A 144,179-nucleotide genomic window follows, 5' to 3' on the forward strand; every position below is an offset into this window, starting at 1 on the left:
ATGCAGCCAACCAGTGCCCATCAATGCAGCCGACCAGCGCTCATCAATGCAACCTACCAGTGCCCATCAATGCAGCCGACCAGTGCAGGCAAATTCACCGTGATTCTGCCCGCAATCCCAAATCGTTGCAAAACGCAGGACGTGCTTGCGATACTAGTTACTTTCAATGGCACCCAAATCGTGGCACGATTTTGCCACGATTGTTGCCCGACGAAGCGCAGTAAAATCACGGAGACAGAATCGCCGGATGTCCGTCGCCCAAAAATCAATTCAGGATCACAGGCAGAATTGCGGCGATTTCGCCCACAATCCGGAACGCCATGGTGTGAATGGAACCTAAATGTATTCCCTAATAACATACCTCCCAACTTTCTAGGGATAGGAACGAGGGACACCTATTGGCAAAAGTATGCAGGCATAGGACACACCCCCTGCCACGCCCCCTTAAAAGGAGAATTGTACAAAAAATGTTTGGTTACACCCACAAGCGTTTTTTTTACCACTACTATTCCTTTATATTGCCCTTTGTAATTTACAAATGCAGCAATTTAGAAATCAGATGAAAGGTTTAGCACTGGGAAATATTTATTGACAGATAAAAAGTGCATTTTATATACATCTGTAAAGATCAGACCAAAATGAGCAGGAAGGAGGGACAGAGGGACTTTGTTCCAAATTTAGGGACATTCCCTCGAAGTCAGGGACAGTTGGGAGCTATGCCTAATACCCACAAAGGATATAAATCCTCTTTGTGTGCACAAAAACCTCTTTGCAAACCCAGATATTACCTTGTAAAAGTAGCAGCAATCTCACAACTGCACTGTACATTCCCGGTGCAGAGAGCAGAGCTGTGGGAGGGGCCCAGCAGGCTCCACCCACTACAGGCTGCCTGCAAGAAAACAACAGGAGGGGGGCGGAGACAAGACCAGTCACCTTGCAGAAGGACAGAGAGCAGCAGTGAGTGGTCTTTATTATAGGAAGTCAAGTTACTGCACAGATGTGGAAGAAATACACAAAGCTCACCAAGATCCAGGGAACAATAGGGCCGGTTCACACCACAAAAACGCACTCCAGATCCGCTCCGGATGCGTTTCTGCATGCGCGTTTTTAATGCATTTTTATGTGTTTCCGGATACATTCCAGACGCAATTTTTTTTTCAGGAACTGGGAAGCCCTTGAACTGACCGCACTGGTGTGTGAACTATGCCATTGGAAACCATATAACCTACTTTCCATGCGTTTTTTGATGCAGAAATACTGGACTGCATGTGGTGTGAACTGGCCCTTAGACAATATTGACAAAGGGTCTGTTCACACCATAAAAACGCAGTCCGGACGCATTCCAGATGCTTTTTCGCATGTGCGTTTTTGGTGCATTTTAGATGCAGTCCAGTGCATCCCCCCTTCTTTTAAATAAGGACCAGTTCACACCACATGCAGCCCAGTGCGTTTTTGTTCTGCATCAAAAACGCATGGGAAGTATCTTATATGGTTTCCAATGGCATAGTTCACAGCAGTGCAGTCAGTTCCAGAAAAAAAGTAGAACATATGGAGCATATTTCCTGCACTGGAGTGTACTGGAACTCTGTAAAACGCATCAAAAACGCACTCGAACGCACCAAAAACATATTAGAACACACATTTCCCTATTTAAGGTTAAGAAAAAAGAGGAGTGAGCACTGGACTGCATCAAAAATGCACCAAATGCACATCAAAAACGCACTGAAACGCATCAAAAACGCGTCACCAAATCACATGCAGAAAGCATCTGGAATGCATCCGCACTGCGTTTCTATGTTGTGAACTGGCCCTAAAACGCATCAAAAACACGTCACCAAATCACATGCAGAAAGCATCTGGAATGCATCCGCACTGCATTTCTATGTTGTGAACTGGCCCTAAAACGCATCAAAAACACACTGAAACGCCTAAGGGCCAGTTCACACCACATGCAGTCCAGTGCGGGGTTTTTTTTCTGCATCAAAAATGCATGGAAAGTAGGTTATGTGGTTTTGAATGGCATAGTTCACACACCAGCGTTTGCAGTTCCAGAAAAAAGAAAGTAGAACATGTTGCATATTTCCTGCACTGGACTGTACTGGAACGTTGTAAAACGCATCAAAAATGCACCTAAATGCACCAGAAAATGTGCTGGAACACACATGTCCTTATTAAAGGTTAAGAAAAAATAGGGGGGGGGGGTGCACTGGACTGTATCAAAAATGCACTGGAACGCATCAAAACTGCACATGCAGAAAAGCATCTGGGACGCATCCGGACTGTTTCTATGGTCGTAAACTGGCCCTAAAAAATGCATCAAAAATGCACTGGAACGCATCAAAACTGCACATGCAGAAAAGCATTTGGAACGCATCCGGACTGTTTCTATGGTGTAAACTGGACATAAAAAAATGCATCAAAAACGCACTGGAACCTAGTATAGTAAAAAAAAAAAAAATAGGAAAAAGAGAACAAAAAACACCCGGAATGTATCAAAAACGCTTTAAAAACGTGCATGCAGAAACGCATCCGGAACGGATCTGAAGTGTGTTATTGTGGTGTGAACTGGCCCTAAGGACATGTGTGTTCCTGTGCGTTTTTTTTTTTTTTTTTTTGGTGTGTTTAGGTGCGTTCTATGGTGTAAACTGGCCCTAAAAAATGCATCAAAAATGCACTGGAACGCATTAAAACTGCACATGCAGAAAAGCATTTGGAACACATCCGGACTGCATTTATATGGTGTAAACTGTGCCTAAAAAATGCATCAAAAAAGCACTGGACCCTAGTATAGTAAAAAAAACAAGGAAAAAGATAACAAAAAGCACCCGGAATGCATCAAAAACGCTTTAAAAACGTGCATGCAGAAACGCATCCGGAACGGATCTGAAGTGTGTTTTTGTGGTGTGAACTGGCCCTAAGGACATGTTTGTTCCTGTGTGTTTTTTTTCAGTTTTTTTGATGTGTCTATGTGCGTTTTTGATGCGTTTTACAGTGTTGCAGTACAGTCCAGTGCAGGAAAAATGCAGCATGTTCTACTTTTTTTTCTCTGGAGCTGGAACGCCCCGGATCTGACCGCACTGGTGTGAACAATGCCATTAAAAACCATATAACCCACTTTCCATGCGTTTTAGATGCAGATAAAACAACGCACTGGACCGCATGTGGTGTGAAGTGGCCCTCGGATAATATTGACTTATCCTGAAGCTCAGTGAAGGGATCAGTGAGTGCCGGAGCCGCTGATCAAACAACAACAACAAGGCGATTTCTACATCGTCTCACTGAGTCCAACAACACTTGACAAAGGCGACATCGATGCGTTTTCTTTCCATGTGACCTATTTGTCACACACAACAAAGGCAGAAGGAGACGCGGCCGCCGCTTGTCTCTCCATCGCAGGAAGAACTTTCCTGGAGTTCTTTTCCCTCTTCTTCCTGGCATAGAAATAGGAGAGGTTGGGAAGTGTGGAGAGGAGTCCGCCTGCTCGCTCTCTTCTCTTTTTTCCTCTTGGCTGGCTTGGATGTGGAGGTGTAGCCCTGAGCTTTATTACTCAGAGTCTTCAGATTACTGGAGTCACTGGGAGGGAGGGAAGGAGGCGCACACAACACACACTACCTGGAGCAGCGGGATTGCGATTCATTCATGCCTTGGCACCGGGGATAAGCATTGGGGCCCCTCTACATAGGACCCCGGGGCACAGACTCCTGAGTACGGGCAAGGAGCCCACACAACGCACTTCATTCCTCTAGAGGTAAGGCTGGACTGTCACCTCCAATGGCAGCATTTATTTCTGTCTTATAGACGATCAAATGAGAAGATGGATCGAAACGCAAAAATAAAAATGTCATATAATGGACGGGTTTCATAGATTGCTGCTTGCCAGTCCTTAGATGTGGTGGCTGCATTCATTTTCTTTTTTTCCCTTTAATTTCTCCTGGTGATCCTGCCAGTAACACACTTCCTGTCCTCGGGTGACAACGCTCACTCCCTGTACTGTATCTATAGAGAAGTGTGGTCACCTTCTTCTGATCTCCTGATTTGGACTATAAATATCCTAGAAGATTTTTTTTGTTCATGTATCGGAGCTTACAGGCTTTAGATGTGGTGGCTGCATTCCTTTTCTTTTTTTCTCTTTATTTTCACCTGGTGATCCTGCCAGTAACACACATCCTGTCCTCGGGTGACAACACTCACTCACCCTTCTGTATATAGAGAAGTGTGGTCACCCTCTTCTGCTCTCCTGATTTGGACTATAAATATCCTAGAACATTTTTGTTTTTATGTATCGGAGCTTAGCAGGCTTTAGATGTGGTGGCTGCATTCTTTTTCTTTTTTTTCCCTTTATTTACACCTGGTGATCCTGTCAGTAGCACACCTCCTGTCCTCGGGTGACAACGCTCACTCACTGTATGGTATCTATGGAGAAGTGTTGTCACCCTCTTCTGCTGATTTTATGTATCGGCGCTACCAGGCTTTAGATGTGGTGGCTGCATTCATTTTTTGTTTTTTCTCCTGGTGATCCTGTCACTAACACACTTCCTGTCCTCGGGTGACAACACTCACTCACCCTTCTGTATCTATGGAGAAATGTTGTCACCCTCTTTTACTCTCTTGATTTGGACCAGAAATACTCTAGATATTAGTTATTACTAATTTAGATATTACAAATCTTTTAGCTGTGGTGGTTGCTTTATTTTTCAGTTTTCATCTTTTACTTTCACCTGTGATCCTGCCAGTAACACACTTCCTGTCCTCGGGTGACAACACTCACTCACTGTACTGTATCTATAGAGAAGTGTTGTCACCTTCTTCTGATCTCCTGATTTGGACTATAAATATCCTAGAACTTTTTTTTTTTTTTTCTTATGTATCAGAGCTTACCAGGCTTTACATGTGGTGGCTGCATTCATTTTTTTCCTCTTTATTTTCACCTGGTGATCCTGTCACTAACACACTTCCTGTCCTCGGGTGACAACACTCACTCACCCTTCTGTATCTATGGAGAAACGTTGTCACCCTCTTTTACTCTGTTGATTTGGACCATAAATACTCTATAGCAGGGATATGCAATTAGCGGACCTCCAGCTGTTGCAAAACTCCCATCATGCCTCTGGGTGTCATGCTTGTGGCTGTCAGAGTCTTGCTGTGCCTCATGGGACTTGTAGTTCTGCAACAGCTTTAGGTCTGCTAATTGCATATCCCTGAGATTCTAGAACAATTTTATTTTATGTATTAGAGATTAACAATCTTTAGATGTGGTGGTTGCTTTATTTATTGTTCAGTTTTTATCTTTTACTTTCATCTGTTAATTTCTATTGGTGATCCTGCCAGTAACACACTTCCTGTCCTCAGGTGACAACGCTCACTCACTGTACTGTATCTATAGAGAAGTGTTGTCACCCACTTCTGATCTCCTGATTTGGACTATAAATATCCTAGAACTTTTTTTTTTTATGTATCAGAGTTTACCAGGCTTTAGATGTGGTGGCTGCATTCATTTTTTTTTTCCCTTTAATTTCTCCTGGTGATCCTGTCACTAACACACTTCCTGTCCTCGGGTGACAACACTCGCTCACCCTTCTGTATCTATGGAGAAATGTTGTCATCCTCTTTTACTCTCTTGATTTGGACCAGAAATACCCTAGAACAGTTTTTTTAAGTATTGGAGATTACCAATCTTTAGACGTTGCTTTATTTATTTTTCACTTTTTATCTTTTATTTTCACCTGTCATCCTTATAATTACACCTGGTGATCCTGCCAGTAACAACTTTCCTTCCTCGGGTGACAACGCTCACCCAATGTACTGTATCTATGGAGCAGTGTTGTCACCCTCGACTCCTGATTTGGACTAAAAAATTAGGCTGCTTTATTTTTTTATTTTTTCAGTAACGCACTTCCTGTCCTCGGGTGACAACGCACACTCACCCTTCTGTATATAGAGAAGTGTTGTCACCCTCTTCTGATCTCCTGATTTGGACTATAAATATCCCAGAACAATTTTTTTTTAATGTATCGGGGCTACCAGGCTTTAGATGTGGTGGCTGCATTCCTTTTATTTTTTTCCCTTTAATTTCACCTGATGATCCTGTCAGTAGCTTCCTGTCCGCGGGTGACAACGATCACTCACTGTACTGTATCTATAGAGAAGTGTTGTCACCTTCTTCTGATCTCCTGCTTTTATGTATCGGAGCTACCAGGCTTTAGATGTGGCTGCATTCATTTTTTATTTTAATTTTTTTTCTCTTTATTTTCACCTGGTGATCCTGCCAGTAACACACATCCTGTCCTCGGGTGACAACACTCACTCACCCTTCTGTATATAGAGAAGTGTTGTCACCCTCTTCTAATCTCCTGATTTGGACTATAAATATCCTAGAACTTTTTTTTTTTTATGTATCGGAGCTTAACAGGCTTTAGATGTGGTGCCTGCATTTATTTTCTTTTTCTTTTTAGGTGAACGTCCCATTTAGTGCTTTATTAATTTGTAGCCAGCTCGTCACACAGAGGTCACAGTACTCCCTCTGTCAATGCTTTCACCTGCTTTTCTCCCCAGAAGGACGGCTCCGTCTTTGTTTCCGGCGTCATTTAGGCTCAGCAGCTCCTTCCTAGACTGAGATGACAGCACAGAGATGTCACAATCCTGGTGTCTGTGTAGTTCATGATTGTGTATACAAATGTCTGACGCAGATCAGCCCCCTTACTGCAGCCTTCTACTTAGCGACAGAGTTACAATGCTGCAGTCTGATCTCTGGGGGGGGGGGGGGGAATTAAGGAAATGCTCCCTCCTGCCTGCAGCAGACTGGTGACATCATCTCAGTCTAGACAAAGTCACCGGAGTGGAGCTTAAAGCCTGATTTTTAATGGTAATGAAGGCGGTGTTCTGAAAACTGACACTGCTGATATATATTGTGACATGTCGGGAATTTCTGCCCGCAGATTTGTAGAGTTACTGAAAGTTTATTTTTATATAATTTATTATATTGCAGCTTACCAATTCTTAGATGTGGTGGCTGCATTCGTTTTTTTTTTTTAGGCTTTCTTTCTTCTATTTTCAGCTGGTGATCCAGCCAGCAAGTCTGTTGTTTTTCAGAAGCACAAGCTCTCCAGCAGTATTTATCGGGTTGCATGGATGAAACAAACCACTTACCACTGGCAGGGGTGCTTACAACGATCAGTTTTTATTTATTCATGCAAAATCTTTACCCCCAAAAGGGAAAAAAACAAAGAGTTTGCTGTAACTGATTATAAAGTGTGAGCTGGAGTTTGGCTTCAATTTGTTAGTGTATTTAAATCTGCTACTCCATCTAACACTCCCCTCCATCCAGGCTGCTGCCCAAAGGTGAGGGTGCTCCATTGTCCAGAGAGGAGACACTATAATACATGGGGTGTGTTACTGGTCTGATCACCAGGTGAAAACAGAGGGAGATAAAGCCTAAAAAAATAAAACGAATGCAGCCGCTACCTCTAATGATTGGTAAGCTGCAATATATTACATTTTTGGTTTTTGGTTTAATATCGCTTTAACAATATTTATTAGTGAATGTTCAGTGATCTCGCACCCTTGATATTTGGACCCACCTTGCAGAGTCATATATTGTATGGTACCTGGGTTGTCAGACAGGCAATAAATGGGAATGTGGAATGGGTGGGAATGTCACCTGTTTCTAAATAATTTAAATAATGGGACACTGCAACAAGAACAGTCCAAGAACAGAAACATGCTAATATGTGAGTTTTTAATGTTTCTGCCCACTGACACATGGGTTCCAAAACCACGGACGATCCATTGACACAAGAAAAGTGCTTAATTAGGAGCCCAGAATAGTGGTCCACTGACACCAAAAGAGCAGAATAGTGGCCCAGTTACACAAGGAGCCCAGAATAGTGGTCCCCGGACACAAGAAGAACAGAATAGTGGTTCTTTGACACAAGGAGATCAGAATAGTGGTCCTCGGACACAAGAAGAACAGAATAGTGGCCCAGTAACACAAGGAGAGCAGAATAGTGACCCACTGACACTAGGAGCCCAGAATCGTGGTCCTCTGACACAAGGAGCCCAGAATAGTGATCAACTGACACAAGCAGCTCAGAATAGTGGTCCATTGACACAAGGGGTCCAGAATAGTGGTCCACTGACTCAAGGAGCCCAGAATAGTGGTCTACTGATTCAAGGAGCCCAGAATAGTGCAACACTGACACAATGGGTCTAGAACAGTGGGCCGCTGGCACCAGGAATGCAGAATAGTGGTCCACTGACACCAAGAGCCCAGGATAGGGGTCCTCTGACACAAGGAGCTCAGAATAGTGGTCCATTGACACAAGGGGTCCAGAATAGTGGCTCACTGACACAAGGAGCCTAGAATAGTTCAACACTGACACAATGGGTCCAGAACAGTGGGCCGCTGACACCAGGAATCCAGAATAGTGGTCACTTACACCAAGAACCATTAGCCCAGATTAGTGGTCCTCTGACACAAGGAGAGAAGAATAGTGGGCCTCTGACAAAAGGAGCCACTAGAATAGTGGTCAACTGACACAAAGAGAGCAGAAAAAAGGTCCACTGACACAAGGAGCCCAAAATAGTAGTCCACATCAGTGGAACAAGGGGTTCAGAATAGTTGCCCACTGGCACAAGGGGTTCAGAATAGTGGTCCACTGGTACAAGGGGTTCAGAATAGTGGTCCACTGGTACAAGGGGTTCAGAATAGTTGTCCACTGACACAAGGGGTCCAGAATAGTAGTCCACTGACACAAGGGGTCCAGAATAGTAGTCCACTGACACAAGGAGCCCAGAATAATGGTCTACTGACACAAGGAGCCCAGAATAGTGGACTACTGACTCAAGGGGTCCAGAATAGTGGTACACAGACATAAGGAGCCCAGAACAGTGCACCACTGACACAGTGGGTCCACAATAGTGGTCCACTGACACAAGGGATCCAGGATAGTGGTCAACTGACAAAACTAGCCCAGAAAAGTAGTCCACTGACACAAGGAGCCCAGAACAGTGCAACACTGACACAATGGGTCCAGATTAGTGGTCCGCTAAAACCAGGAACCTAGAATAGTGGTCCTTTGACACAAGGAGTCCAGAAAAGTGGGCCATTGACACCAGGAATCCAGAATAGTGGGCCTCTGATAAAAGGAGTCCAGAATAGTGGTCAACTGACACAAGGAGAGCAGAATAGAGGTCCTCTGACATAAGAACCACAAAATAGTGGTCCTCTAACACATGGCGCCCGGAATAGTGGTCCAGGACACAAGGCATCCCAGAACAGTGCAACACTGACCCACGAGGTCCATAATAGTTATCCACTGACGCAAGATGGTCCCAGAACAATGGTCCAATGCCATAGGGGGTCTAGAACAGTGGTAACCTGATAAGGAGGGTTATTGTTAGACTTGGTGGGAGAGTTAGTGCTGGGTTTAGTGTTAGGTTAGGGGAAGGTAAGAGGTTACAGGGAAGGTTATTGTTGGAGATTCGGGGAGGGTTATTGTTGGGGTTCCTGGGATGTTGGAAACGTTAGGGTAGGGAGTGGGGGTCAGTTAGTGTCGGAGGGGGGGTTCAGGTTCATCATTTGAGAAAAAGTGCTAAATATGACCAACCCTGAGCCCCATCTGCTGAAACTTGATGTATCAACCTGAACTAGCGCAGATTGCAGTCCCAGAATAACAGAACTCCGACCTGGGAACCCCAGAACGACGAGACGCTGATAACGAAGATTCCGAAACAACACCCCAATACCTGGGATTGCAGAACAATCTTACACCCTCGTGTCTCCAAAGAACGATCGGGAATACAAAACAACAACATCGGTCATAAAACTGTGACAAATGTTACCCCAAAATAACTGCCAGATTGCAGTAGATTCACCCAACGTTCACCACACACACGTTACAATTTGATTGCACAATCTCCTTTATAGCCTCCAATAAGTAGGTAGCACAAGGGTTTGCCAGATTGGATGAAAAGTGATTGGATGGATGAGGTTTTGGTGAATCTAAAAAGGACTGTACAGAAATTGTACGGCCAGATTGCAATGTGTATGGGGAGTCTAAGAATAGACTTTATGTTCTTTTGATCTTTTATTTGCTCTCAAGTGACCTGTGACGTGTTCTGTGTGACACGTCGCTGTGTCTCCTAACCTGCCGATCAGGAATGTTGAGTACACCACATGTTATTGTTGATGTTGCAGACAGTATAGGTTACAGTGTATACACTGCAGCTCTGTCCAGGTGACACCGTATCCCTCCGATCTTTCGGGAAGATTGCTCGGTATCCTGCTTATCTGAAGGCTGCTCTGAAACGATCGTGGCTGCCCGTGTTTTCTGTTGCCAAGGCATTAAGAGCGCGATAAGATCATGTTACCGGATGTGAACAGAGCGCGGCCGTCTCCGCCGATGACTCTATACTCTTCCCTGGTCACCTTCCAGCAAACTATAATGTCATTAAACCCGTCCACCTTACTATTTCATGGCCGGGAGCTTCCAAGGGAACCTCTCACCACCGGGCCCATTCAAGTATCTGAGCATTAAGTCTTAAAGGGGGAGTCCGTGCACAAAAAGATAATTTAAATATGTTCCTTAATAGTCAGAAGGGATCTAAATCCACTTTGTGTGCACCAAACGTCTTTACCAAATCCAGATTTTACTATGTAAACGTAGCCGTGACATCATCACTGCGCTGTACATAGCCTGAGCAGAGCTGTGGGAGGGGCCCAGCAGGTTCCACCCACTGCTGAAAACGACAGGAGGGGGGCGGAGAAAAGACCAGTCGCTCTGCACATGGAGAGAGAGCAGCAGTGAGCGGTCTTTATTACAGGAAGTCTCACACTGGATTACTGCACAAATCTGGAAGAAATACACATGACTCTTAGATTTAGACAATATTCGCTTATGTCACGAGTTTTGTTTTAAATTATTATAAATTCTACAGACCTACCAAGGGTAGATTTATATTTTCACTTTTATTTAGGTTTTTGTCTAACTCCACTTAACCCGCATCCCACCACCTCCTGAATGCTCTTTAATCCTTTCACTGCCAGAGTCATTATTGCTTCTTTTTTTTTTTTCTCCGCACACATGTTTAAAGTGGCAGTGAACTCTGTTATACGAGTCTATAATAAGCCTTACCTATAGGGACTGCGAATATCTCCTCCCTTGTAGCTTTGCATTTCCTCATGCCGCCCCCCCCAGTAATCAGATTGCAACATTGTAGCTTTGCCTAGGCTCAGATGATGTCATCAGTCTGCTGCAGCCAGGAGGAAGCATTTCTTCAGGCTCCACCCCCCCCCCCCTTAATCTAGTAATCAGACTCTAAAATTGTAACTTTGCCTAGGTTCAGATGATGTCATCAGTCTGCTGCAGCCAGGAGGAAGCATTTCCTCATTCCCCCCCCCCCCCCCCCAGTAATCAGATTGCAACATTGTAGCTTTGCCTAGGCTCAGACGATGTCATCAGTCTACTGCAGCTAGGAGGAAGCATTTCCTCTTGCTCCCCCCCCCCCCTCACCCCAGTGATCAGACTGCAACATTGTAGCTTCACCTAGGCTCAGATGATTTTATCAGTCTGCTGCAGCCAGAAGGAAGCATCCCCCCCCCCCCATCCCAGTAATCAGACTGCAACATTGTAGCTTAGCCTAGGCTCAGATGATGTCATCAGTCAGCTGCAGCCAGGAAGAAGCATTTCCTCATCCCCCCCCATCCCAGTAATCAGACTGCAACATTGTAGCTTAGCCTAGGCTCAGATGATGTCATCAGTCTGCTGCAGTCAGGAGGAAGCCTTTCCTCAGTCACAAAGTGAAAGGCTACAGCAGGGGGCTGAGCTGTACAAATGTGCTCTGGCTAGACTATAGCTTATCAACCAATTTGATTCCAGCCTGTCCCATCAATAAAGGTGATTGGGATGGTTTGCCCTTTTCATAGCCGGTGTTCTCCCCGAGGATTGTGGGAGATGCACCTGAACACCTGGAAATCCTGCCGCTGTGTATTTCTGACATGTTTATATACATTGGAGGCATGGCGTGTGAACAAGAACCCCCGCATGTGGGTTTAAACAACCCATGCAGTGTTCTGCTCCACATTCCATCAGCCGATGTGCCCGGGCCGGTCTGAACTTGATCTGACGGAAGGGCTGAAGTGGGGCCCACATGAAAGGCTTCACATGGAGAACATCAGAGGTGGCCGGTGGAGAAGAGCCGGGGGGCAGCCATGTGCCAGATCTGGTCATTGTGAGCGGAGGAGGGGATTGCCAAATGACCGTCATGGTCCTTTGTCATATAGGAAGCAAGCTCCCAGTGTTGTAGAATAGACTAGAGAGAGGGATTGTGCTGATTACATCCATACAGCTAATGCTGAGCAATCAGAAGGGAAAAATAAAACGTTTTTAGCAATTTTTGGTTTAAATCTACCACCCTGAAAACTAGGAGCTCTGGATACTGCTCCAGGGTACACCCTACTGATCACTACTCATGCTGATCACTACTCATACTGATCAATACTCATACTGATCACTACTCATGCTGATCACTACTCATGCTGATCACTACTCATGCTGATCACTACTCATGCTGATCACTACTCATACTGATCAATACTCATACTGATCAATACTCATACTGATCAATACTCATGCTGATCACTACTCATGCTGATCACTACTCATGCTGATCACTACTCATGCTGATCACTACTCATGCTGATCACTACTCATACTGATCAATACTCATGCTGATCACTACTCATGCTGATCACTACTCATGCTGATCAATACTCATGCTGATCACTACTCATGCTGATCACTACTCATGCTGATCACTACTCATGCTGATCAATACTCATAATACATTGTTACATTGTATCAGTAATCTGATGGATAACATATTCAGTGGCAATACAGTACTAGAAAGCAGCCCATAGATTATGCAATTTTCTTTCCTTCCACCACGGGTGCCGATTGCCCGATTCCCCCATCAACAATGACTGATTGACATTGAATCCCTCCTGCAGCTGCTCCCCACCGGCAGAACACAATGGTCACTGCTGGCAGCTATAGCTGCCGACAGTGGTTGCCTGCAAAAAATCAGATAGGCTGGTTGTACTGAAGTCGATCGATGGATCAGCTTCAGTACAACCAGCCTGCCCATAGATGGATCAAATCCCTGCTGAAGAGGCCGAGATTTGATCCATCTACAGCTGGCTTTAGGGTATATTTAGGGCCAGTCGACACCCGAGTGCAGTGCGGGAAACTTTTGTTCCGTACGCTTTTCCTGCACCACGTTCAAAATGCACTGCAGTTGCATTCTACAGAGGGTGTCAATGTTAACTTAAAGAGGAGGTAACCCTGATGGGTTTCTCCTGCAAAGTAAAAGTATAATGGGCTAGTATTCATTGCATACTAGCCCATTATGTTGCACTTACCTGCAAAGGAAGCCCCCAATGTCTCCGCTGGTGGCCGCGTCCATCTTCATGCACGCAGGAGACGCTGGTCATGGCACGAGTCCCTTAGAAACGGCGTGATCGTGCCCTTTCTTCAGTGCGCATGTGCCGGTGACATCAGAGCAAGCGTATATTGTAAATATCTCCTAAATCATGCAGGTTTAGGAGATATTTCCAGTACCCACAGGTAAGTCTTATTAAAAGCTTACCTGTAAGTAAAAGTGGTGTAGCTAGGTTTACAACCACTTTAATGATGCCTCAAATGCAGTGCGTTTGCCTGCACTGGATCGCATTGTACAGTAGTACCATGTAATCCGGTTTCTGTGTGTTTTATAACATAGCACATGCACTACTTTTGGTGCAATCCAATGCAATTTCAGCCCTTTGAAATGAATGGGCTGAAATCACAGTGCATGCAGATCACTTGTGAATTGCACAGGAAACGCACAACGTGTTCCTGTGCAATTCATGGTGTGAACCGGTGTCTTGTCTAATAACGTCCTCCATTGGATAGTGTCCGCTGCGTACTGCGCATGCGCCCTTTGATACTCACAACCCTATGTCCGCTTGGATGGTGGGGCTACCACCTCCACTCACGGCGCAGGCGCCGTTCAGCTTCGGAAATTTTCCGAAGCTTCGTCTGCTCCGTACTGCGCATGCGCAGTACGGGGCGGACACTATATGATGGCCGGACACTATACGGCAGAACACCGGCCCTTTGATATGCGTCTAATCTCCCTTTCCTTCAGACTCATCTGATCACAGATCGGAGTAAAGGACCAATCACAGCTGATTACAGATCGGGGTAAAGGGCCAATCCCAGCTGATCACAGATCAGGGTAAAGGGCCAATCACAGCTGATCAGATTGGTGTAAAGGACCAATCACAGCTGATCCCAGATTGGTGTAAAGAGCCAATCACAGCTGATCTCAGATTGGTGTAAAGAGCCAATCACAGCTGATCTTAGATTGGTGTAAAGGGCCAATCACAGCTGATCACAGATCGGGGTAAAGGTGAGAAGAAGAAAGCTGATAACCAGCTTGTGTTAAAGGGGTTGTAAATCCTCAAGGTTTTTCACCTTAATGTATTCTATTGACTCACACTGCTGTCAATCAAATCCAGGGACACCGGGGGCGGGGTCTGTGTCAATGGACGCAGCAGCAGGAGAAATCGGGAGCACCCCCGTACGAGTGCCCCCAGGGAATGCGGCTCACCATTGGGGTCACTCAAGAAGAGGAGGAGCCAGGAGCGCCACTGGGGGACCCCAGTAGAGGAGGATCGGGGCTACTCTGTGCAAAACCCTTGCACAGAGGAGGTAAGTATGACATGTTTGTTATTTTTTTTAAAAAACAATCCTTTACAATCACTTTAACCACTTACCGACCAGCGCACGACGATGTACGTCCTATTTTTGAAGAGGGATATCTTGGTAACGGGAGCAGCTGCTGCCACAACCGAGATATCCATCTCTTCAGGCGCTGGTCGTCTGTACCGGTAACGGTGGTCTCCGCGGCGGATTCACCACGAGATCACCGCTATCAGCGGCGGGAGAGGTGCCACCCCCCCTCCCGCCGCCCTCCCGCACCTTCTGCCGCTTACCGGAGCCGTCGGTAGCGGCGGAGGCGATCGGGTCCTTTCGCTAGCTGGGTATGGAGACAAGTGAGGCTAAGATGGCCCCCACTCGTCTCTATACCATAGGAGGGCGGAAGCGACGTCAAAACGTCACTTCCGCCCATACCTCTTAAAGGTATATTTTTTTTAAATGTCATTTTTTCTTTTTTTTTGCATTTTAGTCCAAATATGAGATCTGAGGACTTTTTGAGCCCCCCAGATCTCATATTTAAGAGGACCTGTCATGCTTTTTTCTATTACAAGGGATGTTTACATTCCTTGTAATAGGAATAAAAGTGATCCATTTAAAAAAAAAAAAAAACATTGTAAAAATAAATAAAATCAATTAAAATAAATAATAAAAAAAAAAGTTTTTTAAAAACACCCCGTCACGACGAGCTTGCGCACACAGAAGCGAGCGCATACGTGAGTAGCGCCCGCATATGAAAACGGTGGTCGAACCACACATGTGAGGTATTGCTGCGATCGGTAGAGCGAGAGCAATAATTCCAGCCCTAGATCTCCTCTGTAACGCAAAAAAATGCAACCTGTAGAATTTTTTAAATGTCGCTTATGGAGATTTTTGAGGCTAAAAGTTTGACGCCATTCCACGAGCGGGCGCAATTTTGAAGCGTGACATGTTGGGTATCAATTTACTCGGCGTACCATTATCTTTCACAATATAAAAAAAAATTGGGCTAATTTTACTGTTGTCTTATTTTTTGATTCAAAAAAGTGAATTTTTTCCAAAAAAAGTGCGCTTGTAAGACCGCTGCGCAAATACGGTGTGAAAAAAAGTATTTCAATGACCGCCATTTTATTCTCTAGGGTGTTAGAAAAAAAAAACAATATAAAATGTTTGGGGGTTCTAAGTAATTTTCTAGCAAAAAAAAAAACAGTTTTAAACATGTAAACACCAAATCTGAAAAAGAGGCCTGGTCCTTAAGTGGTTAAAGGGACATCAGCACTGATAATCAGTGTTCTAATTATCAGTACAGTCAGAATCAGTGCCCTCTAGTGCTGCCAATCAGTGCCCTCTAGTGCTGCCAATCAGTGCCCTCTAGTGCTGCCAATCAATGAATATCAGTGCCTCATCATCAGTGTCACCTATCAGTGCTGCCTATCAGTGCCCATCAATGCCACCTACCAGTGCCTATCAATGCCCTTCAGTGCCGCTTATCAGTGCTGCCTATCATCTATCAGTGCTGAAGTGCACATCAGTGAAGTAGAAAAAAATTACCTGTTTGCAAAAAAATATTTTTTAATTTTTGGTATTTTTTGGTTTGTTTAGCAAAAAATAAAAAAACCCAGTGGGATTAAATACCACCAAAAGAAACTTCTATTTGTGTGAAAATAAATATCTAGATGTCATTTGGGTACAGCGTTGTATGACCGCACAATTGTCATTCAAAATGTGACAGCACTGAAAGCTGAAAATTGTCCTGGGCAGGAGGGGGGTAAAAGTGCCCAGTAGGCAAGTGGTTAAGCTGGTGACCTGACTGCAGCTCCAGATTTCCTGTTTCAGGATGTCTCCTTTCTCTTGAAGTTTCCTATGCAGCCACCATTGCATGCATGGACTAGAGTTGTGTCTGCTTACTCTGTGTTCATCAATAGAGACACACAGCCCTGTAGCAGGCAAGGCATTCCCCTGCTTCTCCCCCCTCCCTTGTCTAAACCAACAAACTGCACAGAGACTGAACTGTCCACTGTTAACTCTTTCCTTGTGAAGACTGGAAGCTCAGGGAAGCAGCACTGAGAAAGCAGGAGCCAGCAGCATTGAAGGTTGTAAACGGCAAGCAATTAAGCAATAGTTTCCCTGGCCCCTCAGCGATTCCACTTGCGATGGTAAATTTTGCATGAAGATAATTATTACCGGTCTTACAATGGATATCTTCATTGTTATCTATCCACCGAGAGACAAAGGAGCAATTAAAAGTGTGACTTGGCCACCGCAAACAACGCTCAGTGTCAGTGACTAACTACGTGGGACAGGGTGGTGGCCGTTTACACTCCCCATCCTCCAATGGAACACGGCCCTTCACACCCAAATAATACTTAATTGAAGGTATGCAGATTTCTTGCATCATTACATGTAATTGTTTTGTTCTAAGATGAGGACACTCCGCCATCTCCTTGTCTTCATAGGAGGCCGGCTCCTCCTGAAGAACACACAAGGGAAATCATTTCAAGGAGGCAAAGCATTTTCTATTTTCTTTATGATGTGCACATTGACATTGACAAAATATGTCTTCATTTATTTGCAACATAAAAATAAAATATTAATATTTACTATTCCCAGCCGGCATTTAGAGCTTAATGCCCCATGCACACGGTCAGACATTCCGACTACAAAAACGGTTTGAAAAAAAAAGTGTCAGAAAAACCGATCGTTCAGAATGCGGTGACGTAGAACACGTACGACGGGACTATAAAGAGGGCAGTAGCCAATAGCTTTCGTCTCATAATTTATTCTGAGCATGCGTGGCACTTTGTCCTTCGGAATTATCTACATACAATCAGAATTTAAACAATCGGATTTTGTTGTCAGAAAATTTTAGATCCTGCTCTCAAACTATGTGTGTTGAAAATTCCGTCGGAAAAAGTCCGACACGGTCGAATTTTCCAACAACAAGATTCGATCGCACATTTTCCATCGGAAAGTCTAACGGTGTGTACAGGGCATTAGTGTTCTAGTCATATGGTTCTTCAGATCATCGAACAAACCAAAGGCCAACACCTGCCTATAGGGTAATGGGGGTCTAGTGTAACCCGGGCCCGTTTCAGCTAGCCTCACATTACCATGAGGAAGGAGGAACCTTGCAACCCCCAAAACGCGTTGGCTTTTTCTTGTTTTACAAAATAAAACTGGATATCTACCAGTGGAGAGACACTTCTACTTTCCATAGAGTAGGAACAAGCATTGTGTTGCGCTGTTGAAAATCCTATTAAAAATGATATACACCGGGCATGTGCGGCCTGCATGCGGCCAGGCATGTCTGGAGGGACGCCATGCAAGCATAGAAGCCACGACAACCTCGTCACAGGCACGTATGGAGGGACGCGGGGAATGCCGTGCCAGCATAGTAGCCGAGGCAGGCGGCACTGAGTATCCAGGCAAGGCAGAGGGGATGCCGGGGCTGCTATTTTTGTATTAGCACTGACAGCAGTGAATACAGGGATTCCCAATAGCACCAACCAAGGAAATGCCACATCGCTGTATCTAGGGGGGTGCTGGGGTGGGCTGCATCCCCCCCCCACAGATTTCAGTTGTGCCCCCCAGCCCACAATCTCCCCACACAGCACCATGTAGAGGCAGTGGTAAAGCTAGACAGTCTTTCATCTGGGGGCAAAGACTCAGTTGGGAACCCCCCCCCCCCAGGGTCTAGGGGTGTTCTACATACAGAGTGCAGTGTTTAGAGGTGCCTATGTACAGAGTGCAGGGTTTAGAAGTGCCTATGTACAGAGTGCAGGGTTTAGGGGTGCGCTACATACAGAGTGCAGTGTTTAGGGGTGTGCTGTGTAAAGAGTGCAGGGTGTTGGGGTGCACTGTGTACAGAGTGCAGGGTTTTCAGGGGGGCTACATACAATGTGTGGGTTGTAGGGGTGTGCTACATACAGATTGCAGAGTTCAGGAGGTGTGCTAAGTACAGAGTGCAGGGTTCAGGAGTTTGCTGTGCACAGAGTGCAGGGTTTAGGGGTATGCTGTGTACTGAGTGCAGAGTTTCTGGGTGCACTACATACAGAGTACAGGGTTTAGGGGTGTGCTACATACAGAGTGCAGAGTTTCGGGGTGCGCTGTGTACAGAGTGCAGGTTTAAGGAGCGCACAACATACAGAGTGCAGAGTTTAGGGGTGCGCTACATACAGAGTGCAGGATTCAGGGGTGTGCTGTGTACAGAATGCAGAGTTTAGGGGTGCACTACATACAAAGTGCAGGGTTAAGGGGTGTGCTACGTACAGAATGCAGGGCTCAGGCAGTGCTGGGACAAGGCCATTTAGAGCCCAGGGCGAGCATGTCAAACTGCACAACCCCAACCGTCCAAGATGTATGAGCATTATGTATTAGCAAAAATTTCCCTCCCCCCCCAAAAAAAAAATGAACACTAATCTGCATGCTTACCCCTTAAGCATAAGATCCCTCTCTTCCCAGTTCCCCCCATCTCCCTTCCCAGCTCAAATCCTCTCTCTTCCTAAATCCCTCCAGCACCCCCCTCCCCCAAAAAAATCCCTCTTAGCACAAATCCTCTATTCCTCAAATTCACCCCCTGAGTACACTCCCCCCCCCCCATCCAAATCCCCCTTCCGGCAAAAATATTCCCTTCTAGCACAAATCCCCCCCAAATTCCCCTCCGAGCACAAATACCCCCCCCCCAATCATCCCTACTGGCACAAACTCGCCCCCCAAAAAAATACAATTCCCCTCCTAGAATAAATATCCTCCCTACATATCACCTCTTCTAGCTCAAAGCACAAACACCCCAAATTCCTCTGAGTAGCACAAATCCTTCATTCCCCCCTCCAAACACAAATCCTCCACCAAATCACCTTTCCTAGCACCCCCGGTCATACCTCTTAAGCCGCAAAGGCAGTCAGACAAGGCTGTACACATTATGTGGCTGCATCAAAAAATGTTCGCTGGGCAGTACCACCACAGAATGCAACCCATTCCAGTGAATGGAGCCTTGCCACAACCAACCTGCAACTACATGCACTAATATGGGCTTTTGAGGATTAAAAGAGGTGGCGAGGAGACATGTTGCCTCCTGCCACCCGTCAATCAACCTCTGAAAGACGATCTAATGAAGATCATAGGGGCAGCAATGGAAAAACAAGCCCTTAGGGACTCCTAACTTAGGAGTTGGGATTTTGGGTCATTCTTGGCTCCTAAAGCCCTCCTCTCTTGGACTCCTAGCGCCCGTACTAGCGTATCATTGGGGGCATTTCTACAATGATAGGATAACCAGATAGACAGCTGTGTATGAGGTCAGATTGTTTGGTGAGGAGTTAGCCATCATTTATGGTAAGAAGTTCATTGACAACCCAGAACGTTGTGTAGATCTCGGCACACCTGTTGTAGCGTCACCCTCCATGAATGGCCTATCAATTCTTCTCTATTAATAAGACATCTCTCTGGTTAACCCAGAATCCTGAATGTCCTAAATATTTCATGATTTGTAGTAATGTAATCCTTTCCTGGGCACCGTCCATGCTGGCAGCACGAGACCAACTATAATCCTGGGTGATTCAACCCTTGGCATCACCGCCTTATATTACCATCCTGAGTATTATTATATGTGACACCAAATCACCCCCCAGACTGCTTACCCAGCTGTATAGAAGATGGAAACATGTACCCGGCCTTCCGGGTCACCATCTGACCAGAGATCATGAGAGTTTACTTCTATTATTCCCTGTACTAATCTTCATCATTTTACTGGATTTACAGTACAAACCATTCACTCCTTTCCATTACCTGATACAATATTCATCTCATTCATAGTCAGATCCCTTCCAAGAGAACGACATAGATAGATAGATAGATAGACAGAAAGATAGATAGACAGATATATAGATAGATAGATAGATAGACAGATAGACAGATAGACAGAGATAGATAGATAGATAGATAGATAGATAGATAGATAGATAGATAGATAGATAGATAGATAGATAGATAGATAGATAGACGGACAGATAGACATAGACAGACAGACAGACAGACAGACAGATTTTTTGGATGCTAATCTCATACTGAAAACCAATGGGTTACTATTACTATTATGAAATTTCTCATACGACAGAATAACATTTCGGAAAGTGATGTAATGAGTCATTTGCATTGTATTTGAAGGAAGAAAACTTTACTCATTAAATGAAAATTATACGATCTGGTATCATACAAAAATGTTGTGTCTGTCCCTTCGGATAATTTTGGATGAAAGCTGTGTACTAACAATCCGATTCTATTTGCATTGAAAGCAGTATTTTTTGTGTGATATTCTGATTGTGTGTACAGGGCTATAGATAGATATACAGACAGATAGATAGATAGCTGGGGGATGGATGGATGGATAGATAGAGAGAGAGATAGATACGTAGATAGATGGATAGATAAAAAATGGATGGATAGGTAGAGAGATAGATAGATAAAAAAATGGATAGATAGATATAAATAGATAAATATAGATAGACAGATAAAAAAAAAATGGATAGAGAGAGAGATGGATGCAGGGGCAGACTGACAACTCATGGGGCCCCCGGGCAATAGGAGATTATGGGGCCCCCGGGCAATAGAAGATTATAGGGCCCCCAGGCAATAAATTATGGGGCCACACACTATACACACACATATAGTATACACACAAAGACACACAATATACACAAACAGTATACACACGCAGAATACATATACACACACTGAAAAGGTACTGGAGCAGCTATAATCTTGGGATTTTAAAAAAAAACACAGATTTTACATACTGTCCCTGCTTTTATTGAGGCTGGCAACCCTGATGGGGCCCCTTAGTGGCATGGGGCCCTCAGGCAGTGCCCGAGTGCCCGAATGGTCAGTTCGCCCCTGGATGGATGGATATATAGACAGATAAAAAAAATGGATGAATAGATAGAGAGTGAGATAGATAGATAGATAGATAGATAGATAGATACAGTGGTGTGAAAAAGTGTTTACCCCCTTCCTCATTTCCTGTTCCTTTGCATGTTTGTCACACTTAAGTGTTTCGGAACATCAAACCAATTTAAACAATAGTCAAGGACAACACAAGTAAACACAAAATGCAATTTGTAAATGAAGGTGTTTATTATTAAAGGTGAAAAAAAATCCAAACCATCATGGCCCTGTGTGAAAAAGTGATTGCCCCCTAAACCTAATAACTGGTTGGGCCACCCTTAGCAGCAACAACTGCAACCAAGCGTTTGCGATAACGTGCAATGAGGCTTTTACAGCGTCCTGGAGGAATTTTGGCCTACTCATCTTTGCAGAATTGTCCTAATTCAGTTACATTAGAGGGTTTTCGAGCATGAACGGCCTTTTTAAGGTCATACCACAACATCTCAATAGGATTCAGGTCAGGACTTTGGCTAGGCCACTCCAAAGTCTTCATTTTGTTTTTCTTCAGCCATTCGGTGGTGGACTTGCTGGTGTGTTTAGGATCATTGTCCTGCTGCAGAACCCAAGTTCGTTTCAGCTTGAGTACACGAACAGATGGTCGGACATTCTCCTTCAGGATCTCTTGGTAGACAGCAGAATTCATAGTTCCTTTTATCACGGCAAGTCTTCCAGGTCCTGAAGCAGCAAAACAGCCCCAGACCATCACACTACCACCACCATATTTTACTGTTGGTATAATGTTCTTTTTCTGAAATGCAGTGTTCCTTCTACGCCAGATATACTTGGACACACACCTTCCAAAGAGTTCCACTTTTGTCTCATCGGTCCACAGAATGTTGTCCCAAAAGTCTTGGGGATCATCAAGATGTGTTGTGGAGAAATTGAGACGAGCTTTGATGTTCTTTTTGCTCAGCAGTGGTTTTCTCCTTGGAACTCTGCCATGCAGGCCATTTTTGCCCAGTCTTTTCCTGATGGTGGAGGCATGAACGCTGACCTTAACTGAGGCAAGTGAGGCCTGCAGTTCCTTGGACGTTGTTGTGGGGTCTTTTGTGACCTCTTGGATGAGTCGCCGCTGCGCTCTTGGGGTAATTTTGGGCGGCCGGCCACTCCTGGGAAGGTTCACCACTGTTCCATGTCTTCGCCATTTGTGGATAATGGCTCTCACTGTGGTTCGCTGGATTCCCAAAGCTTTGGAAATGGCTTTATAACCCTTTCCAGACTGATAGATCTCAATTACTTTCTTTCTCAATTGTTCCTGAATTTCTTTGGGTCTCGGCATGATGTGTAGCTTTTAAGGATCTTCTGGTGGACCTTACTGTGTCAAGCAGCTCCTATTTAAGTGATGCCTTGATTGTGAACAGGTGTGGCAATAATCAGGCCTGGGTGTGGCTAGAGAAATTGAACTCAGGTGTGGACAACCACAGTTATAGTATGTTTTAACAAGGGGGGCAATCACTTTTTCACACAGGGCCATGATGGTTTGGATTTTTTTTCACCTTTAATAATAAACACCTTCATTTACAAATTGCATTTTGTGTTTACTTGTGTTGTCCTTGACTATTGTTTAAATTGGTTTGATGTTCCGAAACACTTAAGTGTGACAAACATGCAAAGGAATAGGAAATGAGGAAGGGGGCAAACACTTTTTCACACCACTGTAGATAAAAACATGGATAGATAAATAGAGAGAGAGATGAATAGATAGATATAGATAGATATATATAGACAGATAAAAACATGGATAGATAGAGAGAGATATAGATAGATATAAATAGATAGAAAGATAAAAACATGGATGGGTAGATAGATAGATAGATAGATAGATAGATAGATAGATAGATAGATAGATAGAGAAGGGTGACAGGGCCACCCAAAGCTCAAAGAAAAAATAATAGAAAGATAAGGTAAATATAAAACATAAACAGATAGATAGATAGAAACATTATTATCCATACTATTACCTGATAAAAGACAAAATATAAATCTCAATCATAGCGAGATTCCTTTCAAGAGAGCAAAATATATAAAAAGAAAGATAGAATAAAAAATGGATGGGTAGATGGATGAATCGATAGATAAAAAATAATGCTGATCTCATGCAGCCTCTTTGCGGCCACTTCCAGTCTGCATGCACCCCAGTGATGACTGCTTGCCATTCCTCCAGGCGGAGGGTGATCCCCGAGGACCATGCCGGGATGATGACTGCTGGAACACCCACTTGTTCTCCCCATTGGAGATCTATGGGACAGGGTGACAACACACAGCTGAGATACTGGCACATAGTGTTGTCACCTTGCTGCAGGAAGGGTTTATAGAAGGACCTCCTTGGCCGGATCACCAGAGATTATTTTAATAAAAGCTGCAGATTTAAAGGGTTAAATATTGCTTTTGAAATGACATGACCATGAAGCTCATTTTAGGATGTAGAGATTGGGGTTTGCATATAATTTAGGATTGTGTCAGTCTAACACCGGCAGGAAGCTAACCAGCCATCTGTTTTTATTCCCATCAAACTCCTACGTTACTCCGATGTCCTGGATTTAAAAAAAAAAAAAATCTTCCCGGAGTCATTTTTCTCGGTCATAATGGATTGAACAGCCTCCAGGATCCCCCAATTTCTCTCCATTACTCTTTTCATTGTGATTGCCGTCCTTTTTATTACTTCTACAATTTAAACGAATCCAGGTTGTCTCTGTGTAGATCACATGTGACCAACATGACATTTCATTTTGTGTGATCCAATGACCGCCAAAAAATACACAAAATAAAAAAAACAAAAAAATTAACATTACTTTAGATCAGAAAAAGCTTTAAAAAAAAAAAAAGTTATTTTTGGAGCATATTCACACTCACTGACCCGTGTCTATGTATTGTTTATGTGTTATATTGAACTGCATGAAGTTGTCATTTTTCTGTAGTATGCTGACATCTAGTGGTGATTTGGGGCAACTGCAACTTGCTTACTCTGATTTTGGTATCTTCCTCTGTCCTCCCCTCCTCTTTAGTGCTAGTTAGTTTAGTCCTCGCTAGACCCTGGACATTTCTTCCTTGTTCCCCATCAGTGTTACTTATTCACAGAAACAGGGCTCTGGAAAGTCTGAAGTAAAATTGCATTGAATGCAACTACTGTGCCTTATTGAAGAGTTAAGCTGCCTGTGAGTGATGACAAGTCAGCAGGTGGCCATACTGCCCAAACAGACTGGGTCTAAGGAGGTATATCAGTTAGGGTTGCCACCTTTTCTTCAAGTCAAACCCGAACACTTAAGCGGCTCACAGCTATTTTTTTTTTAATAGTAAAAACTATACATATATTTTTCAATTAAATAACATTTCTAATCATATGAAGTTAATAACAAGAGTCCCCCTTTACATCAGAGTCCACAGAGTTCCCCTTTTACATCTGAACTTGCAGAGTTCCCTTACACTGTAAGGGTGGACTCTGCAGACTCTGATGTAAGGGGGAACTCTGGGGACTCGAACATAAGGGATGTTCTGGGAACCCTGATTTAAGGGGGGACACTGTGGCCTCTGGTGTAAAGGGGAACTCCGATGTAAGGGGTGTTCTGAGAATCCAAGTTTACCTTAGTGTACTCACTCATAGGCAGGTGAGAGAAGTGGGGAGACTTCAGTCGCAGACAGGGATGGATGGTGAACTCACTCACCCCTTGGCAGTCAGCACCTCTCATCCAGATGTATCTGTGGCTGCTGGACTTCAAATCTCTGGCCCCCATTTTCTTTTTCTGAGGCACAGCGCTGGGAATTGGAGTGTATATATTTATATTTATTATTATTTATTTATTGTGTTCTTTCTTTTATTATTCACTATCATACACTCATATTGCAGCTACCACTATCCAGTATGTCAAACCATTCATATCAGTTTGAACCATTTTTCTAATCATACTATGTTTGGATTATTTGATTACCAACATTAGGCAGCTTTTACAATTGAAATGTGATTATGAGGCTTTATGAATCCTATATTTGTATCTTTGTAGCCCGGATACCTAAATTGCGTTGGATTTGTGATAACGTCTTTTTATCTTTGGAATATATTTCTATCTGGACCATTGGCATTTATTAGTCTAGGTTCACATCTATGCATGTTGGGAATGGGCGCGAAATCACACAGTTTCCCATCACACACGGAAACGCGTTGCCTTTAACAAATAGACGCGCGGCGGTGGCATTAATTCCTGGTGGCGCCCAATCACATCTGCAAATGTGTGCGTTTACACACTCCAAAATGCATGGTGCCACAGCACCATGCCATCCAGTGTGGTGCGTTTTTAGAAAAAAGTCAGGGAAATTCTACACATTTCTCTCATGTAGCCCATTGAAATGGATGGGCTGCCCTACACGCAATGTGTGGAAATGTGCAGAAAATTGGTGGATATGCACCTACTAAGCTAGGTCGCACCTGTAAGTTTGAACCAAGAGAAAGTGAAATCAGTCCAGGACCCAATGGTAACCCTGGAACCTGCACCTGTTAATAAACATCAGCAGTAGAAGCTCCCATATATCTCGCTTTACAAGCTAACTTTAACTGAAGGTTGCAGTATGGTACAGTATCTTCCCAATAGGTGTGCAGGCTTCTATTGTGGATGGGGCTGCCATTCGATTAAAATTCATTCTGTGCAATGGCTAGTTTGTCCAGCTTCACCAAACTATTTTCTTCTTGAGCCAAGCTCTATTTACTGTTGGCTCTGAACTTTTCTGGGATTGTTATTTTTAATACCAAAGGGTGTGGTCGAAAAGAAGAATCAAAGTGCACAGCTTTCACTTTCCTGCTATGCCTGGAGTTCTCCTTTAACTGACTCAGATCTCTAAGAAAGTGAATTCTTTGCAGACCTTGGAATAATGGTCACATGTTTTACTACTAATACAAGTTAAATAAACCGCTTGTGCAAGCTGGGGGTGTTTTCTTTTCCAGGGAGGGTTAGAATTCAGGAGGATAGAGATGTTTCTGAACCTCCAGAAAGCAAAACAAACACGGCTCACATCAAGGGCCGGGGCGCGATGATTGAAGCCCTAATTATCTTAAGCCAGGGCCCTCATGCGTACGAAGTGCAGACATGGTGGGCCTCATGTATACAGTGCCAGCCAGGCATGTACTGGCCATCGGGACTACCGGGAGTTTCCCGGTGGGCCGATGGCTCAGTGTACCAGTTTGAGTGACAGCCTGTGAAAATAATGGCTGCACGGTCCCCACTGTGTCCTCCACCCCCTCTGTGTCCTCCACCTCCATTGTGCCCACCACCCCCCCTCCACTGTGTCCCCCTGTGTGCTCCACCCCCCACGGTGTCCCTGTGTCCTCCACCCCTCCACTATGCCCCCCTGTGTCCTCCACCCCCCACTGTGCCCCCCTGTGTCCTCCACCTCCCCCCCCCCAAACACACACGCTGTCCCCCTGTGTCCTCAACCGCCCATGCTGTCCCTCTGTGTCCTCCACCCCCCCACTGTGTCCCCCTGTGTCCTTCACCCCCCAAACAGTATATATATATATATATATATATATATATATATATATATATATATATATATACTGTTTTTGTGCATTTTTTCAAAATTAAAGTGGGCTGGTCAGGATGAAGTCCAGGGCCAAATTTTTGTCCCAGTCCAGCCCTGGTGCCAGCCCCACCAACAAGCAGGCTTACCTACCAACAGGCAACCAAAAATTGAGAGTTTTCACTTTGCTGAAATAAATATGTTTTTTGGGGGTTTTAAAGCTGAAATGGCCTTTAAATGGTTTCTGGGGGGGTAAGAAAGCTCCTTTTAAATATCCCAAATCTTCAGCCTTCTCATTAGCTACAAACATGACTGTAGATGTAATAAACTTAGCATGTTTGTTGCATGCCCACTTGTTGTCCATGTTTTGTACTATTGCCCATTTCTTGATCATGTGTCATAATAATCGTCCTCTTAGTCTGTGTACTATATTATAATACATTAACTGATACCTACCTAATGGGTAGACAGGGGGAGATGGTTCATATCAGGACTGTCCTCCTAAAAGATGGAGAATAGTGGAGGCTGAACAGAGAAAGTTGAACTCATATCAGGCCTGTTCTTCTAAATGAGGACAATAGTGAAGGCTAGACAGCAGGAATTGGGTTCATATCCAGCACTATCTTTCTAAAAGAGGGACAATAGTGGAGCCTGAACAGAGTGAGCTGGGTTCATATCAGAAACTGGCCTTTTAAAAGAGGAGGAATAGTGGAGGCTGGACAGAAGGAGCTGGGTTCATATTATGGACTGTCCTTCTTAAAGACGGACAATAGGGGAGGCTAGAAAGAGAGAGTTGAGCTCATACCAAGGAAGATCCTTGTAAAAGAGAAAAAATAGTGGAGGATGGACAAAAAGAGTTGGGTTCATATAAGGGACTGTCCTTCTAAAAGATAGAGAATAGTGGAGGCTGGACAGAAGGAATTGTGGTCATATTAGGGACTATACTTCTTAAAGGGGGACATTAGTGTAGGCTAGAAAGAGAGAGTTAGGCTCATACCAAGGATGATCCTTGTAAAAAAGAAGGAATAGTGGAGGCTGCACAAAGACAGTTGGCTTCAAATTGGGGACTGTTCTTCTATAAGAGTGGCCATTGTTAAGGCTAGACAGAGAGAGTTGGGCTCATCTTAGAGACTTTCATTCTAAAAAAGGAACAGTAGTGCAGGCTGTACAGAGGAAGCTTGGTTCATATCAGAGATGGTGCATCTAAATGTGAAAAAATTGTGGAGGCTGGACGGAGGGAGTTGGGTTTATATGAGGGACTGTCCTTCCAAAAGAGCGACAATATTGTAGACTAGACAGAGGGAGATGGTGCATATCAAGGACTGTCCTAAAAGAAGGGCAAAAAAGTAAAGACAGTCCTTCTAAAAGAAAGAGAATATTGGAGACTAAGTAGAGGAAGTCTGGCTCATATCAGGGATAGTCCTTCTAAAAACTAGAGAATAGTGGAGGATAGACACAGAGAGTTGGGTTCACATCAGAGACTATCCTTCAAAAAGAGTGACAATAGTGTAGGCTAGACAGAGGGAGATGGGTTCATATCAAGACTGTCCTTAAACAAGGATAAAAAAGTGAGGATGGTTCTTCTAAAAGAAGGAGAATAGTGAAGACTAGATAGAAGGATCTTGATTCATATCAGGAATGGTCTTTCTAAAAGAAAGAGAATAGTGGAGGCTAAAAAAGAGTTGGGCTTATATTAGGGATTATCCTTCTATAAGAGAGGCAATCATTTGAGACTAGCCAGAGAGAGTTGGCCTCACATCAGGGACTATCATACTAAAAGAGGGCCAATGGTTGAGGGTGAACAGAGGGAGCTGGGTTTGTATCAGAAACTGTCTTTTTAAAAGATGAGGAATAGTAGAGGTTGGATACTGTCCTTCTTAAGGAGGAACAATAGGGGAGGCTAGAAAGAGAGAGTTGGGCTCATACCAAGGGTGGTCATTCTAAAAGAGAAAGAATAGTGAAGGATGGACAAAGGAAATTTAATTCATATTAGGTACTGTCTTTCCTAAAGGGGGAAAATAGTGGAGGCTAGAAATACAGAGTTGGGCTCATACCAGGGACAATCCTTCTAAAAGAGAAAAAAAAAAGTGAAGGCTGCGCAGAGGGAGTTGGGTTCATTGGAAAATATATAAAACAGCGCTAGCAGCCTATATCAAGCAATATACATCCTAATACACAGTGCCCAATGTACCAATGTTAAGAGAAAACAAAAACATAAAATGTAAAAGTGCTCAGGTGCTTCAGTGAAAAGTGCAACGGTGCTCCAAAACTTTTGAATCAGCGAAGCGGCTCCCTCTTTTGTGTCCCCACTCACCAAAATTATTGGATCCTTAGCTTTGCAGTTTGGGATCAAAAAGGCATTGATCAAATGATCTGGGGATATGCTGGATGGTTCCTCTGTGAAATCTTGCAGGGAGACATTTTATCAGAGATAGTCCCTCTAAAAGAGGGACAATACTGAAGGCTGAATAGAGGGAGCTGGGTTCATATCAAGGGCTGTCATTCTAAAAGAGGGACAATAGTGGAGGTTGGACAGAGGGAGTTGGGTTCATATCAAGAACTGTCTTTCTAAAAGAGGGACAATAGAGGTTGGACAGAGGGAGCTGGGTTCATATCAAGGGATGCCATTCTAAAAGAGGGACAATAGTGGAGGTTGGACAGAAGGAGTTGGGTTCATATCAAGGGATGCCATTCTAAAAGAGGGACAATAGTAGAGGTTGGACAGAGGGAGCTGGGTTCATATCAAGGGCTGTCATTCTTAAAGAGGGACAATAGTGGAGGTTGGACAGAGGGAGTTGGGTTCATATCAAGGGCTGTCATTTTAAAAGAGGGACAATAGTGGAGGTTGGACAGAGGGAGTTGGGTTCATATCAAGGGCTGTCATTCTAAAAGAGGGACAATAGTGGAGGTTGGACAGAAGGAGTTGGGTTCATATTAAGGACTGTCCTTCTAAAAGAGGGACAATAGTGGAGGTTGGACAGAGGGAACTGGGTTCATATCAAGGGCTGTCATTCTAAAAGAGAGACAATAGTGGAGGTTGGACAGAGGGAGTTGGGTTCATATCAAGGGCTATCATTCTAAAAGAGGGACAATAGTGGAGGTTGGACAGAGGGAGTTGGGTTCATATCAAGGGCTGTCATTCTAAAAGTGGGACAATAGTGAAGGTTGGCCAGAGGGAGTTGGGTTCATATCAAGGGCTGTCATTCTAAAAGAGGGACAATAGTGGAGGTTGGACAGAGGGAGTTGGGTTCATATCAAGGGCTGTCATTCTAAAAGAGGGACAATAGTTGAGGTTGGACAGAAGGAGTTGGGTTCATATTAAGGACTGTCCTTCTAAAAGAGGGACAATAGTGGAGGTTGGACAGAGGGAGTTGGGTTCATATCAAGGGCTGTCATTCTAAAAGAGGGACAATAGTGGAGGTTGGACAGAGGGAGTTAGGTTCATATCAAGGGCTATCATTCTAAAAGAGGGACAATAGTGGAGGTTGGACAGAGGGAGTTGGGTTCATATCAAGGGCTGTCATTCTAAAAGAGGGACAATAATTGAGGTTGGACAGAAGGAGTTGGGTTCATATTAAGGACTGTCCTTCTAAAAGAGGGACAATAGTGGAGGCTGGACAGAGGGAGTTGGGTTAATATCAAGGGCTGTCATTCTAAAAGACGGACAATAGTGGAGGTTGGACAGAGGGAGTTGGGTTCATATTAAGGACTGTCCTTCTAAAAGAGGGACAATAGTGGAGGTTGGACAGAGGGAACTGGGTTCATATCAAGGGCTGTCATTCTAAAAGAGGGACAATAGTGGAGGTTGGACAGAGGGAGTTGGGTTCATATCAAGGGCTGTCATTCCAAAAGAGGGACAATAGTGGAGGTTGGACAGAGGGAGTTGGGTTCATATCAAGGGCTGTCATTCTAAAAGAGGGACAATAGTGGAGGCTGCACAGAGAGAGCTAGGTTCATATTAGAAACTGTCCTTTTAAAAGATGAAGAATAGTGGAGGCTGGACAGTAGGAGCTGGGTTCATATGAAGGACTGTCCTTCGGAAAGAGGGACACAATAGTGGAGGCTGAGCAGAGGGAGCTGGGATCATATCATAAACTGTCCTTTTAAAAAGATGAAAGAAAAGTGAAGGCTATACAGAAGGACAGAAGGAGCTGGGTTCATATCAAAGACTATCCATCTAAAAGAGGAACACTAGTGGAGGCTGGACAGGGGGAGTTTGGTTCATATCAGGGTCTGTTCTAAAAAAAAGGACAGTTGGGTGGAATACATGACAGTTAAGTGTTTAGACACATTGTAGCAAACTAATAAAAAAAAAAAAGGCGAAAGCATTCCAACCAACATTATTCGGGTGACGACAGCAGAAACTTCTCCCGGTGGGGAGGGAGTTAAACGGCAGAGCGTGTCACTTAGAATAATTAGCTATAGAAGGGTAAATAGTGCAACTGCCAATAAAAGAATATAAGACAATTCTGCCTTTGTCGGGATCCCAGTTCTGCCCCAGGAAAGGAATGCGTAGGGAATGTATGTATGAATATAAGATGTATGATCTCCTCAGCTGAATTCTATTAGCTGGGTCTGAACATCCCCCCGCAGCAGAACGCGTGCAGCGCGCAGGAAGATGCTGTGCTGGGGAGGAATTGCAGGGACGTTGCTAAGGTGAACTCAGCATCAGCAGCACCGAGGGCCCCACCGCACACACGTGCCCACCGCAGACAGCTGCATCCAAACCGCTGCAGCCCAGCGAAGCCCTGCAAAGATGTAAGTGCCCTCATACACATTGCTGATCCCTCGCTTCCTCCGCAATCATTTCACCTTTTTTCTTGCATGCAGCAAAGACCTTCAAGAACGGCAGTTTTTTCCAGTCTAGTTAACTGTCATGACAGCTGGGAAAACCTAAGGGGATGCTTCTCGCCGCATTTCATGTCCAATATATGACATGCCAATGGGATGGGAGATTCTACATGGATTGCGTTTAACCCCTGTAGTGCCAGATCTGCAGCAGATGTGGCCGGCGAGGATCAGTGGTTGGAGGTTAATCAGGCTCTGTCGTTCTGCATCATGAATGGTATAGGTTGTGGGTGGAAGACGGGAGATTCGGCAGCAGGTCTCAGATGTCCTGGACCTGCCATGGTGGTGTCAGCATTGCAGGGAAGGCTGTCATGCAGCGACTGCTTTGCCATGCTGCGTCATGCGTTGGGCGACCAGCCTGGGCATGCTGGCACTGCAGACCACGTCAGTGTCATTATGCAATCATCAAGGTGACTGCGTCATTTTCAACCCACCTTGATCTGCAAGCTTGCTAAACTCCGGGCATTTAAAGAGCCACCTGCTTTTTTCCTTTATTTATTATATATATATATTTTTTTTGGTGATGGTAACTTTTTACCGTCTACAGCAAGAGAGGAACAATGATGTCATTTGTGGCTGTAAAAAATGTGCTTTGCCTACACATCACCTCCCCCCTTCATGACCAGGCCATTTTTTGCGATATGGCACTGCGTTACTTCAACTAACAATTGCGCGGGCATGCGACTCTGTACCCAAATAAAATAAATGCCCTTTTTTTCCCACAAATAGAGCTTTCTTTTGGTGATATTTGATCACCTCTGCGGTTTTTATTTTTTTGCGCTATAAACAAAAAAGACGGACACTTTTGAAAAAAACAAAAAACTTTTTTGCTCTAAAACATATCCAATAAAAAAAAAAAATCTAATTTCTTCTTCAATTTGGGGCAATATGTATTCTGCTACATGTTTTTGGTAAAAAAAAAAAAAAAAAAATTCCAATAAGTGTATATTGATTGGTTTGTGCAAACGCTATTGCGTCTACAAAGTATGGAATTTATTTTATTTTTTTTAACAGTCAGCAACTTATAGAAGGACTGCGACATTGTGTGAGAGGATGAGCTCACAGTGCCTCTTCTTGTCAGAGGCACTGAGCTCAATGGACAGCTTGGAGCCTTGGACCAATGGTAAAGCACCATTGGCCTAAGCCAGTGATGGCAAACCTTGGCACCCCAGATGTTTTGGAACTACATTTCCCATGATGCTCAAGCACTCTGCAGTATAGTTGAGCATCATGGGAAATGTAGTTCCAAAACATCTGGGGTGCCAAGGTTCGCCATCACTGGCCTAAGCTGTCTAATAAAAATGCTGCAGTGGAGGCTGGCCTCTCACTGCAGTGTCATAGGGGGTTATTTACTAAAGAAAAATACACTTTGCACTGCAAGTGCACTTGGAAGTGCAGTCACTGTAGATCCGAGGGGGACATGCGAGGAAACTAAAAAACAGCATTTTAGCTTGCACATGATCGGATGATAAAATCAGCAGAGCTTCCCCTCATTTCAGATCTACCCCTTAGATTTAGAGCAACTGCACTTCCAAGTGCACTTTCAGTGCAAAGTGGATTTGCCTTTCGTAAATCACCACCTAATAGTGTATATATAAACATGATTCTGTGCAGCACACCCACACTGTAGCAAGATCCAGCTGCCTATTCCCCATTCACCTCTGAGCGTTGTGCGAATGCACACAAAAAGTATGCATTTCTACGCACGTTCAGGGAATCTGCAAAAAACGCGTGTGACGCTTGTGGTGCCTCTCACTGTTAATGGCGCCCCAAATGTGGCAAGCAGATGCACGTTTTTGTGCACATTAAAATGTTCGACAAATGTGTCCAAACACGTGGTTGAACAAAAATTGGAAGTTTTTTTTCAAAATTTCAAGGGGTATGAATACTTTTTCAAGACACATATCTACCTATATATATATATATATATATATATATATATATATATATATATATATATATAAAATTGTAAAGAGCTGCTTAAGCTGTTGGCGCTATATAAATCGTGTATAATAATAATGTATAAAATATATATATATAGATAGATAGATAGATAGATCTATATAGTGTCTTGAAAAGTATTCCTACCCCTTGAAATTTTGAAAAAAAATTTTTTTTGTTCCTCTCTCCATATATATATATATATATATATATATATATATATATATATATATATATATATATATATATATATATATAAAGATAGATAAATAGATAGAGATAGAGAGAGATCTATCTATATCTATCTATATATATATATATATATATATACATATATATATATATATATATATATATATATATATATATATATATATATATATATATATATATATATATATATATATATATACATATATATATATATATATATATATATATATATATACATATACATATATATATATATATATATATTATATTATATTATTTTATTTTTTTCTCCTAATACCCAAAGTAATCTGAGTGGTCACATGACCTTGGGTACTAATAGCACCATTCAGAATGTCGTTATCTTAGGTGTAAGCAGCATGTAGGAGCAGAATAGGAGACAGATATTACTTTCCTGCATGAAAGATGAGATGTACAGTTGACATTTCACGCTTCACATGTGACATGAGAATTTTCAGGTCATTATCTGCCACCTTGTGGGAAAATTTTAGGGACGGGGAGGGGGGGGGGGGGGGTTGGGTGCACTTTGCAGCGATGGGTTGCAGACTTTTTCCTCCAGGCGGGAAATACAGATCAATGCAGAGACCACGTTCTTCTGTCTGTCCAATGCCGGGAAATTGCGGTTTGTGATGATCAATACACATATGGGATTATTTAATAAAGGGCAAATGGTGTTCAGGCCCAGCAGCCAATCATGAAGCACCTGCAGTGGAACAGTGTAGTTGGGATAGTGAAAGTTTATTGATTGTTGCGGATTGCTATCTACTATGATCTACTTACAATATTTAATTAAAGGAAGTCTGTGAGGACAGCAGTTACCTATCATAGCTGGCCCGGGTGCTACCATTACCCATGTAGAGTATAGTATGAGGTTCCGGGTCCAGGGCAGAGCAGATCTGTGATACCCCCGGGGTAGCGACGTGCCAGTCCTGGAATTAGGATTGCCTGTCGGTAGCGCACAGTAACAAGGTGAAGGCACATTTCTCTTCTTCTTTAATGGGATGATAATGAAGCTGCTTTGCTGCTGATACTGATGAAGTTCTGCCAAACGTAGTTAAAAAAGGTTTTGTTTTTTTCTATTGATATCAAGAGTAATATTATTATGTTTTTTTATTTTTGTTTGCTCAAGTTACCACAACACCATTATCCCGTAGTTTTAAGATCAAAGATACAACTATGTTGGTGTCTCTTGTCAATTTTACATTGTATTTTTTAAATGTAACTACCTACTCCCAAACTGTCATTTGAAGTAAAACACGTCGCCAAGTATTATTCTCCACAATTTTTTTTATTCTGCATTAAAAAAAGTAAACAAATAAAATTAGACATGCTATCTGCCAATAGAACTTAACCAAAAAGTGCATTCTATGCATCCAAAAATATAGAAAATATAACAAATCAAATCATTATTATTCAACCAAAAAATAAAATAAAAGCCTCATGCATGTGCCCTGCTTCTTAATAAAGGGGTCAACAATGCCAAGAGTTGGTGAAAGCAGGGGTCCGTCATCTGGAGATAATTCGGAAAATCATCTGGATTATTCTCCTGGAGCTCCCGCAGCAAAGGCATATGACATAATTGGTCACGATTAATAAAGCAACCAATTTTTGGGTCCAAGAACTCCTCCTCCTCCTACTCCTGGACTGGACTTGGGTCAAAGCAATAACTCAAAGGCCAATAATAAATAACAGGTTATCGCCTCCGATTCTGCAACATGGCTGGTTAACAAACTGAAAAGCGTGAAATAAGAAGAGTGAACTGGAAAGCGCGAAATGAAAAGCACAAAATGAAAAGCGCGAATCAATACTCACCAAACTTCTACTAACATGAAATTAGCAGAAGGAGCCCAAAGGGTGGCGCTAAAGAGCTGAAAAAACACGTAGTACGTCACTACATTCATGTTTGTTGGCTGACAATTGTGTGCCGTTTGTATGCAAGACAAGTTTAGGGCCGATCGTGTGTACAAGCCTTTAAAGTGATATGCAAAATAAAAATTAAAGCCCCACCCACCCCCAAACACACACACATGCATATGTATATGCATACGTCAGGTGCAGCTACATACAAAAACAATGATTGCGCTTGATACATGTCAACATGCATGACGGCGTGAGCACACACAATTATTCTAGGGCAATTTTTCATGCTTCAACCTAACTGACGACCTGTAGGGGCTTTTAAAGTGTAATCTATGAGTCATTTCAGGTACTGAAGTTTGTTGCCCTTTCGAATGTACACACACTTTTTAGGGCTCATGCATAAAAGGCATTTTAAAAAACACCAGCGTTAGAGCAGCGCCATAAACTATTGTTTTTTCGCATTTTTTAAATTGGTGTTTTTGCGCGTTTTGACTTGTTTTTCCGAATTAGCATTTTTGGGCGTTTTTATTGAAAACATTCTCTAGAATGTAAAAATGCCACGCATGTCAAATGCGTCTAAACGCCACATTTAGATGCGTTTTTTTGGCGTTTTTCATTTTTACTGCTTTTGGAAGCACAGGCTGGCTGTTTTTTTTTTTTTTACCGCCACTAAAAGCTTATGCCTCCAAACGCCTCTGACAGTTTGTGTGCATGGACACATAGGCTAACATGGTGAGGCTTTTAGAGGCAGTAGAGGCAAAAACGTCAAATGCCCCTAACAGCAGCTGTAACAATGTCCTGTGTGCATGAGCCCTAAGGCTTGACATGTTGGAAAGTGTGGCCTATGCGTTACTAATAACAGTTTAAAATGTTTGTTACCTCAGCATTTCATATTCTTGATATGTGCCTCCTGTACCATGTACTTGTATGAGAAAGCTTCCTGCCAGTCCCTCTGCTTTCCTATTAAAAACTGACCACACTAAGAGGAGCAGCACACCATGATCAGTTCTCTAGCTGTGCTGGGAGCTCAGTGTACTCATCCCCAAGGATCAGACTTATCCTGACAAGCCCCCTGTGCACAGCGGTTCACTGGGAAGCTCAGTGTGCTGTTGCTTTTCCTCCCCCAGCTGTTATGCAGTTGAGAACAGAGGGAATGTGATCACTTATAAAAAAGGGGATTTTTAATTGATTTTTTTTTTCATCTATACACAAATGTTTTGTCTTTAATTTCAGTTTTAAACGGAATGGGTTGTTTTTCAAGGTGATTGTTTACAATCACTTTAAAGAGGAAGTAAACCCTGATGGGTTTACTTCCTCTTTGATTCCCTGCAAAGGTAAAGCATAATGGACTACTATGCATCGCATACTACCCCATTATGTGTCACTTACCTGACACAGGAGCCAGCGAAGTCACAGCTGTCCCCTGTAGTCCAGAGCGTCCATCTTCTCAGTGGGTCTCGCTGCTCCGCAGCTGTCATTCGACGAAGCTGCGATGACGTCACTCCCGCGCATGCGCACGGGAGCCGCCACTCGTGACATATCGCCATTGACAGCGGCGCGCTCAGTGCGCCTGCGCGCCGCTGTCTACGGCGCATGCGCCGTAGACAGTGGTGCCTGTCTTTCGCCAAATATCTCCTAAACCGTGTAGGTTTAGAAGATATTTCTTAGACCTACAGGTAAGCCTTAGGCCGCGTACACACGGGCGGACTGTTCGCCCAACTTTGTCCGCTGAACAGTGTTTCAGCGGACAGTCCGCTCGTGTGTGGGCTTCAGCGGACAGTTTCAGCGGAGAGTCTGACGAACAAAGTTTTTCGGAATTTCCGTAAGACAGTCCACTGAAACTTGGTTTTGTCCGTCCAAACTTGGTTTCAGCGGACAGTCCGCTCGTGTGTAGGCAAGTTGGACGGACTAAGTATCGTGCATACTCAGAAAGGGTTTACACGGCGAAGGTTGCATTGCAGTGTATAGGACGTCGTTTTTCTTGTCCCGTCGTACGTGCCGTTCACGTCATCGCGCACGCTTTCAGCGGACTGTTCGTTCATCGTGTGTGGTCAAGTCCGTTCATGCAAATTTTGAGCGGACTGTTTGTCGGATTGTTTGACGAACAAAGTTGGGCGAACAGTCCGCCGTGTGTACGCGGCCTTAATCTAGGCTTACCTGTAGGTCAAAGTGGTTTGTAAGGGTTTACAACCACTTTAAATACACGTTTTTGCACATTTATTTTAACGACGTGGTGAGAATTCCCTTTGTTCTTGTATGTTATCATTGGAATAAATTGTGGGTATAGAATGAACAAGGAGAAACCGCTGCCCCCCCTTTCTCCTAAAATGTTTCCCTCCATTCAGTTTTTGTAAAGCAGCCGCAGATAGCAAAATAAGAAATAACTTTGGTGTCCCGGGAATCGGAGCCATCCGTCACCACCCTATCATAACATCCTCCCCATTATTACCCAGAACAGCGCTGCTAATGATCCGATAATACGCCCGTGTCCCCGGACTGAACTGCTGCAAGTTGGTGGTCGCCTCAGTTCAGGTCTGCGCCGACTGTTATTTCTGCCCCGGTTCCAGGCCTGCCTGTTAGAATAACATGGACTGTTAGCGACAAACTGCGCACCAGATGGTACAGTCTGTGGAAACCGAGATGGGAGTGGAGCGCCTTACCTTTGTGTGACTTCCTAAAGGCCGACCCCTACAGCTAAACATCATAAATCATCTTCACATTGCGGCACGGCTCACATTGATAGTTCTTGGTAGATGTTGGAAAGTATTAATTCTACAGGACTTTTTTGTCCCCCTGGGACTCTACTGGTGGGATCTCAGTACCCCTGATATGCCCATTATGAGGGGTTTCTACCAGAGCTTTTTTTGTCAGAGAATAGGTGCTGGAACGACCCCTTTTGGATTCACTTCTTGCTACATCCCTTGGTTCCACCCCCTACCCACCTCTACCCACCTCTGAGCAACACCCCTTGGTTCCAACCCATACCTACCTCTGAGCAAAGCCCCTTGGTTCCACCCCCTACCCACCTCTGGGCAACATCCCTTGGTTCCACCCCCTACCCACCTCTGAGCAACATCCCTTGGTTTCAGCCCCTACCCACCTCTAAGCAACATCCCTTGGTTCCACCCCCTACCCACCTCTAAGCAACATCCCTTGGTTCCACCCCCTACCCACCTCTAAGCAACATCCCTTGGTTCCACCCCATACCTACCTCTGAGCAACACCCCTTGGTTCCACCCCCTGCCCACCTCTGAGCAACATCCCTTGGTTCCACCCCCTACCCACCTCTAAGCAACATCCCTTGGTTCCACCCCATACCTACCTCTGAGCAACACCCCTTGGTTCCACCCCCTGCCCACCTCTGAGCAACATCCCTTGGTTCCACCCCCTACCCACCTCTAAGCAACATCCCTTGGTTCCACCCCCTACCCACCTCTAAGCAACATCCCTTGGTTCCACACTCTACTCATCTCTAAGCAACATCCCTTGGTTCCACACCCTACCCACCTCTAAGCAACATCTCTTGGTTCCACCCCCTACCCACCTCTGAGCAACATCCCTTGGTTCCACCCCCTACCCACCTCTAAGCAACATCCCTTGGTTCCGACCCCTACCCACCTCTAAGCAACATCCCTTGGTTCCACCCCATACCTACCTCTGAGCAACACCCCTTGGTTCCACCCCCTGCCCACCTCTGAGCAACATCCCTTGGTTCCACCCCCTATCCACCTCTAAGCAACATCCCTTGGTTCCACACTCTACTCATCTCTAAGCAACATCCCTTGGTTCCACCCCCTACCCACCTCTAAGCATATCTCTTGGTTCCACCCCCTACCCACCTCTGAGCAACATCCCTTGGTTCCACCCCCTACCCACCTCTAAGCAACATCCCTTGGTTCCACCCCCTACCCACCTCTAAGCAACATCCCTTGGTTCCGACCCCTACCCACCTCTAAGCAACATCCCTTGGTTCCACCCCCTACCCACCTCTAAGCAACATCTCTTGGTTCCACCCCCTACCCACCTCTAAGCAACATCCCTTGGTTCCACCCCCTACCCACCTCTAAGCAACATCCCTTGGTTCCACCCCCTACCCACCTCTGAGCAACATCCCTTGGTTCCACCCCCTACCCACCTCTAAGCAACATCCCTTGGTTCCGACCCCTACCCACCTCTAAGCAACATCCCTTGGTTCCACCCCCTACCCACCTCTGAGCAACATCCCTTGGTTCTACACTCTACTCATCTCTAAACAACATCCCTTGGTTCCACCCCCTACCCACCTCTAAGGAACATCCCTTGGTTCTACACTCTACTCATCTCTAAGCAACATCCCTTGGTTCCACCCCCTGCCCACCTCTAAGCAACATCTCTTGGTTCCACCCCCTACCCACCTCTAAGCAACATCCCTTGGTTCCGACCCCTACAGACCTCTAAGCAACATCCCTTGGTTCCACCCCATACCTACCTCTGAGCAACACCCCTTGGTTCCACCCCCTGCCCACCTCTGAGCAACATCCCTTGGTTCCACCCCCTACCCACCTCTAAGCAACATCCCTTGGTTCCACACTCTACTCATCTCTAAGCAACATCCCTTGGTTCCACCCCCTACCCACCTCTAAGCAACATCTCTTGGTTCCACCCCCTACCCACCTCTGAGCAACATCCCTTGATTCCACCCCCTACCCACCTCTAAGCAACATCTCTTGGTTCCACCCCCCTACCCACCTCTGAGCAACATCCCTTGGTTCCACCCCCTACCCACCTCTAAGCAACATCCCTTGGTTCCGACCCCTACCCACCTCTAAGCAACATCCCTTGGTTCCACCCCATACCTACCTCTGAGCAACACCCCTTGGTTCCACCCCCTGCCCATCTCTGAGCAACATCCCTTGGTTCCACCCCCTACCCACCTCTAAGCAACATCCCTTGGTTCTACACTCTACTCATCTCTAAGCAACATCCCTTGGTTCCACCCCCTACCCACCTCTAAGCAACATCTCTTGGTTTCACCCCCTACCCACCTCTGAGCAACATCCCTTGGTTCCGACCCCTACCCACCTCTAAGCAACATCCCTTGGTTCCACCCCATACCTACCTCTGAGCAACACCCCTTGGTTCCACCCCCTGCCCACCTCTGAGCAACATCCCTTGGTTCCACCCCCTACCCACCTCTAAGCAACATCCCTAAGTTCCACACTCTACTCATCTCTAAGCAACATCCCTTGGTTCCACCCCCTACCCACCTCTAAGCAACATCTCTTGGTTCCACCCCCTACCCACCTCTGAGCAACATCCCTTGGTTCCACCCCCTACCCACCTCTAAGCAACATCTCTTGGTTCCACCCCCTACCCACCTCTGAGCAACATCCCTTGGTTCCACCCCCTACCCACCTCTAAGCAACATCCCTTGGTTCTGACCCCTACCCACCTCTAAGCAACATCCCTTGGTTCCACCCCATACCTACCTCTGAGCAACACCCCTTGGTTCCACCCCCTGTCCACCTCTGAGCAACATCCCTTGGTTCCACCCCCTACCCACCTCTAAGCAACATCCCTTGGTTCCACACTCTACTCATCTCTAAGCAACATCCCTTGGTTCCACCCCCTACCCACCTCTAAGCAACATCTCTTGGTTCCACCCCCTACCCACCTCTGAGCAACATCCCTTGGTTCCACCCCCTACCCACCTCTAAGCAACATCCCTTGGTTCCAACCCCTACCCACCTCTAAGCAACATCCCTTGGTTCCACCCCCTACCCACCTCTACGCAACATCCCTTGGTTCCACCCCCATCCCACCTCTGAGCAACGCCTCTTGGTTGCACCCCCTACCCACCTCGGAGGTAGAAGGAAAGCTGTCGCTACTAAGGAGCCGTCCACCTTGCTACCGGAAACCATTGTGAGTAAGCTGAGGCCAGTATCAGAGCAGACTTCTTGTCAGCCAGGAGCAGTGATGAAGTGGGAAAACTTCAACAAGTGCCAAGTCAGGGACTCAGCGAGACCGCAGAGGTGATGGTTGTAGAGTGCCAAGCCAGCAACCTAACGTGTCAGCAGCTTGAGGGTGAATCTTGAGGAGTATCTGTGAGTGCCAAGCCTGGGACCCAGCAAGGAAGTGGGGGTGACGCTTGAGGAAGATACTGAGTGCTAGATTGGAAGAGCTCAGGGGATCCAGTGGCAGTGGATCAGTAAGTGAAAGAGTTCATTGCAACCTTTGTTAGAAACTGTTACAAGACTGTTTTCATAGGAGACAGCGTTCCTACTCATGTAGATGTAGTGTCTGGCTAGATAGCTTTCCCTGCATGGCTGTCTGCCTATAGAAATCTCGGAGTCTGCCAATTAACATTGCATCTACTTAAGGGTATCCTGGCCCTAACCCTCTCCCCCACAGTTCTGTTTAAGAGACAATAAATCTCTTTGCATTTAAGAAGTGACTGGCGCCCATCAATCCCCCTTGCATTACACCCACCATGCCTCGTAACCCACTCTACACAAAAGTATATCAGCTGTCCCCAACTCTGGAAGTCACCATCAGGCCTAGAGAGACCCGGGACTTGACAAAATTAGCATATTATGTCTGCATATCAGCTGTGCTCATTATGAGGGGCTACCACCATCTTTGCACTGAGTTCCTGGGTCTGTGTACCAGCTGTGTCTATTATAAGCAGTTCCCACCATCTCTGCGCTGAGTTCCTAGGTTTGTACACCTGCTGTGCCCATTATGAGGGGTTCCCACCATACCTGCACTTAGTTCCCAAGTCTGTAAACCATCAATGCCAATTTTTAGGGGTTCCATCATCCCCAAATTGAGTTCCCGGGTCTGTACACCAGCTGTGCCCATTATGAGGGGTTCCATCATCCTTTCATTGAGTTCCCAAGTCTGCATACCTGCTGTGCCCATTATTAGGGGCTCCCACCATCCCTGTATTCAGCTTCCTGGGGTCTGTACATTGGTTGTGCCCATTATGGGGGATTCTCACCATCCCTGTACAAAGTTCGTGAGGAGTCTCTACACTTTTTGTGCCTATTATGAGGGGTTCCCACCATCCTTTGCGCTGAGTTCCTGGGTCTCTACACTTTACTGCCCATTATGAGGGGCTGCCAGCCTGCCACCATCCCTGTACTGGGTTTCCAGGTCTGTACACAAGCTGTGCCCAATACGAGGCATTTCCACCATTCATTGCACTGAGTTCCTGAGTTCCCTACACCAGCTTTGCCCATTATGAGAGGTTCTTACCATCCTTGCCCTGAATTCCTGGGTCTTTAACATCTGCTGTGCTCATTATGAGGAGCTCACCATCCTTGCACTTAGTTCCTGAGTCTGTCCACCTTTTGTGCTCATTATGAGGGGCACCGCCCATCCCTGCACAGTGTTTCTGGGTCTGTACACCAGTTGTGCCCATTATGAATTTCGGCTTTTATGTGTCCTGGATGGGTAAAGTTCAGATTTCCTTTAAGTGCTGTGTAATGAGTCAGCGCCATTAAACCTCTAACAAGGCACTGAACGTGACATACTGTAATCTTGTTAGTTAGCTCAGGGTAAAGTGTTCTGTGTACTTTCTATTTTCAGCCCTGCCTGGCTTCCTATGGCTTTCAACAACCGCACAGACGCACGCACGCACAACCAACATCAAAACACTTGTGTGCATTCAATGCTCTGCCTGCCTACAATCACATCCTTATTATTCCAAATATTTGACTAGTAAAGAGTTTCTGATCATTTTGCATAACTGAAAGCGCATCCTACATCCGCTAATCAAATCTGTACCCGTAATCAGGAGAGGGCAGCGCGGGCAGCGGCAGTTGGCAGTTGATGGAAAGCCTTTTGTGCCGCAATTTAGATTCCGTCATGGTAAACAACATTATACTGATTTTGTGGTTTAAAAGCACAATTTAAACTAAAAAAATACAAATAAAAAGCATTTACTTATTTAATATAGTTACTTACATAGCACCATCAAATCAATTTACATAGAACTTTACATATATATTGCACATTCACATCAGTCCCCACCCTCTAGGAGATTGCAATATAAGGTCCCTAACTCACATTCATACACATATTAGTGCACCTCCCAATTTTTTGAGATGGGAATGAAGGACACCTATCAGCAAATGTATGCAGGCATTGGACACACCCCTTGTCACGTCCCCTTAAAGGAGAATTGTACAAAAAAATAAGATTGGTTCAACCCACAAGTGCTTTTTTTTTACCACTACTATTCCTTTATATTGACTTTTGGAATTTACAAATGCAGCAATGAAAGGTTTAGCACTGGGAAACGTTTTTTGATAGATAAAAAGTGCATTTTATATACAACTATATAGATCAGATCAAAATGAGGGACAAATGAGGGACATTGCTCCAAATCAGGGACAGTCCCTCAAAATCAACAAGCTATGTATTAGGGCCAATTTAGATTAGGGTTGCCACCTGTCCGGGATTCACCCGAACAGTCTGGGTTTTGAATAATATGTCCAGGTTTCAGACTGTCTGCAACCCGGATATATTATTCAGATGGGACTGCAACCCCCCCATCCAACTTAGGCATGCCTGGGCACACCCTATTCACCCAGTGCGGTGCAGATTTACCTTGTTGCCCAGGTTGCACAAACCTATGCTCTCCAAGTACCACAACCACCCAGTGCATAGGCCCCCTCCCTCCCTTCTCTGTCCTGCCCCTGAGCAAATGAGTAGACTAAGGTAAGGGGGACTCAGATGTAAGGGGTGCTCTGTGGACTCTGATGTAAGGGGGAGCTTTGGGGACCCTGATTTAATGGGGAATGCTGGGAATTCTGATGTAAATGGGGGCTTTGGTAAGAAGAAACCCCCTTCCATCAGGAGTTCCATTTTATACCACAGTCCATAGTGTTCCCCCGTAAAAAAAAATAAAAAAATAAAAAAATTGCTGTGTGCTGCTAAAGTGTTCGGGTTTGGCTTGAAGAAAAGGTGCCAACCCTAATTTAGACAGTATGAAATTAACCTACCAGCATGTCTTTAGAGTGTGGGGGGAAACCGGAGTGCCAGGGGGAAACCCACGCAGGCACAGGGAGAACATGGAAACTCCAGGGATGCATTGCCATGGTTGGGATTCAGACCAATGACCTAGTGCTGCCAGTCAGAAGTGCTAACCACTTGGTCACTGTGCTATAACTGCTTGACTTCCTGAAGATTTACCCCCCCTTTAGGACCAGGCCATTTTTTGCGATATGGTACTGCGTTACTTTAACTCACAATTGCATGTTCTTCCTCCAGATGGTGGGTGGGGCTAGCAGGACTGTGATTGGCTTTAGCCAATGACAGTCCCCCTTCTTCTAGAAACAGGGACCCCCCCCCCCCCCCAAGAGGAACTGCACCCAATCTTTTCCCCATCACAAAAGCTACAGCAAAGTTATAGAACCAATCAATGTTTCCCATCTTTTACAATGTGCGGGGGCGCAGTGCCTCCCCCTCAGTGCAGGTGTGGGGAGCTCTGAAATTGGAATGTATTAGTGTCTCACTGACACTTCCCTGCGCTGCTCTGCTGATGGGCAGGGAGTCGAGTGCCGGCAAAAGAGGGGAACCTGTGACACTAATACAGTGATCAGTGCTAAAAATATGCACTGTCACTGAACTAATGACACTGGCTGGGAAGGAGTTAACATCAGGGGTGATCAAAGGGTTTGCAGGAACACAGGATCCATGCCTTCCCTACTGACAGAATTAGCGATCTGCCTTGTTTACATCACCGTTCTGGCTCTCTGCCTAATGATTGGCGGGTGCCAGTGGATATCTAGTCCAAAGTACCTGCAGATCAGCTCTCGATGTGTATAATCCCAGCACGCGTGCACGCTCCAGACCCGGCAGTGCAGGAACACGTACTAGGTACGTGATCCCACGCAGGAGAGTTGCCTTGCTCTCCTGCGTGGTTGGCAAGTGGTTAACTGAAGCAGAGAAAAGAGCCAGAACGGCGATCTGCCTATGTAAACAAGGCAGATCGCCATTCTGTCAGTAGGGAAAACATGGATCCTGTGTTCCTGCAAACCCTTTGATCACCTCTGATGCCGATCCCTTCCCAGACAGTGTCATTAGTACAGTGACAGTGCATATTTTTTAGCTCTGATCACTGTATTAGTGTCACTGGTCCCCAAAAAGTGTCAGGTGTCCAATTTGTCCGCCACAATATTGCTATTCTGTGTTGCAAAGCTGTAAAAAGCTCAGAACTGGATAGCCAGATTTTCAAATTTATTAAAATGTAAGTAAAACAGCTCCTCCTCACTCACCCATGTATTTCATCTGTATATTTAGTTGTTTGCTGGGAGTTAATTGGGCGGCTGGTTTTCCCTGCTCAAAGCTACAAGTCCTAGTAGCAGTGGGTGCATACATAGAGCAAAGTTGGTACTATTGGCTGTGTATTCTGGGCAGCAATACAACCAGAGGGACACACAATGGAGGCCTTTATCTCTCCAGTCCTCGTAGTTAAAAAAAAAAAAACGTCGGCCGGTCTTTTGGAAAGCTGCAGTTTCACTTAACCGTAAGTTCAATAAAAGATGACTGATGTGAAAAATTATATTGTCTAAGTCTATTCTACCCGTCTAAGTTACTTTGCGCCACCCTGCATCTCTAACCAACCGAATCACTGGCGTGCAATTAACCTTGCTTTTATAGAAAGGCCTTCTCAAAGTCAAGTGCATTTACTGAGCCTCAGACGGGGGCAGCGAAGGCTTTTGTGACTGTGCCCAATAGCATTGATTGTTACTTTGAAGCTTGTCCTTTTTTTTGTGTGTGTGTTAAAGAGACATCGAATTTCCTATTCCCTTATAAAAGTTTAGTATTACCGTGAATTAGAGCTGCACGATTCTGGCCAAAATGAGAATCATGATTTTTTTGCTCATAATAAAAAGATCCTCGCAGCATAAAATCTTTTACATTATACAACAAAAATTGGGCTAACTTTACTGGTTAGTTTTTTTTTTTTAATTTGTTAAAGTGTAATTTTTTGCCCAAAAATTGCATTTGAGCGACTGCTGAGCAAACACAGTGTGACATAAAATATTGCAGCAACCACCATTTTATTCTCTAGGGTCTCTACTTAAAAAAAATATATACCGTATTTATCGGCGTATAACACGCGCCTCCGTATAACACACACCCCAAGTTTAGGAGGTAATTTTAAAGAAAAAAACTTTTAGGAGGGAAGTTTAAGGAAAAAAACTTACATTTAAATGCCCATCAATGCAGCCTTATTAGTGTCCATCTGCAGCCTTGCCCATCATTGCAGTCTTTTCAGTGTCCATCTGCAGCCTTGTCAGTGTCATTTGCAGACTTGTCAGTGTAGCCTTGCCGTTTAAAAATGGCGCCGCCGAAATACAGAGTCGGATGTCCTGTGTATCTCGGCGGCACTCAGTAGCTCTCGCCCGTTCTCGGCGGCTCTCAGCCGAACTCGGCCATTGTCGGCGGCTTTCGGAAAGGCTCTTGTCCATTCTCGGCGGCCTTCGGCCTTCTCGTCGGCTTACGGCCGCTCTTGGTGGCCTTCGGCAGCTCTTGTCCATTCTCTGCGGCCTTCGGCCTTCTCGGCGACTTACGGCCGCTCTTGGTGGCTTTCGGCGGCTCACGCGGAACTGCGAGATCGGCCGAAAGCCACCGAGAGTGGCCGAAAGCCACCGAGAGTGTGGCCGAAAAGCCACCGAAAATGGCAGAGAGGCTCACAGTCGGCGGGGGAGTGGCGTATAACACGCACCCGCGATTGTCCCCTGATTGTAAGGGGGAAAAGGTGCGTGTTATACGCCAATAAATACGGTACATAATGTTTGGGGGTTCTAAGTAATTTTCAAGCAAAAAAAAAATGATTTTAACTTGAAACCAACAAATGTCAGAAAAAGGTTTAGTGTTTATGTGGTTAATCCTCCCTCATTTGCACACCAAAGTGTATTCCTTTGATCTGTCGACTTTAGCAGAGCAGAGAAAATTCTCTGCATAGAAAGAATCGGGAAATACTTTGTCAAGATCACAACGGGGAAAAAAATTGCGATAATGATTCTTAACAACTAATCGTGCAGCTCTACCGTGAATAATTTTGATGGTTTTAAGGTTCTAATTTAAGGGAAACCTGTAACAAGAAAAGAAAAGTATGGGAGGCTGTCATTGCTGAGCCCCCTTTGAAAAATGCTAATGACTTTCAGGTTCATACAAATTTGGAAAGTCAACATGAAGTCAAACTCTTTAGTATGCGTTCTCTAAATAAGCAACTTAAAAAGTCCTGAAGCCTTTAGATCAGCATAATAGCCAAGGAACAGGTATTTTTTGAAGAGAAAGGCTGAACCCGCCTGCCCACTCCCTGCCTCTTTGGTCAGATTTCCTTTTGTAGAGTAGGTCATGTACAGTATGTGGGGTGGTGCAGCGTGGTGCAGCAGGAGTAAACACACCGAGTCCAGTTCAGAAAAGAACAATCTGGCAGGAAGGCACCCAACAGGGAACACTCACAGAATATAACAGAAGTGTGTAGCGGAGCAGGTTTCACATGTGCCAACAGGGTCTGTCTTGAGGCGCAGAATGCAGCCTGGCCGGTCTGTACCCAGATAAGGAGGTTTCCAGGAAGGATGGCGTGTCCCAATCCTTTCCCTACTCTTCTGGAAACTTTCCCTGCTGCTAATCACTGTCCCTGTCTGATGGGTGACCTGTCTCTACACTACCAACATGCGAAATGCGCACCAAGCCTGGGAGTCAGGGTCTAAATACACTCTGCCTGACCCAAGATGCCTGCCAGAGTTACATGGAATGGCAGAATCATACTGGATAGCTCCACTAGTTATCCAGGAAACCACAGAGGAACCATGTTCCTCTTGACTTCCTTTACCCTGCAATGCCACCGGGGTTCAGTGCCACCTGCAGTGGAGAAAGCAGACTGCACGTGCCTACATGTATGTGGCCTGTTGAAGTTCCCCTGGTTAGTCAGCTAGATGACCCCATATCTTGAGAATGAAATTTGGTTTATGAGTCACTTGGGTTAAGTGCCAGCCATGCTTTGCTATGAGAGAGGTGCCTGGTTGAGGCTATATTAGGACGGTGGAGACCTTTCTGAGTAGTAGTGGCCAAAAGGAAGTGGCTGCTGGTTTTCTATGGGTGCAACAGCAGGGACAAGCATGTAGGCAGGAAGCCTATATCGGTAGCTTCCCCCTGGGGGAAGCCAGAGGTAGCTGGAGGACTTGAAATGGGCCTGCTCGCATTATCCTTTTGGAATGCCCTTGCTGAGAGAGGGCCATTCTAGGTGAGGTTATATTAGGAAGATGGTGAGCTTTCCAAGTAGTAGTCACCACAAGGAGAGTAGTTACTGGTTACTGTGGGTGCAACAGCATGTACCAGTAGGGTTGCCACCTCATCCCTTTAAACCCGAATACATATGAATTACACAGGTTCTGAGGCTAATTAAATGCAGATAAGGCAACAAGTGAGTTTAATTACGACCTTAATCAGCCACAGAACCTGTGTAATTAATATATGTTTGGGTTTAAAGGGATGAGGTGGCAACTCTATGTACCAGCATGTAGGTGGGTAGCCTATGGTTAGCTTTCCTCTTGAGGATAGCTGGAGGACTGGTATATAATGGGGCTACTCAAATTCCCCTTTGGGGGGATGGTAGACTCTGGGACACCCTTCCTGTAGGTGTGGGCCTATTGTCTTTTCTCTGGACTCTGTTTTCTCCAATTCTCATTTTGCATTGCTCATTCTGGATATTGCCAACATCCTGCTAGATACGTTTAGGAACTGAAGGAATATGTGTTGTTACCCTTTGAGAGGATGACCTGTACCTAGCCCTTATTGATGTAGCAATACCTGATATAAACTGCTTCTGGACTACTTCTTCCTTCAATCTACATGGGGATGTCTCCTGGATACGGCCCCTTGCACTGGGGTTTAGCAGTGTCTAAAGGGCATGGCTAGTAGTGGGTTGGAAAAGGGCACTGTGGTCCTAGTTACACAAGGTTGGGTCACTCTCCCCCTGCCTTATGGTGCCTTGGGAAACCTTGGATCACTAAGCTAGGAGACTCCAGTGTGATACGTGGATCACCCAGGCAGGTCTCAACAGGTTAAAGAATGGGTGCGCTCCCTTGCTACACTACTCTTTAATTTCCTATTGTCTCTAAATACTGGATAAGTAGTTAGGAGCATCTACTAAGAAATGGTCTTCTTGCTTGAAAATTCATTAGCATTGTTTATCGAACAGAAACATCAGTTATTGCTGCCACGTTTCAGGGGAATGGAACCTCCCTTCTTCATGGCTGTATCAACAATATGTAACAGAATTAGGAAGGAATGCACCAAATAGCCTGAATTAAAACTGGATTAGGGGTTGGTGTCAGTGTCACCTGACTACAGTGATTGCAGCCAACTGAATCTCAGGACAGAAAGTGATGGAAAATCCCTTCATTGGTACACAGATGGCAAGAAAACCTGACAGGGGTTTTAACCCTACCCTACGTAACCAGGGCCGTATTTAATATCGATTGGACCCTGGGCAAACATTTTCTTAGGCCCCCCCATTGCAATTTCACTCTCCACCTGCTCTGAGACATACAATAAATAGCAGCTAGACTTAAAATCAGTTTACTGAATCAGATCATTACTGCTTAATGACTGGTTGCTAGAGGTTGCAGCACACCTTACTGCTCACTGATTAGTTGCTAGAGGTTACAGCAAATTATTGAGTCCTCTTTACACAACAATAGGGCAGAGCTGGGCAGCATTAGTACCAGCACTTCACACTGAGATATCGGGACACAGCACAAGACCAAAACTTCCAGGGACAAGGGAATTTAAACTGGGATAGTTGGCAAGTATGAGACAGCTGCTTTGGGCCCCACAACAATGACAGGGCCCAGGGCAGCTGCCCCTTTTGCCCTGCCTTAAATACGGCCCTGTACGTAACCCACACTGAAAAATAATATTTGGGCTTTTAATGATATTTCCCACAGCAGCTGAGCAGATACTCTTTCAGTTTTTTTAAGCTTAGATGAAAAAGAAAATACAAAAATAAATGATTATACTGTATCTGTCTATCTGGACATGCAGGAATTAGAAAAGAAATTCACTTATTTCCTAAAAGACAAAAATAGCTGCCAATGCAGTAGATGAAAAGGGATTGACTCGGAATAGCCCTTTCCTTCAGAATGTATGTTTATTATAATTACAATTCCCAGAAATAGGAAAGGCTTTCAACAAAATGTAGGAGAGGAAATGTCCAAGGATCTTGATGGGGTTCCAAACTAATAGACAGCTCACTGGCCCCGGGTTGTTGGAAATCGTATCTGACTTGAGTTTACTTTCCCAGTCACATACTGGGATCAACCATGGAATAGTCTCATGGAAAAAATTATGCTAAACACATAAATGGGTTTTACATCTGCTTTGTCTTCCTTGGAAAAAAAAAATAGAACATATTTATACATATAATTTTAAAGTGATTCTAAAGACAAACGTTTTTTTTATTTTTTTTAAATAGTAAACATAGTGCACTTACCTGCTGTGTATAGTGTTATATGTAGCACCCTGTAGCTTAGGCAGGGAGCTCTTCACAAATTTACTTACCAGGAGTAGTTATCCTATTCGATTGATAGAGATCCATTGAATTCTCCCTAAGTTTGGCCTTGTTGCACTTTTCTCTTCTACCACTTGGTGGTACTAGATATGAAGAGGGCAACCCAAGGTCAGGTTATGGGTATATGGTGTATCTCAGCCAATGGACAGTGGTTTTCTTGAATCACGTGTATATCACAAAACGTCAAAAAATAGAAAACACTGCGCTATCCCCAAAAATAATAGAAGCTGCTAACACACCACAAGGATATTTAAAAGTGTAACGTGTAAATTCTATACAAAAGTGTAGCGCTAAAAAAACATATTATAACATTCTTATGAGGAATAATGTACATTCAAATAATAATATGAAATGAAAAAAATCCAAAAGGGATACAGAGTCTCTTATAGATAATAATCAAAACCACGTGTATGGTGGAAATTGCAGGTAGGTGAAAAATAATAACAGGTGAGAGAAAGTCCAAAGAAAGATACAAAGTCTCTTATATGTAATAATCCAATCCACGTGTATGGAAAAAAAAAATCCCCGTCCACCTTCTTTACATATAAAGGTCATGCAGACACCACGTGACGTTTCCTTCATCAATCACGGTGTAGGCTTACCAGATATACTGGACGTCTACGAGGACGAAACACGTCAGGACTCCACCACAGCCGTGTTTTTATTGAAAGCGCTTGATTTACTGTACACATGTGAGTTCATTACTTTTTATTAAATTTTCTTTTAAAACAGAATTATTGTATTTGACACCTATTTCCTTTTACATGTATTCAACTATTTCAATTGGAGTGTATTGTTGGAGATAATCTATTGCCCAGTACACGAATGGAACGGTTATACTTGAAATTTCCCCGGAGAGTTCATTCTTGAGAAATCCACATATAATTACACAAGCCTTTGTGATCCTTCGAATGTATATTCGCTTGGATCCAGTATATCTGGTAAGCCTACACCGTGATTGGTGAAGGGAACGTCACGTGGTGTCTGCATGACCTTTATATGTAAAGAAGGTGGACGGTGATTTTTTTTTTTTCCATACACGTGGATTGGATTATTACATATAAGAGACTTTGTATCTTTCTTTGGACTTTCTCTCACCTGTTATTATTTTTCACCTACCTGCAATTTCCACCATACACGTGGTTTTGATTATTATCTATAAGAGACTCTGTATCCCATTTGGATTTTTTTCATTTCATATTATTATTTTTTATACACGTGTGCACATATTATATATATGAATGTACATTATTCCTCATAAGAATCTTATAATATGTTTTTTTAGCGCTACACTTTTGTATAGAATTCTTGAATCACGTGGCCTGCTGGGAGCTCCTATATACTTTGGGTGGAGTCAGGTGATCTGTGTTCTGTGCCACCTGTGCTGTCTGGGTGGACGCGTGTTGTACGCCCCGGGCTGCTAGGCCAGAGATTGGGCCTATCCCGTGAGCATATTGCTGCAAGGCCGTGTGAGGGCCTATCCAGAAGTAAGAGGGCAGCGCATTGTTGGGACTGCGGCTTGCAGCCCAACCAGAAGTGATGGTTCTGCCGGCCGGAGAACCTGTCGTGGTCGGAGGTAGAAGCAGAGCTGTCGCCACTAAGGGACCAACCACCTTATTACCAGGAACACAGTGAGTAACTGAAGCAAGTACCGGAGCAGTATTCTCATCAAACGGGCAGAATCGGTATATATATATATATAAATCTGATTTGTTCAGCTGGTCTTGTGTCAGACAGCTAGGTCCCTGACCTCACTTTTCCCAACTGCAGTCAAGCAGGACAGCTTGGTCAAGGACCTGCCCCAACCTACTGATTGGACATTAACAGCAGAACACTTCCATGGTCAAGACTCAGCACTGTATTGCTAGTACTTGACTTCTCCCAGCCCTATTGTGCAAATTGGTTGTATTTACATTTTTAAAATTGAATACATTTGCTTATATCTATAACTGTATTTGTTTATTTTTTATATCGGCCTGGTAATTAGCATTCACGTAGCACTAAGGGAAAAAACTTTAGAGGTGGGTTATAACCACTGCAAGGTTTATATTTGCCATCTGGGTCCCATTGGGGAGATTTCCATTCACTTCCTGTCCCATAGTCAGAACAGAGAGGGAGAAAAAATCTCTCTAAAGTGAGAGAATTCCTGGTTGCCCCGAGTGTCATCGTAACTGGTGTCCCCATTTGAACATATCCCTGCTATTTCTGATCTGGGAACATCCTAAAATTTGTGATTTTCTTTTACGTGGTGGCGACAACGGTAAACGGGACAACTGGAGAGGGTGAATCTTCCTAACAGGGGCACAGGTGTTCTAACCCCTCTCTACTATATCCAAAACTAGAAAAACAGTTTTGCTTTAAGCAGGCCATACGGTAGATTATTTGATTTTCTTTCCTGCAGCCACAGGTTGCAGGAAAGAAATTGCTCGATTCCCCCCATCAATGCAATCAGTGTTGACAGGGGAATCCCCCCTACAGAGCTATTGTGTTCTCCTGGCAGGGGGGCACGGGGAGCCGCCTCTGCCGGGAGAACACAGTGATTACTGCCCATAGAGGGATTGAATCTTGGCCAGTCCCTTCTGGAGCGGCAGAGATTTGATCCATCTATGGCCTGTTTTAGTTCTACTTTAAAGTGGTTGTAAACCCTTACAAACCACTTTGACCTACAGGTAAGCCTAGATTAAGGCTTACCTGTAGGTCCAAGAAATATCTCCTAACCCTATATGGTTTAGGAGATATTTACCCGAAAACAGGCACCGCTGTCTACGGCGCATGCGCCGTAGACAGCGGCGCGCAGGCGCACTGAGCGCGGCATTCTCAACGACGGAGCTGCCACACGTGTCGGCTCCCGTGCGCATGCGCGGGAGTGACGTCATCGCGGCTTCGCCGAATGACAGCGACGGAGCTGCGAGACCCCACCAAGAAGATGGATGCGGCGGACTACAGGGGACAGCGGCGACTTCGCTGGCTCCTGTGTCAGGTAAGTGACACATAATGGACTACTATGCGATGCATAGTAGTCCATTATGCTTTGCCTTTGCAGGGAATGAAAGAGGAAGTAAACTCATCAGGGTTTACTTCCTCTTTAAAGAGGGAGTCCACCCGAAAAAAATGATTAAAAGTAAGCAGCTACAAATACTACAACTGCTGACTTTTAATAAATGGACACTTACCTTTCCTGGAGTCCAGCAATGTCGGCAGCCAAGGCCAATCAATCCCTCGGGTCTCGGCTGCCGCCGCCGCCATTCTCGATGAGGGAATCAGGAAGTGAGTCACTTCCCGGTTTCCTTCAGCGCATGCACGAGTCACGCAGCGCAATGGGAATAGTCCACGCTGTCTCTGGGACTCGTGTGTATCCCAGCAGACAGCGCGGCGGGACAGGAAGAGGCATAGACTCCCGTGGGAGTCTATGCCCGGAAGTGGGTGCAAATACCTGTCTTATATAGGTATCTGCACCCCCCTCCCCCCTGAAAGGTGCCAATTGTGGCACCGGAGAGGGGGGGGGGAGGGTTCCGATGAGCAGAAGTTCCACTTTAGGCTGGAACTCCGCTTTAACCTAGAATCTCTGGTTTTCAGTCAGCTTTCTTCAGCCTAAACAATGTTAATGTTTTCGTCCTTGTAACAGGTTCCATAGCCTTCTCAAATGGCTTTGTGTTTATATAATCATTGCTATAAATAGTCCTCTTTTTTTTTTTTTTTGTTACAGGTTTCCTGGGTGTTTTCTTCTACACGTAGCAAGCTACATTCGGAAAGCAAAGAAATAGATACATTTTAACACACCTGGAAAAAAAATGGCTGATCGTTTACATCTTCGAGCGGTGACATTGCTTGCTATTTTGGTCGTCATTGAGCCTTCAACATCTTTATTTGAAGTGGATGCCGATAACGCGAAAGATATTCATAAACTAGACCAGGGAAACTCATTTATGAATACTTCTGATGGAATTTCTGAGAGTGAGTTGGAAGTCCAAAATCTTCATAACCCAAATGTTTTCTCCATGGAGGAAAGGAATCACGAAGAAGTATATCATCCCAAACTGCCTGGGCGAAGGGTTGGCGGCTTGACTTCAACAGCTGCGTCAATTCCGGGAGAAAGATCTGAAGAAAATATAGAAGAGGCTTTTGAAAATATCTCAAATGAATTTCCACCAAAGGAAAGCAAAAAAATGCTGGACTCTGAAGAACATAAACACAACAAAATGCTTTCACGGACCACAGCTGGGAAAAGTTCTGAAAAATCTGGACATGTTCTTTCCAAAATACAGCCTACCATTTCCAAAATACAGCCCACCATTTCGAAAATGGTTGAACCTGATTTGGAAACAAAAGACAGCAAAGTCCTATTGAAACAAGACAAAATGTCGGAGATGCCGTCAGAAGAACAATCCCTCCCGAAGGAAAATGATGTTGAATCTGATAACATTGGCCTTGTGGACTCATTGACCACTGTGCACCCAGTGGTCTCCACCATAGCATTGTTGACTGGAATGTTGAATGGCCTGCACACTAATGATAATGAACCATTCACACCACTTCAAAAACTTCAGATAGAGAGCGCAGATGAACACGAGAAAAAAGCGATACTAAGAAATGCTGTAGAATCTCAAGAAAACTTTATAGACCAGAGTCTAAGAGCCGAAGACAACTTTCTTGATGAAAATGTAAACCGGAACGTTAACGTGCCGCAGCCTACAGAACAATATCAGGCAGCCGCCAGGACCACAGATAGCTACTCAACTTTACAAGATGCAGGACCCGAGGGGAATGAGGTTATATCAGCAGATGTAGAGTTTCTTCATGCAGATGGGTTGCATTATCAAAAAGATGGTAACATAATTCCAGAGGGAGCAACAGCAGCTGAAAATGAAACTGACAACGTACATATTTTATCGTTTAGTGAGCCCAAAAAAACATTGGATGATGCAGTTGTTCAAATAAACTACCCAGAAGCACACACCCAACCCTACCCTTCAACTCCACTGCCTACAATGTGGCCTCATTTTATAGAGTCTGACCTTCCACACGGTACTGCGGTTATCAAGGATTATGTAACACTGGAAGCAAAGGCCAGAACAGAAACAGAGAGGATATTGAAAGCTGGTGGAGGTAAGGATGGGGAGGCATCGGGTGGTACCATTCCAATCTCTACCGGTAGGACAAGTCCTTCAGAAGTTTTATCAAGGTCTCCGCAAGCTTATGAGACCCCAAAGCCAGCAATGCAAGTTCAGGGAAAAAGTGAGTATGTGTGTTCCAGACTAGTATAGTATTGTGAAGACCATAGCCAGTTTATTTAGTAGAAACTATTGAAGTGAACATCTCTAAGCCCTTGTACACACGGTCGGAGATTCAGACGGAATGTGTCCTATAGGACCGTTTTGTCGGATATTCCGACTGTGTGTGGTCTGCATCGGACTGTTTCCGTCGGAATATCCGACGGGCCAAGTTTTCCAACTTGCCGGTAAAATTTTCCGACAAAATGCTCCGATCGGACATACTCCGATCATGTGTAGCCTACTCCGATGGACAAAGTGCCACTCATGCTCAGATCAAATTCCTAGACCAAAGCTATTGGCTACTAGCCTGAACGTAGTCCCATCATAACGAAATAACGTCATCACGTTATGTACAATCGGATTTTCCGACAATTTAGTCCGACCGTGTGTATGCAACATCACTTCCGGACCTCTTCCGGAATTAATCAGTCGGAATTACTCCGACGGATTTGGTTGTCAGAATCTCCGACCGTGTGTACAAGGGCTAACATTTAAAGTAGAACTATAGGCAAAACTTTTTTTTTTCTCATTTTGGATAGGGTAAAGGAGGGCTATAACTCCTGTCAGATTCATTTTGTTTGCCACCTGTGTCCCATAATGGAAATTTACCTTCAATTCCCGTCCTATAGCCAAAACAGGAAGTGAGAGGAAATCCCTGCAAATTATGGGAATCCCTTTGGGGCCCCCCAGGTCACCAGAACTAGTGTCATTAGTGAAAGATTTCCCCTCTATTATTTTTTTGGGGCAACCCAAAATGTGGGATTTTTCTTTTATATTCACCTTCAATAATAACAGTAAACAGGACAAAAAGGGAGGGTGAATCGACCTAACTGGGACACGGACATCAATAAAAACCTGACAGGGGTTCTAATCCATCTCCAGTCTATCCACACAAAAAGAAGAAGTTTTGTCTTTAGTTATACTTTAATGCTTTAAAAATAACAAAAGAAAAAAGAGAAAATCCTTAAGCTTTTTCTGGATGCTTGCATCTCCCACCATGCACAGTGGTTCCACCTGCCGGCCACTGAATCACTATGCTGGTGACAACTGTCTGGGACAAGATTTCCACCTTTTCCTTCCTGGACTGTGTCCAACGTATCTCTGTTACCTCACCCCCAGTATGGGGCTCTTTCCTTCCCATTCCTCCTAACCAGGCCATGGGTCGCTGCAACGTGGGTTCAGATCTGGTTTCTATTGGATACCGACTGCTAGGGAGGGACCCAGACATCAACCCCCCCTCGCTACAGGAGGACATGTCACTCTTACCAGGAATCACGCCTAACGACTGGTTGCTTTGTGTCTCAAACTTATACTTTGTTACTCTTAGCAACTGCATAACTCTTCTGTCCTGCCGATTTAAACCCTTTTGTAGCGGTGTTACTTCATACCTCGTTGTGCTTTTACACATCCTGATTTTTTAGATATGCCAAACCAACATGCACCCCTCTGAATAACTTCAGAGTAGGTTCAGAATGGTTAATGTAACTTTACTGAACAAGTAGCATAACAGTTCAATATGAACAATGTCCTTTTTCCTGAACTAACTACTGTAGTGTGGCTGCCCAGGCATACCTCCATGAGGTGAGAGTCCATCTTGTTATTCTCCATGGCTTGGATGTATGCGAGAGTTCTGGTGCCTTAGCAGGCTGCAAGAAGCAGCAACCCCGGTACCTTTTAACCCTGAGCGGGAACAGAACCAACCAAAACAACTACCTAAAGGCTCCCGAACCTCAGCCTTCCCCCTCTTTATAACACATGTGAGCTGGCTAGGACCAAAAACTGAGCTTACAACAGTTAAATCTTTCCCCCAGCCTGGGCCAGCTGCTAATTCACTGGAACAAACACATTTCAACCTGCTTACATGTAGACTATTGCAAAATGAACTATTCAACTACCAAAAGCGTTAAATTTCACAAAACTTTTTACCCAACATCCATATTATTGCTTTTGTTATTTTGAAAAGTCAGTTTGGAGGAAAAGTAATGGTGAACAAAACACAAAGTGGCTACCAGGGGCATATGTACAGAGGTCACAGGGGCCGCCATTGTGACCCGGCCCCATGCTCCAGGGAGCCTGTGTCTACCTGGATAGAAAATCTGGGAATATAGAGGAGCTAATCCCATCATGTACCTTCTGAATGCCCACTTCTTTTCCTCCTCTCCCTCCCACACACATTCTGCAGTGGCAGGAGGAAAATTAAGGGCATTGGTTCCTCTACATGCCGCTCCTGCCACCTCCCTATCCCTGTCCTGCTGCCTTGGGCCAGGTTACCCCCTCCTGCTGGCTGCTGCAGCGAGTCTGTCAGGATATGAAGTGGGGAAGGGGCCGGTGTTGTGCCATATAGTGTCCGGCCATCATATAGTGTCCGCGCAGTACGGAGCAGACGATGCTTCGGAAAATCTCCGAAGCTGAACGGCGCCTGCGCCGTGAGTGGAGGTGGTAGCCCCACCATCCAAGCGGACATAGGGTTGTGAATATTAGAGGGCCTCTCGCGGGCGAGCTTCGCTCGCCACGCTTCGGGCTCGGCCTCGCTGCGCTCGGCTCATTTATATTCCTACTCTATGTCCACTTGGATAGTGGGGATAGAACCTGGACTCACGGCGCAGGCACCGTTCATCCCCGGCAATTTTCGGAATCTGTGTTGGTGTGTACTGCGCATGCGCAGTACGCAGAGGACACTATCGGATGGAGGACCTTATATGATAAGACACCGGTAAATGTGTAATTTACCTTTCCTTGTCCTAATGAATAGTCAGTGATCAGTACCTATTATTCATTCATAGCTGAGGCATAGTAAACTGTGTATACTATGCTTCAGTTTATGAAGAACGGGAAGCTCTGTACAGAGCTATTCCTGATCGTTCATTCTTTGCAGCTGAGGCTGATTAAGGGACTGATTAATCTGTCCTCAGGCCTTTTCTCTGTCTCAAAAGTGAGACATCAGGGGTCTGTTTAGACCCCTGATATTTCACCAAACCTTCCAACAGGGTCCTAAAAAATATGTAAAAAAAAAAAAATGTAATTGTAAAAAAAATAAATAAACAAAATGATATGGTAAAAAACTTGAAAATATATACCAAAAAAAATAGAAAAACTATTGGCAGAACTGTGACCACATTATAGTGGGATACCGGGAGTGCAGTCAAGGGATGGAGCTCGTCCAAGCTCCTGTAATCACTGAAAGGAAAGGCGGTAAAAAGCTCTAATGCCACACATCCACAGAGTCCTGTAGTGATGGTAGTGAAAGTGGCAACCTCAGCCTGGGCACCCTCCCGCCAGGCCAAACGCTCAACGCGTTTTGCCACAGCCCCCTGGAGCTTAGAGTAGCGGTGCCCTCGTGGGGTCACTACATGTTCTGGCATCCTCACATTTAACCCTGCTGGTCAGACATCCATTTTGGTACACCTTCTCAGGCAATGAACAGTCTCTTGCTTGTTTTTGTTGTTTTTATTAGGGGATTAAACTTGGATGGTGAAAAGGGACATGGGATGCCCAGATGATGAATACTCAAAGAAATCAATGTTGGCTGAGTCTAGATTTGACAGTCTCTTCCTCTGCGCATCTCCTCCAGCACACTAGGTTCCTGTAACTGTTAGCACATGGCTAGGCTTCACTCTGAATAAGTCCTAATGTTTTCTAATAGCCCATTACAGGCAGGGGTCTGCAGTCCCCTTTAAGGTAGCAACTGTTTTAGTAGAGAAGAATAAATGTGCTGACACTTGGTGGACTACTGATCCCAGCATGTCCAATGCAAATCCTGCCAGCCCTCGTGTCTGCAACGACCTGACTCCAAAACAACACCACAGTCTCTCTCTCTGGCTCCACATCCAAATCCTGGCATGTCTCTCCCAGAGCTTCACACTGTGCTTCTCACTCACTGACCCCGGCATGGATCCCTCCTGAATAACTTGCCTGGCAGTGCTCCCAACTGTCCTCTTCCTGCTCCTGTTCCAGGACACCTCTCAATGACCATGTAGAGAGAGGCTCCCTCCCAGCTCCCGAGCTCTAGGCCTGAGTTCACCCCCCCCGGAAAGGGGGTTCCCTCAGACCACAACAGTCTAACACTCCATCATTCAGCTCTTCCATCCGACAACTCCTCCCACAACAGGCTGACCATAGGTATATATATATATATATATATATATAGGAGGCCTGCCCCCTGCCAATCCTAGTTGGGGATTGGTCAGGGCTCCCACATACACCCCCATGTCACTCCAGCTCTCTGCCCTGCCCCTTTTCCAGAACCTTTTGAAAACCAGAGGAGGCGCCCGAGAGCTGAAGCATATGTCAGTCACCTGCTGCTACACTAAACCATTCCCCTGCCCCCAGATCAAAACAAACAGGCCTAGCTCACAGCATGGGCCTGCCTAAATTTACCTGAGCTGACAGTACAAAACAAACTCACTACTCTAGCACCTACCTAAGGTAGAGGGTGCTACATTGGTCATGGGCGAAACTACCAGGGTCGCAAACTGTGCTCTGGCATTCTGCCACCACGGAGGACCCCAAGACAGCAGGAAGGTGGCCTGTCGTAGGTCCCACGGTGGGGGTAAAGGACCCTGGGATCAGTGGGAAGGGCCCCTGTCAGGGGCCAATGGGGCCCTTTATGGTTTCTTGCACCGGGGCCCTGAAGGTTAAAGTTACACCTCTGTCTTGAACTCTAATGTGGCAAAGTGACACAAATCTGCGCCCCTTCCTGTTGTGCTCTACACAATGTTACCCTCTGTGTCAGGGTTCGCAAAAAGACCGAGATGTAAAGATAAGGAAAGTGTAGGAACCATTATTGTCCTTACAAGACAGGAACAGCAGTTGATATACAGTACAGTATGTGCTATATTACTTTTTTTTCTTGAGGGTGAGCAAAACAAAAAAATAATTAGAAACAGGTAAATAGATTTTCACTTTCCATGCTGTGTATTATTGATTGATGTGTTAATCATGGAGTCTCAGGTATGGTGACTCACTCTTTCCTATGGCATGAGCAATCCACTCCAGACATGGGAGCATTTAGAGTGGTTTGTTCTCCTGCATGCCCTGGGATGGAGGGGGTGATTCATACTGATTCCTATCTACATGTATACTGAGCTGCTGTTAGATCTGTATAGCTAAGGCAAAATAAATACAATAAAATTAGAATTTCTTGGCCATTTTTCAAAACCATAGCACACAGGGGCATGGGCATCCGCAGGTAGGGGCAAGGAGGGCCCAGTGACCCCCCCCCCCCCCTGGAATTGGCAAGGGTCTGCTGTGGCCACATCTGTAGCTGTGCTGACTTTGTGTGAGTCGGCTCCACAGCTGCCGCAGATCAGTGTCACTGAGCTTACAGAACTCTGTACTGCCACCTCTGGCTGCTTCCTGTATGTGAGCCCCTTGTGTTTGCTTTGCTGCCTGTTGTATTTTCACAGGGACATGTGGAAACAGGACTTGGGAGAAAGTAGACCACCTTACAAGTGGGAGCTGTGAGTGCTAAAAATATGCACTGTCACTGTACTAATGACACTTGCCGGGAAGTGGTTAAACATCTAGGGCAATCAAAGGGTTAAATGTGTGCCTAACCAGTGTTTTGGTGTACTGTGGGAGGTTCTTTTACTAGGGAATGCAATCTATTATTTCTCTGCTAACAGGACAGGGCTCCACCGGAGTCTATGCCCGGACGTGGGTGCAAATACCTGTCTTAGACAGGTATCTGCACACCCCTGCCCCTGAAAGGTGTCAAATGTGACACCGGGGGGGGGGGGGGGAGGAGGGTTCCAAAAAGCGTAGGTTAAAGTTTTGTGTGAACCTCCGCTTTAAAAAAAACTGGGTATTCCTTTAAAGCGGGCTCAAAACCTCCATGGGCAAAGTGTAAACTGAAAGATGTTCGTAAAGATAGGGGTCTTAATGACAGCCTGATAAAAAGTTATATTTGCAAAATTGCCTCATTGCTTGCCTAAGTGTACCTATCCTTATGATGATCTCCAGATTCAGATAATACACAGATGAAATACATACAGTGGTGTGAAAAAGTGTTTGCCCCCCTTCCTCATTTCCTGTTCCTTTGCATGTTTGTCACACTTAAGTGTTTCGGAACATCAAACCAATTTAAACAATAGTCAAGGACAACACAAGTAAACACAAAATGCAATTTGTAAATGAAGGTGTTTATTATTAAAGATGAAAAAAAATCCAAACCATCATGGCCATGTGTGAAAAAGTGATTGCCCCCCTTATTAAAACATACTATAACTGTGGTTGTCCACACCTGAGTTCAATTTCTCTAGCCACACCCAGGCCTGATTATTGTCACACCTGTTCACAATCAAGGCATCACTTAAATAGGAGCTGCTTGACACAGTAAGGTCCACCAGAAGATCCTTAAAAGCTACACATCATGCCGAGACCCAAAGAAATTCAGGAACAATTGAGAAAGAAAGTAATTGAGATCTATCAGTCTGGAAAGGGTTATAAAGCCATTTCCAAAGCTTTGGGAATCCAGCGAACCACAGTGAGAGCCATTATCCACAAATGGCGAAGACATGGATCAGTGGTGAACCTTCCCAGGAGTGGCCGGCCGCCCAAAATTACCCCAAGAGCGCAGCGACGACTCATCCAAGAGGTCACAAAAGACCCCACAACAACGTCCAAGGAACTGCAGGCCTCACTTGCCTCAGTTAAGGTCAGCGTTCATGCCTCCACCATCAGGAAAAGACTGGGCAAAAATGGCCTGCATGGCAGAGTTCCAAGGAGAAAACCACTGCTGAGCAAAAAGAACATCAAAGCTCGTCTCAATTTCTCCACAACACATCTTGATGATCCCCAAGACTTTTGGGACAACATTCTGTGGACCGATGAGACAAAAGTGGAACTCTTTGGAAGGTGTGTGTCCAAGTATATCTGGCGTAGAAGGAACACTGCATTTCATAAAAAGAACATTATACCAACAGTAAAATATGGTGGTGGTAGTGTGATGGTCTGGGGCTGTTTTGCTGCTTCAGGACCTGGAAGACTTGCCGTGATAAAAGGAACTATGAATTCTGCTGTCTACCAAGAGATCCTGAAGGAGAATGTCCGACCATCTGTTCGTGTACTCAAGCTGAAACGAACTTGGGTTCTGCAGCAGGACAATGATCCTAAACACACCAGCAAGTCCACCACCGAATGGCTGAAGAAAAACAAAATGAAGACTTTGGAGTGGCCTAGCCAAAGTCCTGACCTGAATCCTATTGAGATGTTGTGGTATGACCTTAAAAAGGCCGTTCATGCTCGAAAACCCTCTAATGTAACTGAATTAGGACAATTCTGCAAAGATGAGTGGGCCAAAATTCCTCCAGGACGCTGTAAAAGCCTCATTGCACGTTATCGCAAACGCTTGGTTGCAGTTGTTGCTGCTAAGGGTGGCCCAACCAGTTATTAGGTTTAGGGGGCAATCACTTTTTCACACAGGGCCATGATGGTTTGGATTTTTTTTCACCTTTAATAATAAACACCTTCATTTACAAATTGCATTTTGTGTTTACTTGTGTTGTCCTTGACTATTGTTTAAATTGGTTTGATGTTCCGAAACACTTAAGTGTGACAAACATGCAAAGGAACAGGAAATGAGGAAGGGGGCAAACACTTTTTCACACCACTGTATAGTAAAGTAAATTTATTAATAGAAAAACAAAAGACATCCAAGCACCAGCAAATAGGAAGCAAGCAAAGTGAAGATACAAGTGAACTACAGCCATATAACCAAAATGCCAACTAGGTAACTGGAAGCCTAACTGCAAGCTAACTATATGCAATATGTGGAGAACACGATAAACAGGGTAGACTGGCGATGGAGGGAACAGATAGAAAGGGGGAACCAGGACTGGGATCGGGTACAAGGGGAGCAAAAATAAAGCATCAGGGTACAAGATGCAAGGCAAGATCAAGTTCAGATGTAGGATAAATGACACTCAGTATCTGGCAGCAAGCAAAGCAAAATACTGGACAAGGTGTATCAGTAGAAGAGGGACTAAGTACCCCCCCAGCAGCCAGCATCAGGTGAAGACTGATTCCTGGGATCTGCTGACTGCTGGGTGACATCTACTGGTGGACACTGGAACTACAACTTTCCACTCTGGCAAGCACAGTGCCACCAGCAGGTGACCCAAGTCCTGACAATATTTCTCACCACCACAAATACCAGACACCTGATTGGCTGCTAACACCGGCCATTCCTCTCATAGTTTAAGAACTGCTTGACTACAAAAGATTGATATCTAAATAGATTCATGTACTTTCACTAGCTTTATTTAAAAATACATGTCATGATGTTTTAATGAATACCTAAGTGCATTGGATATGGGCAACTATGCTGTTATTTAAAAACAAAAGGTTGCAAAATGCCTGCCTGTTTCACTGCCTGCACTGCAGACCTTCTCTTTCCTGCAGACCTAAGCATGCTCCGTATCTGACACATTTCTGGGGTTGTCAGATTCTTGACCCCCCTGTTGTGAGCTGTAGTTCTTCCACCAGCCTGTAGATCATTATTGTGTCCTGTAGCGATGTGGGGCCAAGGATGAAAGCAATGCATGCAGTGGGGGTCAGGAACCCAACACTCACAAAAGTCTGGCAGATGCTGAAGATTATTCAGCAAGCTTATCTTTGTAGCAGAGCTAAGGTCAGCAATATGGGCAGTTGGACAGGTGATTATACCTCTTTTTTTTTCTTTTAAAAGTGTACCATTTTTTTGTTGACAGATATGAGTCAGACTAATGATCAAGAAAGACCATCTGCACAGCCAGGGAAAGGTCCACCCATCACTCAGAGGAACGCCGTCATTGGAGGTGCTCCACCGGGGCTTGTAATGTCAACAACATGGAGGGCACCAGTGACAAAGCCACAAGGTAGGACTTGATGCTTCTCCAGTGTGGATGCATATACCCAATCTGGATAGGGTGATCAACTGTGTTTATCAAAAGGTCTGAAAGAAGGACTTGCTGGCAAATTCAAAAATGTGTCCTCTGCAACCCTCTGGGCCAGAGAAAGGGCTACTAAGCCAAACAATGGCTACAGCTTTACCATGATCTGATGCTATAGCCTGAATAGGTTTTGATTTATTGCTTAGTGAATGGCAACCTAAAGGTTGAATATCCTACTGGATACTACTTTTTGACATATGTGCCTGATGCTCAAAGAAGTTAAAGTGTATATATAGCCCAAACTTTTTTGGGGGTTTGGAAGATGTTTGTAAAAGTTAAAGTGTATCTCTTGCTAGTAGTAGTTAGTTATGTTCATCTGGACTTATTTTGTAATGCTAAAGACATTTTGTAGCTTTTCCAAGCCATTTCTTAAATTCTAATGAGTGTCAGGAAGATACTCCAGAATTTATATGCACACAGGTAGATCCAACATGTTTATCCAATATCCATGGATTGTGTCAAGGCAGATGTTGATTGTCAAACAACAGGATGGGAAGTTTGACTGTTGAGGAACCATGGCAACCTGGGGCAGCCATCCCTGTACAGGGGTGACGGCCTTCGACACCATCCGTCTTTCACATATAATGCTTTTTTAACATCTCGACTTCAACAATTTGACAGTCCACACCTTTAGCCATGTAAATTGAGGAATTATCACCTACACTGGCTGCCTGACACCAAGGATTGGATTATGTAACTAGAACAGTGGGGTTCCACAATTTTGTGCATGTGTGAAGATTAACCTGCAGTGAATGTTTGATGAGAGTCACTGCTTTATAAAAATTTCCTTAATTGCCTCTAGTCCACCAGCATTGCCTATACCGGCCAATAAATTTTTTATTTTTCTAATCCCAAGAATTGCACATGTGGGACTAGTGTGCCTTTTAGTTCTTGCAAATCCTCATCGGAATAGAGTGGCTGGATAACAATGTCCAATTCTGGCTGGATAATAATGTCCAACATTGGCTAGATAACCATGTCCATTTTGGCTGGATAACCATGACCAATTCTGGATGGATAACCGGGTCCAATTCTGGCTGGACAACAATGTTCAAGTTTAGCTGAATAATCATGTCCTGTTTTGGCAGGATAACCATGAACAATTTTGGGTGGATAACCATGTCCAATTCTGGCTGGATAAGCTTGTCCAATTCTGGCTGGGTAAGCTTGTCCAATTCTGGCTGAATAACCATGGCCAGTTTCTGATGGATATCATGTCCAATTCCGACTGGATAACCTTGTCCAATTCTGTCTGGATACCCATGTCCAGATTTAGCTGGATAACCATGTCCAATTATGGCTGGATCACCATGTTCAATTTCGGATGGATATCATGCCCAATTCCGGCTGGATAACCTTGTCCAATTCTGGCTAGATAACCATGTCCAATTCTGGCTGGATAACCATGTCCAATTTTGGCTGGATAACCATGTCCAATTTTGGCTGGATAACCATGTCCAATTCTGGCTGGATACCCATGTCCAGATTTAGCTGGATAACCATGTCCAATTATGGCTGGATCGCCATGTTCAGTTTCGGATGGATATCATGCCCAATTCTGGCTGGATAACCTTGTCCAATTCTGGCTGGATAACCATGTCTAATTCTGGCTGGATAACCATGTCTAATTCTGGCTGGATAACCATGTCCAGTTCTGGCTGGATAACCGTGACCAATTCTAGCTGGATAACCATGTCCAGTTTTAGCTGGATAACCATGTCCAATTCCGGCTGGGTAACCACGACCAATTCTGCCATGAAATTCAAAAATATCCATACTGATCTGTTTAAAATCCATTGACTTACTTTTTTTTCCTGCAGATCTGACATCTGCGTTATATATGAATCCACCTTCCAGTGATGCATGGAGGTTTGTGGCTCATAGCCTGAAATATAGACGCACTGCTGCATTAGCTTTCTCTATATGGGCAGCTTTTACATTTCTTCATGACTAAAGGCTGCACAGGGAGTGCCAGCACAAACCAGTAACAAGAACCAGATGGAAGAGAGAGAGTCTAGATTTGGGAAGGAGAGGGACTTAACCCTTTAAAAAAGAGCTCCGGTCTCAGCTGAAAGCAGGATATTGCTTAGAGATGGGAACCTTTAAAAATCACATAGGCCGCCTTTAGATCTGTGCATTGCAGTAACGGCCTAACAGTAAATTGCATGATGTGACAAAGCATTTTAATTCTAGGGCAGCCTTTCTCAACCTTTTTTAATATGGGGGGACCCTTGAAAGAACCTTTAGGTCTCAGGGAACCCCCAAAAATAATTACTATATCTACAACTCATTGGGGGTTATTTAGTAAAGGAAAATCCACTTTGCACTGCAAGTGCACTTGGAAGTAAAGCCGCTGTAGATCCGAGGGGTACATGCAAGGAAAATAAAAAACAGCATTTTAGCTTGCACATGATTGGATGATAAAATCAGCAGAGCTTCCAATCATTTCAGATCTACCCCTCAGATTTAGAGGGACTGCACTTCCAAGTGAACTTTCAAGTGCACTTGCAGTGCAAAGTGGATTTGCCATTCGTAAATAACCCCCATTGTGTAAATTAGTGTAGTGGTCAGTGGGAAGAATGCTCCTTACATTGGTGGTCAGTGGCAATAATTCTTATTAGCCCTTGTACAGACGGTTGGAAATTCCACAAAATCTGTCTGATTTCTTCCGACAGATTTTTTCCGAAACTGGTGTTGCATACACACGTCGGACAAAGTTTTCGGAAAATCCGATCGCTTGGAACGTGATAACGTTTGTTCGTTATGACGGAACTACGTTGAGGCTACTAGCCAATAGCTTTGGTCTCGTAATTTGATCTGAGCATGTGTGGCACTTTGTCCGATCGGAATTCTCTACAAACGATCGGACAAAGTCCGATCGGATCATGTTGTCGGAAAATTTTATATCCAGCTCTCAAACTTTGTTGGTCGGACATTTCGACGGAATATACACACACGGTTGGATTATCCGACAACATGAGCCGATCGAACATTTTCCGTCGGAATTTCCGATCATGTGTACAAGGGCTTAAATTGGTGGTCAGTGGAAAGAATGCTCCTTTCATTGGAGCGCAGTATGAAGAAAGCCCCTTACATTGGTGGTCAGTGGAAAGTATACTTCCTACAATGTGCATTGGTGGCCAGTAAAATTAATGCTGCTTACATCGCTGGTCAGTGGAAAGAATACTTCCTACATTGGTGGTTACTGGAAAGAATGAATCCTAGATTGGTGGTCATTAGGATTAATGCTTCTTATATTGGTGGTCATTAGGAAGAATGCTTCTTATATTGGTGGTTACTGGGAAGAATGCTTCTTACAATGGTGGTCAGTGGAAATAATGATTCTTACAATGCTTGTCAGTAGAAAGAATGCCCCCCATATTGGTAATCAGTGGAAAGAATTTCTTTTACAATAGTAGTTACTCTGAAGAATGCTCTTTAAGTTGGTGGTTGGTTCAAATAATGCTTCCTACATTGGTGGTCAGGGTGAAGAATTTCTCTTACATTGGTGGTCAGGGTTGAAGAATTTCCCTTACATTGGTGGTCAGTGGGAAGAATGCTTCTTAGCCCTTGTACACACGGTCGGAGATTCCGACAACCAAATCCGTCGGATTTTGTCCGTCGGATTTTGTCCGACGGATCTTGTCTGAAACTGTCGCATACACACGGTCGGACAAAGTTGTCGGAAAATCCGATCTTTCAGAACGTGATGACGTAATTTCGTTACGATGGGACTACGTTCAGGTTAGTAGCCAATAGCTTTGATGTAGGAATTTGATCTGAGCATGCGTGGCACTTTGTCCGATCAGAATTCTCTACACATGATCGGAGTATGTCCGATCGGACAATATATATATATATATATATATATATATATATATATATATATGTCGGAAAATATTTCCAGCAAGTTGGAAAATTTGGTCTGACGAATATTCCGACGGAAACAGTCCGATGCATACCACACACAGTCGGAATATCCGACAAAACGGTCCGATAGGACACATTCCGACGGAATTTCCGACCGTGTGTACAAGGGCTAAGATTGGTGATCAGTGGGATGAATGTTACAAATAGCTAAAAAGATCATTGGTGTCAGAGGTTAACCGATGGTCCCATAGGCTCACACCCATCTAGTTCTAGTTATGACGACCAGTCCCCCAAAGTCAATGCTGTTGCTGGTCTCTGACCCGTCTTATCATTCTCCTCTCCCAAATGACATAATCACATACATTGCAGGGACAGTGGCCACATCCATAGCTACTGGTCCTGCATTGTACATGATGACATAGGAGTAACTGTCAACATTCCAGAGCTGGACACAAGAGGACTGGACCACTGGATTTCACGGGTAAGTAAGGCAAGTCCTCCAGCCAGGAAACGAGGCCGGTTTTATCTGAATCGCTGCAGCTTCTAATGCGCAGAATTACTCAGCTATGGTAAGGTCTTCTTTCTCTAGTTGGCAGATGACTGTCACCTTGAAAAGGAGGCCATAGTGTCCAAGAAACATGGAAGATTTTGATGTGTTCTATGTAAAATTCTGAAAATTCTGTTATTACAAATAAGACCTCAGAAAAGATTTGAGGGCTTTACATTTTGGTTGCGCTGGTAATTTGTGTGCCTTAGATTTTGCAGTATTACCGTGGACCATGCACCCTACCAAAGGCCATTAAAGGAATGGTGTGGGATGAATTTATGTTCACATTTGTAGACCAGGTGGTATTTTACAATTTTGCTTTCTAATGCCACGTACACACGATCGGAATTCTCGTTGGAAAAAGCTCTGATGGTTTTCCCGACGGAATTCCGACGGAATTCGGCTCAAGCTGTCTTGCCTACACACGGTCACATCAAATTCTGATCATTTATAACGCGGTGACGTACAACACGTACGACGTGACTAGAAAAAGGAAGTTCAATAGCCAGTAGCCAATAGCTTCCGTCTCGTAGTTGAATCTGAGCATGTGTGATTTTTGGCTTGTCGGAATTGCATGCACAGGATCGGAATTACCGATAAAAAGTTTTTCCGTTGGAAAAAATGAGAACATGCTATCAATTTTTGGCTGGCGGAAATTCGGACAGCTAAATTCCGATGGAGCATACACACGGTTGCATTTTCCAATGAAAAGCTCTCATCTGTCTTTTTCTGGCATTCTGGAATTCCGATCGTGTGTACGCGGCATAAGTTGTACCGGTAGTTTGCAGTCATGATAATAAGGTATGCAAATGAGGCCCATAATATATAAATGAGAGCCAGCTGGAGATACCTAAGTCACACCAAATATCCATCAGCATTTCGCATGTCACATTCAGCCAATGGAGACGGCTATCTGTGCAGAAGAAAGTCCTTTTAATAATCGGTTCCTTTTAAAAACGTCAAACAGAATTATGAAATTAGTTGAACTCCATTTTCTGAACGCTGTCCCAGATTTGCCGTCTAGGGAGCTGAGAAAGGGGAGTTATGGAAACTTAAAACAGACAATTGAAAGAACACAGAAGGACTGTGTAGACGCCGGGCAGGTGTTAGCTAGCTGCAGTTCCAAAGTCTCTTCGATAGGAAATGACTCACAGAGTCTGGATGGAGGGATAAGGCCCGGGGGAGAGTGGAGGCCCAGCTGTAGTTAAAAAGGGGTCCACTGTTTACGGAGTAGATAAACCTTGCCGTTTTACCTTGGGCTGTGGCCAAAATATCACCTGCAAGGAATTATATGAAAATAGATATCGTGTTTACATTATCTACACACACCCTTTGTTTTTACCAGTCAGAGATATGAAGCAGTTTCACATGTACACAAGAAACTGGGGGCCCACAGATAGAAAGGGGCAGCTGGACTTTACGCAGAATCATAGGAAAGCTAAATTTGAAGCTTAGAATTGTATTATCTGCTAAAAGTAATGCAATTGTGTTCAGCCAGTCTTAAAATTCAGATATCCCTAATATCCCTGCCATGGAGTGATGGAGGTCACTGACCAAACTTATTTTAGCTGCAGTTACGGCGACCCAACTTGGGTAAGGACCTTTGAAAGGATAGGGAAGGAACAGCAGAGCATTGAAAAGGTCATCTCTTTGCTCAGATTTCAGATTCTCTCACTGAATGTAATTTAAATATGAATAACCATTCTTATTCTCAGTCTTTGACTAATGGTCATTTAGATGGAGAATACCCATTTGTTTTCAAATTCTTAAAGTGGAAGTAAACCCATGGATTTAAACGGTTAAAAAAAAAGGCATGCCGGGAATGCTAACTGCACATTGGCTGTGCTCTCAGCCAAACTATCAAACCATCCAATGGCTGGTGTCATAACGAATCACATGTGCAGCACCATAGCAGTTGAAGATTAAACAGAGGCAAAGATGGCAGCTTCCTTGGCTGAAAACGATTCCACTTTAAGCTAGCAATGTAGATTTCTCTTGTTCATCCCATAGGTTGAACATCCCATAGGCTGAACATCCCATAAGCTGAACATCCATGGATGGAGGGCTCTCCCTTGTGGGCTTTTGTACCCTCATTCTCTGACTGTAGCTCATTTAGTTATGGAATACCAGTTTGTACCCTCATTCCCTAACTGGAGGTGATTTAGTCAAGGAATACAAATTTGTAACCTCATTTCCTGATTGGGGGTCATTTTGTTTCGGAATACCAATGCATACCCTCATTCCCTAACTGGAGATCATAGAATTAGGGAATACCAATTTGTATCCTCATTCTCTGATTGGGGGTCATTTAGTTTTTCGGAATACCAATTCATCCCCTCATCCCCTAACTGGAGATCATTTAATTGGAAAATACCAATTTGTACCCTCTTTCTCTGACTGGAGGTCATTTAGTTTAGGAATACTAACTTGCCTCCTTCTTCTCTAAGGATACCCATTTGGGTTCTTCATCTTTGACTGAGGGCATGTAAATAAACAATACCTACTTGTATTCTCCCTCTCTGTCCAGTGGTTATTTAGACTGAGGCCATATTTGTATCTTATGTATCTTATCTCATTATGACTGGAGGTCATAAACTGAGGAGGCAGGAGGTCATTGTGTTATCTCTAGGAACGCTGGATGATATAAAATATGTTCTAGTTGCCTGTCTTACCCATTAGGTTACCCAACTGTTATCCAATTCTACCAAAACAAGTAGTGCGTAGCAAGTATCTAAATGCCACTAGGGGCCACAGATCCAGTATTGATCCAGTGTATTATATAGTGTATTATATACAGGGGGCAAAGTCTACAAAGTGTATCAAAGTACCCGCAGCCAAAAAATGTTGATGTTTCCTAAAACAGACAATGAGATTACCTGTTTAATGTGGTGTGGCATGCATGGTACTATCTTCATATTCTGACCACATTTTATGCTGTCCTATGGAATCATGCTACCTTATGGGATCTTCCTGTGGTCCTGCTTTCAAAAATTGATTTTCAAATTTTTTTTGGTGATCCCTTTTTATTATAATTAAGTATTATGCCCCACCATCATTATTCATATAAATGGATCATTCCCTCTTGGGTTGACCCCCCTTTTTATATATTTTTCTGTCCCAGTGGGTAACTCCCCTGATGCGGCTATATGTTAGCACCTTGTGCTATACCAGGTTTACATGCTGAGGCTGCTGATGGTGAACGCACTCATCCCATCTTACATTATGTCATATTGTTGATTAATTCACCACTGCATAACCCCCTGAAGAAGACCTTTACAAGCTGAAACACATTGGGGCTCATTTGTACTAAATAGGTACTATATGGGTGCTGAAGATGACTCTTGCTGGTGGTTTTTCTAACTGTAAAAGTCGGCATGTATATGTGAATATGTGAACAGGTATCATAATAATTAGAACCCTTTTTATTGTTTGTATAACAATAAAATATTGTTGATTTTATACAGATTTTTTGCATTTTCAAACTTTTATGCCTCAAAAATCCCAGTCTATATGTACTATATTTTTTTAATCAAAGCCAATATACAATGAGTAGCCAGGACCACATATCTGTTGGATTAGCCACATGGGGATAGATTTCTGATGATTGTATAAGCGTCTTTACCCCTTGAGACCTTGGACAATTGGATTACATACTTATCTGGCAGACTTTGCTTGTTTTTGAATGCGGCTTCTTTGTTGTGTGATCTGAATGTGCCAGCTTTATGAGAAATTAATACATTTATGAATTTTTATATATTAGTGTTTTGTTTTTTTGTTGGTATACTGTTGTACTTTAAAGCAGAGCATGGACCTAATAGGATTTCCCCAATATGATGGCTTTATGGCTTGGAACACCCAGCTTTAATGGGTAACTGGGAACAATGACATCATCCTTGGCCCATTGTTTGTCTATGACTGGTTTAGATCAGCTCATTTGATGGATGTTAACCTCGCAAGCCAAATAAACGTTTGTCAGATCTATGAAACCTTCATGGAGCTTTTCCCAAATATGAAGCAGATGCTGAAGGAAGGGGGTTTTCTATCCCTGCAGGCCGTTTCATGAGCTCCCGTATCCCAGAATCCTCTGCTTCCCGACCTCTGTGTCAGCAGAGCCAATTATATGGACTGTAACCCTCCAGGTTGGATATTTCATTTCCTAAACAAATATAAAAATAACACTTTTCCTTAGTCTGGGATTTGGTCAGGAAGTACGGCTTCCAGAAGCAAATCTTCCATCTGAAGATAGTGTAATACTTTCCAACAGATTATATAACATAGGTCAGATCAAGAGCAGGTTCAAGTTTTTCATTTTCATATCTGCTGGACTTTTGTTTCCAAATAAAGGTGGTAATTGGGCTTTGTGCTGAACATAGACATGAGGCATGAGTCAAGAGGAGAAGAGGGGACTACAAGAACTTGTTCTCATCTGTCAGGCAGGAACAGCTGTAGTATTAGCCAACAATAGCATTGTCTTTAATATAAAAATTTGATAAAGGGGAATTTGGGGAAATACCTTTATTGCCATCTTAACATGGTCCAGCTTGGCAACGTGTAATCCATTTTTCTATCTAGAGGACCACTGGAGATACTAATAAAGCGTTACCCCCATAGGAGCTGTTATAATTGAACTGGTTCTTTCCCAAGATTAGTGCAGAGGCAGCCAGGCACACAGCAACAGTTACCTCACTCTGGATCAGTAATCAGTCTAGGGAATGTCTTTTTAAGGATTTTATTGACAAAGAACTTGGATGGGGTATAAGGTGATATGGGATACTCCATATTCACTGAATAGTTGCAGAAGGACACTCCACTTTACTAAGCCTCCCTGAACAGTCTGTATGCAAGAACAAGTACAAATGGCAGACTAAGTCCTCTTTAGAAACTATCCCAGTCAGGACTATCACTGGTTCTTCCACTCATAGAAAGAGTACACAGTCACTAGGACCCTAAGGTCAGCATTCATAATGTCACAGGATCACTGGTTGCCTCCTTCCAGTATCCACCGGACACTCTCCGGTGAGGGAGAGGTTAGTATTCACGATGCCACCTTTCCAACTTCAACTGAGCACTCTTCAGTGAGGTCTCCAGACCAGATCCTAGGGTGAAATTCCCTTGACTAGCTCCAAAAAAATGGATCTTAGAAGCAGACCCCCACTTATGCAACAGCTGGGACCTTGATGAACATGCAGCAAACTCCAGCGGTCTGCCCAGAGGGGCGGAGCCCCTCAGGCTGGAAACTCCTCCATCAGGACAAGAACATGGCTGCTCCAAGACTCAGACTAGGTATGTTCTCTTCAGCCACTTACTGGGCACAGACAATTAAGGGAAAAGACAGTGCTGAACAACAGACATATCCAACAAAGGTCCCTACAGTTCCCGTGGCTACAGTTGCGGCTCCCCCTCCACCAGACCCCTGGCCCAACGGTTCTGGTCGGGCCCCTTGCCAGCGGCGCTCCTGCACTTTCTGCTCCACGGCTGTGTAGGTTTCCCTGAGCCCCGGTGACATCTATGTGGCTCCAGCCTCAAGGTATTGCCAGCTCCTTATTCAAGTCTCTGCGTGACCATCTATAGGCTGCTGTAAAACTTGGTGATTACATTCACTTTTTATAAAATAAAGAGTTTTTGCTTCATACCTGAGGATTTTGTATATGACTGTTGTTCAGCGCTGTCTTTTCCCCTGATTGTCTATTTTCATTTCATTGGTCTATGAGTTTTGGACAGCAGCGACCACAGCTCCATTTATTCATTTGGTTGTTTGCTTGGAATTTTTTCTATGCTCCTGGACATTTGTTTTCTACATACTGTGCACAACTCCCCAATGATTGGCTAAAGCACAATAAACATTCAGGTTGCCCATTTGCCTTGCTCAACCTCTTAAGTTTCATAAGTCATAAGCAATCAAACCTACAGCCTGTGAGATTCAGATCAGCCCAAAGCAATCAACAACAGCTCCACTGATTACAGGGGAGCCAAAAAGACCTAAATTTGCCTGCCATCCTAGCAACCTAACTAGTAGGGTGCAACACTAAAAACCACTGTAGGAGTTAGCGCTTCATACAGTGATAGCCACAATCTTCCAGATTCTGGTTGAGCGGCTTACCCACTGTACATTAAACGCAGAGGGTAATTTATTGCGCACTGCCACCATACAGAAAACACCTTGTAATTTTTTCTGTGAATACAGGCCATTTTCTGATTGAACGGAGGACAGGAGGGGTAGATGATGCCACAATTTACCCTAGTACAATCAGAGAATGCCTTGTATTCATGATAGAATACAAGAAGCTCTCTGAATGGCAGTGGTGCTACATGAGCAACCCCTTGTGGTCAGTGTGCAAAATAGAAGTCACCTGAGCAGCACCCGGAGGAATGCGGCTATCACTGTATGTAGCACAGGCTACTAGAGTAGGTCCTTCAGATATAAAATATAGATAATTACATAGTGTCAAATGTAATTGGCAAATTAGGTAAATTGGCAATAAAGATAATTCCTGGAGTTCCGCTTTAAGAAGATCCTGTCACCAACTTAAAGCGGACCTTCCAAAATAGAAGGTCTTTTTCCTTGTTAGAAAAAGATTTACCAATAAAAGTTTAAAAAAACTACTCCCCTTGGTCCCAGCTTACCAGGAGGCACAGGTGATGTTGCTGTGCTTTACCACTGCCTTCTGGATAGCTGGGCTCTTGAAAAAATTTGAACATGCAATTCAGCCCAGGAATGCATTCTTGCGAGATTTTAAGTGGCCGAGAGACAGCAGTAAGGGACAGTGATATCACCTCAACCTCCTATAAACTGGGACCAACCTATTTTTAATTAAATCAGGGGCCCCTAATGACGTCATATGTGACGAAATGCGTAGGATGGAGCCACTGGTTTCTGGATGAAGTCCAATTCTCCGGCATTTTATGTGCTTTAACTCAATGTATCCACATGAGTGTATTCTTAATTATTAAATTGTTTTTACTTGACATTATTACACTATGTGGATTATCTTTTTATTCCATGTTCCTCACTACATGTCCTAATACTGTTTGTCAGTCTGGAGTATAGCGAATTCATTACTAGGTGCTGAGACCACAGAGGGCAGAATTTCCTATGGTTTTGATACCTGGAGGTTTTTTGTGAGGGCTGTTCCATAATCTGGGATTCTGGCTTGATTATTGTAAATAAAGCGCACATAGACCATTGTCATAAGGGGGTCATATACGTTCTGGTAAGCATAGCATGAGTGTGGCTGGTGACACCTTGGCTTTCCTGTGATTTCCAACTTCCATCATGGGACTCTAATAATCTTCCATCATGGGACTCTAATAATCTTAACTGTTGAAATTCTCCTTGTTTTGGACTTTTTTGGAGCTGTTTTTCTCCTTTTTTAGAGTCACATATTAATTAATTTTGTCACTCAATAATATTGAGATATTGATATTTTTAAGAGTGTATATTGCTCACAATTTTATGTTTATTGATACACTTAAGCACTGGACTGTTTTTAATTGAAATATGTGAAATGTCATCTGTCAAGTGTACAGCAGCTGTTTGCACAAACTTCTCACCATTAGCGCAGATTTATTTTGTTTTGTCTTTTTTTTATTCACTTGCAATGTGCCTCTGAACATGCTAGAAAATGTGATTACTGCAGGATGATTCAATACTCTAGCACAGACCCCCTCCACACGTCATAGCCTTCTTCTCTTCTGGGAGTCTCTAATTACTGTTTGTGCTGGCCCAGCTCCTCTGCCTCTTTCTTTATCTTTTTAGATAACTTTTTTATTTAGCAGCTGACGAAGGAGTGAATGGGAATACTACAAAGCTGCCTTTGCCAACCAGGGTTTTATGGAACTCTAAGGTTTATCCAGAGGTTGGGGTTCCTTGAGTTGTGGCTGAATAGCCTGCCATCTGATGGTGCTATGTAATTCCAGGGCCAACACCATTTGTCAGGGTTAACTGCATGACATCAATTAACCTTTTAGCTGTCTTTATGGTGGTCATCTGGCCCCAAGGGTTGCATTCTTCCTACCAACTGTAGAACCCTCCCTAGCGCAGGATAATAGGTATGTTTCGTTTTTGTCTTTTTCTGTAGTCAATGGAGCAGATACTGTTTGGTTTGATCTGTTCAGGGTTGTATAGGCTGGGAGTTTGATTGCTACCCCCTGCCTCTAGAAGACTTTTCTAGAGCCTAAGAGGAAGAATTACAATAACCAGACTGAATATTGATCAGGGCTTAGCCAATCCCTGGGGAGGTGTGCCCAGATGGTGGCTGGGAAGCTGGTAAATGATCTGGAACACTGGAGAGATTGTCTTTACCCAGGAAGCAGAGTTCCAAGCCTCAAGGGGCTCTTGCCCCTGAAGCAGCCTGTGGACTGTGTTGCTGTTCTGTGACTGTGAGGTCTCAGTGGTGGCAGAGTTGGGACCTGGTCATGATCTCGGACTGACTGCAGGACTTCACCAAAGGGGGGGGGGGTAACCTCATGGGGACCATGAGACTTGCCTCATGGTCCCCAGTTGTGAGACCTTAGACAAGCGAAATGAACTTTGGCACCCCAGATGTTTTGGAACTGCATTTCCCATGATGCTCAACTACACTGAAGAGTGCATGAGCATCATGGGAAATGTAGTTCCAAAACATCTGGGGTGCCAAGGTTAACCAGCACTGCCTTAGACTGTCCATTATTCACAGTTGCTGAAGGAAAAGACTGTCCTCTAATTGCTAAGCACTAACCGTTTTGGAGTATCCCATGCCCTAATCCCTCTCCTGCTAAAAGTTTTAACCGTTATCATATCAAGTTTTACAATCGCAAAAAGACAACCCCTGGACTGTTTATTGAAGTCTGAGTGAATGGACATTTGCTTGGGTGGTTGGTAAACTCTATGCTGTTTGGAGGAGAACCAGTTAAAATCAGCAGCCCCTGTGGGGGTAGCACTGCATACCCATCAATGTGGAGGGCATTTTTCCCATTGATGTCTGGAGTGATGGTTAAGGGTTCCCTGAGATCTGAAAATTATTTTAGAGTTTAAAAAAAAGTTGAGAAAGGCTGGTATAGCGTGTCACTTGAGTGATAGCTCTGCGTCTGCAGGGGTTTGTTTACACCACATCCAAGATGGCGGAACCCAGCAGCAGTCTCTCAGCTTTTTAATTGTTGACACAAGGGAGGCTATTAGTGGTAAATAACATGTATAAAATATGTCCAATGCATTTATCATGTTATGGGAAGATTTCTGTAGAAACGAATGGTCTGTTGACAGGTTCCCTTTAATCAGGACTCCACGGTAAAAAACGAATTCCTGCATGCTCCATTCATTTTCCTGGACAGATAACCACATTTCATTATAGATCCTAGCAGTTTTGTTTCACCAGACTGCCTGTTTTTCTCCAGTTTCACGTTTCTTATAAACAACGTCTGCTTTTTCTTTTTTTCTTTCGGTGACTCATTGCAAGTATTGAACGTCTCCATATGTTTATAAAAATGATTTTTGAATGATTGCCATGGCTGCAGTGTGATTATGTCAGGCTTAAATGGAAAACAGCTTTGTAAAGCCACAGAATAAAAACAGACCCACATTTGTGTTATGGATTCTAATATTAGACGGGGTCCCAATCAAGTCAAAGAATTGCTAATAATAATCGCTCCATTTTACCATGGAAGGAGTCTGTACATTTTGGGGTCTTTATAAAACATTTTGCTGTCAAAAACAATCCCCATAATGTGTCCAATATGTGCATTTCCGATGATATTTGTTTTCTCCATCTAGTGGCCATAATGCTGTATTTCCCTGATTGCAGTATTTCAGGGAAATATCGCATTATGGGCACTAGATGGCGCTGACAATTGTGTGAATGATGGAGTATTTGTGCAGCAAATTTTTAAAAACTAGATCCCTTTAAAATGGTTGTAAACTCTGCCCCCCCAATTTTGTCCCGTGTAAATCAGCATAAAAACCCTAATGAACACAGCTTGTAGATATCTCCTTACTTGCTTAGTATTGTTGTAATCCTTTTTGTTCTTTAGAATGACATCACTGAGCATGCCCAGATCTCCTCTGATTTACGGCACACTCTCTATGTGCTTTGTCTATCTGTTATCAGGACTTTCTATGGCACAACACTGAAATCCCAGGAGGCTGCATAATCATTCAGATATTCCTCCTACACCCCCATGTGACCATGTGACATCACATGCAGGTTAAACCTGGCCATTACTGAAGTCTTATCTGCTGAAGCTGATAAGACTGACACAGGCAAACATTAGACAATCAGCACAAGTAAATATGAAATAAAACAAGTCAGCTATGAACAGGGAAGCAGGGTTGCCATAGAAACATTGGATTGAGAAGGAGGCTTGGTTAACAGTACAGGAAGTGCTGAATGTAAGGGCGGAAATACACTCCACTGTGGACTCAGAAAACAATACTTAAGATGGTGCTGCCTAACCCCTGGAAACAAGTTTTTTTTAAGTTTCTTTAAACAGTAAGTAATATGCGATTTGGGTTGGATTACAGTGGCTATAGTTTGATAATTAAAATGGACTAAATGAAAAGAAGCATCAGAGTGGGAGAGTTTACTTCCTCTTTAAAAGTTGAACTTCAAGCAAACATAAAAAATAAAACACATTTTCAAAATTGGAAAGTGAAAGTACTTAAGCCTATCCCTATATTTGCTTTCTGTAATCCAGCGAGCAGAGGCATTCTGATTGGCAGATGGAGACTCAGCACTTTGATCCAGCTGGGGCTCTGTGCTGTTAGCCTACCGCTGAGAACATGCCTACAAATAGAGAATAATAGACTTCCTGTTATAGGGTGACAACACTCAGCACCCGTGTCCCAATTGTGCTCCTCTAGTCTGCATTCACAGCTCGTGTTTTTAGAATGCAGGCAAAATCGTGCTGCATTTTTTGCATGCTTGTGAATGAATGAATGAATGAAATACTTGTATAGCGCACAATGCGAACTGAATCGCCTCTAGGCGCTGTGGCGAGCTTTGATCATCTGCTAAAAGAGGAAGGTCTTGAGTTTTTTCCTGCGTTTTTTTTGCGTTTTTTTTGCCACACACATAGGGAAGCCCAATAATTTAAATGGATTGCCCTACACATGACCAATGCTCCTAAATAGCTCATGTAGCTTTTTGAAAGTTGAGAATTGAACTGTGAATTTTGACGCATTTGGCGTGTGTATAAATGTGCCATTCGTTTAGTTCCGAATTCGTTTTTTTGACGAATTTTGACAAATTCGGTAATTCCGAAAATTTCAGAATTTCCAAATTTTTACATTTCCGAAATTTCGAATTTCCAAATTTTCAAATTCGGAATTTCAGAAATTCGGAAATTCTAAATTTCTAAAAACCGTTTTAAATATGTAAACACCAAAATCTCAAAACTAGACTGGTCCTTAAGTGGTTAAACGATGCTCAATTGGTACTAAGGGGCACAAAGTGTGCCAAGAAAATATCCCCCACACCATTACACCCCCACCAGCCTGAGCCGGTGATACAAGGCAGGATGGATCCATGCTTTCATGTTGTTTACACCAAATTCTGACCCCAACATCTGAATGTTGCAGGTGAAATCGAGACTCATCAGACCAGGCAATAGTTTTCCAATCTTCTATTGTCCAATTTTGGTGATCCTGTGCCAATTGTAGCCTCAGTTTCCTGTTCTTAGCAAAGTGTGATTTCTTCAGTGTTGTCACATGAAAAGATAGAATAAAATATTTACAAAAATGTGAGGGGTGTACTTACTTTTGTGAGATACTGTATATGCCGCTCATTCAGCTCTATGGACAACAGAGCGTTGTAACGCAGATTATATTACATTTGTGTGCATTGCCCTGTATAAAAAGTGTGGCATGCCTACATAGACTGCTGCTGTTTTTGCTGTGCTCTTGCATCGAGTCTCACATCAATGCAGCTCAGTGCACCAGGTGTGAACGAGCACTTATATGGACATTAGAGTGTTAGCTCCTATGGGGCAAGGACTGACGTCAGTGGTTCATAGAAGAAGTAAGCACTGTGGGAAAAGAGGCAAGGCTATATAATTACCTCTTGCCTCTGTATAATAACGTACTGTACATTGCGCTGAAAGCAGTTGTGGACACTTAGAAGACGGTTCTATTGTCTCTTCCAAGTGGAAGCCCATGATCTACGAGTAAATAGCTCGTAGTACCATGCCGCTCCGTGTTTACACAAGGGGTAATTCATTCAGCCTCTGTTGTTCTTCTCCTTTTCCAAAGATCTGTTCCAGCTTGCCCGGGGCCCCCGTAGCAGAGCGCATGTTGTTCGGTCAGAAGAGCGGAGCATGAATTGACAATTAGAGTCTGTAGGCTTGGAATGTCCCAGGCCGTCGGCGCGGCCTTGTGGGACGCTGCTTGCAGGGTAGCTCAAACTACTTAAAATGGATAGGCCACATACCGGTAATTCTTTTTTATTTTTGTTTTCAGCCCTGGTTCACACTGAATGTGGCTTTGAAATTTTGCAAAATCACTTGAAATCATGCAAGTTAGCCAGTGCGACTTCACACGTGACTTGGCTGACATGTGTGTGTGACTTCATGTACACATGTCTATTCAAGTCGCACCTGAAATCACCAAAAATAGTGCAGGCTGTACTTTTTCAAATCGGTGCAACACCGCAAAGTCGCCATCGCACCGATTTGAACGGTTCCATTTCCAACAATAGGGTGCGAATTGTCATGCGATTTCGGCCAGTCAAATCGCATTGTCAAGTCGCATCTGTGTGAACAGGGGCTCAAAGTGAACTCAACTACTGGAGGCAGCCAGGTACATTAGGGAAAATAATGATTTGATACTCAGATTTTGTAGGTTTGTCCGCTTACAAAGAAATGAAGTGTCTATCATTTTTATCATAGGTGTATTTTCAGACCCCTTTCACACTGGGGCATTTTGCAGGCACTATAGCATTAAAAATAGCGCCTGCAAACCGCCCTAAAAAACAGCTGCTCCATTCACTCCAGTGTGAAAGCCCTAGGGCTTTCACACTGGAGCGGTGCGCTGGCAGGGCGTTACAAAAAGTAACAGCTCCTCCCCATTGAAATCAATGGGCCAGCGCTACTATGCCGCTAGCAAAACGCCACTGTGGCTGCATTTTACAGGCAGATTTAACCCCTTTATGGCCGCTAGCAGGGGGTTAAACCTGCCCCTCTAGAGGCCGAATAGCGCTGCTAAAACGATGGTTAAGCGGCGCTAAAAATAGCGACGCTTTACCACTGACGCCTGGGGCGGCGCAGGGTGAAAGGGCTCTAAATGATAGAGATAGAATATCAACCAAAAATCCCCCCAAAAAACACGATACAAATATTAGTTCAGCAGTTCAGGGAGTAAAATAAGTATTTGATCCCCAAGCAAAACATGACTTAGTACTTGGTGGGGAACCCCTTGTTGGCAATCACAGAGGTAAGACATTTCTTGTAGTTGGTGACCAGGTTTGCACACATCTCGGGAGGGATTTTGTTCTACTCTTCTTTACAGATCTTCTCTAAATCCTTAAGGTTTCTTGGCTGTTGATTGGCAACTGGAAGTTACAATGCAGTAAAATGTTTGTCCCCGCACACTGAATTCACATTGACTTACATGATAAAATGCAGGGGAAACGGATGTACATCATGCGGGTTCTAATGCGCGTTGACTTGTGTTAATCTGCATCTTAGCGCACTTGTAGAATGCAGGGCAGCGCATACACGATTGTTTTTTACGTATCCTGTTCATATTACAACGCCGCGTTGACCTGTGTTCTGTTAAAATGCAACATGTACCTGTAGCAGAGACCCGGGCCTCTTTATGCCTAATGGTGACCTCCAGAGTTATGGACAGCTGACATTCTTCTGTGTAGAGTGGGTTACGAGGCATGGTAGGTGTATTGCAAGATGAACAGGTGGGTGCCAGACACTTTTTGAATGCAAAGAGATTTATTGTCTCTTAAACAGAACTATAGGAGAGCGGGTTGGGGCCAGGACACCCTTAGGTAGATGCAATGTTAATTGTCAGACTCCGAGACTTCTATAGGAAGACAGCTATACAGGTGAAGGCTTCCAGCCAGACCCCACTTCTTTATAGGTAGGACGCTGTCTCCTATGGCAACAATCTTGTAGTAGTTACTAACAGTATTGGTATTCAACTATTTGCAACTCGAACAGTTCTCCTTACCCCACACTCTCACTGTGGGTCTTCACTCAACGAGCTCCCAGTTTCTCTCACCAGACTTCAGATCCACCAGCCACTGGATCCCCTGAGCTCCTCCACTTTAGCTCTCAGTATCTTCCTCAAGCTTCACCCCTGCTTCCCTGCTGGGTCCCTGGCTTGGCACTCACAAATACTCTTCAAGCTTCACCCCTGCTGACACCAGGGCTCGAGTCCTGCGGGAACGCGTGGGAACGGCGTCCCTGCACTTTTTTCACAGCAGGAACGCCGTTCCCTTTGCAGGACCAGAGCCGCCCGACTCGCCCGAGGCTCTAACACAGCCTGTTAGCTGTGTTCTCTTCACAGAGCTGACATTGGAAGAGCAGCACAGCTATGCACGGAGGGCAGGGGCTGGTCCAGTTAACTGATTGGTTAATAGAACCGCTCTGCATTCTATCAACCAATCAGTTAACTGAGGCAGGACCCGCCCTCTGTCCATCCCTTTGCTGCACTTCCGATGTCAGCTCTGTGCCTCTGATGCCATCTGCTGTGTCCTGTGTAAGGTAAGAAAGGGGGTGAGGACAGGAATGTGAAGAGGGGTTCTAGAAAGGGGGTGAGGAAAGGAATGTGAAGGGGGGTTCTATAAAGGGGTGAGGACAGGAATGTGAATAAGGGTGCTATAAAGGGGCTGAGGACAGTTTAAATTTTAAAACTGGCTACTTGGTCATCTCCTGTACTGTCGCATTCGCAGTCTGGTCATCTCCTGTACTGTCACATTCGCAGTCTGGTCATCTCCTGTACTGTCACATTCGCAGTCTGGTCATCTCCTGTCAGGGCTCGAGTCCTGCGGGAACGCGTGGGAACGGCGTCCCTGCACTTTTTTCACAGCAGGAACGCCGTTCCCTTTGCAGGACCAGAGCTGCCCGACTCGCCCGAGGCTCTAACACAGCCTGTTAGCTGTGTTCTCTTCACAGAGCTGACATCGGAAGAGCAGCACAGCTATGCACGGAGGGCAGGGGCTGGTCCAGTTAACTGATTGGTTAATAGAACCGCTCTGCATTCTATCAACCAATCAGTTAACTGAGGCAGGACCCGCCCTCTGTCCATCCCTTTGCTGCACTTCCAATGTCAGCTCTGTGCCTCTGATGCCATCTGCTGTGTCCTGTGTAAGGTAAGAAAGGGGGTGAGGACAGGAATGTGAAGAGGGGTTCTAGAAAGGGGGTGAGGAAAGGAATGTGAAGGGGGGTTCTATAAAGGGGTGAGGACAGGAATGTGAATAAGGGTGCTATAAAGGGGCTGAGGACAGGTTTAAATTTTAAAACTGGCTACTTGGTCATCTTCTGTACTATGTCACATTCGCAGTCTGGTCATCTCCTGTACTGTCACATTCGCAGTCTGGTCATCTCCTGTAGTCGCATTCGCAGTCTGGTCATCTTCTGTACTATGTCACATTCGCAGTCTGGTCATCTCCTGTACTGTCACATTCGTAGTCTGGTCATCTCCTGTACTGTCACATTCGTAGTCTGGTCATCTCCTGTACTGTCACATTCGTAGTCTGGTCATCTCCTGTACTGTCACATTCGCAGTCTGGTCATCTCCTGTACTGTCACATTCGTAGTCTGGTCATCTCCTGTACTGTCACATTCGTAGTCTGGTCATCTCCTGTACTGTCACATTCGTAGTCTGGTCATCTCCTGTACTGTCACATTCGTAGTCTGGTCATCTCCTGTACTGTCACATTCGCAGTCTGGTCATCTTCTGTACTATGTCGCATTCGCAGTCTGGTCATCTTCTGTACTATGTCGCATTCGCAGTCTGGTCATCTCCTGTACTATGTCGCATTCGCAGTCTGGTCATCTCCTGTACTGTCACATTCGCAGTCTGGTCATCTCCTGTATTATGTCGCATTCACAGTCTGGTCATCTCCTGTATTATGTCGCATTCGCAGTCTGGTCATTTCCTGTAGTCGCATTCGCAGTCTGGTCATCTCCTGTACTATGTCGCATTCGCAGTCTGGTCATCTCCTGTACTATGTCGCATTCGCAGTCTGGTCATCTCCTGTACTATGTCGCATTCGCAGTCTGGTCATCTCCTGTAGTCGCATTCACAGTCTGATCATCTACTGTAGTCACATTCGCAGTCTGGTCATCTCCTGTACTATGTCGCATTTGCAGTCTGGTCATCTCCTGTACTATGTCGCATTTGCAGTCTGGTCATCTCCTGTACTATGTCGCATTTGCAGTCTGGTCATCTCCTGTACTATGTCGCATTTGCAGTCTGGTCATCTCCTGTACTATGTCACATTTGCAGTCTGGTCATCTCCTGTACTATGTCGCATTTGCAGTCTGGTCATCTCCTGTACTATGTCGCATTTGCAGTCTGGTCATCTCCTGTACTATGTCGCATTCGCAGTCTGGTCATCTCCTGTACTATGTCGCATTCGCAGTCTGGTCATCTCCTGTACTATGTCGCATTCGCAGTCTGGTCATCTCCTGTAGTCGCATTCACAGTCTGATCATCTACTGTAGTCACATTCGCAGTCTGGTCATCTCCTGTACTATGTCGCATTTGCAGTCTGGTCATCTCCTGTACTATGTCGCATTTGCAGTCTGGTCATCTCCTGTACTATGTCGCATTTGCAGTCTGGTCATCTCCTGTACTATGTTGCATTCGCAGTCTGGTCATCTCCTGTAGTCGCATTTGCAGTCTGGGCATCTCTTGTAGCATGTCGCATTTGCAGTCACTGTATTTTATGTGAAATATATATATATATGCATATGAGCGTATAATTATTATTTTTTTGGTGGGGGAGTGGATCCTGGGTGGGAGTTCCCACACTTTTTTCCCCAGGACTTGACCCCTGACTGACACGTTGGGTCCCTGGCTTGGCACTCACAAATACTCTTCAAGATCACCTCAGCTGACACGTTGGGTCCCTGGCTTGGCACTTCACATGCGTTACCTTTGCTGTCCCGCTGGGTCCCTGGCTTGCCACTTTTCCCACTTCTTCACCGTCCCCGGCTGGCGAGCAGTCTGCTCTGGTACTGGCCTCAGCTCACTCACAGTGGTCTCTGGTAGCAAGGTGGATGGTCCCTTATTGGTGGCAGCTTTCCTTCTACCTCCAACCAAAACTGGTTCCCCGGCCAGAACCGTTACTTCTGGTTGGACTGTAAGCCAGCAGTCTCAACTCTGTGCTGCTCTCTTGCTTCTGAATAGGCCCTCAGACAGCCTAGCAGCCAGATGTCCCTGGGATAGGCCTAAGGCTTATGGCCTAGAAGCCTGGAGCGACATAACACACGTCCACCCAGACAGCCGTCCAGATGGCACAGAACCCCGATCACCTGACTCCACCCAAATAAATAGGCTCTCCCAGCAGGCCAAGGGACCCAAGAAAATCCCTGCCCATTGGCTGAGACACCCCATTCATTCCTAATCTGTCCTTGCTATGACCTTGTATCATCCATTGTCACCAGCTACACGGCCATCTAGTGGCAGAAGAGAGAAGTACAGCAATTCCAGAATTAGGGGGAAATCGATTGACTTCCTAACAATTTCCCAAGGCAACTAAATATAATAGCAGCCTTGCCTAAACATCAGGGTGTTACATACGCATTTTAATACTGGACACAACAAAGGATTCAATGAAGGTGCCTGTGACTATGTCAGGAGGGTCAAGGGCTAGATTGATTAGAGTGATCCATTGCAATACCATGGCTCTACACTAGCAGAATTTTGTTCAGGAAAAAATTTTTTTTGGAAAGTTTATGTGATTTTCTAACTTCAAATTGATGCCGTCGAAACTGATGATCATGTTTGTCACCAACCATGCTTTTAATGAGGAGAGACTGGCTGCCCTCTCCCACCTGGGCAGCACAGAGACTAAGTGGTTAGCACTACCGCCTGGCAGGAATCTCAAGAATCAAGATTCTTGTTCAAATCCCAACCACGGCACTACCTGGGTGGGTTTCCTCCCACACTTCAAAGACATGCGGGTCTGTTAATTGGCTACGGTCAAAATTGGCCCTTCCTTTTTGTACGCTCCTCGGGAGCAAATGTAAAAAGCAAATGATCGTAACCACAGTAACAAGAAAATAGGAGAAGGATGGAAATTTTTTCTCAAACTAACAAAAGTCTGTGAATATGGTTTTTATTCAGAAAAAATTATACTAATTGTAATGCACATGTGCATCCTGAAATTGCAACTAGAACAGCAACAGCATTGTCATGGCAATTTTCTGGTTTTCATACAAAATCTGGAGTCCGTAATAGTACTATTGAATGATCTTTAAATTTTTTTTCTGAATTTACGTACAAAAATTTTAATAAAGTTCTACTGGTGTAAGGCCAGCTTTAAGGCCCCTTTCACACTGGGGTGGTTTTCAGGCGCTACAGCGCTAAAAATAGCGCCTGTGTAGCGCCTGAAAAAAACGGCCCCTTTCACTCCAGCGGTGCGCTAGCAGGACGTTGAAAAAAGTCCTGCTAGCCACATCTTTGGAGCGGTGAAAGGAGCCGTGTATTCACCACTCCTAGACCGCTCCTACCCATTGAAATCAATGGTTTTAACCCTTTTTCGTACACTAGCGGGGGTTAAAACCACCCCGCTAGCGGCCGCAGACCGCCGCTAAAACGACGGTAAAGCACCGCTAAAAATAGGCCTAAGGAAAAGACTGTGGCTGCCCTCCCAGGATCATAGACCTGTCTGGCTGCTATTAAAAGGCCAACTACTACCAGAACCCCTGAACTAGTCTGATTGTTTGGGGTATCCTGTACCCCTAACCCTATCTCCTAGAATTGAGTTCAGCAACAAATTGTAAAAAAAAAAAACTAAAGTGACTGGAGCCCACCTTATTTTTCTGCCCACCATATGCCAAGAACCTAATGGCCCGTACACACAATCCAAAAATCATACAAAAAATACCGCTTTTTGAAGTAATCGTACGATAATCGGATCATTAGTACAGAGCTTTCGAGAGCCGATCGCAACAGTTCAGCTGATATTATCCAATCGGACAAGCACGAAAATTTTCCTCGTACGATACCCGATCGTACGATTTTCGTTTAATCAGTACAGTTGTCATCCGAAAATACAATACAAATACACTACATTTTTTTATTCGGTCGTTCTAGAATTTTCCTAACTTTAGTAAGCTCTTCATGTTCGATATGCGACTAGCATGCAAAAAAAAACAAAAACAGACGCTTTTCGGATCGTGTGTACGGGGCATAAGCCTGAGATGGAAATGTTAGCCTTAGTAGGACAGTTTGCATCATTCCAAGAAAAGGAGTGCTATGCATCTAGGGTTGCTACCTGGCCAGGATTCACCTGGGCAGTCCGGGTTTTAAATCAGGTGAACTGAAACCCGGACACATTATTCAACTAGGAATGTGGCTTGGAACAGGGCCTGATAGGAGGGTGAAGGGGCGCTATGTATGCCATATTACTATTCTCTTTGGAGTGCCCAAAGGTGTCCCAGGTCTGTTACAATACTATAGTGTATGCTAAAACCAAAAAAATTTACTCTGCGCCACTAAAGTGTTCGGGTTTGACTTGAAGAAAAAGTGGCAACCCTATATATATATCACATCTGAGGACTAGTAAGCTTCACTTTAACTGATCTATCTAATGTAAGTTGACATCAACAGCAAGTTACTGGCACAGCCAAATTTTGCTGGCATTTCCAAAGGTTACAAAATTACAGTTTTAAGTGCAGATTTCAGTATTTAGGCTACAAAAAGTACAACATACAATTAGCAATGTGATAGATATTAAAGTGTTACAAAACCCAGTACAGTGGAACCTTAGTTAACGAATAACGTGGTTAACGAGCGTTTTGAAAGACAGGCAACTTTATTTATTTTTTATTCCAAGTGTTGTCTCGCAAAACGAGCAGAATTCAAGTTAATGGGGTGTGCAGTACCGCATTTGGCCAGAGGTGTGGGGGCGCCCGTGACACTCGGAGTGGTTCGGAGCCGTTCAGGAAATACTCAGAATCATTCGGAAATACTTGGAAACACTCGGAAATACTCAGTTCCCAAGTGTTTCTGAGGCTTTCCGAGTTCAGCCGAGCTGTCCCTGAGTATTTCCGAGGCTCTCTGGCACCCCCCACCTATGGTCACATGCGGTATTGCATTCAATAGAAGTCAATGCATAACAAATTATCTTCTTTTCCATTGACTTCTATGGGGAAACTCGCTTTGATATACGAGTGCTTTGGATTACAAGCATTCTCCTGGAACGGATTATTCTCGTAAAACCAAGGTTCCACTGTAATATGAAAGTAGTTCACCCCCCACAGTGTTCACAGCTTATAAACCTTTTTACGTTAAAATACTGCCACTAGATACCTTTATGGATGATCTGTCTACCACAGTTACATGATAAAATGCACAGTTTCTCCAGTGCTGAGAGTTCAGGTAGGAGGAGATTTCCACTTCAGCCTGTATACACTCCCACATGTGTGATGTCAGTATCATGTGACCTGGCTAGCTCTGAGAACAAGCAAATGTTCTCTTCAGCAAAAAAGACACAACTGTGCATGTGCAGTTCGGCTACCCTGCCTGTGTGTTAGCTGGCTTTCCCCAGATAGACAGTGCAGGAGGGGGAGGATCTGTGCATACAGGATAAAGCAGCCTTTTTACACAATGTGGAGGATTAACCCCTTAAGTTCCACAGTGAGCATAACAAGCATGCTATGCTGCATGTACAGACTGATTTTACTGTTGTGGGTTTAGTAACACTTTAAGGTAGGGTTGCCACCTTTTCTTCAAGTCAAACCCGAACACTTTTGCGTCACAAGCCTCCCCCTTTACATCAGAATCCACAGAGTTCCCCTTTTACATCTGAACTCAGAGTTTCCTTTCACTGTAAGGGGGGACTCTGATGTAAGGGAGAACTCTGGGGACTCTAACATAAGGGATGCTCTGGGAATACTGAGGGTGTACACTGAGAACTCTGATGTACGGAGAAGATTCTGATGTAAGGGGAAACACTGTGGCCTCTGGTGTAAAGGGGAACTCTGATGTAAGGGGTGCTCTGAGAACCCTGATTTACCTTAGTGTACTGAGAGGCAAGAGAGAGAAGGGGAAGACTTCAGATGGATGGATGGATGGTGAGCTCACTCACCCCTTGGCAGTCAACACCTCTCATCCATATGGATCTGAGGCTGCTGGACTTCACATTTCTGAGGCACAGTGCCAGGGATTGGAGTGTGGGCAGACAAAGAGAGGTGGGGGGAAGAGGTGCAGTTCAAGCCCTCTCTCCTCTGCCCTCTGTATGTGTTGGGGGGGGGGCGTGTTAGTGCTGGCTTTGGGCAGTGTGAAAGAATGTAACAGACACTCTCAGCTTAGATAACTGCAGTCAGTAACTCTAGCCATAGTCCAGTCTAAATAATGTGTCCGGGTTTCAGACAGTCCAAAACCTGGACACATGATTCCAAACCCGAACTGTCCGGGTGAATCCCGGACAGGTGGCAACCCTACTTTAAGGCAAAAAACATATTTCTTATTTTCTTTTTGATATGGTAAATAAGTAGCTTAGGGAAAGGACTCAGGAGGGCAAGAAAATAGAATGGACGTCACACACATGAAATTGACTCTCACAGTGACACTGACAGCAGTGTGCAGCAGCACAGATCAACAGGACACGTCCCCTCCTGAGTAACAGTGACATTCTGTCTCCACGCCAGGTGGTCCCTTCAGTCCACTCCAGTCAAAGTAGCACTGACAGTCCCGCTCCCGGCTTGTCTTGCTCCCGCACATGAGGCTCTGGCCACTCCGCCCGGCTCCCTTGCACCATGACATCACGCGACACGCTTTGTCACCACCTCCACCAGAAACCTCCCCCCACTCAGGCACTCGAATGGTCTCAGCCGGCTACCGACCTGAACTGTGCATGCGATGTTCTGAGCCAAGTGTCGCCACCATATTTTTGACTGGCGACCTTTTTCCTCTTACTGGCTTTTACCGGCAGGAGAAAAGTGCCTGTTTTTTGCTGGCTGCCAGTAAAAGGCTGGCAACACTGTCTGGTACAGTATATCTTTTTTTTTCTTTTTTTTTTGATAATTATAAAATATCCAATCCATGTATATTCCTCTCCTCCACAATGACCAGTATACCGTACATCCTCAGCACATCGTCTGTTTGGACTAAAGCTGGTTTATCAATCCTCAACATTAAACATCGCCTCTTATTTCTGTACCACTTTGTATTAGCTTATCTTAAGAGAGGTGACAAGTACATTGTTTGGAGGACACTGGAGACCTTGTGGTGCAAATTGCTGAGAGCATTGGCATTCTTCCTACAGCTCTTCCATGGTAGAGGTAACAGGATATGGAAGTTGCTGTAGATCTTGGCACAAGGCAGTAGGCTACAGCATTCCCTTACTCTATATTACAATGGGATTACAGAATATATTATTGAGCAGATGGCTGTGTAGAGATCTGAAGTTAGCTGTTTAAGCTTAGATGTGACGACTTGTAGCTTACAATTACGGGACACGATCTGCAAGCTGTTCCCATCAGTTCATCAGGACTGATAGGGTCCACCCAATCGCGGGGGAAGAGAAGAAAAAATGGATTCCCGCAAAAGTCTTTTGGGAATGGTCAGGAAATATTTGAGGTGATGACCACATATAGGAAGATATTATAGTAGTGTAGTTTACCAAGGTCACCAACCAAGATGGTTGCAAAAAAATATTATGGATTAGAAGAGGCTGTGATAACACTGTCTAAAAAGTTTTCCATCTGTACTGCTTTACAGCAGATGGGTTTTATTTCCTCTTTTTTTCCCCCTGCAAAGTACTGTAAAAGCATAATGGGCAGGCATGCATAGCATACTAGCCCATGACCAGTGTAGTCCAGATGTCCCCACCTATTTTACTGTTACCAACCCTTTATACTCCAACCCCCTTTTATCCCCTAAATAAAAGACCACACCGTTCTTATGGAGTATAATGGCCATAACAGCCTTTATTAAACAATCTGAATAAAACTCCAAATAACCTTAAATATAATCAACATATATAAACCTCAGAGAAACAACATGTTTCAACCCCCAATCTGTTGGTCAATGACGGAGCTACCTCCTTTTTCCACCATATATCACCAGTACACTGCGGGACCTTTTACCAAACATCATAGGCCTCCAGCTGTACCGCTCGGAGACAACCCCTTTCCCGCAGTGCAACCATACCAGTGTTCCTCCTCGCTCGGTCTCCCCGCGTGACTGCCCGGACTTAAGCACCGCCCCCTTTTTATATGGCCGCTCCTTCCGTCCAGTCCAGCCCCAATTCTCAGCCTACAACTCCTCCCCCTTTCCTTCTGTGTGTATGCTGCCCCCACCATGTTTCACGGTGGGGATGGTGTGTTCAGGGTTATGTGCAGTGTTCGTTTTGCGCCACACATAGCGTTTTGCTTTTATGCCCAAAAGTTCAATTTTGGTCTCATCTTACCAGAGCACCTTCTTCCACATGTTTTCTGTGTCCCCCACATGGCTTCTCCCAAACTACAAACAGGACTTCTTATGGCTTTCTTTCACCAATGTCTTTCTTCTTGTCACTCTTCCATAAAGGGCAGATTTGTGGAGAGCACGACTAATAGTTGTCCTGTGGACAGATTCTCCCCCCTGAGCTGTGGATCTCTGCAGCTCCTCCAGAGTTGCCATGGGCCTCTTGGCTCTTCTCTGATGAGTGCTCTCCTTGCCCGGCCTGTCAGTTTAGGTGGACAGCCATGTCTTGGTAGGTTTGCAGTTGTAAAAAGAGAAATCCACCGCTCCAGGCTGATCCACCAAGAAACTGGCCACTCCAAACAGATAGGGGTCCCAGGTGCAGGCTAATTGCACTAGCCAAATGAAGGAACCGAAAAAACTCTGGATAGCCGCACTCCGGATCAGGTAAAATAAGTTGTGCTTTTATTATTTCCACCAAAAAACCTTCACATCATACGAGTTACAGCAGCAAAGGGAATATAGAACAGGGAATGCTGACGCGTTTCATAATAAAAGCACAACTTATTTTACCTGATCCGGAGTGCGGCTATCCAGAGTTTTTTCGGTTCCTTCATTAGATTTGCAGTTGTGCCATACTCTTTCCATTTTTCCACTCTTTCCATTTTCAGATGATGGATGGATTGAACAGAGCTCTGTGAGATGTTCAAAGCTTGAGATTTTTTTTATAACCTAACCCTGCTTTTCACTTCTCCACAACTTTATCCCTGACCTGTCTGGTGTGTTCCTTGGCCTTCATGATGCAGTTTGTTCACTAAGGTTCTCTAAAAAAAACTCTGAGGGCTCCACAGAACAGCTGTATTTATACTGAAATTAAATTACACAGGTGGACTCCATTTACTAATTAGGTGACTTCTGAAGGCAATTGGTTCCACTAGATTTTACTTAGAGATATCACAGTTAAGGGAGCTGAATGCAAATGCACACCACACTTTTCACATATTTAGTTGTGAAAAATTTTGAAAACCATTTATCATATTTCTTCCAGTTTACAATTATGTGCCACTTTGTGTTTGTCTAGCACATAAAATACCAATAAAATACGTACAGGTTTTTGGATGTAACATGACAAAATGTGGAAAATCTCTAGGGATATGAATACTTTTTCAAGGCATTGTATGTGTGTGTGTTTGTGTATATATATATATATATATATATATATATATATATATATATATATATTCCTCCATTTCTAAGGCTTAATATACACCAAGTGGTCTGTCAGCGCAATCATTTATATTTTTCGGTAAATATATACCCAGCATATCATATATATATATATATATATATATATATATATATATATATATATACCCAGCGCACATCATTGTCCATAGATGTCACTTTAAAAACCTTTCCAGGTCATCAGTTTGGAATTGATCTTGAATGATGACCCTAGAATTATTGCATTTTCTCTGTCATTCATGGCTAAATGTAACGTGTAGTACAATTGTCGTTTGTGTTCATAGACACACCCACCACAGGCATTTGCATTCTTATGTGTGTATGTGGGGATTTTACAAATATTTTGTGTTTTTGTTTTTTTTTTTGCTCTATTTTTTATGTTATTTTTTTTTTTTTTTACAATTCACTTTATTGCTTTGGCACCCCAGATGTTTTGGAACTACATTTCCCATGATGCTCATGCCTTCTGCAGTGTAGTTGAGCATAATGGGAAATGTAGTTTCAAAACATCTGGGGTGCCAAGGTTCGCCATCACTGGACTATGATGTCTCCCCTGCCTTCCACTGAAGCTTATGGAGCACAGACCATGCTCCATTAGCTTCTTCTTAGAACCAAGAAGTGACATCATAGATGTCACTACCATGTTCATTCACTGGAGGGGGATCAGCGAATGGACTCTCACTGGTCTCCCTCTGTTTCACCCACTGATGCCAGTTATGCCACTCTTGGGTCCACAGATGAGACAGTGGAGTCTACGATAGATACATCATGGTGGGGGCTGTCTGGTGGGGCTGTGGTTCTTTCAGCAGACTGTTGAAGTGATTGGTCACCGCTTCAACGTAAAACCCCATCACAGGCTAAACAAATTTAAACACAATATTCAGGCACTTCCTGTAATAGGGTGACAACACGGTTTTCTCTGTCTCCTAACTGTCCTCTTGCATTGTCAACCTATCACATGCACTACCAGCATTGTCTACAAGTGGCCATGCCGACACAGATGACCGGAGACAAGAATGCAGATTAGGACTTTGGTGATCCTGATCTGCATACTTGTCCAAGGCCAGGGACTGAGAGTACTGAGGCCAGTGGGAAGAAAAACAGCCAGGGAACTAGCATTTTCAAAAGCACTTGTAGCATGGGCGGCATTTTTCTTTTATATCTTCACCTTAAAAGTGATCTCTTTATCCATCAGTCAGTTTGACATTACGATGTTTTCTAAAATACTTTGCTTGTCAAAAATGGCTATTTTCCAGGTTTCCATAGAAACTGTTGGCATGACTCTCGCCGAGGGTCCATTTCAGGACATCCTCCCAAGATTGCTCAATTCTGCATCAGCCTTCCTTCTTACAGTCCTATTCTCCCAGCTATGAATCTTAAAACAAAGGCAACCAAGTATAGCATCACCCTATTTTGCCCATCTGTCCCCCAAAATACTCTACCAGGGTACAAGAAGGACCTAAAGGAGAACGTCTCTCCAGCATTTTCATTTCTTTTTTTTTTTTTTGCCCCCTTACCTTGACAGTTGATTTGCCCATAAAAAAAAAAATAGCTCACCCCCGTTCAGCGCAGCAAATCTAGTCACCATCCATCCCAGCAAACCCCTAGACTGGTTTTTGAGCCAGAGGAAGAATGTTGAAATGCTGTGTGCCTGGCTGTGTGTGTTCTAAGGGAGGAAACAGGACCATATTTACCAGTGGCTCCTGCAGCATTGTGCAGAACTAATGCAGGTTATGTGGCCCAGAACCAGGGCACTGTTTCACACCCCTTCCCTGCTCCCCTACAGAGGGCCCGTGTGACAAAACACAGCTTAGATATACTTTATACACTCTCCAAAATAAACCGCACCCTGGGATTCCTCCGTTGCCAAACACTAAAACATTGGTGATGTCATCTCAGCCAAAAAGGCTTGGGTAACTCATTTTCAAACAGATACAGCGGCGCTGCCGAAACACTTATCACCCTTTAGCTGAAATCATATGACATGGGACTAACATTCATGGAGTCCCATGTCGGCCATATTTTAAATGAGGGATTATGGAACTGTGTAATAACTGCATGAGCAGTTCATATGACTAAAAGGGCTTTTTTGTTCCCTTTTATTGCTAGTTTTCCAAGCTAAACTAAAGTGTGCTCTAATTAAATATCAAAACCAGCTGAATGACCTGTTTCAAATTTGCCATTCATCTCCATTCCAAATCTTTGTCCTCTGGAGTTCCCTGCCTCTCAGATTGTTCATATGTAGCCCAGTTAAAAGTGGCTACAGATATAAAACGGTCTTTACCCAATCTAGTTGGTAATGGTCAGATGGGCCATGTGGGGTTCTCTGCATTTTCATATGCAGCCTTGTTAAAGGTGCCTACAGACATAAGATGATCTTCACTTGATCTGGCCAGTTATGGTCAAACTGGCCATGTTGAGCTCCCTTTTTCTCAAATCATTTATATGAAGCCTAGATGAAGGTGCCTACAGACATGCTATGATATTTACCAGATCCAGACCGTTTTGGTCAAATCGGCCATGTGGAGTTCCTTGCCTCTCTGATTTTTCTTATGCAGCCCAGTTAAAAGTGGCTACAGACGCTTGGGTGTGGGGGATCCTATTGAGGGCCCCATAGCCTATGCTGGTCTGCTTCTACACGAAAATGAGAAATGAGGGACGAGATCCACGGAACCATCCAGCGGTTCAGAAGTCCCCCAGGCAGAAGGATACCTCCCACTACAGCTTGGGTTAGGGCCCGTAGACATTATTATGTTTCCTCACTCTGGTGAAACTCAAGGCCCCAGGAGGGCTTGGGTGACGCCTTAGAGACTAACTGTTCTTAATTATATCTGCACACCGCACATATGTTACGTGGGATTTCTCAGTTTATTGCATATCATGATGCCCTGTGTTTATGTTCCTTATGGATGTCGTATTTTGTGTGCCTTTGACCTTGATATAAATAAAAGATTTGAAAAAAAAAGTGGCTACAGAAATAAAATAGTCTTTACCCAATCTAGTTGGTTATGGTCAGACGGGCCATGTGGGGTTCTGTGCATTTTCATATGCAGCCCAGTTAAAGGTGCCTACAGGCAAGATGATCTTCACTTGCCCTGGCCAGTTATGGTCAAACTGGCCATGTTGAGCTCCCTTCTTCTCAGATCATTTATATGAAGCCCAGATGAAGGTGCCTACAGACATGCTATGATCTTTACCAGATCCAGCCAGTTTTGGTCAAATCGGCCACGTGGAGTTCCCTGCCTCTCAGATTGTTCATATGCAGCCCAGTTAAAACTGGCTACAGGCATAAAACGGGCTTTATCCAATCTAGTTGGTTATGGTCAGATGGACCATGTGGGGTCCCTGCATTTTCACATGTAGCCCAGTTAAAGGTGCCTACAGGCAAGATGATCTTCACTTGATCTGGCCAGTTATGATCAAATTGGCCATGTTGAGCTCCCTTTTTCTAAGATCATTTATAAGAAGCCTAGATGAAGGTGCCTACAGACATGCTATGATCTTCACCAGATCCAGCCAGTTTGGGTCAAATCGGCCATATAGAGTTCCCTGCTTCTCACATTGTTCATATGGAGCCCAGTTAAAGATGCTTACAGACATAAGATGTAGGCTTGTGCAGTTCGTTTCGTAACGAATCGAAATTCGGCCGAATAAAAAAATAAAGAATAACAACGAATACGAAAGAAATATAATGAATGAATTTGAATGAATTCGGTAATTCTTTAAAGATCTAATGAAACAAAAGGTCAGCTCAAAGTAAATCTTATAGTCCAATAGATATAGGCAATATGTCAAGTACTTTTCTGCAGCAGAGAATGACATTTTGCGACCCGATTTTGGGGCCACATATCTTGGGGTCACTTATAGCTAGAAACCGCAAATTTGGTATACAAACACAATAGTACTAGCACTACAACATATACCAATTTGGAGTTTCTAGCACCAAGTGACGCCGAGATACATGGCCCTAAAGTCGGGTCACAAAATATTTTCGAATGCGGTTGAAATAATTTCGAATCATGTTGAAATAATTTCGAATCCGGTAGAAATATTTTCGAATTTGGTTGAAATATTTTCGAATGTGGCCGATTTTTCAAATTCGGTAGAAAACTAAACGAAATCCGAAAACGAATTTAAGGAAGTTAACGAATATAACTAAACGAAATTAATGAATTAACGAATTTAAAACGAAACGAAACTAAACAAATTTTTTCCTTTTGCACATGTCTAATAAGATGATCTTCACCTAATCTAACCAGTTATGGTCAAACCAGAAATGTGGAGTTCCCTGTATCCAAGATTGTTCATATGCGTAAGCTCTTTCTCTGTTTCAGACTCCCTTGCATGCACTCTTTCATTCCCATTGCAGTAGTCAGAGATTGTCCGACAATATAGTGGACCACGCATGTGCGCAAGCCTATTCGCAACAGCCACTGTTTGCCTCCCTGGTAGGGGCCCTATTACTTTGTGCAAGGGCCCATCATGCTGTTAAGGTGGCACTGATCAGGAGGCTGGCTGATCAAAGGACATTTTTCATGGCTAAAGAAGATGGGAGTTGTTGCCAATTTAAATTTTTACCGTATATACTCGAGTATAAGCCGAGATTTTCAGCCTCTTTTTTGAGGCTGAAAGTGCCCCCCTCGGCTTATACTCGAGTCATCGCCGTCTGCCTGCTCGATCAGCGTGTCGAGCAGACAGACGGCGGCCATTCTACTATTCAAAAGCCGCGCCTCCCTGTCTGTGATAGGCGGAACACTCAATTTCCCAGCAGTCAGTGGTCCGCCTATCACGGACATCCGCTCATCCTCATACTACGGACGAGGATGAGAGGATGTCCGTGATAGGCGGAACACAGACTGCTGGGAAATTGAGTGTTCCGCCTATCACAGACGGAGGCGCGGCTTTTGAATAGTGGAATGGCCGCCGAGGCACCGACGAAGAGCGGCGATCCTGGCATGGCAGAAGGACGGAGGCTCGGCTCGGGACGGGACGGAGGCTCGGCTCGGGACGGGATGGAGGCTCGGCTCGGGACGGGACGGAGGCTCGGCTCGGGACGGGACGGAGGCTCAGGACGGGACGGAGGCTCGGGACACAGGTAGGCTGGACACACAAGGCTGCACGGACACACACACAGGGATGGATGGACACACACACAGGCATGGATGGACACACACACAGGGATGGATGGACACACACACAGGCATGGATGGACACACACACAGGCATGGATGGACACACACACAGGGATGGATGGACACACACACAGGCATGGATGGACACACACACAGGCATGGATGGACACACACACAGGCATGGATGGACACACACACAGGCATGGATGGACACACACACAGGCATGGATGGACACACACACAGGGATGGATGGACACACACACAGGGATGGATGGACACACACACAGGGATGGATGGACACACACACAGAGATGGATGGACAGACACACAGGGATGGACGGACACACAGGGATGGACGGACACACAGGGATGGACAGGCATGTCTCACCCTCGGCTTATACACGAGTCAATAAGTTTCCCAGTTTTTTTGGGGTAAATTGGGGACCTCGGCTTATATTCGGGTCGGCCTATACTCGAGTATATACGGTATATGCAAAAATGTAAAAAGTCATAGTAAAATTTGCAAGGGAAGCTCTAAAACAATAACTCTGAATATGCGCTCATTATACTTTTCCTTTTTAGGTAGGGTTGGGAAGGATTAATTGACTTTGAATGGCCCTCAGTAAAATAACGGCATTATTGTTTGCCACCCAGACAGTCCTAATCCCAGTTAGATAAAGTTTTCTCTTCTGGTGGCCTAGACATTGGATCAGAATGCCCTTGAATACACCGATGACCTCATCCCTCCGCGTCTGATGTGCTTCTTATAAACATTTGTAACAGACCTAGTGACCTGTGATCTGCCTATTCACCATGGCGGGCCGGTTACCTCTGCTACACTGAACTCCCAGCAAACAATATGGAGACAATGTGCAGCCAGGAGGAAAAGTAAAACCCTGCAGCCATTCCGACACAGCGGATGAGAGTGCACTGATAATGTGATAGTCAATGACTCATCAACACATGCTTGGAATGCTGAAGAATGAACTCCAGGCAGATAAACATAGACACATTAGTGCAGCTCTATATGTATTAATGCACACGTGTTTTTTTTTGTTTTTTTTAACATGGAATCTGTGCAAATACCCAAATTAAATTTGGTATCAGACGCTAGCAGTCCCCTGTACAGCAGAGCTCAGATATTAAAAGAGAAAAGCAGCACAAGGAGTCAATCTGCTGTACTGTGGTGTAAAGTGCATGCTGATAGGAGGAGAGCCCAGAGTGATGGAGAGATGAGCTGATCAGTCTGCTGCTTCTCCTTCCACTGTCCAGTCACAGGCCGAGGGAGGCACAAGACCTGAAAGTGTTACTTAGTAAAGTGTTACTAAACACACAACAGTAAAATCAGTCTGTATATGCAGTAAAGAATGCTTGTTATACTCACTGTGGAACGTAAGGGGTTAATCCTCCGCATTGTGTAAAAAGGATGCTTGATTCTGTCTAGACATGTGCAGTTCATTTTGTTCTGAATTCGTTTTTTGGGAAATATGCGAATTAGCGAAAATCCGTTTAACAAATTTTTCCAAATGTTCATAAATTCGTAAGTTCGAGAATTAGTAAATTAGAAAATTCAAGATTTGAAAATCAGAAATTTTGGAAAATTCGGAAATTCGAAAATCTGAAAATAAGAACGAAAATCCAAAAATTTGAGAACCCGAAAATCTGAAATAATAACTAACTAATACTAATTTAACTATTACTAACTATTCAATTATAGTTCTTGGAATTACCTTTTAAATTTGACTGTTAGAGAACGTAACAAATGCTAATTTATCCAAAGTTACAAATTATCCGAAATAACGAATGTTGTATCTAAACAAATGTAACGTAACAAATTAATAATAATAAATAACTAATAATAATAATAAAAACTTTTTATTATTAATTCATTCCGTTCCATTTGTCTAGATGCGGCATTCGTTATTTCGGATAATTCATAACTTCGGATAAATTTGTATTTGTTACGTTGACTAACAGCCAAATTTGAAAGGAAAATCCAATACCTATAATTTAGTAGTTAGTTATTATTAGTTAGTAGTTAGTTATTTCGATTTTTCAGATTTTCATTCTTTCGAATTCTCTTTTTCGGATTTTAGAATTTTTGGATTTTTTTGGAGCTCACCAGATTCTAATGACCCTCACAAGCAGAGGTCTTAAATCGCATTAATGCATGCACAGCCTCACAGCCGATCCGAGGGTCCTGACAGGTTGCTGCACCTGTCACCTATCAAGTATTTTGAGGCTCCACGCAGGCAACACAGGCAGGGGTTTATAAAAGGAACAAAGAACACCTTCCATAGTGTAAAACCATAATAATGGTGATGTATAATAAAAACAAATGCACTTACATATTCCTAAATTAGTACAAGCCATACGTTTTCCACCCTTTTCCCAAAACAAAGATGGCCGCAGGTGGGTCCCGAGTGTGCAGTGGAGTGTGTTTTCTGGCTCCGCCCTACATGTTTCGCCATACATGACGTCATCGGGGGCACGGAAAACATGCCGTCGCTGTCTTAAGTATATATATATATATATATATATATATATATATATATATATATATATATAACACAACATAAGGAGGATTCCCATCCGAATGGACAGGCTTGATGTCTGGTTAAAGAAAGAAAATTTAGCGCTAAAAAATGAAATCAAATAGTGTGGAAACACAAATAACAGTCCACAAAAAGTCCCTCCTAAACCATGATGGGCCACCAGGGCTCAGAAAGCAATCCTGGAGAAAGGGAATCAGTAGTCAGCTTCTGCTAGATGGAATAGTGACATCCACAACAATCGAGGAGGATGAAATACTCTTACCAGAGTTGGTGGACCTGTGTGTCAGCGACACCAGATCTTAAAGGCATGGAACGATAATCGCTTGGAAGGGACTAGTTGTATAGTATCTCTCACCGTCAGAAGTCATCTGGATGATTCGACGGTCCACACCTCAGGCTCCCGGTAACTCGAGATGTATGTTTCTCCGGCCACTCAAAAAGCCCAAAGGGCAAGTATAAAAAACATAAAAAACTGACTCCCAATGGTGTAATTCTGAGAGTACAAAATGGCCTTTTATTTGCAAAAAATTCCAAATATACAAATAGTAATAAAAGGGAAATAAAAATTGTGATCACATAAATTAAATGGGAAGCGTACAAAGCATCCCTACGCGTTTCGTCCGAAGTGTACTTCAACTAGGGCATCAAAAAAAGCTGGTTAACCCTCTCAGGGTTATAAAGTTTTGTTTTAAAGCCCAACTCTGGGATAAAGCTTTATTTTTTAAAATAGATCCCACTATAGTGTAAAAAAGGAGTACTCGCTGCAATACTTACCATCAATCGATAGGTTTTCATGCAGTATATCTTCTTCGCAACAAGATGTCCTCGGTGTTCCAGGTTGAATGACGTGTCGCTCAATATATAATGGGAGTGCAGGGTGTCACGGCTCACAAATCCATAGCGGTGACCTGTACTACCATATCAACATATCCTTTTCATCAGGAGACTGTTTGGTCTTGACCAATCAGCCCTAGAGCACAACATAGAATTAAGTTACATTATGTCAACAGCAATACCATGACCTGTCCCATGAATGTGTCTCATTGTAGCGTGAGCCGGTGACTATAATGTTCAGGAATGCAGACATTCCATAAGTACATTAGAACCGTCTCAGAGCTTTAGGGATCTGATTGATCACGGCTACGATGAATATACAATTCTTGATCATTAAACATCTAAAAGATTTCTCGTCACTTACAGTCACAAAACCTGTCATCATTGCAGGAACAATCGTCTGGGCTGTCTGCTACTAATGCCACAATTTACAGTTCTGTGTCATCATAGCAGCAATCTATTATACACAAAGCATACAAATGGAACATATACGCATTTTTGGATGAGGTTAGAAAAATGAACTTTCGCTCTTTTATGTCTAAAAATAATTATTGAATATGAAATGTTTTTCTTCAGTTTATTCTTTATTAAAACCGGTGCCTGTGAAAATTTTGCGGCATGTTAACGGAGGATGTAGATATTTTATATATTTTTTTTTCTTTATAGGTTCAGGGCTAAAAAAATCTTTTAAAAAATGTTTTCTTTGTGTCCAGTAAATAGGAAATATTAAAATTCATAACAGCCAGTAGATGGAGTTCTAGGCTCTCTTTTAAAAAAAAAATGTTTGCTAGGCTAATCTTAGCTGCTTTGTTGAAAAAGTACATTGATTACAAACATGAATAGCTTGCCTTAAGCGTCCCTACTTTCTGTTCTAGAAGCACAACAGGAAGTGAGTAGAGATCTCCCCAATGTGAGAGAAATTTGCTTAGTTTTCACCATTATAGGGACTGTAATTTGAGGATGTCCTCCCCTTTTCTGTTCCAGGGAAAATTTCCCTTTTAAAAATCACTGTTTAGATGTATCTTTATGGGCGTGTTTATTAAATCAAGACTCCTAATCATTACTATCAATTTTGTTTTTCAGACCCTGTGGCAGAAACTCAACATCCACAGCTAGCAGAGTCTTCAACAAGCAGACTCTTCCCAAATGGGTCCAAAAAGAACGGGCGCCGCGGGGAAATTAGGGTCACAACCCAAAGGGCCTTCCGCCGGCCACAGCTGATTGATGTCCCCACCAGCTTCACCTCTATGAGATCAACACTAGAGACTCCAATCTGCAACAAGAACAGTGGCACATGTGAATTTGTTGGCACCAATAAGACACTTCTAAAGTGGGATGACCTTCGTCACACTCTAAGTTTTGCTTGGGATATGCACGTTTATGGCACAGGTTCCCTGTTTCTTCTTTTAGCTTTAATTGCACTTGTCAACCTTATCGGATCTCCCATCCTACAAGTGACCTACCTCCCTTATGTTATTGTTGCAAATGGCCTCTTGTTTGCGATTGGAATCCTCAGAGGTGTGTTTTTCCTCCTGGATCCTTACGGAACAAAAGGGAAGATTTCACAGCCTATTTCTCTTGTCCTTTGCAATGTCACATTCCCACTTATGATCTCCACATTCGCGACCTTGGTTCTTTTGGTTCTGAAGATTGCCCGTCTACAGCTGCTGCCTCCAAAGTTTCAGAGCCTGGCATTGCTTGCTGTTATAGCAGTTATTCACTTTATTGTTCTCCTGAGCGCTGATCTTCTAACCCATCTCCTGAACCCTTCCGTAAACATGGTCTTGCAGATCCTCTCTATTTCCTGGGGCATATTTCTCATGGTGGGCAACTTTGTGGCCTATTATCGCCTGAGAAAAAGCAGCAAAGATATTGTAAATGAGACGCAAAGAGTATCTCCTGTTGAAGACATAGCAGTGGTTCAAACCCAAGGACGAAGTATAAAGTGTATGTTTACATCCTCCAGAGTGTTATTAGTGAGCAGTATTTTTGGACTTCTTTGCTGTGGCATGCAGGTGTATGCCATATTATGGCTTTATGGGCTACTTGGTCAGAAAAATGAATTTTTCTGGTCTTGGTGGTTCCTCCAGTTCTGGTACAGGATCTTTGAATTAGTTCTGTGTTTCTCCATGATATTTGTAGCCTCCCACAGCTTCTGTCTACAGTGTAGTAGCAGCGATCACACGTGCTGGTCCAAGATCATCAGCTACTTTTGCACCTACAAAAAAACAGAGGCACCAGAGTATCCGAACAACTGCTATGACTGGACAAACGGCATCCAGGACAAGATGGTCAACAACAACATAAGTAAAAGCATCATCAGAAACCAGGCTGAGAATGTTCCTCTTAGAATCATCAAAGAGAACAATGAGACAAAAGGTCCAGGGATCGGCAACAATAGTCGTTCTTCGTCGCCTCTTTTCAGACCTAAACCAGAAGTGGTGTTTGCTGCGAAATCTCAAAACGTAACTATGGGTCGCTCTTACACAAGTATTTGTTTTGAAAAAGAGTCTATGCTGTCACTGGCTGATCTGGAGTTTCGACCTCCATCACCCATAAATCTGAGCAGAAGCATTGATGAGGCTTTGTTTAGAGAGCATTTGGTCCGAGACAGCATATTTTTGGATTCCAGTCTACAGTACCCCAGTTACTTAACAAGGCAAGACTCATGTTCTTCACTGAAAGAATGTTCCGCTATGAACCAAACTATAGACCCTTTGATTTCTGCAGACCTGAAGATGAGAAGATGCAGCAATCCAGACTACCTGTACAGCTTGACCAATGGTAGTTCAACGACAGAGATGGACTCCCAGAGTGAAAGTACACAGCAGAGTAAAGAGCTTCCTCGAGATGTCACAACAGAACCAGTGGCTTCGGTGAGCTCCATAGACAGTATTTCCAAAGGGTCCATCAAAATCAGCTGGAATCCTTGGCGCCATGGCCTATCTTCAGTGGAAAGTCTTCCTCATGAAGACACGCCTTCGTCTCAACTTCTAAAGCAAGGATCCCAACCTAGCATCATGTCCAAAAGCAGCGAGCCTGAGAAATCCTTTGGCAGGAGGTTTATGGAAAGAAGTCAGACCACAGATTCTAACAGCATTGCTAGCGAGACCATCGAACTGTGATATGCCGAAAAAGTGTTATCAAGCATAGACATGTTACAAAGAAAAAGTTTGCCATGTTTTAAAAACATTCATTACTAGAGGGATGAATACAGAAAAACTTATTCTTTTCTTCTTTTGAATGAGGAAAAACAGATTTTAGGAAAGCGACAAAGATTATACACATACCAAGAATCCTCTGTTTGGTTACTACATATAGTAAATCTCTATAATAAGCACATTGCCTGTCCGTGTTTATAGGCAACAACATTGCTTCACATTTTTTATTTACTGATTTTTTTTTTTAAGTATTTATTTTGAACTGTCAAGGTGGTTTCCTTCAAAGGCCAAAAGTCTAAAGCCATTACCTGAAAGAATGACGAAAAATATATTTGTGACTTTGTTATTTTATCTAAAACACAATTGTATGGACAGGGGTTTTTGTCCCTGATGGATGTAAACAAGTGGAATATCATTATTCGGAAATCTAAAACTTATAGGAATCATATGTAAAATGTGGTACTACAAGTACTTTCAAGGTACGTGTCAAGCAAGCCAAGCAGAGCGAAGACATTGGATGTGCACCATAGGTATCCATGGAAACTGTCTGAAGTCGACACTTTTGTACTGGAATAAAAATCCCAATCTAGACCGTGAAGGTGTTAAATCCTTCCGTTGACTGTGTTTGAAGACAATCAGACACATCCTTTTGAGGAAACATTTAAAGTGATGTGTTGAAACACGCGGGTAATGGACACCACAAAGTCCAAGATGTAGTCTTGTAAAATTAAGGGAAGATGTAAAAATTAAGGGAAGAAATATATTGCCACATCAGCCAATAGATGCACTTAAAAACCAACAAGCACTAGAAAAATGACAGCTGAAATGTAATTGGTTGCTAATGCACCACAAAGGCACTTTCGTTTATCCATAGGGCAGCCCAACTGTAAATTTCAACTTTCGGTATTGATAACAATTCGGGGGTTTCTGTAAAAAAGTCAGTCCATCTAAAACTATTAAATCAGTTTTAGGACTTGTGTAGATGGGCATTTCTTCCTTGGTTTGAAGTGCACTTGAAGGCCACTTCAAACCAAGGAAAGCAGATTGCTAATGGTGCAGTATGGATACAAGTTCAGTGGTTGTGTTTGACCTGCTATGCATTGCATTTCTTTGGATGCAGCATGTCCTATTGAGATACATTCACGTAATGCAGATCACTTGCAGCCCTTTGCTGTGTTTTGCATTCAATAACATTTATTTGACCAGCACTGCTAATGCAAAAGGCCCATCTTCATGAGATATTAGACAAATGATGGCATCTTTTGAGGACCCCCATCCTTAGGATCTCTCTCGGAAAACCAGCTGTGAACCTGTTAGTCCAAGACATCCTTATGCCGCGTACACACGATCAGATTGTCCGGCGTACTTAGTCCGCCGAAACGCATTTCAGCGGACAATTCGATCGTGTGTGGGCTTCAGCGGACTTTTCCAGCGTGAAGTCCGGCGGACTAAGAAAGTATTTTTGCAGTCCAATCTTTCCGTCAGACTTGGGTTTCAGCGGACAATACGTTCATCAGTATGCTAGTACGGCGGACTAAGAATGACGCATGCTCAGAAGCAAGTACGAAAAAGGAAGCTATTGGCTACTGGCTATTGAACTTCCTTTTTCTAGTCCCGTCGTACGTGCTATACGTCATCACGCTAGCAAACGCCGGACTTTCTGTGTGTCCGTGTGTGGCCAAGTCCGTTTGGTAGAAAGTGGGCCGGACTATCCACCAGATTGTTTGCCGGACTAAGTACGCCGGAAAATTAGCTCGTGTGTACGCGACATTAGAGATCTCCAGATCTTTAAATATTTAGACTATTTTGTAGCAAAGATTGGGCAATTATTGACACGGTTGTAGGCAGTTGCAATCTACTTTCTCCACTGCACGTGGTGCGCAACTGCAACATTGCAGAGGGGGAGGAAGTCAAGAAAAACGTGGTTCCTCTATGGTTTCCTGGGTCACTAAGGAAGCTATCCGATTGTATGCTGCCACCCTATGTGACTCGCCCTCTTGGACCAGGCAGCATCTATTTAATTTCCAGGCTTGAAGCACATTTCGCATGTGCGTAGTGTAGGGACAGGTCACCCACCTGTCAGAGAGAGTGATTAGTGATAGGGAGAGGTTCCAGAGAGTAGGGAAATGATAGGGACACGCCATCCTTCCTGGAGACCTCCCCCTTTGAGTTCAGATCAGCCAGGCTGCATTCCGTCCCTCAAGACATCTGAGACCTGCTCAACTACACACGATTTTTACATCTTGAGAGTATTCCCAGTTGGGTGCCTTCCCTCTGGGCTTGTTGTGAATTGCCAAACTTTACCTTTAATACAAGTCCTGTTTTCTGCAACTGTTGTGTTTTTGCTGCCGCACCACACTGCACTTCCCCACATGAAGAAGCTGTGAACCTGTTAGTCCAGGAAATCTTTAGGGATCTCCAGGGGATCTTTAGATCCTGCTTTTTTTGCAGCAAAGAATTGCCTTCAGTCAATAAAACTTTGTTGTTGTGTCCAAGTGCATGACAAAAACAGTCAATAGTTTAGTAAAAAAGGCAAAAGTTGAAAAACCCCTCAGAATGCAAACTGTAAAAAGTGAATTTGTTTTGATGGATATTTCAGCTGTCATTTTCCAGAGCAGTTAGAAAATTTAAGGGAGCCAACATTTTTACTGCTTAAACCCTAGAAAGAATAATTGGGACTGCCATTGCTGACAGATTTTTGGTGGTGCAGGCCAAGGAGGTCCGAATTCTCAAAAACCCTAATTCTTGTTCATAGTCAGCGAGGATACCGGCACCATCAAAAACAAATTAACAATGGCAGTTCATTTATCTTTATCCAAGTTCCCTTTATTGCCCTGTTAGCCCTTGTACACACGGTCGGAGATTCCGACAACCAAATCCGTCGGATTTTGTCCGAAACTGTTGTATACACACGGTAGGACGAAGTTGACGGAAAATCCGATCGTTCAGAACGTGATGACGTTATTTTGTTACGACGGGACTACGTTCAGGCTAGTAGCCAATAGCTTTGATGTAGGAATTTGATCTGAGCATGCGTGGCACTTTGTCCGATCGGAATTCTCTACACATGATCGGAGTATGTCCGATCGGAGCATTTTGTCGGAAAATATTTCTGGCAAGTTGGAAAATTTGGTCCGACGGATATTCCGACGGAAACAGTCCGATGCAGACCACACACAGTCGGAATATCCGACAAAACGCTCCGATCGGACACATTCCGTCGGAATCTCCGATCGTGTGTACAAGAGCTTAGAGTGACCCTGTCAGGTTCTTCCAAAAAGGCAGCTGTGGTCTAACCAAGAGAAAACGTCTTCTACCCTTGTCTTTTACTTTTCCTCCATTCAAGCACTGCAGCCTCCTTCATTCTCTAAAGTATTTGACTTTTCTCGGCAGTGTTGGATGCCGGTGTCTACCATCATGTGCTGTAGTTCCTTCCTCCAACTCCTACATCAGTACAGGGACTTAACAACACGCAGGGGCATCCGAAGTTCCCAGACCTGTCATAGGCTGAAGAGACTGATGGAGGCTTCAAAGCTGGAATTGAAGGAAGTTTGAAGGCACGGGGCACCAGAGGTCAATATAATAGCTCTTCTCATGCAACGTTACGCTGCTTTTTTGTTAACTGTTCAGTCATCTCTAAACATATACTGTATTTTCTGAGCACTTTTTGGTATCTTTTAGAAAATAAATGAGTAGATGTGTTCATAATTTTTGTTATAAAGTTCAGTGACTGTCCTAACTAGTATTTTATGAAAAAAAATTGTTCATTGTTGTTTTCTTTTGGGAAACAATGACTTTGTTTAAAGTAAACCTGTAATGCAGTACAATGTAAACTAAAGTGGACTTTACATGAAAACACAAGGTCCACTTATCTGGGACCTCCCCGCACCGCTTCATTAAAAAACACTCAGTGGAAGGTACTTTAAATAATTTAAGAGAACATTTTTAAACGGTTTTCACCTTACCAGTTTTTTTAAAGTTTTCTGTAGGAACAGGTGATATCCCTGGATCACATCAGAGCATCCTGGGAAAGAATCAGAGCATCCTGGGAAAGGTAAGGGTCCACAAATTCCCTGGAAGATGCTCCTGCACTATACAGGAGAGCATTTGGGATCTTCATCTTTCTCAAGATTTCCAAGAAGTACGTCACCCTCGACCTAGACGTAGGGTGTAGGACAGTAATGGCGAACCTTGGCACCCCAGATGTTTTGGAACTACATTTCCCATGATGCTCATCTACACTACAGAGTGCATGAGGATCATGGGAAATGTAGTTGCAAAACATCTGGGGTGCCAAGGTTCGCCATCACTGGTGTAGGATGAGAGCATTTTACATTTTTCTTAAAAAAAAAAAATCATATCTTTCACTTTTTTTTAGATAGAGTTTCCAGATAATCAGACCTTACATTTTCATGAAAGTTCAGTCTGCTATGGGATAGCGGATAATAGTGAGGAGCCAAGCTTCGAATTGGAAATGCTCATTGTTCTTAATATATGCATACCGATTTTTCCAATTTGCATTGAATAATTTAATTCATACGTGATGAAATGATGAAATTTGCATTTGTTATTCTATTGATTCAGTTATCCCAACGAACCTTCCTTACTACTATGTACTATACCTGTACTGTGACATTTTACCACCACCAGAGCTATGTCCTGAAAAAAAAAAAAAATGAGCATGAGCACACCCCCACCAGCAGTCACAATGCATTGTTGATGCAATAGAGATCTATTGGAAGGTTGCAACAGTCCCATAAAAGATAAGAGTTAAAATCCAAATGTCCTGCTGCCCATGCCTGATCTTTGCCCTGTTGAAGGAATACTCCTGCAGAAGAACCTTGTACATCCAATACTTCTGGATGTGTTGAATACCCGCTTCCCCTGTTTCGACTGTGGTTCTTTCTGCTGGTCATGTGTCCTGTAGTTTTGTAGGGGTCAACGGATTTAACCACAGTGTGCAGTGGGGGACACAAGAATCGAACACACCCAAAAGCACTGAAGATTCTGCGAGACCAGCCTTTCTCTATTTTTAGAAGCGAGAGGGGGGTAGGTCGCGCTATGGAACCTTTAGCACAAAGAGATAAATGTGATTTTGGTAAGAGCGGCCTCTATTGATTTCCACCCGACTTGGGTGAAACAGTAAAATGAAATAAGGGAAGAAAATAGATTTGGCTATTTTTAACACAGAGAAACCCTTGAAATAGCTATATATCTATAACTCTTAATACATTAGTGTGATGGTCAGTGGGAAGAATGCTCCCTCTACTTGTGGCCATTAGTAAGAATTACCCCCTTATAGATAGCTATAAAGATCAATGGTGTCAATGGGAACTTATCTGAGAGTCCGAAATTGCTCATTGCTCAAGAAACCCCTAGCAACCTCTGGAAGAACCCTAGTTGAGTAATCATGTGCTAGACACTATAGTTTTACGAGACAGCAAAGTGAGGGCTTCCTGCCCATCAAAGAGTTATTAAATTATTATTAAAAGTATTCTTTAGCTTGGGCCTTTTATAAGAAATGTTTTAATGGCGGCTGTTGCCTTGCCCCGCAAGTTCTCTGTAAAGTCCACAATGCATTGCTTGATGCCAAAAAGATCTGTTGGAAGGCTGCAACATTACCAAATGGGAAATGGAGGGATGTACCAATGCAAATACCATCTTACAGAATTTCAGTATTATCAAAGGAACTCTAAAGGGCTCTGGTTGTGCACTAAGCAGGCAAGTCGGTAAGACATGACACCTTAGGGTGCCTGGTATCCCTCAGCGGCCTTAGTTTACATTGCTGTCCTGTAATACAGGTGTACTTTAATATTCATGTGCAAACTGCAAGATTTTTTTATCCCCTTATTCCGTTCTAATTCTAGCAATGCTATCTAATTGTTTATATGGTGCCTGTTTTGTATCTCTTTTTGCTCCTTAATATGTTATTAAAAATTTTTTGAACGTTAAATGGAACCTGTCAAAACGCAATCGTATCTATATGAGAAGTCTTAAAATAGAAGCTGCTGTTCTCTGACTTTGCATGCTAGCCACCAGGGCAGCGATGTCACTTGTAGCAAAGCTGAATATGCCTGGGAGATAATGGCAGCTTCCATCTGGGTTTCTCATACAGATATCCTGATGCATGACAGACTCCCATTTAAAGTGGTTGTAACCCTAAAAAAAAAATAAAAATAAAAAAAAGACCCTGTTCCTTTAAGGCATGATCTAAAGCACATTGCTTGTGTTGTGTAATTTGTCCCTTTCTATGTTGTAAAATACCTGGTTGATCCTGCCTGTTCATGCGTCCCCCTGTGTGTGCTGACCACAGTAATCATGGCTGCTGATACCATTGTACCGTGGTCAGTTTACTTGCCTCCGTCATCCCACTTTGTGTTTTGAGTCTCTCCTCTCTCCACCTCCCTCCCTGGCTGTCAGTGTGAGAGCCAATCTCCTCCCCGCCCCTCCTGCCACTATTCCGCTGCAATATGCAGCAAAAATACTTGTATCCCCTTTGCTTTATATAGTCATAAACTACAGTGTGTGTGGTTTTGCTTTTTAAATTATTATGCTAAATACCTATTCTCACACTGCAGCTGTGCGGTCACGTGACCTCCCTTTGCTGGCTGGCTGATATCAGAGAGGGGTCACGTAAGAAAAGGTATTTAACATTATCATAAAAAAAATAATAAAAACACACACACACACACACACACACACTGTAGTTTGACTGTATAAACCAGAGGGGATATCAGCAAAGTCACAATGTGACTTTAAAAACACTTTAACTGTCACCAGAGTGCCGATACTTGCCAATGAGTACCAATGTAAAACAGGCCACGCCCTGGACTAAACCCCACCTTTTAATAAAATATTTCTCAGACTCACAAACCACACCCATTTCTTGTGAAGACATTGCAATATAATTGAGAATTGTTGGCAAGTATGTAAAAAATGTACTATTATATGTCTATACAACAATAATATATCCTTGTACAGCAGAATGTGAGAGGTTGGGACTATTCAATGGGAAGTTCTACTCAAAGTTCTAAGCTTCACCTCCTTCATTTATGCACTGGTGTCCACCAAGACTTTAATATAGCTTTCAGACCACAGTGGCTCATATAGGTGTAGTCATCAAAGCCTCCACCAGCAGAGGAACTACCTCTAAAATGACCTTGAATTTTAGGGGAAGAGATGGTCGAAACTTCCATGGATTAATAAATTATAGGCATTTTTGTAGGTATGTGAGTGAAGTTTTGGACGTAGAGAGACACAATTGTCTTGATTCATCAAGCTGCGTTAGCAGTTAAGGAATGCTAACTAGCACTCAAGGCATGCTAACATGACATACAATCATACTGTCTGAATGGCCACTTTAGCATGCCTTAAGCTAATTTAAAGTGCTGCTTGAACCTTGGTTAATCTGGGCCAGTGTGTCCCACTTAGAACGTAAGCCCTCAATGAATCAATATGGGTCACAATGAATGCGAGATCCAGCCTTACTTGGCTGACCTCTCTATTACACAAGTGTCAGTATTTGCAGAGATGTTTTATAGTTTGTATTTAAAGGATCATTCCACCTCCTATTTCAGTTTTTTCTAGATGCTTGTGTGTTAGATCACCCGTCTCCAGAGCTGGAGTTCCTGCATTTCATTTAGCAGGTTTTCCGACCTAAATGTGGTATATCAAAAACCGGGCTTGTGTATATAAACCTTATGAAGAAGTGAAAAGCAGCAACTATACCAGTGATGGCGAACCTTGGCACCCCAGATGTTTTGGAACTACATTTCCCATGATGCTCTGGCACTCTGCAGTGTACTAGAGCATCATGGGAAATGTAGTTCCAAAACATCTGGGGTGCCAAGGTTCGCCATCACTGAACTATACTATGAGATATTTATCATAGTCAAAACAATGTAAACCAGTTGTGTTACACTAATATATAAAAAACACATCTTGTCATAATCGTGAAAACGGAATGTCCCAAATTATAGTGCAAAAGTCCACACTGTGAAAATGTTCCACAATAAGACCCCTTTCACACTGAGGGCGTTTTGCAGGCGCTAAAGCGTTAGAAATAGCGCCTGCAATCCGCCCTAAAACAGCTGCACCATTGTCTGTAGTGTGAAAGCCCCGAGGGTGTGCGCTGTCAGGATGCCAGGAAAAGTCCTGCCAGCAGCTTCTTTGGAGCGGTGTGTTTAACACTCTTCCACCGCTGCTCCCCATTGAAATCAATGGGGCAGCGCTGCATTACCGCCGGCAAAACGTCGTTATTGCTTCGTATTGCGGGCAGTTTTAACTCCTTCTTTTACCCCCTGCTAGCGACCGAAATGCGCTGCAAATCCGACGGTAAAATGCCGCTAAAAATAGCAGCGTTTTACCACCGACGCTATGGGCGCGGCAGTGTGAAAGGGGTCTAAAGGTCTTGGACTGTGTTCCCACACCAAGCAGAATCACCTCCACCAAATGGTTACAAATGTAGGCTTACCAAACTTATGTGACCCTCTTATTATACAGAAGTCATAAATAGAATGTGATGTAAGACCCCTTTCACACTGCTGCACCCATAGCGTCGGCGGTAAAATGCTGCTATTTTTAGCGGTGTTTTACCGTCGGATTTGCAGCGCATTTCGGCCGCTAGCGGGGGGTTTTACCCCCCACTAGCGGCCGAGAAAGAGTTAAAACCGTCCGCAATAGCGGCGTTTTGCCGGCGGTAATGCAGCGCTGCCCCATTGATTTCAATGGGGAGCAGCGGTGGAGGAGAGGTAAACGCACCGCTCTTTCACCGCTGCAAAGAAGCTGCTGGCAGGACTTTTCCTGACGCCCTGCCAGCGCAACGCTCCAGTGTGAAAGCCCTTGGGCTTTCACACTGGAATGAATGAAACAGCAGTTTGAGGGCGGATTGCAGGCGCTATTTCTAACGCTATAGCGCCTGCAAAACGCCCTCTGTGTGAAAGGGGTCTTAGGGTCCATGAAAGCCACGTTTCCTACACTCTTCATCAGATTCAAATATTGGCTGTAGAAGATAAAGCTCATGTAGACCCTTTTCGAGATATGAAAAACGTGTTGCGCAGAATACAAAACAGTTCCGGCCAGCACATAGATACCCCTCCTGGTCACTTCCGATAATGTGGTGACATCAGCATGTAGCTCTATCCTATGTGTCTTCCGGGGCATATATCACCATATGACGAAACGCGTAGGGGGCTGAAAACACCACTTTACCGGAGATGTGCCTTTCAGCCTACCCAGCTACCAACACAGGGTCCCTCTGAAGCAATTTAGGGGAAGGAGATTAAAAACACAATGGGGAGATCCCATTAATGAAGTCACCATAGAAAAGGGACCCGGTTGGTAATGACTGCTAAGATTCAGCTCCTGTTGACTTCAGTGGGGCTTGGATTTGACATTCACCAAACCTACCCTGAACCGAACCCAGGTACATTTGGCTCAATGTTATTGGTGATTTAGCTCACTGACATCTAACCAAAACTGATGCACACTTTTAGGTGGAGTGACCTTTCAATGTGTGAAAGTAATTTTATATGTATATCTGTCTTTATACTAGTGTATATATGTACACATGCTGTTTTTATTGGACCAGCAACCGATGAAAGTGAAGAGTTCCTAAATATGAGTGCTCCTTCCCCGATTGGTGGAGGTTGCCTATGGCAGCTGAACCAAGAGACCGGTGGTCTGCACGTCGGTGTGGAGTGTACAAATAAAGCTGTGACAATCTGGAGAGAGAGACGATCATATGACTTGGTGTGATACGTCTCTCTATCACTGCACAGGAGCCTCCATATTTGTACCTGTATATTATCAAGGCTTGTGTGCCAGCAATGCTGTGTGCCAAATTACCCTTGTAAATAAAATATGTCTTTAAAAACAGGATAAATGTATGAGTTTTTATTGTTATTACTTGTATTAGAGAACCCTAACTAGTTGCTTGTGAACCCCATGTACACGAAATTACCAAAAGTATTGGGACACCTACCTTTACACGCACATGAACTTTAATGGCATCCCAGTCTTAGTCTGTAGGGTTCAGTATTGAGTTGGTCCACCCTTTGCAGCTATAACAGCTCCAACTATTCTGGGAAGGCTTTCCACAAGGTTTAGGAGTGTGTCTACGGGAATGTTTGACCATTCTTCCAAAAGGGCATTTGTGAGGTCAGGCACTGAGGTGTATGAGAAGGCCTGGCTCACAGTCTCCACTCTCATTCATCCCAAAGGTGTTGTGTCGGGTTGAGGTCAGGACTCTGTGCAGGTCAGTCAAGTTCCTCCACCCCAAAATCGCTCATCCATGTCTTTATGGTCCTTGCTTTGTGCACTGGTCCAAATCATTTGGTGGAGAGGCGATTATGGTGCGGGGGTTGTTTTTCAGGGGTTGGGCTTGGCCCCATAGGTCCAGTGAAGGGAACTCTTAAGGTGTCAGCATATCAAGACGTTTTGGACAATTTCATGCGGGAACAGTTTGGGGATGGCCCCTTCCTGTTCCAGCATAACTGCACACCAGTGCACAAAGCAAGGTCCTGACCTCAACCCGATAGGACACCTTTGGGATGAATTAGAGCAGAGACTGCGAGCCAGGCCTTCTCGTCCACATCAGTGCCTGACCCCACAAATGCTCTTCTGGAAGAATGGTCAAACATTCACACTCCTAAACCTTGTAGACAGCCCTCCCCTTGTGGCGCTGCCATTGTAAGTAAGGGAAACTGACAGTGAAGCCTACAGGCTACAGCCGGTTTCCTACTGCGCATATGTGTGAGTCGCACTGTGCTTTCTGAATGGTCCTGCCATCTTCTGGGACCTGTGTGTGTGTCCCAGAAGGCAGCGGGGGAAGGAGGAGGGGCTGGAAATATCATAGATCGACATATAAAAGCACTTCATTACAGCAATATGACACTGTGGGGACTGAGAATGAGTCGACGCGTTTCACACTATGTCAGCACTTCCTCAAGAAATGAAAGGAAATATCTACCAGATTCAGGCATACAAGAGAAAAAAATCATTGGGATTTCAAAGGTATACATAAAATCTCATAAAATCTGGAATTTATTTAACCTGGTTAAAAGGTCATCCATATAAAAACATAAATATACTGAATTGTGAGGTTGGTATGATGTTGATCACAGTACATATGTCGTACGCATATTTTCCTCCAAATTTGTTTCCCATTTAATATATATAGCACATTTCCACATTACATATTTCTTCAATTGGGGTATAACAGCTCTGTACACATTTCATCAACAACATTCACTTCTTCAGGAGAGTATAAATACATGGTGTAAATCTGGAATATATTGCAATACGTTGGAATATTTTCCCTCAGCTCTTGTTCTGTTGACAAATGTAACAGGGCATTAATCTTCATCAACCCTTAAAACGGAGTTCCAGCTGGGGGAAAGAAAAGTAAAGTCAACAGCTACAAATACCACCCGTCGCGTGTTTCGTCATCAACTTGACGTCGTCTGGGGCACGGTTCTGAATGGTCCCTGCTGTCTTCTTGGACCTGTGTGTCTCCCAGAAGACAGCAGTGGGGGGGCGAACATGGCGTAGTTCACCACAGAATGTGTGGCGATCTTTTCCCAGAAGTGGGAGCAAATACCTGGATTTGACAGATATCTGCTCCCCCCCTCCCCCCTAAAGGTGCCAAGGTGGGGGGGGGGGGGATCTTATAAGCGGAAGTTCCATTCGGAGAGGTAGCAGCCTAGAACCAGAACGGGGTCCACCTATATTATAGGTAGATCCATCAAAACCAACTTTCACTTCTATTGGTCCAGCGTTATCACACCAGCAATCAAGCAATAAAAAACAAATTCAAGTTCTAACCCTTCCCCCGGCTCCACCGAAATTTTAAAAGAAAAAAAAAACAAAGTTCTGGCTGTACCTACCCTTTAAGTGCCCTTTAAGGTCCCTTGAGTGTTACTTGAAGCTTGATGACTCAGAGCTTATGTTTGTTGATGATAACCTTCCTCCAAAATTCTCAGCATTCAGTACTTTGAACACCCGCATCATACAATTCCCAGCTGCAAGCAAAATGCAAGAAAATGCAAATTCATACAAATCTTTACAAAGGATTTTTTTTTTGCCTAGAAAAGTAGATCTGGATATGCAGCAGTTTACTAATTAAACAAAGTAAGGACAAAAATAATATATAAATAAGAACAAAAATGTAATATATTACAACTTATCATTCCTGTGGTGGCTGCATTCATTTTTTTTTTATTTCTTTATTTCTTTATTTTCTTTTTTTTTTTAATTGTTTATAATTTTTTATAATTTATTTATTTATTTTTATTTTTCTTATTTTTTTATTTATTATTTCTGGCTTTTTTACCCTTTTTTTTTTTAAACGGGTGATCTTACCAGTGGCACACTTCATGTCCATCCATGGTTACACCAAGGGGTGGCCCGTCCATTGTAGACGAATGGGCCCGCCACTTCCCATCCATGACCCGCTGCCCTCCCTATCCATGCGCCCAGCCCGTTTCAGGAGCCAGGCGCATGAATTCCTATGGCGGGGGGGGGGGGTATGTTTTTTGAAGCACTGATTAGAGCCAGAGTCTCTTTTAGGCTTCAAAATAGGGTGGGCTCGGGGTGCAGAGCATTGCGTTCTGGAGCCCACCCAGGTGTGTTGCAACAGCGAATGAATATTCACTGTTGCAACACTGATCCTCCTCCCGGTCATTCGGGAAGAGGGTCTGATACCCGTCACTCGATTTGCTGAAAGGACCGGGGCCTATTGGATCCATAGGAGAAGGGGAGGAGACTCACGGCAGAAGCGAGGAGAAGAAGAGCCACTGGCCAATGCCTGAATGCCCGCTGATGACCGGTGCCCCAATCCCCACCGCTCCTCGGATGCCCAATCCCCACTGCTCCTCAGATGCCCGATCCCCACCACTCCTCGGATGCCCGATCCCCACCTCTCCTCAGATGCCCAATCCCCACTGTTCTTCGGATGCCCGATCCCCACCGCTCCTCGGATGCCCGATCCCCACCGCTCCTCAGATGCCCCGATCCCCACCGCTCCTCAGATGCCTGATCCCCACCGCTCCTCAGATGCCCAATCCCCACCGCTCCTCGGATGCCCGATCCCCACCGCTCCTCGGATGCCCGATCCCCACCGCTCCTCGGATTCCGGATCTCCACCGCTCCACGGATGCCCAATCCCTACAGCTCCTCGGATATCCAATTCCCGCCGCTCCTCAGATGTCCACTAATGCCCGATCCCTGACAATGACCACCGCCTAGATGGTGTAAATGCCGGTGGACCGATCGGCAGACAGCATGGGGGGGAAGGGGGGTTTGAGTAGCCACGGGGGGGGGATATTTGCCGCTCCCCCCCCCCCCAAACAAAAAAACACCAACTGCCACTGGCTACACCCATTTTTCCACTGTATTTTGCATTTCTGGCTGGTATTTGCTATTATTGCTGAGTCTGAAAAGTAAAAAAGGAATGCAGCCACCACATCTAGCACATGGTAGATTGCAATATATTCAGTTTTTGGTTTTGGGTTTAGATACGATTTGTACCAGTGAACAAAAAAAAAAAAACTTGCAATGGGTCATCCCTGGATTACATGCTCAGTAAGTCTGGGGGTCAGTGTTGCCAACCTCCCACAGCATTTTTTTTTTACTGACAAAACATGGGAAATTTACTGACGGAGCACATTTTTTACTGACAACCTGAAAAAATGACAGAACTCCTATTAAAAACGAAGACAATCAATATTTAAAGAGTATAACCACACTATGGAAACACTATAACGCAGTACACATAATAAGTAATTTGCCTGGTTTACACTTAAATAGTCAACACAGCACGACAAATTATCAGCCCCTGATATTTACAGACAGTTGTAAAATAATCACAGATTTTTACAAACTCTACATAAATTTACTGAGGAGCAGGCTGCAATACCTTGTCCTATACCTTGTCCCCATACCTTGTCCCTATACCTTGTCCCTATACCTTGTCCCTATACCTTGTCCTATACCTTGTCCCCATACCTTGTCCTATACCATGTCCTTATACCTTGTTACTATACCTTGTCCCTATACCTTGTCCTATACCTTGTCCCTATACCTTGTCCTATACCTTGTCCCCATACCTTGTCCCCATACCTTGTCCCCATACCTTGTCCCTATACCTTGTCCCCATAGTTTGTCCCTATACCTTGTCCCTATACCTTGTCCTATACCTTGTCCCTATACCTTGTCCCCATACCTTGTCCTATACCTTGTCCTTATACCTTGTCCCCATACCTTGTCCCTATACCTTGTCCCTATACCTTGTCCCTATACCTTGTCCCTATACCATGTCCTTATACCTTGTCCCTATACCTTGTCCTATACCATGTCCTTATACCTTGTTACTATACCTTGTCCCTATACCTTGTCCTATACCTTGTCCCCATACCTTGTCCCCATACCTTGTCCCTATACCTTGTCCCTATACCTTGTCCTTTACCTTGTCCCTATACCTTGTCCCCATACTTTGTCCCTATACCTTGTCCCTATACCTTGTCCCTATACCTTGTCCCCATACCTTGTCCCCATACCTTGTCCTATACCTTGTCCTATACCTTGTCCCCATACCTTGTCCCAATACCTTGTCCCTATACCTCGTCCCCATACCTTGTCCCTATACCTTGTCCCTATACCTTGTCCCCATACCTTGTCCTATAGCTTGTCCCCATACCTTGTCCCTATACCTTGTCCCTATACCTTGTCCCCATACCTTGTCCCTATACCTTGTCCCTATACCTTGTCCTATAGCTTGTCCTATACCTTGTCCCCATACCTTGTCCCTATACCTTGTCCCCATACCTTGTCCCCATACCTTGTCCCCATACCTTGTCCCTATACCTTGTCCTATACCTTGTCCCTATACCTTGTCCCTATACCTTGTCCCCATACCTTGTCCCTATACCTTGTCCCTATACCTTGTCCTATAGCTTGTCCTATACCTTGTCCCCATACCTTGTCCCCATACCTTGTCCCTATACCTTGTCCTATATCTTGTCCTATACCTTGTCCCTATATCTTGTCCTATACCTTGTCCTATACCTTGTCCTATGCTCCTTTGTTCTTATACCCCAAAGCCTCTTTACTCTGGTGCTCTCTGATGGCGGTCACACTCTGGTGTCATTACATACAATGCAGGACCAATGAGGAGAGCACAGGAAGCCTACCGTAGTGAGGAAGAGGGTTGTATTACAGCCTACAGTGGAACCTTGGATTACGAGCATAAGCCGTTCCAGGAGAATATTTGTAATCCAAAGCACTCATATCAAAGCGAGTTTCCCCATAGAAGTCAATGGAAACTAAGATAATTAGTTCCGCATTGACTTCTATAACATGCAATACCGCATGTGGCCAGAGGTGGGGGGGGGGCGCCGGAGAGCCTCGGAAATACTCAGGGACAGCTCGGCTGAACTCGGAAAGGCTCAGGAACAGAGTATTTCCGATTATTTCCGAACCGATCCGAGTGTCAGCAGCGCCGCCGCACCTCTGGCCAAATGTGGTACAGCACACCACATTCACTTTAATTCTGCTCGTTTTGGGAGACAACACTCGCAAACCGCATCAGGATTTAAAAAAAAAGTTGCTTGTCTTTCAAAGCGCTTGTTAACCGCGTTACTCGTTAACCAAGGTTCCACTGTATTCCACTACTTCTTAACTTAATAAGCATTTAACTCTTGCAGTGCGGGAGGATTGGAGGCGAGTAGAGGGGAAGGGCACTGCAAAGACATTTTTAAATCCCCCCCCAATTCCATGCAGCCTTCTGGTATAGCTATGTATTTTTATATTTTCTTGCTCTAGGTACCTGCAGTCATTAGAAGCTGCCTGTCTAATTCTTCCATTTGTAAAACTGCTCTATGCAAAACTGATGCTGTGGAAGAAACTCAGCTAAGCCACAGTGCCACCATGTGCTTCAAAAATGCATTGCACTAAATTAAATGTATGCATGGTACATGGAAGCAAGTATATGCCTATGCGCTATATTATCAAAAGTATTGGGACGGCTGCCTTTGCACGTACATGAACTTTAATGGTATCCCAGTCTTAGTCCGTAGGGTTCAATATTGGGTTGGTCCACCCTTTGCAGCTATAACAGCTTCAACTCTTCTGGGAAGGCTGTCCACATGGTTTAGATGTGTGTCTATGGGAATGGTTGACCATTCTTCCAGAAGTGCATTTGTAAGGTCAGGCACTGATGTTGGATGAGAAGGTCTGGCTCGCAGTCTCTGCTCTAGTTCATCCCAAAGGTGTTCTATTGGAATGAGGTCAGGACTCTGTGCAGGCCAGTCAAGTTCCTCCACCTCAAACTAGCTCATCCATGTCTTTATGGACCTTGTTTTGGCCCAAATCATTTGGTGGAGGGGGGATAATGGTGTGGGTTGTTTTTCAGGGGTTGGGCTTGACCTCTTAGTTCCGGTGAAGGGAACTCTTACGGCGTCAGCATACCAAGATATAATTTCATGCTCCCGACTTTGTGGGAACAGTTTGGGGATGGTCCCTTCCTGTTCCAACATGACTGCACACCAGTGCACAAAGCAAGGCCCATAAAGACATGGACTTAGCAAGGGTGGCGGAAAATTAACTTCAAGTGCAAAAATTCAGATTATAATAGTAACTAAAACATATAGAATTAAATGTAACAATCTAAAAAGTTGTTGCACATGAAGATAGTTTATATTGCAATTATCTGTAGAGGGGTTTCCACCATCCCTGCTTAGTTAAAAAGAAGTTTTTGTCTTATTATCATTTTGATGTGCACTACATGTGAAATCACATATCACTGCAATTATTGCACTTGAACTTGTATAGCAAATATCTATAGGAGGGGTTTCCACTATCCCTGCTAATTTTAATTTTTTCATGTCTTTTTTCAGTTTGATGTGTATTAGATGTGACGTTACATATCACCGGTATTGTGGTAATATTGACGTTTATTGCTTTTTTTTTGTGACCCATAAGCCTCATACACACGATCGGACTTTGTACAAACTTTCCTGTGGATTTTTGTAAAAAAAAGGGCGTCGGCCGTGAACTTCTATTGCATACACACTGCTGGACTTTTTCAGCCAACTTTCACCAAATCACGTGGTTTTTCTGCTCTTTACCGCCACCTTTGGTCAACTTCTGTATTGTTGTCTGATCTTTTGCATTGGTTCTGAGCATGCGTGTTTGTACTTTGTACAAAAGTCCTATGGTTTTCTGTACACACGATCGGACTTTGCTCCATTGGACTTTTGTTGCCGGAAAGTTTGTCCGTTCGTACAGCCAACAAAGGTCAGATGAAAAACTAAAAAATTTGTCCGATGGAGCGTTTGTTGGATGTTGCCTTAAAACAGCTAATTTGCATGTTTTTTGTCAAAAAGTCTGAGTCTGCAGAGTCCCCCCTTACAGTGGAAGGGAACTCTGCAAATTCAGATGTAAAAGGGGAACTCTGTGGACTCTGATGTAAAGGGGGACTCTTGTTATTCGCTTCATATGATTCGAAATGTTATTTAATAGCAAAATATATGTATACAGTGCCTTGCGAAAGTATTCGGCCCCCTTGAACTTTTCAACCTTTTGCCACATTTCAGGCTTCAAACATAAAGATATAACATTTTAATTTTTTGTGAAGAATCACCAACAAGTGGGACACAATTGTGAAGTGGAATGAAATCTATTGGATAAATTAAACTTTTTTAGCAAATAAAAAACTGAAAAGTGGTGCGTGCAAAATTATTCGGCCCTTTTACTTTCAGTGCAGCAAACTCACTCCAGAAGTTCAGCGAGGATCTCTGAATGATCCAATGTTGTCCTAAATGACTGATGGTGATAAATAGAATCCACCTGTGTGTAATCAAGTCTCTGTATAAATGCACCTGCTCTGTGATAGTCTCAGGGTTCTGTTGAAAGCGCAAAGAGCATCATGAAGACCAAGGAACACACCAGGCAGGTCCGTAATACTGTTGTGGAGAAGTTTAAAGCCGGATTTGGATACAAAAAGATTTCCCAAGCTTTAAACATCCCAAGTAGCACTGTGCAAGCGATCATTTTGAAATGGAAGGAGTATCAGACCACTGCAAATCTACCAAGACCTGGCCGTCCCTCTAAACTTTCAGCTCAGACAAGGAGAAGACTGATCAGAGATGCAGCCAAGAGGCCCATGATCACTCTGGATGAACTGCAGAGAACTACAGCTGAGGTGGGAGAGTCTGTCCATAGGACAACAATCAGTCGTACACTGCACAAATCTGGCCTTTATGGAAGAGTGGCAAGAAGAAAGCCATTTCTCAAAGATATCCATAAAAAGTCTCGTCTAAAGTTTGCCACAAGCCACCTGGGAGACACACCAAACATGTGGAAGAAGGTGCTCTGGTCAGATGAAACCAAAATTGAACTTTTTGCCCACAATGCAAAACGATATGTTTGGCGTAAAAGCAACACAGCTCATCACCCTCAACACACCATCCCCACTGTCAAACATGGTGGTGACAGCATCATGGTTTGGGCCTGCTTTTCTTCAGCAGGGACAGGGAAGATGGTTAAAAGTGAGGGGAAGATGGATGCAGCCAAATACAGGACCATTCTGGATGAAAACCTGTTGGAGTCTGCAAAAAACCTGAAACTGGGACAGAGATTTATCTTCCAACAAGACAATGATCCCAAACATACAGCAAAATCTACAAAGGAATGGTTCACAAATAAACGTATCCAGGTGTTAGAATGGCCAAGTCAAAGTCCAGACCTGAATCCAATCGAGAATCTGTGGAAAGAGCTGAAAACTGCTGTTCACAAACGCTCTCCATCCAACCTCACTGAGGTCCAGCTGTTTTGCAAGGAAGAATGGGCAAGAATTTCAGTCTCTCGATGTGCAAAACTGATAGAGACATACCCCAAGCGACTTGCAGCTGTAATCGCAGCAAAAGGTGGCTCTACAAAGTATTAACGCAAGGGGGCCGAATAATTTTGCACGCCCCACTTTTCATTTTTTTATTAGTTAAAAATTTTTCAAAAATCCAATAGATTTCGTTCCACTTCACAATTGTGTCCCACTTGTTGGTGATTCTTCACAAAAAATAAAAATTTGATATCTTTATGTTTGAAGCCTGAAATGTGGCAAAAGGTTGAAAAGTTCAAGGGGGCCGAATACTTTCGCAAGGCACTGTATATATATATATATATATATATATATATACATACATATACATATATATGTATATATATGTGTATATATATATATATATGTGTGTATATATATATATATATGTATATGTATATATATGTATATGTATGTATATGTATATATATATATATATGTATATGTATATATATGTATGTATATATATGTATGTATGTATGTATATGTATATATATTGTAAGGGATCTTCCCGGGGTAGGGTGTGTTTGGACACAGTTCACAGCAGACTTGGAATTTGATAAAGCAGATCTTGGCGTTTATTCGTGGTACAAACAAAATATACAGCAACACCGTGCTTTCTAAGTACAACAAAAATAAAAGTCCTAGCCCGGCTGGGCGCTTACTAACAGGTTCTGCTCACCTATCTGACACTTACAAACACAGCGTCTTTCGCCTGGATATCGCAGGGTGAGATTTAGCTCCAGCAGTGGCTGTGCTTGCAGCTTCCTTCAACACACAGATTGTTCATTCCCTGGCTGAGAGCAATCACCTGCAGACCCTGCAGAGCCTTTAGCTTCCCAGGCTAATTAGGATCAAAGCTCACCTGATCCCAAACCCAGAACTGGATCGGGGGATGTGGAATGACAGGTCCCTCTACCAAACCTACCTGCCATTCCATATAAACCCAGGCCCGGCAAAATTAAATAACAACTCAGCAGCATATCGCTGCTGAGAAACTGATCGATCCTGGATTTACCATCTCACACTGTGTAGCAACCTAGGTGAGATGTACACCCCCTCGATCACTTCTCCAGTGACATGTCTACATATCCCCCCCCTCTTTTTCAGACCGGAGGGCTGAGCCTTTTGTCCCCACAGACAACTTACCCTTGACAATGCGTCAGCATTTGCCTGTAATTTCCCTGGCCTGTGTTCCACAGTGAAATTAAAGTTTTGTAGGGAGAGAAACCATCTAGTCACTCTTGCATTTCTCTCCTTGTTTAACTTCATCCATGTTAGGGGGGCATGGTCTGTCACCAACTTGAATTTCCTGCCTAGCAAGTAATACTTTAAAGATTCTAGGGCCCACTTCACTGCCAAACATTCTCGCTCCACAATGGCATAATTTTTCTCGGCCGGGGTTAGTTTTCTACTCAAGTACGTCACCGGATGCTCCTCACCATTCACTACTTGTGAGAGTACTGCACCTAAGCCTGTGCTAGAGGCATCTGTCTGGACCAGAAATTCTCGCCTGAAATCGGGGGTGACTAACACAGGTGGTTGGCACAAGGCAGACTTAAGGCTTTGGAAAGCCTCCTCGGCCTCTGGGGTCCACGTGACCATTGCTGTCTTTCCGCCCTTTGTCAAGTCAGTTAGCGGAGCAGCAACTGAGGCAAAGTTCGGCACAAATCTACGGTAATAACCCGTAATACCCAGGAAAGCTCTAACCTGTTTCCTTGTCAGGGGTCTAGGCCAATTCTGTATTGCCTCAATTTTATTTAGCTGTGGCCTAACCAATCCTCTTCCAACAATGTAGCCCAGATATTTGGCCTCTTCTAGGGCTAGAGCACACTTCTCGGCATTTATGGTCAACCCTGCATCACTTATGGCATCCAACACGGCCTGTACCTTACAGAGGTGACTTTCCCAATCAGGGCTAAAAATGACCACATCATCGAGGTAGGCGGCTGAGTAATCACGATGTGGTCGCAGAATCAAGTCCATCAACCTCTGGAAAGTTGCAGGCGCTCCATGTAACCCGAACGGCATCACTACATACTGGAATAGCCCATCAGGGGTGGAGAAAGCAGTTTTCTCTTTAGCCTCGTCAGAAAGTGGAATCTGCCAATAGCCCTTTGTGAGATCGAGGGTGGTTATGTACCTGGCGTTACCCAACTTCTCAATCAACTCATCTACCCTGGGCATAGGATACGCATCGAACTTGGAGATCTCATTCAACTTTCTGAAATCGTTACAGAACCTCCAAGTTCCATTGGGCTTTGGGATTAGCACAATTGGGCTGGACCATTCACTCTGTGACACCTCAATTACCCCCAGAGCAAGCATACGTTTTACCTCGGCAGATACGGCTTCCCTACGTGCCTCGGGTATCCTATAGGGCTTAAGGTTTACTCTGCTTCTAGGCTCAGTTTCAATGTGATGATGGATGAGGTGTGTACGCCCTGGGAGGTCAGAGAACTTGTTTTTGTTTTTCTGTAAAAATTCCTGAGCCTCCTGTTTCTGTGACACTGATAGAGTATCACCTACCTTGACTGGAGGGATTGGTTGTGACAAATTATTAACAGTATTTGTCGCCCCCAAGGATTCCCTGTCTTTCCAGGGCTTGATCAAGTTTATGTGATAAACTTGGAAAGGCTTCCTTCTACCTGGTTGGTGCACCTTGTAGTTCACCTCACTGATCTTTTCAACAATTTCATAAGGACCTTGCCACTTCGCCAAGAATTTACTCTCAACAGTGGGGACTAGTATAAGGACCCTATCGCCTGGGTTGAATGTCCTGATTCTTGCGGACCGGTTGTAAATTCTACTTTGGGCCTCTTGAGCCCTCTGGAGGTGTTCCCTTACCAGGGGCATTACAGTGGCTATACGGTCCTGCATTTGTGCTACATGCTCAATAACACTCTTGTATGGGGTGGACTCATTCTCCCATGTCTCTTTTGCAATGTCTAGTAGACCCCTAGGGTGATGACCATAGACCAACTCGAATGGTGAGAACCCTGTGGACGCTTGGGGCACCTCCCTAATAGCAAACATGAGGTAGGGTAATAAATGATCCCAGTCACGACCATCTTTTGCCACCACTTTCTTCAACATATGTTTCAAAGTTTTATTAAATCTCTCCACCAATCCGTCCATCTGGGGGTGGTACACAGAGGTACGGATGTGTGAGATTTTAAATAGTCTGCATAATTCCTTCATTACTTTCGACATAAATGGCGTACCTTGGTCAGTTAGGATTTCTTTGGGGATCCCAGTCCTAGAGAACATATAAAACAACTCACGTGCAATTGTTTTAGATGCAGTGTTTCTTAAGGGTACAGCCTCAGGATAGCGGGTCGCATAATCCAGGACTACCAAAATATACTGGTGTCCTCTAGCTGACTTTACAATGGGACCCACTAAATCCATGGCAATACGCTCAAAAGGCACCTCTATAATAGGGAGCGAAACCAAAGGACTGCGAAAATGTGACACTGGGGCACTAACCTGACATGTGGGGCACGACTCACAGTATTTTTTAATGTCATCATATATGGCCGGCCAAAAAAACCTCTGGAGAACCCTCTCTCGCGTTTTGTCAGTCCCCAAGTGTCCCCCAAGAACATGGTTATGTGCCATGTCAAGCACCTGACGCCGGTACGGCTTAGGTACCAGAAGCTGTTCCACAATCTCATCCTTAACCTTATTGACTCTATAGAAAAGATCATTAGTCACCGAAAAATGTGGAAATCTTTTTTCAGCATCTGGTTCCTGAGGTACCCCGTTCATAACAGCAACCTGCTCTCTCGCATTTTTGAGAGTGGGGTCCTGTAATTGTGCAGTCCCAAAATTATCGCTAGACACCTCTAAGTCTAGTATATTTTGCTCAGTGGGAGGAGCCTCCTCCTCCCCAGCCAGGACCTGCAAAGGAAAACAATCATTTTCATCCTGCACATTTTTATCATTCACAGTGGACAAGGCAACCCCCTTAGAGGTATCCTCACTCCTTTTGGGGATTTTTCTTTTTTCCCAAAGAGCCCAGAATAATGGAAAATCGCGCCCCAATATTACATTATGCATGAGGTTTTTAACCACACCCACTTCATATTGTACGGTGCCTTGTTCAGTCCCGACTTTAGCCAGCACTATAGGGTACACTTTTGTATCACCATGTATGCACACAACACTCATATGCTTTTTAGACTCTAAGTCCCCAGTCACCAGGCTAGCATGCACCAAGGTTACAAGGCTTCCTGAGTCCATTAACGCTTTAACAGGAAAGTCATTGATTGTGATGTTGCAGATTTGCGGTTCAGTCTCTAGTCCAGGAACTGCAGCACAAGATGGTTCCGCAAATAGCGACTGACGCCTGCTAGCGTCACATTCCATGGGTTCAGAGGTAAGAGGGCAATGGGCCGACACGTGTCCCGCCTCATGGCATCTCCAACACTGGATAGGGCCTGGTCTCTTTGGCAAGGAGTCCTTTTCAGAGCCCCTTAGCCACCCGGGACCATCACCAGTCTTTTGTCCCTGAGACACCACTTGAGCCCTTTTCCCCCCCATCAGCACCCCTCCACACTCCCCCAATAGATGGAAGTCTCTTACCAGCTGACGGCACAGATCTGGCGCTCCGGGGAGGTGAAGATGCTGCAGGAACATCACGGAGGTAGTCCTCAGTCGCCTGGAACCTCTCCACAAGGTTGACAAGTTCGTTTGCATTCTTAGGATCACCTTGTCCCACCCAGCGTTGCAAGTCAGTAGGAAGGGCTCGGAGGTAGCGATCCATCACGACCTTCTCTAGGATTTGTGCAGGAGTAGAAGTGTCTGGCTCCAACCACTTTCTTGCCAAATGGATTAGGTCATACATCTGGGACCTCGCTGATTTGTCCAGACTGTAGCTCCAGTTGCGTACCCTCCGGGCACGGACTGCAGTAGTAACTCCTAGTCGGGCAAGCATCTCCTCTTTTAGCCGAGTATAGTCCTTAACCTCTTGCTCACTGAGGTCATAGTAGGCCTTTTGAGGTTCACCTGTTAAATAGGGCGCAATTACCTCTGCCCACTCAGCGGCTGGTAACTTCTCTCGCTCAGCCACGCGCTCAAATACTGTTAGATAGGCCTCAACATCGTCCTCAGCAGTCATCTTTTGCAGCGCTTTCTGCACAGTCCTTCTCCCAGAAAAAATCTCTGGAGCGGCTCCCTCCATTGTGGGTGGATTAGCAACCACAGGCGCCTCTCGATTTACTATCAGGTGCTCGATAAGTTGTTGTTGGCTTTGGCGCAAAGCTTGCAACTCTTCCTTATGCATCCGCTGTTGTGCAGCCATCATCTGCTGTTGTGCAGCCATGGACTGTTCATGTCGTCTATTGGCCTCTGTCTGCGCCTGCTGTTGTGCAGCCATCATCTGCTGTTGTTCAGCCATGGACTGTTCATGTCGTCTATTGGCCTCTGTCTGAGCCTGCTGTTGTTGCAAACTCACTTGCATAAACTGCTTCAGCATCTCCTCCATGTTGCTGGACTGTTTTTGGAGTGTAGTTGCAGCTTTCACCCAGGACATCAGCAGCTGTAGCCAAGTCTGTCCACACCGTTGCCCCTAGCAACCGCGTTGCCCGCTACCTCCACCAATTGTAAGGGATCTTCCCGGGGTAGGGTGTGTTTGGACACAGTTCACAGCAGACTTGGAATTTGATAAAGCAGATCTTGGCGTTTATTCGTGGTACAAACAAAATATACAGCAACACCGTGCTTTCTAAGTACAACAAAAATAAAAGTCCTAGCCCGGCTGGGCGCTTACTAACAGGTTCTGCTCACCTATCTGACACTTACAAACACAGCGTCTTTCGCCTGGATATCGCAGGGTGAGTTTTAGCTCCAGCAGTGGCTGTGCTTGCAGCTTCCTTCAACACACAGATTGTTCATTCCCTGGCTGAGAAGCAATCACCTGCAGACCCTACAGAGCCTTTAGCTTCCCAGGCTAATTAGGATCCAAGCTCACCTGATCCCAAACCCAGAACTGGATCGGGGGATGTGGAATGACAGGTCCCTCTACCAAACCTACCTGCCATTCCATATAAACCCAGGCCCGGCAAAATTAAATAACAACTCAGCAGCATATCGCTGCTGAGAAACTGATCCATCCTGGATTTACCATCTCACACTGTGTAGCAACCTAGGTGAGATGTACACCCCCTCGATCACTTCTCCAGTGACATGTCTACAATATGTATATGTATATATATGTATATGTATGTATATATATGTATATATATGTATATATATGTATGTATGTATATGTATATATATGTATATATATGTATATGTATATGTATATATATGTATGTATGTATATGTATATATATGTATGTATATTTATTTTATTTTATTTATATATATGTGTATATATATATATATATCTATATATATTGTATGTGTATGTATATTTATTTTATTTTATTTTATTTTTTGCTTTTTTAATTTTTTTTTTGCTTTTTTTTCCCCCCACGAAAGTGGAGTTACCCTTCAAAGCCATTGTAGACTTTTTTTTTTTATCCTCCTCTGTGATGGTGGTCAGTTGTATGCTCTACGCACATCAACACACGGACCTCACAATGCGCCTTGGTTTGATTTACTTAAGGTCAGGGGCGATAGTGTGGCGCGTCTATGAACTACAATCAAAGAAGGAGACCAAAAGGAGCCGATCTGTTTCACATTTCCTCTATTTATTTAACTATGGAGCAACAAGGACGAGAGGGGTGGCCATTTACTCGGGGTGGTCTTGGCAAGGCGTCAACAAGGGCTTGTATGATATATCGCACACAATTCATCAGGAGCCAGGTGATGCCAGACAAACAATGTATTATTTAACACAAGCCGGGGAAGGTGGGCCCCGCGCCATCTCTTCCTATAGAAAGACGCGTGTTGTTAATACGGCGGATTGAACAATGGCTTTATGTCTGAGGCCGCGTTCTTCATGTGGTTCCAAGTCTTGTTTCACCAGAAAATCTTGTTGAGCACACGCACATGTTTAAGTTAAATAAATCTGTTCACAGCAGCTTAGCTTAGGGTAACAGACACATGTCAGTAAATATTAGGCAACCCCTTATCGTGGACAAATTAAAGAGAACCATTCGTGAGAACAATACCCACCCAAGCCACTGTTGTCTGTCTTCAGATATTGGGCTTGATTTAGGAAAGCTGGAGAGTGCAAAATCTGGTGCAGCTCTGCATAGAAACCAATCAGCTTCCAGGTTTTAATGTCAAAGATTCATTGAACAAACTGAAGTTAGAAGCTGATTGGCTAATATGCAGAGCCGCACCAGATTTTGTACCCTCCAGTTTTATTAAATCAACCCCCCCCATTGTGACTTTCCTGGCTGCTGCTCTTCCATATTCACCACTTGGGAAGCCACTTGAGGCAGAGCAAGAATACGACAAATGAGGGTCCTTCACACTATAACAAACCATGGCGTAGGTCTATCACGGTATATGTGTGTCGGGGTGCAATTAACTTTCCATTGAAGGTCATAGGACCCAAGAAAGTGAGCCAAGGTGGCATGGGATCCCCCAGAGGGTGCAGAGTCTAAGCGCCAGCCAGTTTTCACCAGAACTCCTGATGGTGCGGATGGGTTTTGCTGGGTGCTGGTACCACCGTTGTGACCTTCGGGTTCACTTTGTTTTAACTCTTTTACTGCCACCAGTGTATGGCATATGTCCAGGGCAGGACTTACCATTGGGCTTGACTGGGCTCAAGCCCATGGGCCCCTCCAAATAGGGGGCCCTGCTGAGATACATAGCTGAGTGTACTCGGCTCAGCTCTGCTCACAGTCATGCCCAGTCCCGCACTATGATGGACATAACACAGGGACTGGGCGTGAACGTGAGCCAAGCCAAGTACACTTGGATACTCTCTGCGCCGCTCGTGGACTTCGACAGGACCCAAGAGCCGCCAAGAGGACCCGAGAGCTGCCGAGATGTATCACGGTGACGCCATTTTTAAACTTCAAGACTGCAATGACAAAGGCTACAAATGACAAGGCTGCAAATGACAAGGCTTCACTGACAAGGCTGCAATGACATGGACAAGGCTGCAGATGGATGGGCAAGGCTGCAGATGGACACTGATAAGGGTTACTTACCTGACCTCTCGAAAGTCCCGCACTCGCCCCAGACGTACTCTTCGCCACTCAGCCTGGCCGCTGATTGGCTAGAGTGGATGGATGGAAAGCAGCGCATCCATTGGCTCGCGCTGCTGTCAATTACATCCAATGATGCGGCGCGTGGATGGCGGGGCCGAGGGATACAGTGAGCGGCTGCCTGATTGCCAGGTCATAACATTAATGTGAAAATAGCAAAAAATAATTCGCTATGTCACACAACAGGGTGGGATCGGGATGCAGTGCTCCGCACCCCGAGCCCACTCTATTTTGAAGCCTATTAGAGCCTCTGGCTCTAATCACGTGCTTCAAAATACACCCCCCACCTGTGCCTTCCCAGGTGCTGAATGCCTGCGGAGGCTGGGCACCAGAATCGAGGTGGCATTTAAAGCGGGAGTAAACCCGCAGATGTTTTTTTTTTTTTTCTACCTGCAAAGGAAAAGGCATAATGAGCTAGTATGCACCGCATACTAGCTCATTATGAAATACTTACCTTAGAACGAGGCCCCGACATCTGGTCCAATCCACGCCGAGGGAGCTGACATGCTCCCTCGGCGTTTCTTCCGGTATCGCGGCTCCGGCGCTGTGAGTGGCCGGAGCCGTGATATCGTCACTCCCGCGCATGCGCGCGGGAGATCTCATCCTGGCCGAGTCCGGCCACTGCCGGGCTTTCAGCCGAGAATCCCCTTGTGCGCATGCGCCGCTGCAGTCAGCTGCGCATACCGAGGGGAATATCTCCTAAACCGTACAGGTTTAGGAGATATTTTTTTTACCTACAGGTAAGCCTTATTATAGGCTTTCCTGTAGGTAAAAGTTAAAAAAATGAGTATACAACCACTTTAAAGACACGGACCGTTAGAATGGTTAGAGAGGTAGAGACCCTCATCGTTCTCTAAGTAATGTTATTTGTTGTTTTGAGCCGACAGGGGCCCCATTGGGAGTCAGATGGAGTTCCTGGGCCTGGCAAGGGCTGCCTGTGGGTGGCCCCAGTGCAGCGTCATTCCAGCAGAGTGCTGGAGAACAGAACATTGCAGGACACGGGGCTTGGTGGCCCTGTCAGTTAGGCTGTATGGAGCCCCATTATTTCTAATGTTGGCCCATCAGTGCCCATCAGGGTAGCCTTTCAGTGCCCATCAGTGCAGCCTTTCAGCGCACATCATTGAAGAAGAAAAATGACTTTTTTGCAAAAAAATTTAACAATTTTTTTGTTTTTTTCCCCAAATTTTTGGTCTTTCAGTGGTGATTAAATACTGCCAAAAGAAATCTCTATCTGTCTCAAAAAAATAATAAAAATTGTATATGTGTACAGTGTTGCATGACCGCACAATTCTCATTCAAAGTGCGGTAGCGCTTGAAAATTGGCCTGGGCAGGAAGGGAGTGAAAGTGCCCGGTATTGAAGTGGTTAATTAAAAGTCAGCAGATACAGGACTTGGCTTTTCATTTTGTGGAGGGGGGGTGCTGAGGACCATTTTTAAGAATAATGGCACCCAAATGTGTGTGCTGTGCATTTTGCTGCAATTTTACCACATTACAGAATCGTGGGCAGAGATGTGCAATTTTGCCCGTGATTCTGCTATGCTGAGATGTAAACAGGGGCCTAAATGTTTGACCGGAGCTCCTCTTTAACGAAGACACGTTGATAAATAGATACAGTAAAACCTTGGTTTGAAAGTAACTTGGTTTGAGAGCTTTTTGCAAGATAATTGTTTTATACATTTTGACTTGATATACAAGCGATGTCTTGATATACAGGTAGCGTCATATCACAACTGAGTATAAAAGAGAAGAGAGGTGCCTCTAAAGCCCCATACACACTATCAGATTTTCTGCTGATTTTTTCCTTCAGATTTACCAAAACCATATAATATGAGGTCAAACCTTAGGAGTTTCAATGTGTATGCAATCAGGCAGGGCCCTTCTACTACATGGTTTTGGTAAATCTGAAGGAAAAAATCAGCAGAAAGTCTGATAGTGTGTATGAGGCTTAAGTGTAGCAATATGGTTGCATTTAACCACTTTCAGACCGGACCAATTTGCTGGTCAAAGACCAGACCACTTTTTGCGATTCGGCACTGCGTCGCTTTAACTGACAATTGCGCGGTCGTGCCACGTGGCTCCCAAACAAAATTGACGTCCTTTTTTTCCCCACAAATAGAGCTTTCTTTTGGTGGTATTTGATCACCCCTGCGGTTTTTATTTTTTGCGCTATAAACAAAAATAGAGCGACATTTTTGAAAAAAACGCATTATTTTTTACTTTTTGTTATAATAAATATCCCCCAAAAATATATAAAAAAAATTTTTTCCCTCAGTTTAGGCCAATACGTATTCTTCTACATATTTTTGGTAAAAAAAATCGCAATAAGCGATTATTGATTGGTTTGCGCAAAAGTTATAGCGTTTACAAAATAGGGATAGTTTTATAGCATTTTTATTAATAATTTTTTATTATTTTTTTTTTTTACTAGTAATGGCGGCGATCAGCGATTTTTATTGTGACTGCGACATTGTGGGGGACCCATCAGACATTTTTGACACATTTTTGGGACCATTGTCATTTATACAGTAATCACTGCTATATAAATGCAGTGATTCCTGTGTAAATGACACTGGCAGTGAAGGGGTTAACCAGTGGGTGGCAGTGTAGGGGTTAAATGTTCCTAGGGGTGTGTTACTAACTGTGGGGGGGTTGGGCTTTCATTTAGTGAACACTGATCTCTGCTCCAATCACATGGAGCAGAGATCAGCGTCACTAGTTGCTAGGCAGAATGGAGAAATGTTGTTTACAACGGCACTTCTCCATTCGGCCGCTCCGTGAGACGATTGCGGGGATGCCCGTGGCGATCGAGTCCGCGGGTCCCGCGACCGGACTCACGGGGGTCCCGACCAGCGCCTGGAGCGCGCCGCCGGCGGCGCGCTCCCGATGGCAGGGTGGCAAATTTAAAGGGACGTACATGTACGCCCATTTGCCTGCCCGTGCCATTCTGTCAACGTACATTGTCGTGCGCTGGTCGGCAAGTGGTTAATGAAGGTACAAGATTTAGCAACATATTGCTACACTTAGAGGCGCCTCTCTTCTCTTTTATACTTTGTAACTCCTGCTGGATTTTGTTTCTTAATCCCCTTGTGGAGGCTTCTATTTGTGGATGGACATTTTATGGCTACACAGCCTGTCACATTGCTATCATCTTTATATATGGACTATAAACTGAAGGATTTATGAATGAATGGTTGTGGAATGAATTATTTGAGTTTCCATTATTTCTTATGGGGAAATTTGCTTTGATATACAAGTGCTTTGGATTACAAGCATGTTTCTGGAACGAATTATGCTCGCAATCCAAGGTTTTACTGTATATATAATTTTTCTCCAGCACTCCGCAGTCCTCTATCGTTCACTTTAATTTGTACAAAGCTTTTAGCAAACAGACCGCGAGGTCACACAGACCAGACGGGGAAATCAGACGTTTTCGTGAAAGTGACGTTCTCCCGTTGAAAGGCAGACTGTTGTTTGACAACCGCACTCAGATCAAACACAGGAGGTCACAGCGACTTGAATAGAGAAGTCAACAAAGTAAAACTTTATAGACATGACAGGCCCCAGCCTGCCCGGAGAGCCGTTCACTGCCAGGCCACAGACGGGGAGATTTACCCCTGAGAATGAGGAATAGGGAGCCATGCCGGCGGTGGGTCCTTGTGAGCGTATCCACCGCCGGAACCCCACCCACCACTGGGGACCCCACCCACCACTGGGGACCCTGCCCTCCCTGTGGTCATACAAAGCAAAAAAAAACTAAAGCAACATTTTTTTTTCCATTTATATAAGACAGAAGAACTCACATATTTTACATGCATTTTATACAAAATTCAGCGTGTTGCTGGCAAAGCAACTATTTCAGTATGTACTGTATATATCGCTAGAGAAAACAAAATTGATTAGTAAATATAACGATGGCCGTGCGCTTCTATTATATCATAGCTTCCAACTGTCCCGGATCTTGTGGGACTGTCCCTGATTTGGAGCAATGTCCCTCTATCCCTCATTCCTCCTCATTTGTCCCTCATTTTGGTCTGATCTCTATAGATGTATATAAAATGCACTTTTTATCTTTCAAAAAGTGTTTTCCAGCGCTAAAACTTTCATCTGATTTCTAAATTGCTGCATTTGTAAAAGCCAATATAAAGGAATAGTAGTGGTAAAAAAAAAAGCTTGTGGATTTAATTTAACCTTTTTTTCCCCCCGGTTAATTCTCCTTTAAGGGGGCGTGGCAGGGGGCGTGTCCTATGCCTACATACATTTGCTAGTAGGTGTCCCTCATTCCCATCTACAAATGTTAGGAGGTATGCTATATTCTGTTTCCATTGCTGCTTTATGCATTGACACATCTCCATAGACCCAGTCTGTCTGGCCTGTATGATCAATTGCTGGGTTGGCACCATTCACAGGCAGCTTAAAGTGGTTGTAAAGTCAAATCTGTAACTTTTACCTACGGGTAAGTCTATAATAAGGCCTATAATAAGGCTTACCTATGGGTAAAAAAAATATCTCCTAAACCTGTACGGTTTAGAAAATATTCCCCTCGCAATGAGCCGCTGACTGCAGCGGCGCATGCGCACAGGGGATTATCAGCTGAAAGCCTGGCAGATGCCGGACCTTGCCAGAAAGAAGTCTCCCGTGCGCATGCGCGTGAGTGACGACTTGGCGGCTCCGGCCACTCACAGCGCCAGAGCTGCAATACCCAGAAGACATGCTGAAGGAACATGTCAGCTCCCTCTGCATGGATCGGGTGAGATGCCTACGCCTTGTTCTAAGGTAAGTATTTCATAATGAGCTAGTATGCGGTGCATACTAGCTCATTATGCCTTTTGCCTTACAGGGATATAAAAAAAAAGTGTCAGTGGGTATACAACCTCTTTAACTCTTCAGTTATTTGCAGCGCACAGGATGTTTTTCCGGTCTTTGAAAGTGTTAAGCAGCCCATCGATAACGCAGTTTACTTTCCTTCCACCCAAAATTGTTTGATTCCCCATCAACACAATCAACACAATCAGTGTGAATAGGGAATCCCTTTCACAGCGCCATTGTGTTCTACCGGCTCCCCGCCAGCAGTACACAATGATCACTGCTGGTAGCTATAGCCACACCTCCCAACATTCTGAGATGGTAATGAGTGACACCTACTATCAAACATATGTAGGCATAAGACACGCCCCCCTGCCACACCCCCTTAAAGGAGAATTAATCAAAAAAAGAAGTTAATGAAATCCACAAGGGCTTTTTTTTTTACCACTACTATTCCTTTATATTGGCTTTTAATTTGTTTTAAAAAACTATTCCTAAACCCTAACATTGACTGAGGGAACATAAAAGAAACAGAGAGGGTCTAGCTAGGACTGAACTAACACTAAACAGGAGGGGAGGCCAGAGGGTGATACCAATTCCCATAACTAAATATGTTGTAATGGCCCAAAACCACCATTAGATGTCAGCATACTTAAACTTCCCTCCTAAAAGTTTTTTTCCTTAAAATTCTCTCCTAAACTTGGAGTGCGTGTTATATGCTGGGGTGTGTTATACGCTGATAAATACGGAAATGTATAGAAGGTATGGCCCAAAAGTAGGGTTGCCACCTGTCTGGGATTCACCTGGACAGTTCAGGTTTGGAATCATGCGTCCAGGTTTCAGACTGCCTGAAACCCGGACACATTATTCAGACCGGATTATGGCTTCCCGATACATCTGGATGAGAGGTGCCGGCTGCCACGTGGGTGAGTGAGCTCACCATCCATCCCTGTCTGTGACTGAAGTCTCTCCCCCTTCTCTCTCCTACCTCTGAGTGAGTACACTAAGGAAATTCAGGGTTCTCAGAGCACCCCTTACATCAGAGTTCCTCTTTACTCCATAAGCCGCAGTGTTCCCCCTTACATCAGAGTCCTCTCAGTACATCAGAGTTCTCAGTGTTCCTCCTAAAAGCGGTTGTGTACCCACTTTTTTGACTTTGACTTACAGTTAAGCCTATAATAAGCCTTACCTGTAGGTAAAAAGAATATCTCTTAAGCCTGTACGGTTTTAGGAGATATTCCCCTTGCATGCAGCCGCTGACTTCCCAGCTGAAAGGTCTGGCAGACGCCGGACCTTGCCAGAAAGAGGTCTCCCACGCGCATGCACGGGAGTGATGACATTGCGGCTCCGACCACTCACAGCGCCAAAGCCGCTATACCCGGAAGACACGCCGAGGGAAAATGTGGCCCGAGATCACCTGCCGACTCCTCATTCTAAGATAAGTATTTCATAATGAGCTAGTATGGGGTGCATACAAAAAAAAAGGAAAAAAGGCGGAACTTTAGATGAAACACACATTCAATAGTGAGGGGTCAAGAAGTTGTATATTTATTATAAAACATGATGAAAAATTCCATACAAATAGGTACATGGGTCACAAAAATTCATCTACATTACAAATATTTCTATTATATTGGTATTACACATTGCATATACAAAGGCTCATAGTTCATCTATATTACATATATCTATATTGTATCAGTATTACACATTGCATGTACAGAGGCTCTACGCGTTTCGTGGAGTATTTATATCCACTCTTCAGGATCAACAGTGTATGTTATCTGAAAAGAAGCATAGTAAGTGTCAGGTCAATGCTTTTAAATAAAAATATAAAAAGTATATAACTTGGGAATTAACCCTGGTTATAAAAATACTCACAGCTACCATGCAGTGAGAGTGCAACAGTGATAGTTGGAGGCTCCCAAAGGGGCATCTTTTCCGGGAGCGGTGCATACTAGTTCATTATGCCTTTTGCCTTACAGGTTTAAAAAATAAAAAAAATCTGCGAGTTTACTACCACTTTAAATCAGGGTTCCCAGAGCATCCCTTATGTCAGAGTTCTCCCTTACATCGGAGTCTGCAGAGTCCCCCCTTAAAGTGAAAAGGAACTCTGCGAATTCAGATGTAAAAGGAGAACTCTGTGGACTCTGATGTAAAAAAAAGTGAAAAAAATATAAAAAATTGCTGTGCGCCGCTAAAGTGTTTGGGTTTGACTTGAAGAAAAGGTGGTAACCCTAACCGGAAGTGACTCATGCCCAGGGGCCCCCACCACCTTAAGTCCTGCCCTAGCCAAGGCAAATAAATGTAATAGCAACCCTGCTACATACATACAGAAATACCTTGGATTACGAACATAATTCTTTCCAGAAGAATGTTTGTAATCCAAAGCACTTGTATATCAAAGCGAGTTTCCCCATAAGAAATAATGCAAACTCAGATAATCCGTTCCACAGGCACTGCTTGTCTCTGCAGTACCGCATGTGGCCAGAGGTGCGGGGGGCACTGGAGACACTCGAAAACACTCAGACACCTGGGAACAGAGTGTTTCCGAGTGTTTCTGAGTGTCTCAGAGCATCACCGGTGCACCCGCTCCTCTGGCCACATGCGGTACTGCACACACCAGCTGCTTGAATCCTGCTTGTCTTGCGAGACAATTCTCACAAAGGGAGTCAGGATTTTTAATTTTTTTTAAAAGCTTGTACTGTGAAGAGCTCAAACCACGTTACTCCTTATCTGGGGGTTCCACTGTTATTGGCACAACATAGATAATAGAGGTTTTTTAGTCTTGATTTATAGAGGCCCTTTAAAAAAAAGCAGATAAATACAAATGTGGGAGCTGTTTTACCTGTCAAAGAATTTCTGTCCATCCAGTTCTAGACAGAAGTGACTCATGCTCATAGCAGAAGAACAAAGTAGCACAGAGATATGACACTTACCCCCCTCCCCACCACCACTACTGCCACTGATACCCCCCACCACTACTACTGCCACTGATACCCCCCCTTCTACCACTGCCACTGATACCCCCCCACCACCACTACTGCCACTGATACCCCCCACCACCACTACTGCCACTGATACCCCCCACCACTACTACTGCCACTGATACCCCCCCTTCTACTACTGCCACTGATACCCCCCACCACCACTACTGCCACTGATACCCCCCTTCTACTACTGCCACTGATACCCCCCACCACCACTACTGCCACTGATACCCCCCACCACCAATACATAATAAAAATGTCATAAATCTATCCCCTATTTTGTAGAGGCTATAACTTTTGTACAAACCAATCAATAAACACTTAATGGGATTTATTTATTTTTTTAACAAAAATATGTAGCAGAATACATATTGGCCTAAATTGATGAAGAAATTCAATGTTTTAAATGTTTTTTATTGGATGTGTAGTATAGCAGAACTTAAAAAATATAGGTTTTTTGTTTTCAAAATTGTCGCTCTTTTTTTGTTTATAGCGCAAAAAATAAAAAAAAACGCAGAGGTGGTCAAATACCACCAAAAGAAAGCTTGTTGACCGCTGCACACAGATGTACGTCGGCAGAATGGCACATGCAGGCAAATGCCCGTACCTGTACGTCCCTTTAAATTTGCCGACTATTGTCACTTGTCAACCCCTTCCCTGCCAGTGTCATTTACACAGTAATCAGTGCATTTTTATAGCACTGATCGCTGTATAAATGACAATGGTCCCACAATAGTGTCTGATGTGTCCTCCATAATGTCGCAGTCACGAAAAAAAAATCGCAGATCGCCGTCATTACTAGTAAAAAAAAAAAAAATGCCTATTTTGTAGACTATAACTTTTGTGCAAACCAATCAATATACGCTTATTGCAATTTTTTTTTACCAAAAATATGTAGAAGAATGTGTATCGGCTTAAACTGATAAAAACGAAAAAAATATTTTTCATATATTTTTGAGGGATATTTATTATAGCAAAAAGTAAAAACATATTGCATTTTTTTTTTCAAAATTGTCGCTCTTTTTTTGTTTATAGCGCAAAAAATAAAAACCGCAGAGGTGATCAAATACCACCAAAAGAAATCTCTATTTGTAGGGGAAAAAGGACGCCAATTTTGTTCGGGTGCAACGTCACACGAACGCACAATTGTCAGTTAAAATGATGGAAGGGGGGGGATAAATCTTCCGGAGATCAAGTGGTTATTCACCCGGTAAACGTTTCTGTGAAATAAATGTACATCTAATTAGTGGAATAACACAAAGGGCAGGAGGAACGAGTGAAAGTTGCAGCCCCGGTCTTGCTGCTTTCTCTGAACAATGGGCAGTAGAACTCGGAGTATAATGAGCTCAGTACTGACGTCAGCCGGCGAGTCAACCGGCCCGGCAACGTACACCGGACAATGTTTTCTTTTATCAGGATACAAAGTACATTTGTGTATTGGATATGGCTGGCTGGTTGCTGGTTGGTTACACTGTTGTCTATGGGACCTTCCACACAGGTGGTCCAATCATGTCCACCTGTCAGAGCTCCATGTACGGCCCCTTTCACACTTGTGCGACTTGTCCTGCAACCCGGGACTGCAAAGTCACATGACAAGTCATACCCCATGATTTCCAATGAATACCGTTCATTTCTGTGCGACTTCAAAGTAGTCCTTGCCCTACTTTGGTCCGACTTTGATGCTACTTGAGGTCCATATCCCTCAACAGTACACACCGGCAAGTCCTGGCTAGGGATGAGCCGAACACCCCCTGGTTCGGTTCGCACCAGAACTTTCGAACGGACCCCAAATTCGTACGAACGTTAGAACCCCATTGAAGTCTATGGGACTCGAACGTTCGAAATGAAAAGTGCTAATTTTAACGGCTAATATGCAAGATACTGTCCTAAAAAGGGTTTGGGGACCTGGCTCCTGCCCCAGGGGACATGAGTCAATGCCTAAAATGTTTTTAAAAATGGCCGTTTTGGCGGGAGCACTGATTTTAATGACGATTAAAGTGAAAAAAAAAAGTGAAATATTCCTTTAAATATGGTGCCTGGGGGGTGTCTGTAGTATGCCTGTGAAGTGCCACGTGTTTCCCGTGTTTAGAACAGTCCCTGCACAAAATGACATTAAACGGAAATAACACCATTTAAAACTGCTTGCGGTTTTAATGTTATATCTGGTTCCTGCAATATGGTTGAAAATCATTGAGAAAAATGGCATGGGTAGCCCTCCATGCCCATTACCAGCCCCTTTAGGTCTTGTACGCATATTAAGGGGAACCCCGTACCCATATTAAAAAAAGGAAATGCGTGTGGCCCCCAGGCCCTATATACTCAGAACAGCAGTATACAGGCGGTGCAAACAAGACAGGGACTGTGTAGGTTTGTTGTGTTAAGTTGAATCTGTTTGTAATTTTCAACTGGTACATTTTTAAAGTGTAGCTCCAGTCAAAAAAACTATTTTTAAGCTTTTTGGAAAACATAGGGAAGGGTTATCACCCCTGTATAATTTGTTTTGTCGTCCATCTTTTTTCATCTCACTTGCTGTTGTCTCCTTACGTTTGCAAGTAGGAGATGTTTGTAAATTGGATGTTTGAAAGTAGGGGCC

The 144,179-nt window shown here is 44.1% G+C and overlaps 1 protein-coding gene across 3 annotated transcripts; it reads left to right on the forward strand.

Annotated features, from left to right (window-relative positions):
* Positions 1-3,342: 3,342 nt before the first annotated feature.
* On the forward strand, positions 3,343-116,630 carry PRRT3 (proline rich transmembrane protein 3). Of its 3 annotated transcripts, none has more exons than XM_077451771.1 (4): positions 3,343-3,748; positions 55,343-56,871; positions 65,618-65,764; positions 104,670-116,630. In XM_077451771.1, exons 2-4 carry the CDS (start codon positions 55,428-55,430, stop codon positions 106,709-106,711), a joined length of 3,633 nt encoding a protein of 1,210 aa, XP_077307897.1. In that variant the 5' UTR covers positions 3,343-3,748; positions 55,343-55,427; the 3' UTR covers positions 106,712-116,630. The 3 variants fall into 3 exon arrangements, with proteins under 3 accessions (XP_077307897.1, XP_077307899.1, XP_077307898.1); XM_077451773.1 differs by having other exon boundaries at positions 3,344-3,748; positions 55,343-56,742; XM_077451772.1 differs by lacking the exon at positions 3,343-3,748 and adding an exon at positions 31,508-31,940.
* The last annotated feature ends 27,549 nt before the right edge of the window (positions 116,631-144,179 follow it).

This window comes from Lithobates pipiens, unplaced genomic scaffold (assembly GCF_037356315.1).
Source record: "Lithobates pipiens isolate NorthernLeopardFrog02 unplaced genomic scaffold, aLitPip1_a1.2 Scaffold_23, whole genome shotgun sequence".
Taxonomy (NCBI): domain Eukaryota; kingdom Metazoa; phylum Chordata; class Amphibia; order Anura; family Ranidae; genus Lithobates; species Lithobates pipiens.

What these genes read in the sequence shown, in the direction of transcription:
- PRRT3 (XM_077451771.1), top strand. Translation starts at nt 55,428, where the DNA reads ATGGCTGATCGTTTACATCTTCGAGCGGTGACATTGCTTGCTATTTTG. An exon ending in AATGCAAGTTCAGGGAAAAA is followed by an intron (nt 56,872 to 65,617) that starts GTGAGTATGTGT and finishes TTTTGTTGACAG; the next exon opens with ATATGAGTCAGACTAATGAT. An exon ending in ACCAGTGACAAAGCCACAAG is followed by an intron (nt 65,765 to 104,669) that starts GTAGGACTTGAT and finishes TTTGTTTTTCAG; the next exon opens with ACCCTGTGGCAGAAACTCAA.